Source organism: Pelophylax lessonae (genome assembly GCF_965119305.1).
Source record: "Pelophylax lessonae genome assembly, chromosome: 3".
Classification (NCBI taxonomy): Eukaryota; Metazoa; Chordata; class Amphibia; order Anura; family Ranidae; genus Pelophylax; species Pelophylax lessonae.
In genome coordinates, this window is record NC_138770.1 from 371,214,510 (window position 1) to 371,358,688 (window position 144,179).

The 144,179-nt window shown below is 45.9% G+C and overlaps 1 protein-coding gene across 2 annotated transcripts; it reads left to right on the top strand.

Moving 5' to 3' along the window:
- The first annotated feature begins 6,742 nt into the window (after positions 1-6,742).
- On the top strand, positions 6,743-113,299 carry CASP8AP2 (caspase 8 associated protein 2). Of its 2 annotated transcripts, none has more exons than XM_082249076.1 (10): positions 6,743-6,895; positions 28,624-28,702; positions 29,703-29,774; positions 47,031-47,131; positions 50,004-50,078; positions 69,856-69,971; positions 80,060-82,056; positions 82,818-85,515; positions 102,167-102,266; positions 112,945-113,299. In XM_082249076.1, exons 2-10 carry the CDS (start codon positions 28,645-28,647, stop codon positions 113,005-113,007), a joined length of 5,280 nt encoding a protein of 1,759 aa, XP_082105202.1. In that variant the 5' UTR covers positions 6,743-6,895; positions 28,624-28,644; the 3' UTR covers positions 113,008-113,299. The 2 variants fall into 2 exon arrangements, with proteins under 2 accessions (XP_082105202.1, XP_082105203.1); XM_082249077.1 differs by having other exon boundaries at positions 80,060-81,867.
- Positions 113,300-144,179: the final 30,880 nt, after the last annotated feature.

Consider the following 144,179-nt stretch of genomic DNA (forward strand, 5'->3'; position numbering starts at 1 on the left):
CTGCTGCTCTATTGAAAGAACTTAATGATTGCAGATCGCTAGTTAGGACTAAATTGTTAGAGGACAGTGGCGGCCGGTGTACTGAGGGCGCAGGGGCATCCCCCCATCCATGCGTCCGGCCCCCTAATCTGCATGCAGGGGCGCCGGACGCATTGAAGTTCAATGGGGATTTTTTTTTTGGCATCACCTGATTAGAGCCAGAGGCTCTAATAGGGCGATGCAAAGGGTGGACCCGGGGCACAGAGCACACGATCCTCCTCCTGGCCAATCAGAAAGCGTGTCCGATACGCGCTTCCTGATTGGCCGCAAGGCAAACCCCATGCCATTGGCCGAGGAGGAGGCAGGAGCGGAAGGACTGGAGGAGACGCGCCGCTGGTCACCGGGACTAAGATGAAGCCGCCCGCCGCCGCTACTGCTCCAGGTAAGTAAGCTGATTTCTGCACTCCCGGCAAGCAAAACTGAAGGTCCCCCCGGACCTTCAGAGCGCATGCGTGAGCGGCTGCATGCACTGCAAATATCTCCTAAACCGTGCCGGTTTAGGAGATATTAATTGTACCTACAGGTAAGCCTTATTATAGGCTTACCTGTAGGTAAAAGTGTAAAAAAGCGGGATACTACCGCTTTAATAGGGGGCACGCTGGTCACTGTGCATTAATAGGGGGCAGGCTGGTCACTGTGCATTGAAAGGGGGCACGCTGGTCACTCTGCATTGAAAGGGGGCACGCTGGTCACTCTGCATTCAAAGGGGGCACGCTGGTCTCTCTGCATTCAAAGGGGTCACGCTGGTCTCTCTGCATTCAAAGGGGGCACAATATACCTTAATTACTGAAGGCCCCTTTCACACTTTTGCGACCTCAAAGTCACGCAATTTTTTACAGCGTTTTTTGCCACAAAGCAATGCCTATTACATTTTTCTGTTTGCGCCCCCCAAAAATTTTGAGCACCAGCTGCCACTGTTAGAGGAACATCAGAGCCTACTTTTCTGCTCTAAAGCACGATTCTATGCCCAAGGCAATAGGGTGGGTAAAATGTTGGCTAATTATATCAGGAAGAGGCAACAGCAATCTAAATTGTCTTCTTTGAAAGACCCTCACACCAATAATGCCGTGTATCATCCATCTGAAATAGCCAATGCCTTTTCTAAATACTACGCTGACCTTTATAATTTAAACACTGACACCAACACTCCACAACCGACGGAGGAGGGCATCCGGGGGTTTTCTGGATAAGCTCCATCTACCAAAAATCTTGGAGGAAATGCTGGCCCGCTTAAATACTCCTATATCGGAGCAGGAGATCGCTCTTGCTATTGGGTATCTGCCTCCTAATAAGTCAACGGGTGCAGATGGCTTTTCGGCCGAATATTATAAAGCCTTCCAACCAATAGTAACACCTTACTTATGCCGAGTATTTGTTGCTGCTATGACCAAGTCCTTCTTCCCTGCAGAGATGCTTCAAGCTATTATTGTTGCACTGCCTACACAGGGGAAGCCCCCGGATGCGCCACAGAATTTCCGCCCCATTTCTTTATTGAATTCAGATTTAAAACTGTATGCTAAATAATTAGCTCAAAGACTAGCACAAGTCACCCCCTATCTGGTACGGGCGGACCAGGTTGGTTTTGTTACGGGCAGGCAGGCCCCTGACGGTACCAGAAGGATGCTTAATCTCCTGAAGGTGGTGGAGACTCGTGGGGTGCCCTCAGTGTTCCTGACGCTCAACGCTGAAAAAACATTTGACAGGGTCCACTGGGGGTACCTGAGAGCTACACTTTCCAAGTTTGGTCTTCGGGGCCCTGTCTGCTCTGCCATATCGGCCTTGTACACCACACCTTCGGCAAGGGTATATACGAGCAATGCCATGTCTGACACCTTCACTATCACGAATGGCACCTGTCAGGAGTGCCCTTTATCCCTATTGGTTTTTTTCTCTAGTTATGGAGCCACTGGCGGAGGCCATTAGAAGTGACCCCTCTATTTCAGGTATGAGAGTGGGTGACATGGAACACAAAATAGGCTTATTCACAGATTACGTCATTCTTACTCTAACCTCCCCAGTGACTTCATTACGGAACCTTACTAAGGTTCTGGATACCTTTGGTAATATCTCCTATTATAAATGAAACATTACTAAATCCCAATGCTTGCCAATCCTAGTGTCCCCTGGCGCTTTAGGCGTGTTGAAAAGAGATCACCCCTTTCAATGGGCTACTAAGTCTCTCTTATACCTAGGCATACAATTATCCTTCCCAACTGCATCCACCTATTCCACCAATTTTTCTGCCCTGCAAAACATAGCACATCAGGATTTATCTCGCATTGCTTTACACGAACTTTCGTGGATAGGCAAAATTGCGGCGCCTAAAATGTTAGTCCTCCCAAAAATATTATATTACTTTAGAACAATACCTATAGCCCTACCTAATACTTTTTTTCATACCATGGATAAGATGATCAGGAATTTCTTGTGGAATGGGAGGGTGCCCAAGATTCCCTACTCTACTCTCATCAAGCCTAGGCATCTGGTGGGGGGGGGTTGGTTTGCCGAACCTTAAAAAATATCATACCGCAGCCATACTGGATCAGATGAGGGAGTGGTTCAACCCCACCTCTGATAAATTATACATCCATCTAGAACGGTCCTTAGTAGCAAATAGAGACCTTCCCTCCCTGCTGTTAGCTGCACAGACTGGTCGGGAGCTCCACTTTCCTCGGATCCCGTCCATTCAGGCTACTGTGGCTGGATGGGGGACGCTTGGGACTGTATCTGGAGTTCCCCTCCTCCCTAAGGAAATTACGCTAGCCTCGTACGAATATCTTCTGCCCTCATTGAAATCGACGTCATTTAGTCCCAAGATTGTTTACTTATGCCCAAATCTCACCCTTTCACACACTCTTCTGAATTTTTCTTTTTAGCACAACTGCACCACTACCATAATAAATTCCCAAACACACAAATTTTTGTGTGGCAGGAAGTATGGGAATATCTCACCACAGGGTTTCTGAAACCCAAAGGTCTGTCTTGGTTCTATAAGCTACTGACTAATCCTAGAAGCCTGACTAAGTCGGCGTCTATGCTGGAGTGGGAAAGAGACCCTAAATCCGAATACTCTTTCACAGACTGGCAGGCTGCCATTAAATCCCATTATCAGTTTACCCATTGCACTAACCATTGGGAGGGGGTGCTCAAGCTTCTCAATCGGAGCTACCTTACCCCCTCAAGGTTGGTAAAAATGTTTAAAGATTCCTCAGACCTATATTGGTGGGAGTGTGGGGCCAAGGGTACCCTATTACATTTATTTTGGGAGTGTAGATGTTTGAAAAGCTACTGGATTGCAATCTACGCTTTGATAGCATCTGTAACAGGCCTGCAGCTCCCTATGTCACCTGCACTGGCGTTGCTCAACTTGGGTATTCGTACAATCCCAAAAGAACATAGATATGTTCTCTCGCATATCTTAACGGCGGCCAGATTGGCTATTTCTGCAGCGTGGAGATCGACACGTGCTCCTACCGTTTATGATGTTATCAATCGAGTACAAGCGAACCACTCTTATGAAAAATTATTTGCCGGTTCACGAGACTCCCTTCCGGCATTCCAGCAGCAGTGGGGACGTTGGCAAACACTGTACCCTAGTTGAACTTGAGCGTATACTGCTATAGATTGTATTAAATGAATGATGACTATTACCTGGAGGCAATGTTTGGACTGTCCTGTTGACAGTCTACTGGTTTTATATTGTATGTTATCCTTTCTATTTTTGTTATCGTGTACTTCATCTGCCTTGAGATACCTACTACTATATATGATATTAAGCTTGTGAATGTACCATTTAAACCATGTAAACATAGATTTTAGTGGGGGGCCAGGGGGGTTGGCTAGGGGGGGGCTGGTTGGGGTGGGGGGGTCATGGGGCCTGGGCACAGTATGTTCCCAGTGGGGTGTCTGGCCTTGTGGCGCGTTTCCCCTGGCCTCGAATGGCGCCCTCATTGGCGGACGATGGTTTCTCCCCCAGGGCCTCTTCACTATGGCTTGAGGTACTGTGCACAATTTAGTTGCATATGCGATATTTGCTGTATCTGTATATTCCGATCTTTGTATTCACTGACGATTTTGTCTGTTGTATGTTTGAAAATTTCTAATAAAAACTATTGAACTGAAAAATGTAAACAATGTAATTTCTTCATAAATTTAGGCCAATATGTATTCTGCAACATATTTTTGGAAAAACAAAATCCCAATAAGCATATATTGGATTGGTTTGCACATAAAGTTATAGCATCTACAAACTATATATTAGAATTTGTATTTTTTTTTATTTTTATACTAGTAACGGTAGTGATCAGTGACTTAGCTCAGGTTCATACTAAGGGAGGGTTTGAAATCGTGCAAGTTCAGATTTCAAACCGGCATTTCAGTCCAACTTCGGGGGTGATTTGACAGACATCTGTGTGGGTTCATGCACAGATGTCTATTGAAATCGCTCCCCGAAGTCACCAAAAGTAGTACAGAAACTACTTTTGGGAATGGGTGTAGTGCCGCAAAGTTGGCGTTGTACCAATTCGGACAGTGCCATTGCCAGCAAGAGGCTCAGATTTAGCATGCGATTTGACACGTCAAATCGGCCCAATGTGAACATGGGCTTATAGGGGGCTATTATAGACATGTGGACAGTCTGACACTAATATTATGATCAGTGCTAAAAATATGCACTGTCACTGTACTAATGACACTGGCTTGGAAGGGGAAGTGTTTGGATGTTTACTTTCAGGTGCTAATTTTACTAAGAGATGTGCTGGATTGTATTCCCTGCTTTGCAGGGAAACAAAATGCAGCACATCCCTGCTGACAGCACAGAGCTTTGAATTGTTGGCATATGCAGAGCTCCGTCCAGCCTGTCCCCTCACCGATAAGCAGGTGCCAGCGATCATCCCTTGGCTGACACCCGCTGATTGGCATCTGCTGTGTCTAATCACAGCAAAAGCAGTGCACCCTCCTTCCTGGAAGTGCAGAATCACACATAGAGATACCAGATTCTGCACAGAATGGCTGCCCTGTAGCAGTAAATTTGCTACGGGGCAGTCGGCAAGTGGTTACTGTTCAAAATGCGGGCTTTTCTTTTACTTTCACTTTCAATTCTAAACAGGACCAATAGAGGGAAAATCTCCCTAAGGGTGTTCTGCCGAAATAGCCAACCCGTCAAAGTCTCCAGCCACGTCACTTCCGATGCGGCTGAATCACCACTGCGCATATTGTCGGAGGTTAAGGAAAATTATAGTACACCGCCATGTTGGTACACCTAAAACTTTCTGATTCCCTGTCCTATTGGTAGACTCAGATACACAGTGGCCGCTCACAGGAATTTTATTATAACATGGCAGCTTGTCGGCAAAGACCCTTTCATAGAACTATGGAGGAAGATCAGCTGCTCCCAAGTTTACGAATAGGAGGGAAAAACAAATGTTTTAGGTGTACCAACATGGCAGTGTTCTTGATGTTTACCAATAGGACAGGAATCAGAAATGTTTTTGGTGTGGCAGCGTTCTAAATTTTTCCTCGACCTCCGATGTTTGAGCATGCGCAGTGGTGACTCGGTCAGCCAGGAAGTGACGTGGTTATGGATTTTGAAGCGTTGGCTATTTTGGCAAAATAGGAGCAAAGACATACTTGTCAACTGTCCCTTTTTTCCTGGGACAGTCCCTGCAAATAGGGGCCTGTCCCAGGTCATTTATATTGTCCCTGGAAGCGCCTGTTAATCAGGCTGCCCATAAATGTTATGCATAAGTAGTGCAGCTGAGGCTCGGTTCACATTTATGCGATGCGGGAAGGCTGCGAATTCGCAGCCTGTTCCCGCATCGCACACGCACCCCCGGCAGTTCACACTGCCATATGCAATACGCTGGGGGTGTCAATGTAATCTTAACGACACCCCCAGTTTGATCGCATATCGCAGTGCGATCGTGCAGTTCGCACAGGAGCGGATCGCACAAGTGTGAACCGCTGTGCGATCCGATCCTGATGCGGCAGCAAAAATGCCTCCTGTGCGTGTTTGCTCCGGGTGCGATGCGAATTTAGCCATACAAACTGTATGGCTAAACTCGCACCGCACAGCTGATCGCATGTAATGTCGGAGCAGTGCGCTCCGACATTACATGCGAACCCGGCACTCGCAGAAGTGTGAACCGGGGCTGAATGGGAGACTTATTCCAACTCTGCTACTTTGGCCTTAAGTTTGAAATTCCCTTTTTAATTTCCTGTTTCTCTATATTGAGTAGACTCTATAATCTGTTAAATAGGCGAGATTAATTATGCAGAGTGGGCGGAGCTTCAGGGAAGTGGGTGTGGTAATTGATAGCTGTGCTGCAAAGTGTCCCTGGAAATGTTTTTTAAATGTTGGCAACTATGCAAAGACAGCAATAAAAATCTAATAGAGGTTCTATTCCCTCTTCACTCTGTTCAAAACTAAAACAGTTCTACCTTTATTTATACTTGAAATGTATGGATAACAAATACCTGAGCCAGAACCTCTAATACTAATAAGAACCTTCTCACTCATAAGCTGACACTTTACACAAGTCTAAGCGTGCCTAAACCGCTGCGATAGTGTCATCCCTGTCACATGGATAGCGGATCATCCCCCTCATACCCCCTCCGCCTCAGACATGCCTTCCCGCCAAAGCCCGTGCATGGATGAGGCGCGCACCGGTGACGCAGGCAGGCGCGCTAGGGCGTGCTCGCTGATTGGTTGGCTTTGCCTGAGGTTGTTGGTGGGGGACCACTTCGGTGTCACCGAGAAGAGGTTCCCCCCCGAGGTGTCGGAGTGCGGAAGACACAGACAGGCCGATGAGGAGGGGGGGATCAGGGCCCGGCGGTGGTTGGCGGGGCCGGAGAGCGGGTGAGTGTCGAACACACAGGAACTGTCTAGGAGACATGGACTGGAAAGACTGCTGCACCGTGCTCCGCTATGATACAATGTTGTCTGTTTCCGGGATGGCAGGTTCATCAATGTATCATTTTGGAATTGCTGCGTGCATGACAGGCCCCTGTGTCTGTATGGTGAGGTCAGGGTTGTTTTTGAAGCCTCTGTGCTGGTTTATGTATTGGAAGAGCACCTATGAAGGAAGATCACATTCGACCATTGTGTTCTTTACATATGCCACATACTTAGGGCTCATTGACACAGGCATTGGCTCCATACAGTGTGGAGAGTTGTATTCTGAGCTGCCTACAAGCAGGCCATGTTAGTGAATGGACACTAGGGATGGGCTTGGGCTTGTTTTGGATCGTACCTGCCAGGAAGCAGTCATTGCACACCGCCAATCATTGGCATTTCCCGGGCTGCAGCTGCACATACACACGCTGCCTATGATTGGCGGTGCGTAGTGATGGCTTCTTGGCGAGTATGATCCGGACACACCTGAGCCCATCATTAATGGACACGGATCAGCTATGCGGAAATTGCCCACACAGGTACGCAGGGACAGGTGCACAGGCTCTACATTGGGGTGCATGCCAAACTTGGCTCTTCTGGGGAGTCTGTACAGCCACAGCCAAAAGTTTGGATAAAGACACAAATAATGTTACAAAATCTACTGCTTCAGTTTTTATGATGATTTGCATATACTCCGGAATGTTATGAAGAGTGATCAGATGAATTGCAATTAATTGCAAAATCCCTCTTTTCCATGAAAATGAACTTAATCCTTAAAAATACATTTCCACTGCACTTCAGCACTGCCACAAAAGGACCAGCTGACATCATGTCAGTGATTCTCTCATTAACACAGGTGTCAGTGTTTTGACAAGGCTGGAAATCACGCTGTAATGCTGAATAAAAGATCAAAAGCTTTAAAATGTGGTTGGTGCTTGAAATCTATGTTGTTCCTTTGTTAACCTGCAGGTAAACACATTGCAGTCATTATTGCTTTTCACAAAAAGGTTTCAAAAGCAAGGATATTTCTGCTACTAAGATTGCGCCTAAATCAACCATTTATCGGATCATCAAGAACTTCAAGGAGAGAGGTTCATTTGTGAAGAAGGCTTCAGGGCGCCCAAGAAAATCCAGGAAGCACCAGCACTGTTTCTTACATTTGAGTCAGCTGCGGGGTCAGGGCACCACCAGTGCAGAGCTTGCTAAGGAATGGCAGCAGGCAGGTATGAGTACATCGGCACACACAGTGAGGAGAAGACTTTTGGAGGATGGCCTGGTGTCAACAAGGGCAGCAAGGAAGCCACCACTTCCCAGGAAAAACATCAGGACAGACTGATATTTTGCTAAAGGTACAGGGACTGGACTGCGCAGGGCTGGAGTAAAGTCATTTTCTCTGATGAATACCCTTTCTGATTGTTTGGGGCATCTGGAAAAATCCTTGTCCAGAGAAGAGAAGGTGAGCTCTATTGTCAGTCCTGTGTCATTCCAACAGTAAAGCATCCTGAGATCATTTATGTGTGTGGTTGCTTCTCATCCAAGGGAGTGGGCTCACTCAATTTTGCGTAAGAACACAGCCATGAATAAAACCTGGTACAAAATAATTTTCAAACCATCCAGGAACAGTTTGGTGACTGACAATGCTTTTTCCAGCATAATGGAGAACATTGCCATAAATCAAAATTGATAACTAAGTGGTTTGGGGAACAGTACATCAAAATTTTGGGTGCTTTGCCAGGAAACTTCCCAAAGCTTAATTCCTTTAGAACTTGTGATCAATCCTCAATAGACAGGCCAACAAATTCTGACGCACTCAAAGCACCCAAGCTTTCATTTTGCAAGAATGTGCTATCATCAGTCAGGATGTGGTCCAGAAGTTGATTGACCACATGCCAGGTCGAATTGCAGAGGTCTTGAAAAAGAAGGGACCTCACTGCAAATATTGACTCTGCATAAACCAAAAGTGTAACTTATGGCAAAACTTTTTTTGTTTTTGTTTTGGATACAAGAGAATGATTAGACCCTCTGTCAACTTTTATTGCTGTCTGTCCCCCCAATAAAGGAGATTCACCCTCTATTTTTTCTGTTTACCTTTTTATTATTGAAAGTAAAAGAAAATCCTAAAATTGGGTTGCTCCTGGAAAAGTAATAGAGGGGAAATATTCCAATGGGGGGGACATTAGTGTTGGTGACCTGGAGGTCCCCAGGTAATTCCCTTAACCACTTGCCGACTGCCTAACATAGATCTACGTCGGCAGTCAGCCCCTCACAGGCAAAGCGGCGTAGGTCTAGGGAGCGAGCGCACGCCGCCACGCACCCCCCCCCCCCCCCCCCCCCCGCGCGTGTGACCGGCGGACCCGATTTCCGCCGGTCACTCTGCGATTGTCGGGGGAGAGGGAGAAAGTCAGGCGGCTTGTGTAAACAAGCTGCCTGTCATTCTCCCCTGTGTATGAAGGATGATCATACGGTTCTACTATGTAGAACCGTTGATCACTGTTCATACATCTGAAGCCACAGCCAATCACAGTAGAAAGCACGCCCCTAGGGACACACATAGCCCCTCCCTTTCACAAAAAAAGTTAACCCCTTCACTGCCAGTGTGTTTTTACAGTAACAGTGCATATGTATAGCACTGATTACTGTAGAGATGTCACTGGTAACCCCAAAAGTGTCAAAAATGTCAGTCAAGGGTCCAATCTGTCCGCCGCAATGTCGCAGTACCGCAAAAAAAATCGCATATCGCCACCATTACGCGTAAAAAAAAAAAAAACAACAAAAATCTTTCCCTTTGTTAGTAAACGCGATAACTTTTGCGCAAACCAATCAAAATACGCTTTTTGCGATTTTTTTTTTTTTTTTTTTTTTTTTTTTTTTTTTTGTTTTTTTGTTTTTTTTTTTTTTTTTTTTTTACCAAACATAGGTAGCATAAAACAAATTGGCCGAAAATGTTAAAAAATTTTGATTTTTACATTTTTTTTGGGGGGAATTTCATATAAAAAAATGTGAAAAATATTGCTATTTTTGCAAAATTTACGCTACTTTTTTTGTTTATAGCGCATGATCAAAAAATCGCACAGGTGATCAAATACCACCAAAAGAAAGCTCTGTTTGTGGGGAAAAAAAGGACGCCAAATTAGTTTAGATACAGCGTCGCACGACCGCGCAATTGTCCGTTAAACTCACGCAGTGCCGAATCGCAAAATACCCCCTGGTCAGGAAGGGGGTAAAATCTTCCGGGGCTTAAGTGGTTAATTTGGAAGGATTTCCTCTCACTTCCTGTTTGGCTAGGGGTCGGGAAGTGAAGGGAAATCTCCATAATAGGACACAGATGGAAAAAAAATGACGGGTTATAACCCTCGTTCTATCCAAAACTGAAAAAAGTTTTGCCCATGGTTCTACTTTAATTGACAATAAAATCCCTTTGACACTTATGAAATGCTTGTAATTGTACTTCAGTATACCATAGTAAAATCTGACAAAAAGATCTGAAAACACTGAAGCAGCAGACTTTGTGAAAATGTATATTTGTGTCATTCTCAAAACTTTTGGGTTGGGCTGTACATCTCATGGGTGTCCATTCACTAACATGGCTTGCCTGCACGCAGCTCAGCGCTAAGACAGAAAAGTTAACGGCTCTTTACCCTGTAAAGGGCTGAGTGCCCATGTGAATGAGCTCTGTTTTGTCAATGGTCATATCTTCTGTCACTGATCTGAAGGCAATAACCGAGACAACATGCTAGCTAGAACACACAGGGGCTAGAAGTTGATGACCTGCTGTTTTTTGGGTGGTGGGAGGAGAACACTAATCATAGGTATTTCACATAAATTGATGTAGATAGGGTGATAACCCATGCTGTCACATTTTTACCTTTTTTTAGATAACCATTGAGTAATTTTAGAAGTTAGCATAAATATATTCTTGATATATCGCACAATATACAGCTACAGTGTTATTTAAAAAAAAAAAAAACTGAACATTTTTGTCATTAAAAAGCAGACTTGATCTGTTGTGTCCCTGTATCAAATCGTATGTATCCTTGCATCATCATTGATGTACCAAATCTCTTGAATAAAAAATAGAAAAAAAGCTGAACCTTTTATTACTAAGATTAGGTTTGCACTGCTACGATCGGATTTTGATCTGACTTTCTGTGCAATTATGTGATGCCAGTTGGATGTGGTTTGCTTATTCTATGGGGCTAAAATCATGCTTGAATCATACCAAAGTCACACAGGACTACTTTCAAAATCACTCACCATTCGCACTGTTTAAGGTTGCACTAATACTGGTATCGGTGCCAATACTGAGCATTTGCACAAGTACTCGTGCAAATGCAATCAATACAAAATGAATGGGCTCAAATTGCACTGCAAAGAATCGCATGCGATTTTTATCAGTAATGTGGAGCGATTCCTGTCCGAATCGCATGCGCTTTCTCGCACCACTCTATGTGAACCTAGGCTTGTCATTTTGACTTTAGCCTGGGTTCACACATGAGCGGTGAGGGAAACCGCATGCGATTCAGACAGGAATCGCACCATATTCCTGTTCAATTTGCTTGCGGAAAATACTTTTATCAAATTTTTCAGTACTCTTCTATGAAAAATTCGGTATAAGTGCAACCATAACACTGATATCATGTTGGTGTGTTTCCCGTTACTTGCAGGCATTTGCTTCTGATTATTAAATTAAAAAATGTTAAATTCTGCAGTGGCCACCAGATACTGCCATTAGTGGCACTTTTCCGGCACTATGAGAATTAAAGGAGAAGTACAACCAACGCTCATTTGGCTGCACCCCTGTGACCTAATTTTCAGCAGACAGCGGGCTGAAGCCCACTGTCGGCTGAGGTAAAGGAGGCGGCCCATGCCAGGACTGGAACCCGGCTCAGCCTCTCATTGAGCCACTGAGGGCCTGAGATGGCCACTCCTGCCCCTGAGAACTGAGCGATAGGCCCTAGGTAAATCTTTTTTTTTTTTTTTAAACATCTTAGCGGCTGCTACTGCAGAAAAAGGTTGCATCAGTTGCCTGCCCCCTTCTGTCCTCTTCACTGTTGAGATTCCTGCAGCACAAAGTACACCTGTGTTACAGATTGCCAGCACATATTTAGTTCTCAGGGTGTTGCGTAATGACAGGGTCTCTTTAAGAGAGGTAACAAATGCCTATAAGTGTTGTACATTATTTAGCTTGCATACACTTACCATGATATAACCTATACTAGTTCTGTTAAAAGTGCTTATGGGCTTGGAGAAGCTGTGACACTGGGGTGATCTACTAAAACTGGAGAGTGCAAAATCTGGTGCAACTGTGCAAAAAAACAATCCCCTAATAGGCTTTTATGTCAAAGCTTAAAGTAGAACTATACGCAAAATTATTATTTTTTTCTTTCCTTTTGGATAGAGTAAGGGAGGGTTTTAACCCCTGTCAGATTTTTTTTTTTTTGCCATCTGTGTCCTATTGCTGAGATTTCCCTTCACTTCCTGTCCAATAGCTAAACAGGAATTAAGAAATCGCTGAAAATTAGGGGAATTCCTTGGGAAGCCCCCAGGTCACCAGAACTAATGTCCCCAATGGAAGATTTCCCCCCTATTACTTTTCTGGGGACAACCCAAAATTTGGGATTTTTCTTTTACTTGCAATGATAATAGTAAACGGGACAAATAGAGAGGGTGATTCTCCTTAAAGCGATAGTATCACGCTTTTTGACACTTTTTACCTACAGGTAAGCCTATAATAAGGCTTACCTGTAGGTACAATTAATATCTCCTAAACCGGCACGGTTTAGGAGATATTTGCAGTGCATGCAGCCGCTCACGCATGCGCTCTGAAAGTCCGGGGGGACCTTCAGTTTTCCTTGCCTGGAGCTTGCCGGAAAATCACTCCCGCGCACATGCGCGGGAGTGACGTCATAGCGGCTCCGGCCAATCACAGCGCCGGAGCCGCTGAACCCGGAAGAGATGCCGAGGGATCATGGCAGCGCCCGCAGCGATGTCCGGGGGTCCGTGTCGGGGCTTCGTTCTAAGGTAAGTAATACATAATGAGCTAGTATGCGATGCATACTAGCTCATTATGCCTTTGTCTTGCAGGTTTTTTTTTTTTTTCGGGTTTACAACCGCTTTAATGGGGACACAGGCAGCAATAAAAACTGACAGTTTTTATCCCTCGCCAATCTATCCAAAACGAAAAAAAAAAAAAGTTTTGCCTTTAGTCATACTTTAAAGTGGTTGTAACCAAGGACTAAGACTGGGATGCCAATAAAGTTAATGTGCGTGTAAAGGCAGGCGTCCAAATACTTTTGACAATATAGTGTGTGTGTGTATATATATATATACACACACACACAGTGCCTTGCGAAAGTATTCAGCCCCCTTGAGCTTTGCGACCTTTTGCCACATTTCAGACTTCAAACATAAAGATATAAAACTGTAATTTTTTTGTGAAGAATCAACAAATGGGACACAATCATGAAGTGGAATGAAATTTATTGGATATTTCAAACTTTAACAAAAAACTGAAAAATTTGGCGTGCAAAATTATTCAGTCCCCTTAAGTTAATACTTTGTAGCGCCACCTTTTGCTGCGATTGCAGCTGTGTGTCGCTTGGGGTATGTCTCTATCAGTTTTGCACATCGAGAGACTGAAATTTTTTGCCCATTCCTCCTTGCAAAACAGCTCGAGCTCAGTGAGGTTGGATGGAGAGCGTTTGTGAACAGCAGTTTTCAGTTCTTTCCACGGATTCTCGATTGGATTCAGGTCTGGACTTTGACTTTGCCATTCTAATACCTGGATATGTTTATTTGTGAACCATTCCATTGTAGATTTTTGCTTTATGTTTTGGATCATTGTCTTGTTGGAAGACATCTCCTTCCCAGGCTCAGGTCTTTTGCAGACTCCATCAGGTTTTCTTCCAGAATGGTCCTGTATTTGGCTCCATCCATCTTCCCATCAATTTTAACCATCTTCCCTGTCCCTGCTGAAGAAAAGCAGGTCCAAACCATGATGCTGCCACCACCATGTTTGACAGTGGGGATGGTGTGTTCAGGGTGATAAGCTGTGTTGCTTTTACGCCAAACAACATTTTGCATTGTTGCCAAAAAGTTCAATTTTGGTTTAATTTGACCAGAGCACCTTCTTCCACATGTTTGGTGTGTCTCCCAGGTGGCTTGTGGCAAACTTTAACTGCTTGCCGACCGCCGCAAGTAGATTTACTGCGGCGGTCAGCCCCTGCCAGGCAGAGTGACGTTAATTAACGTCACTAGCCTGGGAGGGTCTGGGGAGCGAGTGCGCGCCCGCGCGGTCACGCACCCCCCCGCGCGTGTGACCAGCGGACCCGATGTCCGCCGGCCACTCGGCCATCATCGGGGGAAGAGGGAGAATGTCAGGCAGCTTGTGTAAACAAGCTGCCTGTCATTCTCCTCGCTGTAAAGACACTGATTACACGGATCTAGTATGTAGATCCGTTGATCAGTGTCTTTACAGCTAGAGCCACAGCCAATCACAGTAAGAATCATGCCCCTAGGGACACACACAGCCCCTCCCTCCCAAATAAAGTTAACCCCTTCACTGCCAGTGTATTTTTACAGTAACAGTGCATATGTATAGCACTGATTACTGTAGAAATGTCACTGGTAACCCCAAAAGTGTCAAAAATGTCAGTCAAGGGTCCGATCTGTCCGCCGCAATGTCGCAGTACCGCAAAAAAAATCGCAGATCGCCGCCATTACGCGTTAAAAAAAAAAAACAACAAAAATGACAAAAATCTTTCCCTTTGTTAGTAAACGCGATAACTTTTGCGCAAACCAATCAAAATATGCTTTTTGCGATTTTTTTTTTTTTTTTTTTACCAAACATAGGTAGGATAGAACAAATTGGCCAAAAATGTTAAATTTTGATTTTTACATTTTTTTTGGGGAATTTCATATAAAAAAAATGTGAAAAATATTGCTATTTTTGCAAAATTGTCGCTCTTTTTTTGTTTATAGCGCGTGATCAAAAAATCGCACAGGTGATCAAATACCACCAAAAGAAAGCTCTGTTTGTGGGAAAAAAAGGACGTCAAATTCGTTTAGGTACAGCGTCGCACGACCGCGCAATTGTCCGTTAAAGTCACGCAGTGCCGAATCGCAAAATACCCCCTGGTCTTTTAGCAGGAAAATCCTCCGGGGCTTAAGTGGTTAAACGACACTTTTTATGGATATCTTTAAGAAATGGCTTTCTTCTTGCCACTCTTCCATAAAGGCCAGATTTGTGCAGTATACGACTGATTGTTGTCCTATGGACAGAGTCTCCCACCTAAGCTTTAGATCTCTGCAGTTCATCCAGAGTGACCATGGGCCTCTTGGCTGCATCTCTGATCAGTCTTCTCCTTGTATGAGCTGAAAGTTTAGAGGGACGACGGCCAGGTCTTCGTAGATTTGCAGTGGTCTGATACTCCTTCCATTTCAATATTATTGCTTGCACAGTGCTCCTTGGGATGTTTAAAGCTTGGGAAATCTTTTTGTATCCAAATCCGGCTTTAAAATTCTCCAACAGCATCTCGGACCTGCCTGGTGTGTTCCTTGTTCTTCATGATGCTCTCTGCGCTTTAAACGGACCTCTGAGACTATCACAGTGCAGGTGCATTTATACGGAGACTTAATTACACACAGGTGGATTCTATTTATCATCATTAGTCATTTAGGTCAACATTGGATCATTCAGAGATCCTCACTGAACTTCTGGAGAGAGTTTGCTGCACTGAAAGTAAAGGGGCTGAATAATTTTGCACGCCCAATTTTTCAGTATTTTATTTAACAAAGTTTGAAATATCCAATAAATTTCATTCCACTTCATGATTGTGTCCCACTTGTTGTTGATTCTTCACAAAAAATTACAGTTTTATATCTTAATGTTTGAAGCCTGAAATGTGGCAAAAGGTCGCAAAGTTCAAGGGGGCCGAATAATTTCGCAAGGCACTGTGTGTGTGTGTGTGTGTGTGTATATGTATATATAATTTTATTAAGAGATTGACCAATTATCGGCAACACTGATATATCAGGGGCCAATACGCACTTTCCCCGATATATCAGAATCGGCCTTTGGATTGACCGATATTGCCGATATTTTCGTGACGTCATCGTGTATGTTGCGCGCACACGTTCTGCCTTCTAACACCGCCTCCCATGCCTGCGCGGCCCGTACGTGACACCATTTCACCACGCGCTGCACAGGTTCTCTGCCTTAAGACCGCCTCCCACGCCTCAGACAGCCTCGTGTACAGCCAGCTGCAGTCCGGTCACAGTGCCAGCCATACATCCATCCACCCACAGGCCCTGGCCTCAGCCACCCACCACAGGATGCCAGCCATCCGACCTTCAAGAACAGAACAGGCCAGGGTGAGTGAGTGATCCCAAGCCAGCCACCCCACCACAGTGTTCTAGCCACCCATAACAGCGTGACACCAAGCCAGCCAGCCAGCCACCCACCCATAACAGGGTGACACCAAGCCAGCCAGCCACCACAGTGTTCCTGCAAGCCAGCCACCCATAACGGTGACACCAAGCCAGCCAGCCACCACAGTGTTCCAACAAGCCAGCCACCCATGATGGGGTGACATGAACCCACCCACCCTCCACAGTGTTCCTGCAAGCCAGTCACCCATAACAGGGTGACACCAAGCCAGCCATCCACCCATAACAGGGTGACACCAAGCCAGCCACCCAAAACAGGATGACAACAAGCCAGCCAGCCACCACAGTGTTCTGGCAAGCAAGCCACCCACAACACGGTGCCAGCAAGCAACCACCCACACTGTCAGGCTTCAGCCACCAACCCACAACAGGGTGCCAGCAGCAGCAGCAGCAGCAACTTTTTTTGTGTCTTTCAAATTGAAATGGAGATGGATGAGGAGAGAAAAAGTAAAAGAGTTGTCTGAGACTGTTTCTCATCTCAACCTTCTCCAGGAAAAGCAGACGTGTGGAACACATGTACAAACTATAAGCATGGGGATCAGTAACTGCAAAAAACAAAAATTCGTCAAATATTTGGGCCCATCTAAGAGTTCATCATATTGAATTGTATCATGCAGCACAGAAAAAACAAAATGAATATCAATGTTATTTTGTTTCAATACCTCCTCTACTATCCCAGGCAACAATAACAGATTTGTTTGTGAAAAAAAACACATGTCACTGTCTAGATTCAGATGGAAGATCCCATCTGCTAGACAGAGTAATCACAGAGATGATTGTCACTGATAACCAGCCATTTACAATGGTGTCTGACTCAGGATTTCAGCGGTTGATGTCCATACTTGAGCCAAGCTACACACTGAAGAGTGACCGGTATTATCGAACCAAAATGCCGGCAAAGCTTCACCAAAAATTCGAAGGCTATGCTGCAACCAAAGAATGCTGGCAACTCGCTCCCATTCACCACGGACTGCTGGTCACAAACGGAGTCAGTCACTAATGATTCTTACATGCCACTTCATTGACAGCGGATGGACAAAAAGGCAATTGGTGTTGAATACAAAAGTGATGCAAGGATCCCACACGGAGTACAGTAGAGAAATGTTTCTAGGCATGCTTGAAGAATGGGGAATCAACAAAGACCGAGTGATGCTTGTGCAACTTCGAGACAGTGGAGCAAACATGCGGAAAGGAATGAGGCTTGCTGATATGTCAGACCTCTGTCATGGCACACAACACCCTCCAACTTTCAAATGATGGTCTGTCAAGCCAAAGAGCTTTGATATGTTTTGAGAAGCATGAAGAGATTAAAATGTTGTGCTTGCAAGTCTTTTGAATCCTCTATACAAGAACCATGCTTTCTCTTCTGACGATGTATTGGCTTAGGCGAAACAATGGCTGACAAGATATTCAACAGGAGGTTCCTGCCAAAAAGACAAGTTCAGAACACTATTTTTATGAAGAGCAGCATGCTGCAAAAACAGAAAAATGTCCAAAAATACGCCAACGAACAGAAGAGAATCTTCTTCATCGTTGTCGAATATACCAGGGCATGTTCAGTGTTTTATTGGGGCCTCATGTGGAGGATTCAATTTCTTCTGAATCTGCAATTATGAGCCTGGATGATGAACTTCATCTCTATTTGAAAGAAGCAGTAATTTACAGAATATGTCATCCTCTTCAGTGGTGGAGAGAAAATGAGGGACGCTACAAAAGACTTGCTTCCCATGCTAGAAGATATCTCTTTCTCCTTTCTCTTCCAGATTCCGATGAGCCCCCTGCCCGCAGACCCCCACAACCACCGGCCAGGGTTGTGGGGTTGAGAACCTTGTCCCCATCAACATGGGGCAAGGTGCTTTGAGGTGGGGGGTGCAGAGCTCCCCAAGCACCAACACCCCCCCCCCCCCATGTTGAGGGCATGTGGCCTGGTATGGTCCAGGGGGGTGGGACCACTCGCTCGTCCCCTCCCCCTTCCTGCCCTACCGGGCTGCGTGCTCGGATAAGGGTCTGGTATGGATTTTGGGGGGGACCCCCACGCAGTTTTTTTTTTTCCAATTTTTGGCGTGGAGTTCCCCCTCCGAGATTCTCACAGCGCAAGTCGCGCCGTAAGTCGGATCATCCTGATCTGACTTAACGGTGCGACTTCCATTCAAATCAATAGGCTCCCATAGGGAACCATTGATTTTGAATGGAGGCAGAAAAAACGCTGCTAAAAGCAACATGGCCAAACGTGCAATAACGCCAATGGAAAAAGCTACTGAAAGCACGTTTAACAGCTGCTTTTTCCCGGCGTCAGAACTAGCTTTGCAGCACGTGTTTTCTAACTTCCCTACATGGAGCCTAAGAGACGGCCTGGCTCGTAGTCTGCGCTCTAATTCATCCCAAAAGTGTTCTATCGGGTTGAGGTCAGGACTCTGTGCGGGCCAGTCAAGTTCCTCCACCCCAAAACCGCTCATCTGTGTATTTATGGACCTTGCTTTGTGCGCTGGTGTGCAGTCATGTTGGAAGAGGAAGGGCCAACCCCAAACTGTTCCCACAAAGTTGGGAGCATAAAATTGTCCAAAATGTCTTGGTATGCTGACACCTTAAAGGCTCATACACACGATAAGAATATCGGGAGTAAAATTTTGTCCAATGAACGATCTGTCAATTTTCGGATCGTTAGTATAGTGCTTTCGACAGTTGATTACAAAGTTTTGAATGACAAAAACTGGATGTGCAGGCTATAAAATTTTTATCGTATGTAAACACAACATCCCAGTTTTTGTTTAATTTTGTACAGTTTTCGTCCCAAAAAATTAAGAGCAAGACTACGCATTCTCGGCAACGAAAGAATACATACAAAACAAAACAATACAATACAACACATTACATCCCTTCTGAAGTTGAATTCTGTCGTACACAAATTTTGGTATGAAAGAAACCTTTTCACTTTCGATATGATACTAGTGTAGTACCCTCCTAGGTGGGTGCTAGGCAGAGAAAGTATAGTTGCTCTGTCTGCTTATCAGGAGAGCTTGATTAATAGTCAGGCCTGCTCAGTGTGCGATTCCTGTGGGCTGAGGGAGTGTCCCCACTCTATCCAATGAGCAGGTTCGTTGAACAGTTGAGGAAACCTGGCCAATGACGCACAGGCTTTTGTAACTGTCCCAGTGGGTTGGCACAGAGAGAGGTGCATCCTGGGATAGGGTATAAAAGCTAAGCGCACGTGAGGCAGGGGGTCTTTGGGCAGGAAGCCATGTCCCAGAAGGAGGGTGATGGCTGTCTCCTCTTCTGCAGCTGTGAAGGTGGTCGTAGGTGATCTTAGGCAGTCGGCCTAGTGAAGCAGTGGTGTGGCTGAACCCAGAGGTCCAGTGAAGCTGACTCTGGAGGTGAAGGCAGAGCAACTCTGGAAAAACAGTGTCTGTGAGTACAGGAGAGCTTGCCAGCTGGTCTGCCCAGCAAGGGGACCACTCCAGTGGCTGGAGTCAGCAGACAGGTGTCAGCACACAAGCAGTGAGAGTAAAGGGGGGGGGGTCCCAAGTTGTTAACCCTGAAGAGAATATTCAATACAGGAACAGTCAATTTAACTTCACTTCAGTGGCAGGGTGAAGCAGCGGCCTTGCCGCATTCTACAGTCAGTTGTCCTCAGAATTGTGCATAGTTAATAGTTGGGAGTATCCCACTCACCCCTTCTCCCATCCCAGTTCTAAATAAAACACAAAACCCAAATCCCCTGGACTGATTATAGTCTGAGCCAAGAACTTTTAATTCTGTGTATCTGCTGTCTGTTGCTAATGGGAACCCAAGAAGTGTAATTCTCAGCAGCTCTCTAGGGGGCAGTGCTACACTAGCATGCAATAAAAAACGGATGAACATTTGTCCGATAATATGATCGTGTGTACGAGGCTTTAGGGTTCCCTTCACTGGAACTAAGGGGCCAAGCCTAACCCCTTGAAAAACAACCCCACACCCTATCCTCCCTCCGCCAAATGATTTGGGCCAGTGCACAAAGCAAGGTCCATAAAGACATTGGATGAGCGAGTTTGGGGTGAAGGAACTTGGAGTCCTGACCCCAACCCGACAGAAAACCTTTGGGATGAATTAGAGCGCAGAATGGAAGAATGGTCAAACATTCCCATAGACGCACTTCTAAACCTTGTGGATAGTCTTCCCAGAAGAGTTGAAGCTATTATAGCTTCAAAGAAAGGGTGGGGAACTCCATATTGAATCCTACAGACTAAGACTAGGATGCCATTAACCACTTCTGGACCGCAAGAATTTGCCCTCTTAATGACCAGGCTTTTTTTTTGCGATTCGTCACTGTGTTACTCTAACGGAAAATTGTGCAGTCCTGCGACACTGTACCGAAATAAAATTGATGTTCTTTTTTTCCCACAAATAGAGCTTTCTTTTGGTGCTATTTGATCACCTGTGCAATTTATTTATTTATTTATTTATTTATTATTTTTTTTGCGCTATAAACAAAGAGCGACATTTCTGGAAAAAAATTAAAAATCCTAAATTTTCATCCCTTTGGGCCAATTTGTATTCTGCTACATACTTTTGGTAAAATCGCAATGAGCATATTTTGATTGATTTGCGCAAAAGGTATCGCGTCTACAAACAAGGGGAAAGATTTATGTAATTTTTATTTATTTTTTACTAGTAATGGCGGTGATTTTGTGTTTTTTAGTGGGACTGCGACATCGTGGCGGACAGATCCGACCCATAACTGACATTTTTTACACTTTTGGGGGGACCAGCGACATTACTACAGTAATCCGTGCTAATGATATTCATTGTTACTGTAATGACATTGGCAGGGAAGGGGTTAACCTAGGGGTGATCAAAAGGTTAAGTGTGAGCCTAGGGGAGTATTTTCTAACTGTGGGGGGATGGGCTTGTGAAATGACCATAGAGACCTGTGATCCTATATAGAAGGATCACAGGCACTCTGTGATTTCAGAGAGAACGGTCAGCTGTGTTTACAACAGCTGACCTTCCTTCTCTCTCAGCGGGAAGCAATCGCAGGTTCCTGGCGGCAATCACGCCCACTGGCCCTTGGATCGGCTTCCCCGCTGCGTCAGTTCGCGAAGGAGAGCCAGCCTGCCGCAGTAAATGTGCTGCGGGCGGGCAGGCGGTCTTAAAGGTGTTAAAGTTCATGTGGTAAAGGCGGGCGTCACAATACTTTTGGTAATATAGTGTATCTATCGATTTAGATGGATATAGATATGTATTTTGTTTGTTATATGTGTCTATACATGTTAACACATGTTCTTTTAAACTTCGGTTTCACTTTTTAAACTCTGCTGTACTGTAATCTAACAATATCTCACGAGATTACAGGCAGCCCAACCCCCTTTTACATGGATCTCGGCTGTTTTAAGAGGACTTCTCTGTTCTCCCTTTGAGAACAGAAGTTTTTGTATTCCTAAACAGGCTGCAGATGAGATGATTTTCCTCCGAGAACTGAACAGAGAGAACTTCTCAGTTTAATAAACGTACACCATTGTCCTGTTTTTTATTTGGGACTTTGTTGCACAAGTCTGCCTGAGATGCATGTTACTACTTACATTGCACTCTTTTTATACATTTGTAAAAAAAATTTACATGTCAGAAGTAAAAAAAAAAAAAAAAAAGCTTTCTTAGAAGGTATCCTTTTTTCTCTTACGTCCTCCGACAGTCGCCGCCACTTCATAATCTTCACTAATGGGGTATTGACCTTTGCTCCGTAGGAGTAGCTAGGCAACAAGATTTGTTAATATAAAAGCTTTTAGCATATCACACCCCTAGGGGCGGTCCCCTCAGTCAATACCTCCCTGCTTCCTGCATTCTCAACTCAGTTTCTAATGCCTAGCTTAGGAGTAGCTAGCTGATACTGTGCTGGGGCTCTCAGTCTCAGCTTTCTATCTTCTTTTTTGATTTGAGTATTTTTTCTCTTTCTTTTACTAGCTGTTATTTTTATCAGCATTAGTTTAGTTTCTTCGGATGAAGATGATCATGCGGAGCTGGGTCTCGGACTGGCCACCCTGGTTCCCAGGGCCAGGGGTTCCCCAGCCTGCCATCGAGCGTTCAGTCAGGTTTCCCTGGCATATTGAACGACCCATCCCTGTTCGCTGCAGGGATGCTGCCTGTGGGGTGGCTACCTCACCGGACGCCATTTGCGGTTTCGCACCGCAGTTCCACTGCGTCCTGGCTGCGACACTCCCTGTCCTCAGTGCAGCGGTTTGGTCGCTGGAGAAGGCTCCCCACGCCATCCGGACTGGTAAGTACATTTCTACGTGGGGACCTGTCTGTTTGGGTGTCAGTCTGTGACTGTGTGACCCTGCATGTCTGTGTATGTGCTGAGCTCCCTGTCAGATTCCTGTGTGGATTAGCTGCCTTTTCTGTGGGCTGCGGGGGGGGGGGGCTCTCCCGATCTGCTATGTGTGCTGTGTGGGCAGACTGGGGTTAGACATGCTGTGCGGCGGCCGCTATTGCGGTCCGCCATTTTTTTGAGGCAAATGTGTGGTGTCCGGCCCTAAGTGTGTAGGGTGCGGTGTTTTGGCGCCAAACGCCGCCATTTTGATGGCGATCGATGTACAACCTCCTGTCGGCGCCATTTTGTCATTGCCCAAAAAATGCCTCAGCCGAGCGGCCATGTTTGTGTAGCCTACATAGGCTTTATAGGGCGGTCAGTCATTACATCGCTTCCTTTTGCTCTGGGACAGCGATCGGTGGCAGCAGCCTGTGTGGCCTCTCCAGGTTTTTACTTCTCCTTTATCCTGTATTTCCCTGCTCAGTGTCCTTATCCCTGTGGGGGTCGATCCATGCAGTAGTGTGCGGTGGGCTACGCTCGCCGCGGTCTTAAAGGGACAGTACTCCTTTTTCCAATATTGCTGGGGCATGGATTCTCAGGATTGCAAGTTTCCTCCCACCTTGGTGGGGGGCCAAGGGGCTGCTGCATCCCCCAAGGGGGCTGGTCTGGCTGCTATTGTGGCGAACTTGGCTTCTCAGGTGCAAATGCTAATGGCTGATCGATCCGCAAAACGGCCCAGATTGTCTATTTCCTCTGATTCAGAGGGCGATGGGGCTGCTATGGCTGGAGTGCCCTTCTTAGGGTCTCGTTCATCTCTGGACCTTGGGGGGTCTGAGGGGTAGGCTGAGGTAGAAGGGGTTGATAATTCTCCCCCTGGCTCACCTGAAGAGCTTGCACTCATGGATGAGTTGGTTGCTTCTGTCAAAGAAACACTGCATTTGCAGGATGAACCATGTCCTCCTGCTTTGCTGTCCTCTTATGGGACACAAAGGAAGCGCAAAACAGCGCAGGTTTTTCCCTGCCCTGCGGAATTTCAGCGCACTGTTGATGAGCAATGGCGCAATTTAAAGAAGCCATTTACTGTGCCAAGTAAGTTCAAGCTGCGTTATCCATTTACGCCCACCACTGATGATCGTTGGTGTGTGCCGCCTCAGGTGGATCATGCGGTGGCGATTTTGAATAAATCTACTGCGATTCCTGCTGAGGATACCCCGGTGTTCCGGGACCCTACGGACAGGAGATTGGAGTCTCTTGCCCGTCATGCTTATACGGTTGCCGGTTCTATGCTGAAGCCTATTTTTGCTTCCATTTTGGCAGCCCAGGCTATTGCGGATTGGACGCAGGTGCTCAGGCGCACCCTGGTGGCTGACTCTGCTCCGCCGACAACATTGGCTATGGTGGATCAAATTCATCAGGGTGTCATGTATTTGTGTGATGCGGACTTGGATTTAGTCCCTTTGGCTGCATGCCTCTCTAGTGTGGCGGTATTGCACCGTCGCCTGATCTGGCTGAAATGCTGGTCGGTTGACCAATCATCTCGCAAGACTTTAGCTAATTTACCCTATGCGGGATCTCGCCTCTTTGGCGAGTCTTTGGATACTCTGATAAAGGGGATCTCCGGGGGTAAGAGCTCTCTCTTACCCCAATCTCACAAGAATAAGTTTGTTCGCGGTAAGAAGAATACCTCGTTTAGGCCCTCTCAGGGGTCCTTTCGTGCCTTTCGGTCGCAATACAAGGGCAAGCCCTTCAAGGGCCAAGGCTCCCAGAAGAAGCCGTGGGCAGGTAAGCAGAAGTCCGGCCAGTCCGGGTCCGCTGCCCATGCCAATTCGGCCTGAAGGGGCGCCCTCACCCGGCTCTTGGGTGGGGGGACGTTTGCTCGGTTTTCTTCAACCCTGGCTGGCCCGCATTCGGGACAGGTGGGTTCAGGAAATCGTTCGATCTGGATACAAGATCGAGTTTCTCTCTCGGCCGGCGAGCAGATTTTTTCCCTCAAATCTTCAGCTGTCTCCGGAGCGTTTGCAGGATCTGCACCTGGCGGTGCGGGACCTGCGGGCCCAGAGAGTGGTGGTTCCGGTGCCTCATCGGGACAGATTTTGGGGGTTCTACTCCAATCTGTTCACTGTGCCCAGAAATGAGGGCAAGGTACGTCCGATTCTGGACTTGAAAGCTCTGAACCGCTTTGTGCGGGTTCGCAAGTTCCGCATGGAATCCCTGCGCTCAGTGGTGGCTGCCCTGGTTCCAGGGGAATTCATGGCCTCCATCGACTTGAAGGATGCGTATCTTCACATCCCCATTTTCGAGGGTCACCAGGGGTACCTTCGATTCGCCATTGCGGAGGATCACTACTAATTCGTGGCGTTACCCTTCGGTCTCGCTTCGGCTCCGCGGGTTTTCACCAAGGTGCTTGCGCCGGTTCTGGCTTTATTCAGAGCCCAGGGCGTCTCTGTCTTGGGATATCTAGACGATATTCGGTCTGATTCGGTCTGCGACCAGTCAGGGCCTGGTGAACGACCTGTCCGTCACGATGCAGACTCTACAGGAGTTCGGTTGGACGGTGAATTTTCCAAAGTCGACGTTGTGTCCATCGGTTCGTCTTCCCTACCTGGGGATGATCCTGGACTCTGTTCAAGCGAAGGTCTTCCTGCCGGAAGACAAGCTCCGGACACTTCAGAACGAAATCAGGTCCCTCGGGGACACTCAGTGCTCGTCCCTTCGGACATGTATGAGGTGTCTGGGCCTAATGGTCTCTGCTTTCTAGGCGATTCCCTTCGCCCAGTTTCACACACGGGATCTTCAGGCGGAGATCCTGGCCAAGTGGGACGGGCGTCGGCAATCTCTGTATCTGCGGATTTCGTTGAGCCGCCTCACCCGAAAGGGTCTTTTGTGGTGGCTCCAGTCCCCGGCGGTGTCGGGGGGCAAGTCTTTTCGTCCTTTGTCATGGACGGTGATCACCACGGATGCCAGCCTGTCGGGCTGGGGTGGTGTTCTGGGCGTTCTGTCCGCCCAGGGAACTTGGTCGGAGGAGGAATCCTCCCTTCCGATCAACATTTTGGAATTGCGAGCGATAAATCTCTGCGTTGGACGGACAGGCTTCAGGGCCGTCCGGTTCGGGTGCAGACGGACAATGCCACAGCGGTGGCCTACATCAATCACCAAGGGGGCACCAGGAGTGCCCGAGCGGCTCGGGAAGTAGCCGACATTCTGTCTTGGGCCGAGACGCACGTCCCGGCGATATGTCTTGGGCCGAGACGCACGTCCCGGCGATATCTGCAGTTCACATTCCGGGGGTGGAGAACTGGCAGGCGGACTATCTGAGTTGCCAGACCCTGGACCAGGGAGAATGGTCCCTTCACCCGGATGTCTTTCAGATGTTGTGCGCGAAGTGGGGTTCCCCAGATGTGGACCTGTTCGCGTCTCGTCTAAACAACAAGGTGGAAAGGTTCGTGGCAAGGACGCGCGATCCTCGGGCAGACGCCTCAGACGCGTTAGTGGCGCCCTGGCGTCAGTATCGTCTGATGTATGCCTTTCCACCGATTCAGCTGCTGTCCAGGCTCCTTCGCAGGTTGGCCTCGGAACCGCACACGGTGATTCTGGTGGCGCCAGACTGGCCTCGCCGGTCTTGGTACGCAGACCTCGTAAATCTGGCGGTCGACGCTCCGTGGCGTCTACCTCTTCGAGAAGATCTCCTGTCTCAAGGTCCGATATTCCATCCTGCTTTACAGTTGCTGGCTTTAACGGCCTGGCTGTTGAAAGCCAGGTCCTGAAGGATAGGGGTCTCTCCCCTGAGGTCATTCCCACTTTGATCAAGGCTAGGAAGGCCTCTTCGGGGAAGATTTACTACCGTACTTGGAAGGCGTATTTTGCCTGGTGTGAGTCCAGGGGGTATTCCCCTCGCTCATACTCGGTATCGAGAGTGTTGGCTTTCCTTCAAACGGGCGTGGACCAGCGCTTGGCGTTGGCCACGATTAAGGGTCAGTTTTCTGCGCTGGCCGTTCTCTTTCAACGCCCTGTGGCGTCTAATTCTTTGGTTAGCACCTTTGTTCAAGGGGTGCGACACTTGGCCCCTCCTCGGAGGGATCCTTTACCTCCATGGGACTTGAACCTTGTTCTGTCCGTGTTACAGCATGCTCCCTTTGAGAAGATCAGGGAGATCTCGTTGTCTCTGTTGTCCAAGAAGGTTGCCTTTTTGGTAGTGATCACTTCGGCTCGCAGGGTGTCGGAGCTGGCGGCCTTGTCCTGCAGCTCTCCCTACTTGGTGATTCACTTGGATAAGGTGGTCTTACGACCTAACCCTTCTTTTCTTCCTAAGAGGATCTCGGAATTTCACCTCAATGAGGACATTGTTTTGCCTTCGCTTTGCGCGAAGCCTAAGCATCCAAAGGAGGTGGCTTTGCATTCCTTGGATGTTGTTCGGGCGATCAGGGTTTACCTGTCATCGACGAAATCCTTTCGCAAGTCGGATTCTCTAATTGTCCTTCCAGAGGGTCCTCGGAAGGGCATGGCAGCGTCGGCTGCGACCATCGCCAAATGGATCAGACAGACTATTGTGCAAGCCTATGCTTTGAAGGGGAAGGTTCCTCCTTTCCCTGTGAAGGTGCACTCTACCAGGTCTCTGAGTAAGTCTTGGGCCTATCGTCATCAGGCCTCTGTGGCCCAGGTGTGTAAGGCGGCGACTTGGTCGCCCGTTCACACCTTCTCCAAATTTTACAAGGTGGATGTTCAGGCATCGGCAGATGCTTCCTTTGGCTGTAAAGTTCTTAGTGCGGCAGTGCCTTGGGGTCCCTTGTTTTGGGTCCTTGGCTTTTGGGGTGTTTTTTTACCCCTAGGTTACTTGTTCTTTCCTGGGTTGTTGCTCCTGTTGAGCATGTTCTCCTGTTGCCCAGTTGGTTCTTACTTTGGTAAGGTTCCTTTCTCTGATGTGGGTACTGCGTTGCTTTAGGCGTAGCTGCGTTTTTCCCACCCCTCATGTCTACACTGCTCTAGGACGTCCCCATTAGTGAAGATTATGAAGTGGCGGCTACTGTCGGAGGACGTAAGAGAAAACTGAATTTTTGTAAAATCTTACCGTAAAATTCCTTTCTCTGAGTCCTCCGACAGTCGCCGCCCCCGCCCCTCTTTTGGGGTTTGTTTATGTACTCTACTGCTATGCTACTGAAACTGAGTTGAGAATGCAGGAAGCAGGGAGGTATTGACTGAGGGGACCGCCCCCTAGGGGTGTGATATGCTAAAAGCTTTTATATTAACAAATCTTGTTGCCTAGCTACTCCTACGGAGCAAAGGTCAATACCCCATTAGTGAAGATTATGAAGTGGCGGCGACTGTCGGAGGACTCGGAGAAAGGAATTTTACGGTAAGATTTTACAAAAATTCAGTTTTTTTTGTTTTTTTTTTTTTGATAACGATTATTACATATTTCTGTGGGACTTTTTATTTAGTAAAAGTTGAAGACTGCACAGAATATAAGTTTACACCCTTAAATACCCCACTATATCACTTTAGGCTCAGAATAATGTGTTCAATTACTTAGAGAAACAATAACTTAAAAGTGGACTCCATCTTTTACAACATGTTGCACCTGTATTTAGGATATACCATGGTGCCAAGCCCTGCCCACACGGCCATGTCATTCATTCATAGTAATCTGTGATTGAATAAACTACAAGTCCTGTCTTCAACAACAACAACAGATGGACTCGTAGTTCTCATTAAAACACAAGTGTAATGATCACCCTTAGTCCCTTATCACTTCCTCCAGCTCTCCAATGGTAAGCCTGTACATAGGCATTGACACAAAGCTGGAGGAAGAACCTGAAGGAGTCTGGCACTGATTGTAGGTACAATGCTTTGCAATATCCTATGCGGAAATAATACATCCCCATTTTTTTCTTGCAAAAATATGTGCATATATTATTTTAAAAAGGTAGACTTGACCTTTAAGTAACATTGCACTATAATTTTCCTGCAGATGGTTACATAAACCAGCAAGATGTCAGCCAAGAGACCCCTCTGTGACCAGGATGTAATGGATTTTCAAGATTTGTATGGCAAGTGTCACTTTAAAACTAGTGTAGCACTGCACTGTAATATTCTGTATGGTTGCATTGAAAATTGATCTCTCTTTCAAGGATTTGCAGATAACAAGTAATTGTGTACATTTTGTTTTTTTTTGTGTCCATCCCAGAGTGCTTGGCAATATATAATGTGTAAGTTCCGGTTCACACTGAAGCAGCACGACTTCGTGGGCGACCTGTGAAGTCGCGTGCACCGCGACTTGCACGGACCTCACAGAATGAATGTCTATGCAAGTCGCTCCAGGTCGCCCCGAAGTAGTACAGGAACCTTTTTCTAAGTCGGAGCGACTTGTGTCGCTCCTATTAGAAAGGTTCCCGTACCACACAACGGACCGCGACTTGTCAGGCTGACAAGTCGTACTAGTGTGAACCGGCACTAAAGCAATCATAGTTTTCCAACATAGCCGCATGTGCAGTACATTTACGTTTTGTATTGGGTGGGGGGGGGGGGGGGGGTTAACTGTTTTGTTATGTCATACATGGGCTATGTAGTTCAGCAGGATTGTTATTTTAGTAACAGGAGTAGCTGACATTACGAGTTTCAAAGGCTAATAACACTTTTAGGTGAAATATTTAGGGTGTAACATGGTGCTAAGTATCTCCCTGTGCTCCCCCGCAGCCTCTGTTACTTTTATCTGAGAGATCTCAGAGACTGTTAATGAATAAACTACAAGTCCCATCTTCCAGCACAGCAGAAGGACTTGTAGTTATTAATGTAATATGAGTGAGTTATTCAGGTCACTCCTGGTGCATTGACATTTCCTCCAGCTTCCTAACTGGGTTATGAGCAGAGATTATGCAGGAGCCTTATATTGCACTCACAATCTACTGATCAGGTGTGCAATGCTTTGTAGGCATGGATGCAGGATTTTACAAATTTTTAGAAGCTTTTTTTTTTTTTTGATTTGGTTATTGTCCCGGTTTTATCTTTGTATGAGAAATTCAAATTTTAAAATTGTCCTTATTTTTACAGGGTCTCCTGCTAAAAGTGAGGCCAGTTCAGTTGACATATATGATGGATTGGACATGTCAGTGACTGTACCAGGTAAAGCATTTATTACTTTTTGTCAGACAAACAATGAATGAATCGGCCTTTCCATAGTTCCCTGCAGAATAACGGTTAATCCTTTGGAATAAAGAACATTTCTGTACAGCATAGTGCTTTCCTTAAGAGGGCCTAATAGAATTTTAAGATATATATATATATATATATATATATATATATATATATATATATTTAAAACTCTTAGTGCCCACGCTATAGCCGAAAGCTACAGTTCTCGTACTGCCCGCTCGCCACGCTCTGTGATCACCGAGTCGTTGGGACTCGGCTGATCAGAGTGAAGGGCCAGTCCCTGCCCTTTTACCATGTGATCAGTTGTCAGCCAACAAAAGCTGATCATATGATGTAAACGGAAGCCGGTAATCGGCCTCAGGGAGAAAAAAAATAGGCCGATTAACGTCTTCTGTAAAAGGGACGTTGGTCCCACACAGTGACGTCAGTGCTTCCAGCCAGTGCCCATCAATGCTGCTAACCAGTGCCGCCTTATCCATGCAGCCTCCTAAGCGCACATCAGTGAAGGAGAAAAATTGCCTATTTACAAAATTTCATAACAAACTATGAAAACTGTTTGCTTTTAAATTTCTTTTTTTTTTTTTTTTTTTTGTTTTAGTAAAAAAAGAACCCAGTGGTGATTAAATACCACCAAAAGAAAGCTCCATTTGTGTGAAAAAAAAAGAGAAATTTCATATGGGTACAGTGTAGCATGACTGCGCAATTGTCATTCAAAGATTGACAGCGACATTGACAGACAGTAAAGAACCGAACACAAGATTCTAGAAGAATCCTTCTGCATTCTGCTATACCCGTTCTAACAAACGTTTTAATGAAATACAAGTGTTGTTTTTTTTTTTTTTTTGGCCAGTCCCACACTGCTCTGCCACTGCAAATGCTACAGTCAACAAAATGCCAATATGGGGCAAACAGGCATTTAATGGGGGTGAGCTACTAGGTTCAGGTCTGTTCACTGACAGAAATAAGATTTACTTGTGCTCAAATTCCAATAGCTTGTACTTGCGTGTAATTTATTAGGCACTAAAGGGGTGTGATAGATAATATACATGTACAGGCTATTGGGATTTGAGCACAGGTATATATTTTTTTTTTCTTCTATAAAAGATTTAACACACTGAACTGCTAACCCTTAGGCTAAGTTCACATGTAGGCGTTTTGGGGCGTTTTTGGGGAGTTTTTCTGCTCTAGGATCAGCTCAAAAAACGCCCAACAAGACAAATCCTATTCATTTCAATTGCCCCTGTTCACGTCTGAGCGTTTTGACGTTTTAAGCAAAACTCTCAAAAAAGTACATGAGCTTCTTTTCTCCACTCGTCTGTCCAGGACAGCACAGGAGATATAGGCTCCACCTCCGGAGACAGGAAACACAAAGGATCAGGTGAATAAAGGGGCGGACACCCACCATCTTCCCCAGTCTTTTGTGTTTCCTACCCGGAGGAGGAGGAAGGTGTGGAGCTCTGCTGTACTTGTTCCGATCAGAAGAGGGAGGTCAGCGGTGGGGCCCCCTGGTGGCCAACGAGGCCGTATCTGGCGCATCTCCTCCTGGAGCCCGGGGAGGGCTATGTCCACTGCCCGCAGCGATGTAACCGAGGGCTTCCGACAAGGCAGTGGGCACTTGCGCAGGCCTCGATTTCCGGCCCTTGGAGCGCATCGGAGGAGGGCGGGGCTTCCGGCGCATCACTTCCGGTTTCCGGCTCTCACAGCGGTGATGGAGCCATGGCGGTTTATTTAAACTGCTGAAACCGCTGTAGGTCTGCGAGGCTTCCCTGGGCAGAACGCAACGGCAGGATGCTGTAGGAGGAAGAAGCCTCTCTCATGGAGACTGCAGGACACAGAGGTGGTGACGCCATCCCAGCTCAGGTAGGTGTCACAAGGGTAGGCTACCTACTAAGCTGGGAGAGGGGGGGGGGGGTGAGTACAGGGACCCTCAGAATGCTGTGATTCCCTTGTTTGTTTTTACTCCTCCCCCCTCCCTCCCCTCAAAGCTGAGTCTGGGCTTATGAGCCTAGGAACTCTGGCTTAGCTTCTCTGGCAGGGGGAGGGGGTGGCTATTGTAGTTTATCCCCCTCCTTGTTTTTTTCTGTTAAGGGTCTCACGATTTCCTTGTTTTTTTCCCTCTTCTCGTCTTCAGGCTCAGCCCAAAGACACAGAGAAACCGTCAGGGAAGAAAAGATGCCCGGCCTGTGCTGCTAAGTTTAAGGAGGGCTGGAGTAAACCCCTTTGTAAACCCTATATAGACAAATTGGTCTATAAGGAGTCAACAGGGGCATGCAAGGATTTAATCACAGGAGTCCAAAAGGAGATGAAAGCGATTAAATCTATGCTGTCTAACATAGAGACCCCCAAACAGCCAGCAGAAGCCCCCCTAGTTTCAGCCCCAGAGGAGGGTGTAGAAACAGAGGCAGAGGACTCAGATTCCCTTAAAGAGCTTAGTGAGGCAGCTTCTTCCAGGGAGGTCCTTGAGTTAGGGACTAAATCACCTAGGTATAAGTTATCACTGGAGGATGTTGATGCTTTACTAGGAGTGATTTATGAGACCTTAGAAATTAAGGAAGAGCAGGTCTCTCTGTCCCTACATGACAAAATGTACCAAACCCTGAAAGAAACTCAGTGTAGGGTATTTCCGGTACATGACACTTTGTCGGACTCCATTAAGAAGGAGTGGGTGGAGCCTGAAAAGAAGCTGTTTTTCCCGAAAAGCTTAAAGAGGAGGTTTCCCTTTAACAAGGATCCCTCTTGTATTTGGAACAAGGTTCCCAAGCTGGATGCGGCCTTCTCACAATGCGCCTAGTCTACAGACCTGGCCTTTGAGGATATGGGTGTCCTTAAAGAGCCTATGGACAAGAGAATAGAGGTTCTCCTTAAAAGGTCATGGGAGGCAGTTATGGCTAACCTAAAGCCAGTTATGGCCACAACAGTGGTGGCGAGAAATCTGGAGGTTTGGCTGGACCAACTTAAAGCCCATCTGGAAGGAGGGACTTCCCGTAATGAAATTCTGGATTCCCTTCCTATGCTGTCAAAAGCGGCCGGGTATATGGCAGATGCTTCGGCAGAATCGGTCAAGTTGTCCGCCAGAACTGCAGCCCTGGTGAACTCTTCACGTAGGGCCTTGTGGTTGAAGTCATGGTCAGGGGACTTGGCGTCCAAGACAAAGCTTTGTGGTATTCCCTTTGAAGGGGACCTCTTATTCGGTCCAGACCTAAAGAAGGTCCTGGACCGAACGGCGGATAGGAAGAAAGCTTTTCCGACAAAGCCCAAAGCTCCAGAGCGACGTTTTTTTCATCCCCAAAGACCACAAAGGCAAGCTTCCAAAATGCCAGCCACTAAAAAACAGTGGGGGAGAGGACAACAAAAGAAGGGTATTCTCTTTTCCTCTCCTAAAAAAAAAAAAAAAACCCCAATGGAAAGCGTGACCCAAAACAGGTTCATTCTGAGGATTATCAGATTCAGTTCCAGGGTATTCCACCCGCAAGAACAGTTCTGACCTCCCCTCCCAGAGATCCCCTAAAGGCGTCGGCACTGCTGTCGCAAATTGGCGACCTTGTGAACCAGAGAGTTCTTGTTTCAGTGCCCCAAGAAGAAACAAATATGGGTTTCTACTCGCACATCTTTGTGGTGAAAAAGCCGTTGGGGAATTTTCGACTAATCCTGAACCTAAAACCTCTGAACAGATGGGTGACCTACAAGAAATTCCGGATGAAAGCCATGCTCCCCCCAAATTGCTTTATGGCTTCCCTGGATCTAAGGGATGCCTATCTTCATATCCCGATTCACAAGAAGTCTCAAAAACTTTTAAGAATAGCGGTAAGCTGGGGGAGTGCTGTTCGCCATCTGTAGTTCAGAGCCCTGCCATTCGGGCTGAGTTCTTCTCCCAGGATTTTCACCAAAGTTCTGGCAGAGGCACTGGCTCCCTTAAGACTAAGGGGAATCTCGGTCATTCCTTATCTGGACGACCGTTTATTTTTTGCCCACTCCTTTCCCCAGTTGCAGGAAGACTTGCGGGTAGCCACCCGGTTCTTGGAGGACCTGGGTTGGTTAATCAACAAGGACAAATCCAACCTGATCCCAACACAAGAGTTGTGCTATCTGGGGTACAAGATAAATTTGATAGAGCAGAAAGTTTTTCTCACTCTAGAAAAGGGGGGAAAAGGTAAAAGCGACAGTGGCCGCCCTGCAAACCAACATGTCACTGTCCATCAGGACAGCTATGTCAGGCCTAGGGTTCCTGTCGGCAACAATCCCAGCTGTTCCTTTCAGTGTCTCCAGGCCAACAATCCTGAGAGTTTGGGACGGGAGACAACAATCCCTGGACAAGACCATCCATTTATCCCCAAAAGCCAAGCAATCACTCTGGTGGTGGAGGAAAGAAAAGAACCTCTGGGGGGGCCTGCAGTGGTCCTTCGCAATATCCGTCCGGATAACTACAGACGCCAGTACCTGGGGCTGGGGAGCCCACTGGGGAACGAGGATGGCCCAGGGAGCATGGTCCACGAGGGAATCTCGGGAATCGGCCAATTGGAGAGAACTGCGGGCAATCTGGGAAGCCCTAAGTTTTCTCCAAAGACCTGAACGGCCACCATGTACTAGTCCTATCGGACAGCGTGGTGGCGGTCGCTTATGTTAACAAACAAGGGGGGACACGGTGCCCGTCCCTGATGCAGCTGACAGCAAACCTTTTTTCCTGGGCAGAAGCAAACCTGAGCTCTATTTCCGCAGTCCACCTAAGGGGTGTGGACAACGAGATGGCAGATTTTCTAAGTCGCCATCGGGTATCGGAATCGGAGTGGTCCCTAAAACAGGGAAGTCTTCCAGTTGGTGACCCAGAGATGGGGCCTTCCAGACATAAATCTGTTCGCCAGCAGAACGAACAACAAAGTCCCAAGGTACTTTTCCTTGGAGAAAGGCGGAGGAGCCATAGGGCTGGATGCCTTAGCTCAGGAGTGGACGTCTCAGCTGAGTTATGCCTTTTCCCCGTTCAAGCTGATTCCTCTCGTTCTAAGGAAGTTCATCCAGGAGGATACTAGAGCTGCACGATTCTGGCCAAAATGAGAATCACGATTTTTTAGCTTGGAATAAAGATCACGATTCTCTCACGATTCTCTGTGTAACAAAAAAAAAATTGGGATAACTTTACTGTTAAGTTTTTTTTTTTATTCATTAAAGTCTATTATTTGCGTTTGAAAGACTGCTGCGCAAATACAGTGTGACATAAAATATTACAACAATCGCCATTTTATTCTGTAGGGTCTCTGCTAAAAAAAATATATAAAATGTTTGGGGGTTCTAAGTACTTTTCTAGCAAAAAAAAAACTGATTTTAACTTGCAAGCAACAAGTGTCAGAAAAAGGTCCAGTCTTTAAGAGGTTAAACTTCCTTTCTCCCTGGCAGAGGGAAGGAAAAGATACAATGTAATCATTTTTGTTTATAGTTACTGGGAGACTTTGCTGATAGGCGTTTGCCGGGAGGCTTTTTTTTTTTTTTCCCCACAGCTGTTCTCTCTGCTATGCAAAGAATCGAGCATATTTCAGGTTTAGATCGTCAGGGGGGGTGAATCGAGATCGCGATTTTCATACGATTAATCGTGCAGCTCTAGAGGATACCACCTTAACCACTTAAGCCCCGGAAGATTTTACCCCCTTCCTGACCAGGGGGTATTTTGCGATTCGGCACTGCGTGACTTTAACGGACCATTGCGCGGTCATGCGACGCTGTACGTAAACGAATTTGACGTCCTTTTTTTTTCCCCACAAACAGAGCTTTCTTTTGGTGGCATATGATCACCTGTGCTTTTTTTTTTGATCATGCGCCATAAACAAAAAGAGCGACAATTTTGCAAAAATAGCAATATTTTTCACATTTTTTTTATATGAAATCCCCCCCAAAAAAATGTAAAAATCAAAATTTTTTAACATTTTCGGCCAATTTGTTTTATGCTACATATGTTTGGTAAAAAAAATTGGTTTGTGCAAAAGTTATCGTGTTTACTAACTAAGGGAAAGATTTCTGTCTTTTTTTTTTTTTTGCGGTACTGCGACATTGCAGCGGACAGATCGGACCCTTGACTGACATTTTTGACACTTTTGGGGTTACCAGTGACATTTCTACAGTAATCAGTGCTATACATATGCACTGTTACTGTAAAAATACACTGGTAGTGAAGGGCTTAACTTTATTTGAGAGGGAGGGGCTGTGTGTGTCCCTAGGGGCGTGATTCTAACTGTGATTGGCTGTGGCTTGAGGTGTAGGAACAATGATCAACGGTCCTACATAGTAGAACCGTGTGATCATCGTTTCTACACCGGGGAGAATGACAGGCGGCTTGTTTACACTAGCCGCCTGACTTTCTCCCTCTCCCCCGACGATCGCAGAGGGACCGGCGGACATCGGGTCCGCCAGTCACACACACGCGCGCGCGCGCGGGGGGGGGATCCGTGACCGAGCGGGAGCGCGCTCTGCCTGTGAGTGGCTGACTGCCGCAGTAAATATACTGTGAGCAGTCGGCAAGTGGTTAATCCTGGTAGCCCCGTTTTGGCCAAACAGGCCTTGGTTTTCATCCCTGTGGCGTCTAGCAGTAGGTCCCCCCCCCTCATGTTCCCAGAGAGGGAAGACCTGCTATCCCAGGGACCGATACAACTGCCAAAGATCCAGAGAATGAAGTTGGCAGCCTGGTATCTGAAGAAGGTCTTTTGAAGTCAAAAGGACTTTCAGATAAAGTGATCGCCACAATTCTTTCTAGTAGAAAGGTCACCCAGGCAAAGTATTGGAAAATTTTTTGTTCTTTGCTAAAAACCGATAACCGGGAGGTCGGTATTCCAGCCATTCTTGAATTTCTACAGGAAGGTGCAGACAAGGGACTGGCCGTTAGCACTTTTAAAGTGCAGGTAGCGGCATTATCAGTGTTTCTGGAAAAATCCCTGGCTTTAGAACCTTTAGTGGTGAGGTTCTTCAAGGGATTATCCAGAATGAGACCAATTACATTTAAGGTACTTCCTAAATGGGACTTGTCAATAGTACTACAGGGCTGGATAAAACTTTCGCAGGACGTAGACCTGTCGTTAAAGTATATTACCCTTAAGACAGCCTTTCTGGTGGCAATTTCTACAGCCAGACGCATTAGTGAGTTACAGGTGCTTTCTGTTAGGGAACCTTTTCTTAAAATTTTTGAAGACAGGTTGGTGGTACGTACAGAGCCAGGATTCCTACCTAAAGTGGCTTCCAGGTTCCACAGGGCCCAATAAATGGTGTTACCATCCTTCTGTTCCTCCCCTTCCAATCCAAGGGAAGCAGAGTTTCATCTTTTAGATGTCAGGGCCTGTGTGTTAAGCTATCTAGAGTTGTCTAAAAGCTTTAGAAAATCCAATGCTTTATTTGTAGTGCATTCAGGGAAAAATAAGGGGCAGCAGGCTTCAAAAAATACTATAGCCAGGTGTATTAAACAGGTGATAGTAGAAGCTTATAGAAATTTAGGCAAAGAGTGCCCTTTTTCTGTTGGCCCACTCCACGAGGGCGTTATCTGCTTCTTGGGTGGAGCGGGCAGGGGCAACACCAGAACAAATTTGCAAAGCAGCCACCTGCTCTAGCTTCTCGACATTTATCAAGCACTACAGACAGGACCTCCTCTCTGCGCAAGATCAAGCGTTTGGAAGGAAGGTCCTCCAGGCGGTAGTCCCACCCTAATCTGGTAAGTTCTCGTGGATCTCTCCTGTGCTGTCCTGGACAGACGACTCGAGAAAAACCAGAGTTAGATTTACCAGTAACTCTGTTTCTAGGAGTCGTCCAGGACAGCAGGGATTCCCTCCCTATAATGCTGTTATAACCATGAGCGAGTGTTTTTTGTCTTGTTGCAGATGCCATGTCCGGGGAGTTCTCGGATAAAGACTGGGGAAGATGGTGGGTGTCTGCCCCTTTATTCACCTGATCCTTTGTGTTTCCTGTCTCCGGATGTGGAGCCTATATCTCCTGTGCTGTCCTAGACGACTCCTAGAAACAGAGTTAACGGTAAGTCTAACTAGGCAGAGAACAGGTGTTTTTATTTTTTTCCATTGTTTACTAGTCATTCTAAAAACGCCTGGACAAAAACGGTGAAAAAACGCCTGTAAATAGCAACGCCAAGATGTGAACGTAGCCTTAGTAGAGCTCCAATAGAAGCTAGCATTACTAAACGAACTGAAATACAGTGGGTACGGAAAGTATTCAGACCCCCTTAAATTTTTCACTCTTTGTTATATTGCAGCCATTTGCTAAAATCATTTAAGTTCATTCTTCTTCCTCATGAATGTACACATAGCACCACATACTGACAGAAAAACACAGAATTGTTGACATTGTTGCAGATTTATTAAAAAAGAAAAACTGAAATATCACATGGTCCTAAGTATTCAGACCCTTTGCTCAGTATTTAGTAGAAGCCCCCTTTTGATCTAATACAGCCAGGAGTCTTTTTGGGAAAGATGCAACAAGTCTTTCACACCTGGATTTGGGGATCCTCTGCCATTCCTCCTTGCAGATCCTCTCCAGTTCTGTCAGGTTGGATGGTAAACGTTGGTGGACAGCCATTTTTAGGTCTCTCCAGAGATGCTCAATTGGGTTTAAGTCAGGGCTCTGGCTGGGCCATTCAAGAACAGTCACGGAGTTGTTGTGAAGCCACTCCTTCGTTATTTTAGCGGTGTGCTTAGGGTCATTGTCTTGTTGGAAGGTAAACCTTCGGCCCAGTCTGAGGTCCAGAGCACTCTGGAGAAGGTTTTTGTCCAGGATATCCCTGTACTTGGCCGCATTCATCTTTCCCTCGATTGCAACCAGTCGTCCTGTCCCTGCAGCTGAAAAACACCCCCACAGCATGATGCTGCCACCACCATGCTTCACTGTTGGGACTGTATTGGACAGGTGATGAGCAGTGCCTGGTTTTCTCCACACATACCGCTTAGAATTAAGGCCAAAAAGTTCTATTTTGGTCTCATCAGACCAGAGAATCTTATTTCTCACCATCTTGGAGTCCTTCAGGTGTTTTTTAGCAAACTCCATGCGGGCTTTCATGTGTCTTACACTGAGGAGAGGCTTCCGTCGGGCCACTCTGCCATAAAGCCCCGACTGGTGGAGGGCTGCAGTGATGGTTGACTTTCTACAACTTTCTCCCATCTCCTGACTGCATCTCTGGAGCTCAGCCACAGTGATCTTCGGGTTCTTCTTTACCTCTCTCACCAAGGCTCTTCACCCCCGATAGCTCAGTTTGGCCAGACGGCCAGCTCTAGGAAGGGTTCTGGTCGTCCCAAACGTCTTCCATTTGAGGATTATGGAGGCCACTGTGCTCTTAGGAACCTTAAGTGCAGCAGAAATCTTTTTGTAACCTTGGCCAGATCTGTGCCTTGCCACAATTCTGTCTCTGAGCTCTTTAGGCAGTTCCTTTTGACCTCATGATTCTCATTTGCTCTGACATGCATTGTGATCTGGAAGGTCTTATATAGACAGGTGTGTGGCTTTCCTAATCAAGTCCAATCAGTATAATCAAACACAGCTGGACTCAAATGAAGGTGTAGAACCATCTCAAGGATGATCAGAAGAAATGGAAAGCCCCTGAGTTAAATATATGAGTGCCACAGCAAAGGGTCTGAATACTTAGAACCATGTGATATTTCAGTTTTTCTTTTTTAATAAATCTGCAACAATGTCAACAATTCTGTGTTTTTCTGTCAGTATGGGGTGCTATGTGTACATTTATGAGGAAGAAGAATGAACTTAAATGATTTTAGCAAATGGCTGCAATATAACAAAGAGTGAAAAATTTAAGGGGGTCTGAATACTTTCCGTACCCACTGTATTTCAAGGGTTTGGAATAGTAAGTAGCTATGGGAGACAAATAAAGGGAGGTAGGAATATGAAAGGGGGGGGAATGGAGCAATAGGGGACTATGCGGCTGAGATCCCAGTTCCAGGACTGCTGTGGAGCTGCCCACATTTCAAACATCGATCCAGGCAATGGTAAAATACACTCCTGTGGTGTAAGGTAAGTGAGCATGGAGGACACCTTAAGTGTTGTAGGTTCAAGAATATTGAAAGGCGTGCCAATAATACTATGTTTACGGATCCGCTCCCCCATTCTTTTTCATGGCTTTAGTCAAACGTTCTATTTAATTAATTTAATTTACCACAGTAATCTATTTACCCACTGTCTAGGGGGGGGTCTTGACTTTTCCACGTTTTGTAAGATACATATTTTTGCAGTGTTAAACATGTACATCAGGAGGTATCTCTTGTATCTACGCCTGGAGAGTGGAGTCAAGTGGAGTAGGCATGCCTCAGGCTTGTCTTTGATCTTTGGCTGTCTTGATTGGTTGGCATAGAATGAAGTCACTCCCTTGCATGTACTGGAGTACAGTCATCCTGTGCATGCGCAGCTCAGTGTATATTTGCAGGGGATTGTGATTAGGCAGGTAAGTATATTATTAACCACTTAAGCCCCGGATGATTTTCCTGCTAAAAGACTAGGGGGTATTTTGCGATTCGGCACTGCGTGACTTTAACGGACAATTGCGCGGTCGTGCGACGCTGTACCTAAACGAATTTGACGTCCTTTTTTTCCCACAAACAGAGCTTTCTTTTGGTGGTATTTGATCACCTGTGCGATTTTTTTTTTTTTTTTTTTTTTTTTTGATCACGCGCTATAAACAAAAAAAGAGCGACAATTTTGCAAAAATAGCAATATTTTTCACATTTTTTTATATGAAATTCCCCAAAAAAAAATGTAAAAATCAAAATTTTTTAACATTTTTGGCCAATTTGTTTTATCCTACCTATGTTTGGTAAAAAAAATCGCAAAAAGCGTATTTTGATTGGTTTGCGCAAAAGTTATCGCGTTTACTAACAAAGGGAAAGATTTTTGTCATTTTTGTTGTTTTTTTTTTTTTTAACGCGTAATGGCGGCGATCTGCTATTTTTTTTTGCGGTACTGCGACATTGCGGCGGACAGATCGGACCCTTGACTGACATTTTTGACACTTTTGGGGTTACCAGTGACATTTCTACAGTAATCAGTGCTATATATATGCACTGTTACTGTAAAAATACACTGGCAGTGAAGGGGTTAACTTTATTTGGGAGGGAGGGGCTGTGTGTGTCCCTAGGGGCGTGATTCTTACTGTGATTGGCTGTGGCTCTAGCTGGAAGGACACTGATCAACGGATCTACATACTAGATCCGTGTGATCAGTGTCTTTACAGCGAGGAGAATGACAGGCAGCTTGTTTACACAAGCTGCCTGACATTCTCCCTCTCCCCCGACGATCGCCGAGTGGCCGACGGACATTGGGTCCGCTGGTCACACGCGCGGGGGGGTCCGTGACCGCGCGGGAGCGTGCTCGCTCCCCAGACCCACCCAGGCTAGTGACGTTAATTAACGTCACTCTGCCTGGCAGGGGCTGACCGCCGCAGTAAATCTACTTGCGGCGGTCGGCAAGCGGTTAAGGTGAAAAGAAAAAGTGCGCTGATTGAATAGTGGGAAGCTGCTACCTTAGAGCTTTAAATAGTGAATTAAATAGATAATGTGTATCAGGTGCGCTAGCCAAATATCATGTGAAATCATATATGTATCAAAACATAAGGTGATAAGGTCTATATTAAGACAATTCTTAAGGTGCTAGTGACTGGTGAAAAATATGCAAAGGCAAATGAAATGAATTAAATTCAACAGTAAAACATTGAAAACACCAGTTGGTGTCAAACAATAGTGTCCATGCAAATAATAACGTGACACAAACAGTCCCAATTGAATGCACACGGTAAAGAAGAAGTCCAAATCCAAAGTTTCTTGTGAAGAAACGGTTAAACTGAAAATATAAAGACCACGTGAATAAGGATTCAGTGTCCCACCACCATCTTGGCTTCTTACCAGAAGATTGGAATATAAGGACGTGTAGAGAAATAGCTCTGCTCCAGAGATCACACAGCAAAGGAAAGACCCAAACGGGTTTAGCCACTAATGTCTCCCAGGTGGAAAGAGAGTGGTTGGCCTCCTACCAAATAATTGATTACTTGAGCTGTGAGCAAACGTACACTCCTGTCCTATGCAGGATCAGGTGTAGGGTAGATCTCTGGTAGATTCTCGCCTTTCTTGTCCTCAGTCTGTAGCCCGGGCAAGCTCCTCGCAGCAGTCACCTGTTACCCTTCTGTGCGCGCTACCGCGCGCTCTTCTGCAGTATATTATTGCAGAAGGGACATTGCATGTCTCTTCTGCAAGAAAGTTGAAAAATAAGTCTTACTGGCTGGATCACCAGGTAATAAAACTTTTGAGGCTCAGATAAACAAAGACTGCTGTGTTAATGCTACTGATAAGCTGTATCATACAGTATACTCTGTCATTTCATATGGGCCATAGTTGCACTTTAAGTTTTTTTGCTTTATAATCCCTAATGCTTATTGTAATTGTATATACTGTATGCATTGTAGGGATCGACCGATTATTGGGAATATCGAGGGCCAATATTCACTTTCCCCAATATATCAGAATCAGCCCCGGTAGCCAGCCACAGGCCCTGGGCCTGTACCAGCCACACACCCACCCACCACACACGGTGCCAGCCAGCCACCCACCACAGGGTGCCCGCCGGCCAGCCACCCACCACAGGGTGCCCGCCGGCCAGCCACCCACCACAGGGTGCCCGCCAGCCACCTACCCACCACAGGGTTCCAGCCACCCTCCCACCACAGGGTTCCATCCAGCCACCCTCCCACCCACCACAGGGTTCCATCCAGCCACCCTCCCACCCACCACAGGGTTCCAGCCAGCCAGCCAGCCACCCACCACAGGGTTCCAGCCAGCCAGCCACCCACCACAGGGTTCCAGCCAGCCAGCCACCCACCACAGGGTTCCAGCCAGCCAGCCACCCACCACAGGGTTCCAGCCACCCAGCCACCCACCACAGGGTTCCAGCCAGCCAGCCACCCACCACAGGGTTCCAGCCAGCCAGCCACCCACCACAGGGTTCCAGCCAGCCAGCCACCCACCACAGGGTTCCAGCCAGCCAGCCACCCACCACAGGGTTCCAGCCAGCCAGCCACCCACCACAGGGTTCCAGCCAGCCAGCCACCCACCACAGGGTTCCAGCCAGCCAGCCACCCACCACAGGGTTCCAGCCAGCCAGCCACCCACCACAGGGTTCCAGCCAGCCAGCCACCCACCACAGGGTTCCAGCCAGCCAGCCACCCACCCACCACAGGGTTCCAGCCAGCCAGCCACCCACCCACCACAGGGTTCCAGCCAGCCAGCCACCCACCCACCACAGGGTTCCAGCCAGCCAGCCACCCACCCACCACAGGGTTCCAGCCAGCCAGCCACCCACCACAGGGTTCCAGCCAGCCAGCCACCCACCACAGGGTTCCAGCCAGCCAGCCACCCACCACAGGGTTCCAGCCTGCCAGCCACCCACCACAGGGTTCCAGCCTGCCAGCCACCCACCACAGGGTTCCAGCCAGCCAGCCACCCACCACAGGGTTCCAGCCAGCCAGCCACCCACCACAGGGTTCCAGCCAGCCAGCCACCCACCACAGGGTTCCAGCCAGCCAGCCACCCACCACAGGGTTCCAGCCAGCCAGCCACCCACCACAGGGTTCCAGCCAGCCAGCCACCCACCACAGGGTTCCAGCCAGCCAGCCACCCACCACAGGGTTCCAGCCAGCCAGCCACCCACCACAGGGTTCCAGCCAGCCAGCCACCCACCACAGGGTTCCAGCCAGCCAGCCACCCACCACAGGGTTCCAGCCAGCCAGCCACCCACCACAGGGTTCCAGCCAGCCAGCCAGCCACCACAGGGTTCCAGCCAGCCAGCCAGCCACCACAGGGATCCAGCCAGCCAGCCAGCCAGCCACCACAGGGTTCCAGCCAGCCACCACAGGGTTCCAGCCAGCCACCACAGGGTTCCAGCCAGCCACCACAGGGTTCCAGCCAGCCAGCCAGCCAGCCACCACAGGGTTTCAGCCAGCCAGCCAGCCAGCCACCACAGGGTTTCAGCCAGCCAGCCAGCCAGCCACCACAGGGTTTCAGCCAGCCAGCCAGCCAGCCACCACAGGGTTTCAGCCAGCCAGCCAGCCAGCCACCACAGGGTTTCAGCCAGCCAGCCAGCCAGCCACCACAGGGTTTCAGCCAGCCAGCCAGCCACCACAGGGTTTCAGCCAGCCAGCCAGCCAGCCACCACAGGGTTTCAGCCAGCCAGCCAGCCAGCCACCACAGGGTTTCAGCCAGCCAGCCACCCACCCATTTAAAATCATTGCAGTGAGTGCACTACTGCAGCGGTAGTCCACAGACTCCAATCCACTGTCTAGCTGTTTGTCTAGCTTTTTTTTTCTAGCAGTTTTGCACTGACTGCACTGCAGTAGTGATTTAAAATTATTGCAGTGAGTGAGTGCACTACTGCAGCAGTTTATGCATCATTCACAATCATATGATGTGAAACTGATGTCTCTGCAAGTGCGGTTTTCCTATCAGTTTTCCTGCAGTTAAGGTGTGAAGAACAAGCCCTTAAGCTGGATACACACAATACAACTTTTGTTCGATTTCCTTTAGATTTACCTTCATCTATGTAGTGCAAGAGCCTGCCTGACTGCATACAAATTGAAAGTGTTTAGGTTTGACCTTCTATTATATGGTTTTGGTAAATCTAAAGGAAAAAATCTAAATACAATTGTATAGCGCAGGCATGTCCAAAGTCCGGCCCGCGGGCCAAATGCGGCCCCCGGGCTGCTTTAATACGGCCCCACAGGTAATTTGGAAAAATACATTGGCATCATTCATGACTATTATTGCTGTCATCATTAATCATCGGTGGATTCATATAGCGCTTATGTGGTTAACCCTTGTGTGACTGATTAGGGAGCACGCATGCTCCGGATTGAGATGAATACATTGTAAAATCTCAGTTAACGTCACTTGGTCTAAATCCGTTATCAATATATTTGAACACAACATGTATACTTGGTGTTATGTTCCTGTTCATATTTTTTTTTTAACTTAAAAGATGACAGACAACCTTTATTACCACTAATATGTAATGTACTTTACAATGTTCCTGACATATATTTCAGCTTCCTGGATTTTCTTTTTCATCTGGCCTTCAGATATGAAAGGCAGAGTGATTTTAACATCCATTTAGATTTGTCATCCATGTGATGAAAGGAAAAGTATGCCGTTTGCAATAAACTTTGCATAAAATTAGTTAGTTTTGTATTTAATTTGAATGGTACAAAGAATGTCAGGCAAAATGGTCGGCCCTCACGCATGTTCACTTCATCAAATCTGGCCCCTTTTTGAAAAAAGTTTGGACACCCCTGGACTATAGCGTGTATGGCCCATTTATGTTAAAAATGTTAATAAACAAACATTAACATGTTCAGTAACAGATTTGTGTAGAAAATTGTTTATTTTGCAAAACTTTTAATGTTTAAAATATCGGCCAATACCGATATGCAATGGCCAAAATATCGGAATCTGCAACAAAAAACCGATATGGGTCCAACCCTAACCATTTGTATCTGAAAATTAAACAATGTGGTGCAGTACTGTGCATTGTGGCAATGTGCATATTTCCTCAACACAAATGTGTGCAGCTGTCTGTTTTGAAAAAGAAGTATCAGGGATGCACCGAAATGAAAATTCGGAGCCGAAACCGAAAATTCAGGATGCCCTTGGCCGAAAACCGAAAATGACTGTTTTCCCCCAAATTATTTTAAAATAGGTAGAATAGGGGCATACGTCAGAAACAGGCAGCGATGTACACCTGTAGCTGCCACCCTGTCGCAGTATATGTACTGTGACGGGTTGGCAAGTGGTTAATTTAATTGCCAATGGTATTTGTATTATGCAGCATGAGGGGGTTAATGTATTGCCACTGGTCACTGATGCATTAATGACCGACCAGTGTCAGTTAATTAACCCCTTTTGTGCTGCATTAGTGGCACAGGTGTCAGTGTTAACACTGGTTGCACTGACATGGATACTGGTTGCACTAATGCAGCACAAAGGGGTTAATTAACTGACACTGGTCGGTCACTAAAGCATCAGTAACCAGCAGTGGCAATACATTAACCCCCTCATGCTGCATAATACAAATACCATTGGTAATTAACCTCGCCTCAGCTGATGGCAATCTGCTTACTTGTGGTGGGATTTACATGCTTAGTTCTTCTCGCACGGCGGCACCTCCATGTCACAGGCAGGTGAACTCTCTGCTCCTCCTGTGTCCCTCCTTTCAAAAGTTCCGCCTCTGGCCGGCGGCCCCCCTCTCAGCGATGTCACTATTACAGCTATGTGTATGAACTAACACAGCGGGCGAGCGAGCGGCCACAGATAGCTATAACTAAGTGAGCCCTTCACTTCTCTGTCAGCAGAGATGCCCGTCTGACAAGGAAGTGAAGGGCTCACTTAGTGAAAGCTATTGGCGTCCGCTCGCCCGCCCGCCCGGTGTGTTAGTTCATACATATAGTCATAGTAGTGACATCAATGTGAGGCGGGCCTCCTGGGCAGAGGCGGCATTTTTCAAACCTGTGCTGCGCCCCCCTTCCTCGCGGCGGCCATTTATTTTGGCACCTTTGGCCCATTTTCGGGCCGAAATGGGAAAATTTCGGTGCATCACTAGTATCAGTTTTCAATCAGTATGAGTAGTTTCTTAGTGAGAGAATAGCTAATATGTAGAATGGTGTTTGACACCCCAACACATTTTGGTTTTTGCCCACATGCTGATGGACTACAGCGCTTACAAAGCTCAAAATATGGGAAACTACTATTGCAGCAGGGCTTTTTTTTCCCTTTCAGAACTGCTTGAATATCACTATGCTGAAAATTAGAGGACGTCACACATAGCTATTTAATATTTTGAAATCCTCTGCTTGACACCTAGATGAATGCTGAAGGCATAAATTAAAAGAAGTTGCACCTCCTAAAATCTCTTTTGCTCAGGCAGGTATGCTACTATATCTGAATAGCTGGTCCATGATCACGCTCGGTCTCAGATTCATATACAAGCGATGTTACACTCTAAAGGAGATCAAGCGTAAACTTCTCTTGTTAAATTATTGTTTTTGTTTGTGGATTCTGGTACCACCAATAAGAAAACTGTTATCCTGCTTGATCCCCCTACAATTATTAGACATTAAAAGAACTACATTTTATGTGTTATATCATGGATGCCTTGAATCTTGAATGTATGAAAAAGGATTTTTTTTTTTTCTGTTTAATTATTTTACAGATGAAACCACTAAGCCATCCAGTCCTCCAAAAGACTGCTTGGACCTATATGAGGAAATAATTGCTGAAGAAGGATCTGCTAAGGAAGCATCATTTAATAATGTATGTAGTAGATATGAAAGAAACCATGTTTAAGTGTAAAGTAATCGTGAAGTTGTACAGTTCGTGCCAGTGCTTGCAGACTTCTGACCACTGTTGTAAACTGCTGCTGGAACCCAACTGATATGCTATGGAATTATTAACAGTTTGAAAGTGTGTGCCAATTGCCTAAAGCAGCTTGGCAATCATCTGCTATGGGTAATGGGTTGGAGTGTTCACAGCTGTTCCATACATGGAAGTGGCAAGCTTTTCATCAGGAAGGCAGTGGAGACAGATCCCTGCAGGAAGAAATGGTAATCCTATTGTGCCTGCTCTACAGCTTTTACCAGTACTTCTGCTTTATGCTCTGCGCAGAACTGTATTAAGGGTTATAGATAATATAAAGAAGTTCACCTTTAGGAGCATGTTACACCGATATTTAGGGCGTAACATGCTCCTATGCATCCGCCGTCAGCGCCCCTGCTCTGTGACAGGGGATCTCCTCCCTGCACCTGCTGTCACTTTTTGAATACCACGCTTCTGTGCGGGTTTCTGCCCGCACAGCCATGTCATTCATTCAGAGATCTGTGAATGAAAAACTAAAAGTACCATCTGCCACCATGGCAGATGAACTTGTAGTTACAGTATCTCACAAGTGAGTACACCCCTCACATTTTTGTAAATATTTTATTATATCTTTTCATGTGACAACACTGAAGAAATTACACTTTGCTACAAGTAGTGAGTGTACAGCTTGTATAATGTACATTTTCTGTCCTTTCAAAATAACTCCACACACAGCCATTAATGTTTTTTAACCGCTGGAAACAAGAGAGTACACCCCCTAAGTGAACATGTCCAAATTGGGCCCAGTTAGCCATTCTCCCCCTCCCCCATTCCAGGTGTCATGCAACTCAGTGGTACAAGGTCTCAGGTGTGAATGACAAGCAGGTGTGTTAAATTTGGTGTTATCGCTCTCACTCTCTCATACTGGTCACTGGAAGTTCAACATGGCACCTCATGGCAAAGAACTCTGAGGATCTAAAAAAAGGAATTGTTGCTCTACATAAAGATGGCCTAGGCTATAGGTGTTGGAGATACAACAACTTTAAGCTTAGTCTATTGCAGTTCATAAATAGGACAGTAGATGTCGCTAATGCTAAGTGATATGCTATGCATTCTCTATGATGTGTTGTCATTTCCTGTTCACTGCACTGTACTTGTTGGTTATCTCTTCCTGTCTGTTGTTCTTATTATAATGAGGTGACATCTTTGATATCTGTGTTATGTTCCAATAAAGAAGCCAGTTCCTGTTTACTCCACAATGTCTGATCTGAATGGACTCCGCTGCACCCAGTGATCGCACTCTGCAACAATAAGAAGATTGCCGAGACCCTAAAAATGAGCTGCAGCATGGTGGCCAAGACCATACAGAGGTTTAACAGGACAGGTTTCACTCAGAACAGGCCTCGCTAATGGTCGACCAAAGAAGTTGAGTGCACATGCTCAGCGTCCTATCCAGAGGTTGTCTTTGGTGAATAGATGGATGAGTGCTGCAAGCATTGCTGCAGAGGTTAAAGTGGTGGGGGATCAGCCTGTCAGTGCTCAGACCATACGCCGCACACTGCATCAGATTGGTCTGCATAGCTGTCATCCCAGAAGGAAGCCTCTTCTAAAGATGATGCACAAGAAAGCCCGCAAAAAGTTTGCTGAAGACAAGCAGACTAAGGGCATGGATTACTGGAACCATGTCCTGTGGTCTGATGAGACCAAGATAAACTTATTTGGTCAGATGGTGTCAAGCGTATGTGGCAGCAACCAGGTGAGGAGTAAAAAGAAAAGTGTGTCTTGCCTACAGTCAAGCGTGGTGGTAGTATCATGGTCTAGGGCTGCCGGTACTGGGGAGCTACAGTTCATTGAGGGAACCATGAATGCCAACATGTGCTGTGACATACTGCAGCAGAGCATGATCCCCCCCCTCCCTTTGGAGACTGGGCCACAGGGCAGTATTCCGACATAATGACCCTAAACACACCTCCAAGATGACCACTGCCTTGCTAAAGAAGCTGAGGGTAAAGGTGATGGACTGGCCAAGCATTTCTCCAGACCGAAACCCTTTTCAGCATCTGTGGGGCATCCTCAAACGGAAGGTGGAGGAGCGCAAGGTCTCTAACATCCACCAGCTCAGTGATCGCGTCATGGAGCAGTGGAAGAGGACTCCAGTGGCAACCTGTGAAGCTCTGGTGAACTCCATGCCCAAGAGGGTTAGGGCAGTGCTGGAAAATAATGGTGGCCACATAAAAGATTGACACTTTGGGCCCAATATGAACATTATCACTTAGGGGTGTACTCACTTTTTTTGCCAGCGGTTTAGACATTAATGGCTGTGTATTATTTTGAGGGGACAGCACATTTACACTGTTATACAAGCTGTACACTCACTACTTTCCATTGTAGCAAAGTGTAATTTCTTCACTGTTGTCACATGAAAAGATATAATAAAATATTTACGAAAATATGAGCGGTGTACTCACTTTTGTAAAAAAAAAAACAAAAACGTAAGAATGGATTACGTGAGCTGCTCAGCATACACATAGTTCATCCATTCTTCCTCCTGTTTTATAACTGAAAGCCTGTATGGGGATAGGTGGACAAATCTAGAAAAAAACTGTGCAGGAGCTTGATGGTTGTGATATAGAGCTTTAGGCATTTCTTCAAATAAAGTATTCAAAAGATAAAAACTCAGCTTCTTAAACATATGTAGTGGTATGTAATGGAACTTTTGCATTTATTTCAAATAAGTTCATCAAGAAAGTGTAGCTATTATGCTCTGTTATGTAGATTTCAATTTAAATGTCTCTAATTTTTAATTTTTTTTTTTTTTTTTTTTCTAAAGTTAAATGCTGAATATGAGAAGTGCCAGAAACAAATGAAACAGCTAATAAGCAAGTTGAAGGAAATGCAGTGTTTGGTAAAGTACTATTTAAGACATTAAGAATGTTTTACTTTTTGTATACTATTTGTTTAAGATGTATCTTTTAAGAACCATTTTGTTTGGTGGATGTTTTCAGCTATTACAAGATCTTCATTTCCTGGCCTTTAAAAAGTTGTGGTACCTTTTTGAGACAAAACAGGCTCTTTTGGTTTAACTTTTTTTTTTTTGCAAATTAAGGAAACATAACTTTAATGCTTGTCTCCACCAGTGACTGTATCTGCAAGTATTGCATAGCGCACACACAGAGTAACACACACTGATGCCAATGTTGCAGTAATTCATAATCCATTGGTGCATGTGCCCAAAAACCTAGTTGGTAAGAATTCAGAGGTTTGTTTGGGCACCCCAGGTAAACATTTGTATTAATGTGCATAAAGAAACCAAGGAAAGATGGAGAAATCTCCAAAAGGCATCAAATTACAGATTAGACATTCTTATAATATGTCAACAAAAGTTAGATTTTATTTCCATCATTGACACTTTCAAAATTACAGAAAACAAAAAATGGCGTCTGCAAAGGTTTGGGCATTCTGCAGAATTTATAGCATGCACTGCCTCCTTTGCAAGGCTGAGACCTGCCAGTGTCATGGATTGTTCTCAATCATCGTCTGGGAAGACCAGGTGATGTCAATCTCAAAGGTTTTAAATGCCCAGACTCATCTGACCTTGCCCCAACAATCAGCACCATGGGATCTTCTAAGCAGTTGTCTAGAAAACTGAAACTGAAAATAGTTGACGCTCACAAAGCTGGAGAAGAGTATAAGAAGATAGCAAAGCGTTTTCAGCTGTCAATATCCTCTGTTCGGAATGTAATTAGGAAATCGCAGTCATCAGGAACAGTGGAGGTTAAAGCAAGATCTGGAAGACCAAGAAAAATATCAGACAGAACAGCTCACAGGATTGTGAGAAAAACAATTCAAAACCCACGTTTGAAACACGATCCCTCCAGAAAGATCTGGCAGACACGAGTTGTGGTACACTATTCCACTATAAAGAGATACTTGTACAAACATGGTCTTCATGGAAAAGTCATCAGAAGAAAACCTCTTCTACGTCCTCACCACAAAAATCAGCGTTTGAACTTTGCAACTGAACATATAGACAAGCCTGATGCATTTTGGAAACTAGTTCTGTGAGGTTAAAATTTAACTTTTTGGCCGGAATGAGCAAAGGTACATTTGGAGAAGGGGCACAGAATTTAATGAAAAGAACATCTGTCCAACTGTTAAGCATGGGGGTGGATCAATCTTGCTTTGGGGTTGTATTGCAGCCAGTGGCACAGGGAACATCTCGCGAGTAGAAGGAAAAATGGATTCAATAAAATTTCAGCAAATTTTGGATTTAACTTAATGCCATTTGTGATAAAGCTGAAGTTAAAGAGAGGATGGCTTCTACAAATTGATAATGATCCTAAACACACCTCGAAATCCATGGGGATTACATCAAGTGGGGTAAACTGAAGGTTTTGCCATGGCCTTCACAATCTGACCCTTGATAAAGTCACATGATTTTGTGACGCAACGCTTCAGGAGAAGCCATGGTGACGTCACTTCCTGTCTACGACCGAGACCAGAAGTAGAGGAACGGACCGCAACAGCGGGATCCCTCACATTATTCAATGCTGATATCTCTCCACCTAATTGTAAGTGCGATTTTTATTCAACTCATTAACTTCTTCCCATCCGCGCTACAGCCTATATACGGCTGCAGCGCGGACTCGAATTTTCGGGAGGCCGTTTTTAAACGGCCTCCCAGTGACACGCCCCCAGCGCGCTCCCGCGAAAATCTGTGTCGGTCGTGTCCCTTGGACACGGCCGATCACAGATCGTGGTGAATGGCCAATCACAGCGGCCATTCACCACGTGATCGGGCCGTCCAATGAGCGATGATCTCATATGTAAACATATGAGATCATCTCTCATCGCCGGCGCTCCTTCCTCACACGGAGCCTGCAGTGTGAGGAAGGAGGGGGAGCCTCACAGCGCCGGGGACACAGGAGAATGTAATCAGGGCACCGATCACCAGTGCCCTGATTACTGAAGGTAAAAACACACACACAGTCCCCCCCATCAGTGCCCCCCATCAATGCCCACAATCGGTGCCCATAGTGCTGCTAGTCAGTGCCCATCAGTGCCTGCTCATCTAGGCACTGATGAGCACTGACTGGCAGCACTATGGGCACTGAGTGTGGGCACTGATGGTGCTGCCCATCAGTGCCGCTCATCAGTGTCCAGTGCCATCCGCCAGTGCCCATCAGTGCCCAGCAGTGCCGCCTCTCAGTGCCCAGCAGTGCCACCTCTCAGTGCCCAGCAGTGACGCCTCTCAGTGCCCAGCAGTGCCGCCTATCAATGCTCATCAGTGCGGCATATTAGTACCTCCTCATCAGTGCCCATAAGTGCCACCTCATTAGTGCCCATAAGTGCCACCTCATTAGTGCCCATAAGTGCCACCTCATTAGTGCCCATCAGTGCAGCCTATCAGTGCCGCCTCATCAGCGCACATCAGTGAAGGAGAAAAATTTATTTTCAAAATTTACTCGCAGAAAATAAGAAACTTTTTTTTTTTTCAAAATTTTCTGTCTTTATTCTTTTTTTTTTTGTAAAAAATAAAAAACCCAGAGGTGATTACATACCACCAAAAGAAAGCTCTATTTGTGTGCCAAAAATGATAAAAATTTCATATGGGTACAGTGTAGCATGACCGCGCAATTGTCAGTCAAAGTGTGACAGCGCTGAAAGCTGAAAATTGGCCTGGATGGGAAGGGTGTTTAAGTGCACAGTAGGCAAGTGGTTAAAGCTGTTCAAAATGTACTACACTAGGAGAGTCCCCTTTATCCCTTTCTTATCCACTTCCATACAGAGCAGTTAGACACCCTTCCTGCCCAGACCAATTTTCAGCTTTCAGCACTCTCACACTTTGAATGACAATTGCTCAGTCATGCTACACTGTAACAAAACAAAATTTTTATCATTTTTTTCACACAAATAGAGCTTTCTTTTGGTGGTATTTGATCACAACTGGGGTTTTTTTTTTTCGTGATATATGCAAAAAAAGAGCAAAAATTTTGAAAAAAAAAAAACACTTTTTTTTAGTTTCAATTATAAAATTTTGCAAAAAAGAAATTTTTCTTCATTCATTTGGGCCAAAGTGTATACTGCTACATGTCTCTGGTAAAATTAACCCAAATTTGTGTATATTATTTAGTCTGTGTAAAAGTTATTGAGTCTAGAAGCTATGGTACCAATTACTGAAAATTGATCACACCAGATGTACTGACTGCCTATCTCCTTTCTTGAGGCCCTGAAATGTCAGGACAGTACAAATACCGCCCAAATGACCCCTTTTTGTAAAGTAGACAGTCCAAGGTATTTAGTAAGAGGCATGGTGGGTTTTTTGAAGTTGTAATTTTTTCCCACAATTCTTGGGAAAATAAAGAAGAAAATTTTTTTTTTCTTTTTTTTTTTCCCACAAAGTTGTCAATTTATAAGCTATTTCTAACACATAGCATGTACACAGCACCCAAACATACATTCTGCTACTCCTTCCGAGTATGGCGATACCACATGTGTGAGACTTTTACACAGCCTGCCCACAAAAAGAGACTCCACGTCCAAGAAGCACCTTCAGGCGTTCTAGGAGCATAAATGCACATAAAACTTTCTTACTACCTATCACACTTTTCAAGGCCCTAGAGCACCAAGACAATGGAAACACCCACAAAATGACCCCATTTTGGAAAGCAAACACTCCAACGTATATTCTATGAGGCATTATGGGTCTTTTGAACGTGTCATTTTTTTCCACAAGTTTTTGGAAAATGTGGGAAAAAAATTAAAACCTTCTTCTTTTTTTTTTTTTTTTTTTTTTTACACAAAGTTGTCGATTTATTGAATATTCCTAACACATAGCATGTATACAGCAAAAATGACAACCCAAAATACATTCTGCCACTCCTCCTGAGTATGGCAATACCACATGTGTGAGACTTTTTCACAGCCTAGCCATATAGAGGGACCCAACATCCAAGGAGCACTATCATGCATCCTAGCCACTTGCCTAGGCCTATTTTTGACATTTGGTGTTTACAAGCTAAAATCAGTTTTTACTAGAAAACTACTTGGAACCCCCCAAACATTATAAATTTTTTTTAGCAGAGACCCTAGAGAATAAAATAGAGATTATTGCAATATTTTTTATCACACCGTATTTGCGCAGCGGTCTTCCAAACGCAATTTTTTTTAAATTAAAAAATAAGAAACCAGTAAAAATAGCCCAATTTTTTTCCATAATGTGAAAGATAATGTTATGCCGAGTAAATAGATACCCAACATGTCATGCTTCAAAATTGCGCACGCTCACGGAATGGCGACAAACTTTGGTACTTAAAAATCCCCATAGGCGAAATTTTAAAAATTTCTACAGGTTGCCATCTTTGAGTTACAGAGGAGGTCTAGGGCTCAAATTATTGCTCTTGCTCTAACGATCACGGCGATACCTCACATGTGTGGTTTGAACACCGTTTACATATGTGGACGGGGTTTCCGTATGCGTCCGCTTCTGCGCGCGAGCTAACGGGGACAGGGTGCTTTTATTTTTTTTTTTTTTTTTTTTTTTTTTACTATTTATTTTATTTATTATTTTTTATTTTTACACCGTTTAAAAAAAAAAATTTGATCATTTTTATTTCTATTACAAGGAATGTAAACATTTCTTGTAATAGAAATAGGCATGACAGGACCTCTTTTTTGTAAGATCTGGGGTCAAAAAGTCCTCAGATCTCACAAGTACACTAAAAGATAGAAGAAAAAAAAAAATAAAATGAAAAAAAAAAGGGACCTTTAAACTGGTTGCTAGGCAACAACATTTGCCGTAGCTCCGGTCCTCCAAGACCATAGAGTCGAGTGAGGGCAAGCTTGCCCTCACTCAACATCCTGTCCATGAGGATCCGGGACCGGATCGTTTTCCCCGCTGCCGGTGGGTCCAGTAAGCGGGGAAAAGGACCGGGACGCGGCGGGAGGGGTTCACCTCTTCCGCCATCCCGGAAGGGTGATCCCGCGGCGAATCCGCCGCTGGGACCACCCTGATCGGAAAGCCAACTGTCCACCGTTTAAAAAAATACCAGGGTTATGGCAGCTATCTGCTGCCATAACACCGGTTTTTAGGTTTAAACCGAGAACGTATATATACATTGGCCGGTTGGCAAGTGGCTAGGGACATAAATCACACACATAAATTCCTGACAACCTATCACATTGTTGAAGGCCCCTAACACATAGCATAATACATACAAAAATAAATTCTGCTGAGCAAAGGATAAACAAAAAAATACCTGTGGTTTTAGCAGTACAGTGGTTCAGGCAGCAGGCAGGAACGTAGACAGCGACAGTGAAAGGATTGTCCAGGCAGCAGGAATAGTGTCCAAAGTCAGTACAGGCAGCAGGCACAGATATTGTCAGCACAGCCAAAGCATTGGTCCAGGTAGCAGGCAGGTCAGCAGCAGAAAAAGGATTGTCCATGCAGCAGGCAGGAATACTGTCCATAATTAGTACAGGCAGCAGGCAGAGATATGGTCAGTACAGCCCAATTATTGGTCCAGGTAACAGGCACATGTTCCATAAAAAGTCCTGGGTCAGTGCAGGCAGGGATATGATCAGCACAGCCAAAGTATTGGTCCAGGCAGCAGGCAGGACCATCAAGCTTAGGGCCTCGGTCGGGAAAGAATGGGGACAGGGGTAGAGGCTTCTCCCACCCAAATCGCTTTGAAGCCTCCGGACTCCAGACCCTGTTCTGAGTTTACAAACCCAGAGAAATCCAAAAACTGGTTTTCTCATATCAGAACGCTATATTCTGAAGCCCCTCACAAAAGTGAGACCCCTGTGTCATTTTGAATCCCACCACTACAGTAGCAGGGCGAAGGATCAGTTTAGTGGCAGGCAAAAAACATGGTCGTAACAGGCCGAGGTCAGTGCAGGTAAAAGGCAGAAATAGACGGTAGGCTAAGGCAAAATCGATAAACAGTCCAGGGTCAGTTCACTTGAAAGGCAGAAACATGGCGGATAAACAATGCAGACGGCAGGCAGAGACCTAGTCGATATACAGGCCAGGGTCGGTTCACAAGGAAGGCAGTAAATATGGTTGGTTGAGGCAGCAGGAAAATATTCAGCAGTGAAATATGGGCTAAAAGTTTTTAGGGCAGTGTGATATATTTTGAAGCATTCTCCAATGCAAAGGCCAGGTTGGGAAGGACAATCGGTACAATGGAAACTGGTGTCTTTCCTAATTCCTCTTTTGCCACACACCTGACACCTTTTTTGGCGTCTTCTTCCGGTTTGTGATGGTGGGATACGGAAAGGGAAATGGCGCTCATGAAGTCTGCTGACACAATCCGAACGAATGATTTCTGGGGGGGGATCCTTGCTGGTAAATGAGGGCAGTGGCAATGTCTTCAATAAACTGGAGGAAGGGGATTGGTGTTGTGGACTTTTTATAGGTGACAAAGGCATTGTACATGGCCAAATGGAAAAAGTACATTGCAACCTTTTTGTACCAAAAGACGGTCTTTCGTGTCGGGAGATAGGGCTGCAGCATTTGATCGTTTAAATCCACCCCCCCCTTGTACTTATTGTACTCGTGGATGCAAGCAGGCTTTTGAACGGAACAGTGTCGTCTTCGAATTTCCACTGAGCTGTCATCGTGGATGGTGGACATGAGGTAAACGTCCTTACTATCCCTCCACTTCAAAGCCATTACCTCCTCGTTCCTAAGGCTTGCGGATTCCCCAATTCGTAATTGAGTGGTGATAAGACTCTGCGGGAAGCCCTTCCGGTTTTTTCTTACTGTACCGCAGGCCAAGGTTTTCTTCAGGTACAGGTGGCGGAAAAGGGGCAAACTGGTGTAATAGTTGTCCATATAAATATGGTACCCCTTTTGCAGCAATGGGAAGGCTAGGTACCAGACAATCTTCCCACTTACTCCCATGTACGTTGGGCACTCAGGGGGCTGGAGCTCAGAGTCTCTGCCTTCGTACACGCGAAAGGCGTACACATATCCCGTTTTACTTTCGCAGAGCTTGTTTAGTTTTAAGCTGTACCTAGCCCTCTTGCTGGGAATATACTGCTTAAATGCCAGCCGGCCTGTGAAGTGGACCAGTGATTCGTCCACAGCGATCTTTTGGTCAGGGACATAGACTTCGGGGAACCGTCTAGAAAAGTAATCAATTAGGGGGCGAATTTTGTAGAGTTTATCGTAATTGGGATCATCTCGGGGAGGGCACTGGGAATTATCGTTGAAATGCAGGAAGCGCATTATAGCATCATAGCGGGACCTGGGCATGACTGAAGAATAAATTGGCATGTGGTAGATGGGTTTGGTGGACCAATAAGAGTGCAGCTCATTTTTTTTTTTTGTAACCCCCATATTGATTGTAAGGCCCAAAAACACTTTGAACTCTTCCACTGTTAGGGGTCTCCATTCAAAAGGACGGGAATGATGTGAGGTGGGGTTTTTCTCGATAAACTGTTGGGCAAAAAGATTTGTTTGGTCCACGATGTTTTGAAGGAACTCCAAAGGGAAAAATAAATTAAAAAAATCAATCAGAATAAAATTTTCGGTGTTGACCTGCAAACCTGGCTGTGCTGTGAAGGGGGGGGATTGTAGCTGACCCAGAGCTAGAAGGCAGCCACAATGGGTTTGCCAAGGCATCCGGAAGCTGCATTTGGGTTCTTCTTCTTTGGGGCTGGTGTGAAATCCCAGTACTTGTACTGGGCATTTCCTCCTGGGGTCCAGCGCCGTTGGCGTTTGCCCATTGGCGCTGCTGGTGTCTGCCTGATTTTCAGTGCGGCGTCTTCTAGGCCGAATTTCTTCCTCCTCCGATTCAGTGCCGGATGTAAAGCCTTCAAAGGGCTCAAATTCTGAACCGCATTCAGAAATAGTTTCAGCGTCGGAAGGTGAGAGCTCCCCGCTGCTGTCACTCATCATGGATATCATTTCACAGGCCTCTTTGGCAGAGAAAACCCTTTTGGACTGTGACATGGTGGCTGTATGAAGGGTGACAGGTAATCGGGTACTTTGCTGGGCAGGTGACAGGCAGGTGATAGGTACTGATGGGTACTGATGAGTAGTATTGATTCTGATAGGTGTTACTGATGGGTACTGATGGGTACTGATGAGCAGGCGGCAAGTACTCGGGTACTTCAGGCGTCAGGTACTCTGAGCAGTTGGAAGGTACTCAGGTACTCTGATGAGCAGTTGGAAGGTACTCGGGTACTCTGATGAGCAGTTGGAAGGTACTCGGGTACTCTGATGGGTAGGTGGAAGGTACTCGGGTACGCTGATGGGTAGGTGACAGGTACTCGGGTACCCTGATGGGTAGGTGACAGGTACTCGGGTACCCTGATGGGCAGGGAAAAGGTACTCGGGTACGCTGATGGGCAGGTGACAGGTACTCAGATGGGCAGGTGACAGGTACTCAGATGGGCAGGTGACAGGTACTCAGATGGGCAGGTGACAGGTCCTCTTTATTTGATGGGGGCAATCAGGGCACAGTAATGGTACAGTACTCTCACTGGTAACTCACTGTTAGCTGATCTCCTCATACTGGATCGGTGTGTGAGGAGAAGAGCCTGGTAACAGTGAGTTACCCTCATCTTTGTTGACATTTGTGACCGGCTGTGATTGGACATAGCCGGTCACGTGGTAAAGAGCCAATTTCATTGGCTCTTTACCAAGATCGGGGATTGGCTCTGTCCAAGGGACGAGCCTCGTCCCCGATCGCTGCTCTGCGCGCCCCCGGGGGGCGCGCATTGCAGAGAGAACGAGCGGCCCGTGCTTGAGCCGCTCATGTGATCGGCTGTGATTGACACAGCCGATCACGTGGTAAACAGCCAATTTCTATTGGCTGTTTACCTCGATCAGGGATGGGCTATGTCCGAGGGACGAGCCTCATCCCTGATCGCGCCGCTGCGCGCCGCCGGGGTCGCGCACTGGCTGCTGGAACGGGCCGACGTCATATGACGGCGGCCCGGATCTAGACAACCACTTTGCCGACGTCATTTTACATGACGCGGTATGGAAGTGGTTATGGTAAACGAGTATCCCAGGAAGCACACAGCCATCTCTCTATACGGGAGGTTATTAGAGAAGTGACATCTTTCCATCTACCCAGCATAATCAGTGTACCTTCATTGAAGAAGTGTGACCGATTGGAAACTTGATCTGGAGGGTCTGCAGGTTGACCATATATACCTGAAACGCTCGTTTTGAGTGTAAATGGAGGTGAGCGGCCATTTTACACTTATGTGGATTTCCTAGCTCACGAAAATTGCAGCACGGGGTTGTCACTGGAAGCATCTATTTCACTGCACTCTTTATGAACTTTTATGAACATTTATTAATATATATTTTTTCATCACTATTTCCCCTCCCCCTTTTTTTTGGGGTGCAGATTTTGTGCGCTGTTTTATTTTCTTAATTTGAGGTATTTTTCCCCAAAAATTTTTTGAACATTTGAAATCTCCAGATTATTTACATATTATTCCACGTGCTATTCACCTGCACATTCATTGTTGTCTATCTTCACTGGCACATCTTTCACCAATTTTTGTACCCATTGTACAACCGTCTTCGTGTTGTAGGGGTTCACTTTTCAGAGGGCACTTACCCTATCTTATTCACTATTTCATCGAGGAGTTCAACGTATTCACTGTATTTGCACACCCCTGGTGCAACCTGTAGTTGCAGGGGTTCACTCTTTAGAGGGCACTTATTGGAGTTTCTTCACATCACTTGGAAAATTAATTTATGATATTTCTTTTTTTGAGTTTTCAATTCATTGTTTATAGAAGCACTTTATACATCTTGGTTCAAATGAGTTTTTTGGCAATAGTTATTTTCACATTATTAGCAAGTGATCATTACACAGTATTTATATTGTACAAGTTTATTAGGAATTTTTGTGGATTATTTATTGTCTTATTAGGTTCAGTCCTATATATATGGTCCATCAAGTAGTGACACCTTGCGCTGATTCTTCTTTCTCTTAACTTACTTTGTTTGTGGTGACACTAAGGAATTGGCTGCAGAGTCCGGGGGCTCCATTTTACATTTCAGCCCCCTCTTCATCCCCACCTTTTTTCTAGTGGTAGCGCATAGATTTATCCGTCTTCTAAACTGAAGGTTTTGCCATGGCCCTCACAATCTCCTGACCTCAACATAATTGAAAATCTTTGGATAGACCTTAAAAGAGCAGTGCGTGACAGACAGGCCAAGACTTTTGTAAGGAAGAATAGGCAAAGATACCTCAAACAAGGGTTGAAAGACTCTTGGCTGGCTACAAAAAGCGTTTACAAGCTGTGATACTTGCCAAAGTGGGCAGTACAAGATATTCACTCTACAGGGTGCCCAAACTTTTGCAGATGCCATTTTTTTTTTCTGTTATTTTGAAAGTGTAAATGATGGAAATAAAATCTAACTTTTTTGTTGACCTATTATAAGAATGCCTAATCTGTAATTTGATGCCTTTTGGAGATTTTTTCATCTTTCCTTGGCTTCTTTATGCACATTAATACAAATTTTTACCTGGGGTGCCCAAACTTTCGATCCCCACTGTAAGTCTCAGGTCATAAAACAATCTCAGTAGCAAAATTAGGGGGCACACATAGATCAGCAACATCTGCTGATAGGCGAACAAAGGCTTCAGCTTCAATCCCCTCATCTTGGTCATGCTACTGATGTGTTTCACCCTGTTTGGGCTTAGTCATCAAGGTGTGAGTGGTCCAGAAGTATAGAATACAAATGAATCATAACCTGTTATGTGATTGTATACAACTGAGCAGTTCACAGCAGTCTGCATTGTATCAGAGCAACAAAATGGAAACCGCACCCTCTAGTGGAGTCTTATAAAATAGAATCAATATTGTAAAAGACATAATTTCTCTATCGCTCATTGACAGACCCAGCTCCATATTCTTCTTAACCATTGGGTTATGCGGCCCCTTACAGGAGTAGGACACTAGGCAGGAAAAAAACTTTACCACGCCTATAGGGCAGTCCCTGAAGTCATACACCCACTCACTCTGTAATAAGATTGTTTGTTTCTGCCTAGTTTAGGAGTAGGACCTAGTTCCCAGCTGGGACTTCGGTCTTAGCTTTTTTTTATTTTAACCACTTAAGCCCCGGAAGATTTTACCCCCATTCCGACCAGGGGGTATTTTGCGATTCGGCACTGCGTGACTTTAACGGACAATTGCGCGGTCGTGCGACGCTGTACCTAAACGAATTTGGTGTCCTTTTTTTCCCACAAACAGAGCTTACTTTTGGTGGTATTTGATCACCTGTGCGATTTTTTGATCACGCGCTATAAACAAAAAAAGAGCGTCAATTTTGCAAAAATAACTATATTTTTCACATTTTTTTTAATGAAATTCCCCCCAAAAAAAATGTAAAAATCAAAATTTTTTAACATTTTTGGCCAATTTGTTTTATGCTACCTATGTTTGGTAAAAAAAATCGCAAAAAGCGTATTTTGATTGGTTTGCGCAAAAGTTATCGCGTTTACTAACAAAGGGAAAGATTTTTGTCATTTTTGTTGTTTTTTTTTTTAACGCATAATGGCGGCGATCTGCGATTTTTTTGCGGTACTGCGACATTGCGGCGGACAGATCGGACCCTTGACTGAAATTTTTGACACTTTTGGGGTTACCAGTGACATTTCTACAGTAATCAGTGCTATATATATGCACTGTTACTGTAAAAATACACTGGTAGTGAAGGGGTTAACTTTATTTGGGAGGGAGGGGCTGTGTGTGTCCCTAGGGGCGTGCTTTCTACTGTGATTGGCTGTGGCTTCAGCTGTAAGGACACTGATAAACGGATCTACATAGTAGATCCATGTGATCTGTGTCTTTGCAGCGAGGAGAATGACAGGCAGCTTGTTTACACAAGCTGCCTGACATTCTCCCTCTCCCCCGCCGATCGCCGAGTGACCGGCGGACATCGGGTCCGCTGGTCACACGCGCGGGGGGGTCCGTGACCACACGGGAGCGCGCCTCCGGGGGCGCGCGCTCGCTCCCTAGACCCTCACAAGCAAGCAACGTAGCCCTACGTTAGTTTGCCTGTGAGGGGCTGACCGCCGACGTAGATAGTCGTGCGGCGGTCGGCAAGTGGTTAAAGGGAAGCTTCATTCCTGAGAGAATTGCAATCAACAGCCAGACTGGGTTTTGGACTGGAAATCCTAGATCCTTAAGCTTTCTCATTCCGGCCAGCGAGCATGTGCAGATTATAGACCCACGCTAGGCCTCGCAACGATAGAGCCCCAATGGATGGGGCTGGCCCGCCGGAGTGGCGCCCACCCATTTTTCCTTGGTATGGTGACTAGTTTCCCACCATAGCTCTTGTGGTCTCGGGGTGGACGTGGGCCCCTCCTTGAGATGGTTGGACTCCCGGGTTTCCTTCCATTTCCCCCAGCCCCTCTAACAGCCACCGTGATCTTTTGGCCCCAACCTACCCCCATGACCCCCATGTGGGGGGGTGGATGCCATTGTTGCTGACCGGGCTGTCCAGATTGCACACTGGGGTCTTTGAGCAAGTTTCCTGCCCCTGGGGTATTAGTGACTGGGGCAGGGATGACCTTTGGGCTCCCTGCGGTGGTTATAGGCTTGGCGGGGAGGAGCGGATGTTTCTTCATCTGCGGGTCTGTGCTTCACGTGTCTCGTGGGGCTGAAAATTTAGACCGCAACTTTGCGACCTACTCGCAGCTGATTGAGTTGACCGAGATGAGGTGCCCGACCAAACTGACCGGTAAATGACTCGCGTGACAGGTGGGGGGGAGCGGATGTTTCTTTGTCTGCGCCTCATGTGTCTGGGTCGAGCCGAAAATTTAGTCTGTGGCTTTGCGACCTACTTGCGGCTGCCGGGGGGGGGGGGGCTGACTGAGCTGACCGAGATAAGGTGCCTGACCAAGCTGACCGGCGACTGGATCGGGCCAAAAATTGAGACTGCGGCTTGTGGGCGGGCGACTTATCAGGCTGTCCGAGCTGCTGATCAAGCTGATAGAGATGACGGCAGGCTTGCGACTGGATCGTGCCCTAAAATTAGGCCGTGGCTGGCTGTCCGAGCTGCTGACCGGACTGTTTGAGCTGCTGACCCCTCAGGGGGGTGGACATAGGGACTGCCTGGCACCCCCCTTAAACCGGGGGGGGGGGGGCGCCGTGGGGGCACTATTGTGGGGGGGTATTCTGTCTGCGTCACGGCAGGCCCCTTTTTTCCCTTTATAGGGGGCTATGTCATTTTATGGTTGGAGACCCTTAGGTCTAATAGGGATCTTTTTGTGGAACTTTAGCCGGCGTCTCCTTGCGGGACTGTGGTCAGCGACCTCCCCTGCTTGTTATTTTCTCAGGGTGAGCTTAGCATATATAGCGATTCTACTTGGTCTGCGTCCACGCACTTCGGGTGCTCTGCGGTGAGGATGATTCTATTTTTTTACTGCATATGCGCATGCAAGAGCGCTGGTGGATGCACTGATTGTATCGGTGCAGAAGATTTTTAACATGGGGGGGGGGGCGCCAGTCCCCTCGGGGCCCGCAGATTCCCTAAAAGCAGCAAAGGTACTCCCCTTTTCCCGCCTACTGTGACAAAATTGTTGCGGGTCAGTGCAGTTGTTCTAAACACAATAATGGTAACTACGCATGGTGTGGCTAAAAAGCTGGTCTACGGTCAGATCTCCCCTTTACAGGGGACTGCCTATTTGGGTCTTTGTTGGATGAACTGGTCAAAGGACTCACAGGTGGGAAGAGTACTCTTCTTCCTCTATCTGCTAAGGGCAAGTCACCGCATAATAGACGAGGCCCTTATTTTTCAGTGCACAGGTGGCCCCTTCATGCCTTCAGCACGCAGGAGAAAGGACGTAAGCTATTTGGGTCATCTGGAGGTTCCCGGAATGGAGAACTGGCAGGCGGATTCCTTGAGGTGTTGGATCAGGGGGAATGTTCCCTGCACCCGGAGGTGTTTCACCTGTTGAGTGTCTGGTGAAGGGCACCCGATGTAGACCTGTTCATTTCTCGGTTCAACGAGAAGGTACAGAGGTTTGTAGCCAGGTCTCTGGATCCTCTGGCCAACGCCACAGACTCACTGGTGGCTCCTTGGGGGTCAGTATCGGCTAATCTATGCGTTTCCTCTGCTGAGACTTCTGCCGCAGCTTCTGCACAGAACAGAGGTGGAAGGGATTCCGGTCATTCTGGTGGCCTCGCTGGTCTTGGTACGCAGATCTGGTAAGGTTGGTTGCTCCTTGGAAACTTCCTCTCAGGAAAGATCTGTTGTCTCAAGGGCCGATCTTTCATCCTGCTTTACAGTCATTGGCTTAAACAGCATGGCTGTTGAAAGCCAGGTATTGAAGGATAGGGATCTTTCTGACTCCGTGATTACTACACTGTTGAAGGCTAGAAAATATACCTGCTAGGAAGATTTATCATGGTACGTGAAAATCGTACATCTCATGGTGTGAATCGATTAAGGTGCATCCACGCTCCTTTTTCAATGGCTATAGGATATTGGCTTTCCTGCAAAGAGGGGTTGAGCAGCGGTTGGCCTTGGGTACTATTAACCACTTTACCACCGGAGGATTTTGCTGTCTTATGTCCAGGCCACTTTTTGCGATTCGGCACTGTGCGACTTTAACTGACAATTGCGTGGTCATGCAACGCCGTACCCAAACTAAATTTACGTCCTTTTTTTCCCCACAAACAGAGCTTTTTTTTTGGTGGTATTTGACCACCTCTGCGCTTATTGTTTTTTGCGATATTAATAAAAAAATGCGAAAATTTAAAAAAAAAAACTATTTTTCTACTTTGACAGTTTAAAAAATATCCAATATATTACATTTTTGTCATATATTTAGGCCAAAATGTGTTTAGCTACATGTCTTTGACAAAAAAATTCTCAATGAGCGTATTTTTACCGCTTTAAGACCGGAAGATTTTACCCCATTCCTGACCAGGCCATATTTTGCGATTCGGCACTGCGTTATTGTAACGGACAATTGCGCGATCGTGTGATGCTGTACCCAAATTAAATTTGTGTCCTTTTTTTCTCCACAAATAGAGCTTTCTTTTGATGGTATTTGATCACTTGTGCGATTTTTACTTTTTGCGCTATAAACAAAAAAAGAGCGACAATTTTGAAAAACTAACAATATTTTTCACATTTTTCTATATGAAATTCCCCCCCCCAAAAAATGTAAAAATCTAAATTTTTTAACATTTTAGGCCATTTTGATTTCTGCTACATATTTTTGGTAAAAAAAAAATCGCAATAAGCGTATTTTGATTGGTTTGCGCAAAATTTATTGCAGCTACTAACTACGGGAAATTTATGTCATTTTTATTGTTTTTTTAACTAGTAATGGCGGCGATCTGCGTTCTTCTTCTTCTTTTTCTTTGCGGGACTGCGACATTGCGGCGGACAGATCGGACCCTTGACTGACATTTTTGACACTTTTGGGGGTACCAGTGACATTACTACAGTAATCAGTGCTATAAATATGCACTGTTACTGTAAAAATGACACTAGCAGGGAAGGGGTTAACTTTTATTGGTGATCAAGGGGTTAATGTGTGCCTGGTGCTTACTAACATGTGTGGGGGGAGGGGACTGAGTGGCACAGATCGCAGGTTCAGCTATGCTGAATCCTGCAATCTGTGACTTAGGAGATCTGCCCGCTTTGTTTACACAAGCGGGCGGATTTCCACACTCGATCCCCGACGATCGGGGAAGAGCGGCGGTCATCACCGCCTCTTCCCCTGGCCCGACTCCCACTGTGACTGAATACACGCGCGCCGCTCACAAGGGGAGGAGTCCAGCGACGTAGGTCTACGTCGCTGGACGATAACGAGCCACTTCGCCGCAGTACGGTCAACGTGACCGGTCGGTAAGTGGTTAAAGGCCAGGTGTCGGCATTGGCAGTGTTTTTTCAACGCCCTTTAGCTACACATTCTTTGATTCACCCTTTTATCCAGGGAGTTCGTCATGTGGCTCCTCCGATACGGTCCCCGTTACCGCCGTGGGATCTTAACTTGGTACTATTCTTCAAAACTCTCCCTTTGAAAACTTAAAGAGATTCCTCTGCTTACACTGTCACAGAAGGTAGCATTTTTTGGTGGCTTTTACCTCTGCCCACAGAGTGTCTGAATTGGCTGCACTGTCCTGCCGTTCTCCTTCTCTTGTGGTCCACAGCGATTAAGTGGTACTTCAAACTAATCAGTCGTTTCTTCCTAAGGTGGTTTCTGATTTCCATTGAATGAAGACATTGTGCTGCCTTCACTCTATCCTAAAGCCCCGTACACACGCGTCGATAATTGCCCGTGAATTTTCGGCCAACGTCCGATCGGCCGATTTTCGGCTTGTTAGTATGATGCTTCCGACAACCGACTCCGACTTTTCGGCCAAAAAAAATCTGGTGTGCAGGCTATAAAATTTTTGTTGGCCGTCAACACAACGGCCGATTTTCCATCAGTAAGTACAGATTTCAGCACACAAAAAACTGATGAGCAAGACTGGGCATGCTCAGAGAAGAAAAAACACACGGAAAGTAAACCAGCACATGACATCAATTCTGAAGTAGATTTTTGTTGGCTGAGAAAATTCGTGTGCAGTCTAGGCACATTCCAACCAACAAAACGCCACTCTGGACAAAAGTCGGACGATCGGTCGGCCGATAATCGTTGCGTGTGTACGAGGCATTAGCCCAAGCATCCAAAGGAAATTGCCTTGCATTCTTTGGCTGTGGTTCGGGCAATTAAGGTTTGCCTGGCGGTTACTGAGTCTTTCAGGAAATCAGACTCTCCTGTTGTCCTCGCATAAGGACCCAGGAAGTTATTGGATGCGTTTGCTGCGACCATATGCAGATGGATCAGGCAGATGGTGGTACAGGCGTTTTTAACTGAAGGGTCAGGTCAGGATCCACCTTTCCCTGTGAAGGCACATTCTGCTTGGGCACTGATTGCCTCCTTGGGCTTTTTGCCATCAGGCATCAGTAATACAAGTTTGCAAGGCGGCAACTTGGTCATCTGTGCACACGTTTACTAAATTCTACAAAGTAGATCTGTTGGCATCCTCGGATGCTTCTTTTGGCCGCAAGGTTTTGCAGGCTGCTGTTTAAAAGAGCAATTTTTTCTCTTTGAGGGTGTATGTTGTTTCTAGGTGAGCTCCAGTTGTTCCTGGTTGAGCTCAATGTTACCTGGTTGGCTAAGTTTAACCTTTGGGGAATTACGTTCTTTCTCTGCATTGTTTTCCCACCCCTCATACAAAAACTGCTTTGGGACGTCCCAATGATTAAGAAGAATATGGAGCTGCACCTGTCAATGAACGATAGAGAAAACTGGATTTTTTACTTAACGTAAAATCCTTTTCTTTGAAGTTCATTGACAAACGCAGCACCCGCCCCTCTATTTCTGAGTGGGTTGGGGTATTTTACTTCTGATACTGCTTGCAACAAAACTGAATCCTATAGCATAGTAAGTGGGTGTATGCCTTCAGGGACTGCCCCCATAGGCGTTGTAAAGTTTTTTTTTTTTCCATGCCTAGTGTCCTACTCTTGTAGAGGGCAGCATAACCCAATGGTTAAGAAGAATATGGAGCTGCGTCTGTCAATTAACTTCAGAGAAAAGGATTTTATGGGAAGTCAAAAGTTCAGTTTTTGTTTTCATTATATGGATGATCTGATCCATGATTGTGTCCCTGATAGCTTTTTTGGAGCATTTAAATAGTAATGAATTTAAAGTTGAAGCAGATGTACTAACAATCTGATGTTAGTACAGCGATCTACCCTGCTGTACTATTGTGTGTTGACCGAGGGATGCCCTCCTGTGAGAACACTGCGGTCAGCACTCTCTGCCATTTGGCTTGGAGCGCTAATCGGGAGCTGATCGGCTGACTTTTTTCGGTCATGACCTTTCAACAGAAGCTGGACTGACTCCAGTACATACAGGTCAAATGTCAGCATTTGGCCCGTTTGTACTAGGCTGAAGCCCAGTCAGGGAGAAACGCATCAGAGGGGTGTGGCCAAGATGCAGGCACTGTAGCTGAAACCTCAGCTCACCAGTGAATGTTGTTGATATATGTGGTGTGCCCCCCCCCCTAATTTTGCTACGTTGACGGTTCCTCTGCTGTTCACACATGCCGTGTTTGTTTGAAAGCTGGGAGCGGTGGCAGTACAAGGCTTTCACAATTGCTGTTAACGTTGCTACTTGGAGCGCGGCTCAAAGCACTGCAAAACTTTCCCCTGCAGTCCAAGCCATATCTTTAACTCTCTGGATTCCAGTGTGCAGGGTTTCTACCTTCTGTCTTCCGTTCCTTAGTTGTTAAGTGATTGATACACCCACTCCCTTGCATTTAAAGCAGGGGTCGCCAAACTATGGCCCTTAAGTTGTTCAGGAACTACAATTCCCATCATGCCTAGTCATGTCTGTGAATGTCAGAGTTTTACAGTGCCTCATGGGACATAATGTTCCGCAACAGCTGGAGGGCATTAGTTTTGAGATCTCTGATTTTAGAGTAACAGCCCTGTCCATAATACATTTGTCTCCTTGAAAAGTTGTGGTCAGACAATGGTGGACAGAGATTAGAGCATAACGATCATATAATGTATTTCAACTTTTATAGCTCCTCTAAAGAAGGGATAAAGTGCTTTATGGACTTTGTATTCTAGGGGACTGTAGCATCAAATAATAAAGGAAATGACAGTTGTTTTAAAGCTGGTTATATGCTTGACAGTTTTGGTGGTTATTTTGTCATTTTTCTATCTGCTTTGAATGAACAAATGATCCAAAGTGGCATGCCAATTGATTGAAAGTGCCACAGAAAATGTAGTGACATGTATTGCGCTTTTTGTAGCGTAAGCAGAGTATAGTGTACACATATATGGCAGACACTGGTACACTAGAAACCACCTATCACTGCCAAATCCCTTTGTGAACTAGAAAAAATAAAAAGTGTGAATGCCAGTTCCTACCAGCGTACAAACCCTGGTGACCCTCACTACTGTTTTTTTTTGATTCATATGTATTATTTTTAAACACTTTACATGTTTGTGATGTAATTGTTGCATCATCTAATTTAAACATACCTTGTTATGTATTTTCAATAAAGTTGTCATCATTTCTTACTTCTTGGTCCGCAATACCTATGTTCACCACCTTATATCCATGCCTATTAAGTCCCTACCTTTTGGTGGGTGTCTGCCTGTACACTTCCCTCACACATTGTGTGTACGCTGGTAGGTACTGGCATCCCCACTTTTTTTATTTTTTCAGAGTATAGTTTTGTTTTTTGTTTTTTTTTTTTCCAGTTAAGCGGGTTGAAAGAAAAAGAAATCTTGCATGTCCCTGCATCAACACAAGCAATGTTGATGCAGGGATCCCTCCCGCTGTTGTCTTTGTATTCTGACAGCCGGGACTTGCCTCACGCCCCCCAGTCAGAATACACAGATCAGTGTCAGAATACACAGATCAGTGCCATTGGCTGCGAGCTCTGATCTAATGCTGGTTTTTCAGCATGACTGTTCAACAGTAGTCAGTCGAACCGAAAGACGCCAATTTCTGCAAACCAGCTGCCTTTTACTATTTGTATACTCAGATTAAGTCTGCTTTTTGTAGTGTCCCTTCAATCCCAAGCTAGCAACTTCAAAAATATATAGTATGGATAAGGTTTATTTGTAGGGTGTATTTTTGTAACTTGGTGAATAAAGGTGTTCTATTTTGTTGTAGAACAACAACTTACAAAATGAAAACCAGTGCTTAAAAAAGAATATTTCTGCTCTTATAAAAACAGCAAGAGTTGAAATCACACGTAAAGAAGACGAGATCAACAGACTTAATCAACGGTAAGCATGGTCTTATTACTCTCTACATACTTCTGTGAATTAGGAGTATTGATATTTTATTTGTGAAGTTTAGCTGCAAAGATAGGCTTTCTCTTTCGTTCATTGACGGACACAGCTGCTGATCTTCTTGACCATTGGGTTATACTGTCCCCTACAGGAGTAGGACATGAGGTAGAAAAAGAACTTGACTACGCCTATGGGCAGTCCCAGGAGGTATACTCCTCCCCCCCCCCCCCTCTCTGCTATAGGTACTCAGTTTTTTTCTTCCTAGTCAGGACCTAGTTCCTTGCTGGGATCTCTGGTCCTGGCAATTTATTTTTGTAGATATATATTTTTTTTTGATAAAAGAAAAGGAATTGGCAGCACTCCAGGTTGAGTCAAAATCCAGATTTATTGACTGGACATCCAAATATGACAATCGTGACAAGGTAGACGCGTTTCACACACTGACTGTGTGCTTAATCATTACGGTAATGATACGGGTAATGATTAAGCACACAGTGTGTGAAACGCGTCTACCTTGTCACGATTGTCATATTTGGATGTCCAGTCAATAAATCTGGATTTTGACTCAACCTGGAGTGCTGCCAATTCCTTTTCTTTTATCAAGTTTTCACGGAGGCGAGCCGGGGCATGCACCTGTGTGAGTCATCAGGCAATTGCACCACCTTGAGCAGTGATTCCTTGTCTGTTATATTTTTTTTTTTCCATGTTTTTTTTTGCTTGTGAGACCTACAATCAACTGCTGGACTGGGTGACAGGATGGATAATCTAGATCCGGTGGTCACCCCAGTCTGGCCAGTGAGTGCGTGCAGACCCCAGGTCTGTGCTAGGTCAGCGGTTACATAGCCCCACCTGACAGGGACTGGCCTGCGACGCAGCGTTCCTGCTGGTGGTCAGCCCCCTCATTTAGATGGCGAGGCAGTTCTGTCTGGAGCGGTGCCTGTCTGGTTCCGGGTATGGTGAGTAGCTATCCCCCTGGAGGGTTTTGGGTTGGATGCAGGCCCCTCCCTGGGACGGTAGGACCCCCGGGTTCTCCCTTTTCCCCCTTGAGTCTGATGTTCCTGTGGGTCATCTATCCCCCCCCCCATCCCCCCTCCACCTATACTAGGGTTGTGTGGTGGTCTGGCTACCTGCTGGGACAGGGTGCTGTACTGGTGATGGGGGCCGCAGGGGGGGTACGTGACACGGTCTTCAGATGGGGGGGCATGTACCTCATTGGGGTCTCCTGACATGGTCATCCTTCTTGCTCTGTGTCTTGCCTGGGAGCCTCGCAGAGCCGCCATGTTATTGTAGCCTATTTTCTGTATAGGCTGGTAGCCATGTTTGTGTAGCCACGTGGCCATTTTGCATTAGTCCGGCATTGAATTGCATGGAGGTTATTACTGTGGAGCTTTGTGGGCGTCCATTTTAGCTGTGGGAGCCCCTCCTTATTACCTGGTGCTGATTCCTAGGCCTCTTTCGTTCCTGGACGCTGCACGTGGAGTGCTTTAATGCTGGTGCCGTCCGTGACTACCTGGTGGGGTGGTGAGTCTGGTAGGGTCCTCTCCCTCTCTCTGCTGCAGAATCAGGGGGTGCTCTGTGGCTGACGACCAGGTGGTTACCAGCGTGGGGGGTGTCCCTTTAGCAGTGTGTTTTTGCACTTTTGTGGGGTACCCTTATTCTTTATGGAGTTCTTGGAGCACATTTCCCCACCTGACCCCCCTCTCAGAGCTTGCGGAGCCCTCCGGATCCCAACCATCCATTGATGCACTGATGGCGGTCCTAGAGTTCTTTGTGTCCCAGGGGAAGGTGGCTTTTGGGCGGCGGGGTAGTAAAAAGCCCCCCCCCGCCTTGCCCTGCTTCATCTGTCTCCTCAGATTCTGAATCTGATCTGCCCTGAGGGGTCTGCGGCCTCGCGCCCTGAGTTTTCAGATAGGGTGAGTGATTCCTTCACTTCTGTAACCGTGCACGAAAAGGCGCTGGTGGACGCACTGATTGTGTCTGTGTGTGAGACTTTAAAAATGGAGGACGCAGCTGCGGCAGAGGCACTGGTTCCCTTTGCCACTTACAAGCCATCTAGAGCGGTGAAGGTGTTTCCATTTCTTTCCTATTTTGACAGATTTGTCGCAAAAGAGTGGGAACTTACAAATTGTCCCTTTTGTGGTCCCTAAGCGATTCGCAACGAGGTACTCATTTGAAGATTCCCTCCCTAAGAAGTGGACTTTTCCACCGGTGGTGGATTCCCCGGTTTCCAGGTTACATAAGGCAAACATGATTCCGGTAGAAGAATCGCCAGCTTTTAAGAACCTGGCTGACAGAACAGCGGAGGCTGCGGCCCGCAGTATGTTCACTGTGGCCAGGTCGGCACTCAGTCTGGTCTTCCCCATTGCCCTGGTGTTTAAATTCTGACTAAGCTAAGCTTTTACGTTGTGACCTGGAGGGTGAGCAGCCCCCCCCCCCCCCATCTTTGCGCAGCTGGTGGGCCAGTTGGTCCAGGGGCTGCGGTTTATCTGTGATGCCTCTTTGGATGCAGCCTCCTTGATTTCTAGACTGTCTGTTTCGGTAGTGGTTCTTAGGCATGTTTTGCGGTTCAAATGTTGGTCTGCAGACAAGACCTCTAAAAACGCCTTAACTGATCTTTCTTTTCAAGGTGATTGCTTGCTTGGAGCTACCCTGGTAATCATTAGGAGTCTCACAGGGGGGAAGAGCACCTTTCTTCCACAGGCTAGTAAGGGTAAGGAACCTTGTCTCAGATGTGGCCGTCCTTGGCTCACAGGAAGTTTTTTTCGTCCCCTAAGTCGGCTGACAAGGGTTCAAAGCCTTTCAAGGCCTCTTCAGGAGGATCCAAGCGAACTTGGTCTGGCCAGTCCAATGCGGGGTTCCTCAGACCTGCAGACAGGGCTCCTTCTGCATGAAGGAGCGCCCTCGCCTGTGCCTAGGGTGGAGTGATGTCTTTGCTGGTTTCCGGACCTGTGGACCTCCTTTGTGCATGACAAGTGGGTCCACAAAGTGATACGGTCCAGCTACAAGATCGAGTTGTGTTCTCACACTCGAGAGTTTCTTCCCTTTCAATGTGCGTCTGTCCCTGGACCGATTGCAAGCCCTCTTTGTGGAGGTGCAAGACCTGTTACTTCAAGGGGTAATTGTTCCAGTTCTAACTCCAGGAGATTTATTCTAGGGGTTTTATTCAAATCTGTTAACGGTCCTGAAGAAAGAAGGCAAGGTGCGCCCAATTCTGGATCTTAAGGCCCTGAACTGCTTTGTGCGGGTACAGAAGTTCAGAATGGAGTCTATTCGCATGGTGGAGGCATCCTTGCATCTAGACATATGCCGGTTTTCGGTAATTCGATATATCGCGGTATTGCATAGCCACGGTATTGTTATTGTGGCATTTTTAAAATACCGAGTTTCTCTGTCAAGTCTGCCTGACTTGTGAATTGATACATTTCAGTGAGCTAGATGACTCATTCACTCACACAGCTAATGCCTATCAGCAAAGTCTCCCGGTAACTATAAACAAAAATGATTACATTGTATTTTTTCCTTCCCTCTGCCAGGGAGAAAGGAAGTTTAACCTCTTAAAGACTGGATCTTTTTCTGACACTTGTTGCTTGCAAGTTAAAATCAGTTTTTTTTTTGCTAGAAAAGTACTTAGAACCCCCAAACATTTTATATATTTTTTTAGCAGAGACCCTACAGAAAAAAAATGGCGATTGTTGTAATATTTGATGTCACACTGTATTTGCGCAGCAGTCTTTTAAACGCAATTAATAGACTTTAATGAATAAAAAAAAAAAAACGGAACAGTAAAGTTATCCCAATTTTTTTTTTTTTTGTTACACAGAGAATCATGATCTTTATTCCAAGCTAAAAAATCGTGATTCTCATTTTGGCCAGAATCGTGCAGCTCTAATATATATATATATATATATATATATATATATATATATATATATATATATATATATATATATATATATATATATATATATATATATATATATATATATATATATATATATACACACACACAGGCATAGCAGCCCACATTACATTATTATATAGCCATCAAGCAGTGTCTGGCCTACCTGGTGATGACTGGTCCTGGCGCTCTGATCCGATGGCCTGGTCTTTAAAGGGGCAAATCCTTGCGATCCAGAAGTGGTTAAACCTGCAGGAGGACCAGTGTTTTTATCTATTGATGACTTTACTATTGCTTTAGGCCTGGTTCACATGTATGCGGGTTGGGGGCCCACATTTGCACAGGCATAGCAGCCCATTGATGTGAATGGGCTTGAGCTGCTATGCCTGCGTTTTCAGCTGAAAAAAGGTGCATGCAGAATTTAAAAAAATGCAGTGGCCATGAAATCCATCCTTCTTTTGCACCATGTGACTTACCTGCCGTTGCTGCACACGCAAACTGTTTTTAAAAGCCGTGCCCACGTATACAAAAAAATGCAGAAAGCTTGCCAGAGCAGGAACTGCAGGTTAGTCGCATGGTGCAAAAGCAGGATGGATTTCAAGGCCACTGAATTTTAAAAAAAATGCTGCATGCACCTTTTTTCTGCGGAAAATGAGGGCATAGCAGCCCGTTCAAATCAATGGGCTGCTATGCCTGTGCAAATGTGGGCCGCCAACCCGCATACATGTGAACCGCCAACCCGCATACATGCGAACCACCAACCCGCATACATGCGAACCACCAACCCGCATACATGCGAACCACCAACCCGCATACATGCGAACCAGGCCTAAAGCAATAGTAAAGTAATTTATAAACAACACCTCCTTCAGGTTTAACCACATCTTGACCACAAGGATTTGCCCTCTTAATGACCAGGCCATCGGATCGGAGCCGAGCGCCAGGACCAGTTATCACCAGTTAGGCCAGACACTGCTTGATGACCTATTTTAGGCCTGGTTCACAGAGTCTGTACTGACTGACTATATAATAATGTGCATAAGTGAACCAAAGCCCCTAAATTCAGCAATGAAATTGAAGTGAGGTGGAAATTTAATCATTTCAATTTAATAATAGAATACCGTGATAATACCGTATACCGTGGCAAAACCTTAATCAATTAATCGCAGCATGAAAATCTGATACCGTCACAAGCCTACTTGCATCAGGAGGATTTCTTTGCCTCTATCGACATCAAGGACGCTTACTTACACATTCCAATATGTGTCTGTCACCAACGCTTCCTTCGCTTTGCCGTGGCAGAGGAGGATTATCAGTTTGTGGCGTTAACCTTTTGGTCTCGGGTCTTCACAACGGTGTTGGCTCAGGTGCTGGTGGTACGTCAGCGAGGAATCTCAGTGCTGGGATACCTATATGACTCTTGCGAGTAGAGTCTCCTACTGCTCCGATGGACAATGTGGACATCACTATAGGGACTCTGAGGGAGTTCAGCTGTCTTCTGAATTTTCAGATGTCTGCTCTGGTTCCTTCCACGAAACTGGACTATTTGGGTCTGACTCTGGACTCTGCTCTAGTCAGAGTGTTCCTTCCTCTGGACCAACTCCAGAAGTTGCATGCTGCAATTTCAGCTCTTGCTGTCCAGCATGAGGGTGCTGGACCTGATGGCTTCTACCTTCTAAGCGGTCCCATTTGCACAGTTCTATATGAGTTCCCTGCAAAGGGAGATCTTGGCCAAATGGGACAAGTGTCCGAAGTCTCTCGACAATCCGATCCGGCTGAGCCAAAAAACAAAAGGGTCTCTGATCATGTGGCTTCGCTCTCCAGCTCTTCTCCAGGGCAAATCTTTTCTCCACCTGTGTTGGACAGTGGTCACCACAGATGCCAGTCTGTCCGGGTGGGGAGGTGTCCTGCATCGGCACTCTGCTCCGGGAGTTTGGACACTGGAAGAGTCCAGACTCCCGATCAATGTCCTGGAACTCCGAGCGATCAGGCTGTGCCCGAATCACTGGTGTGAATCTAATCGGACAATGCCACAGCCGTGGTTTATGTCAATCACCAGGGTGGAACAAGAAGTGTATTCACAGCTCTGGAGATAGCCGGCATTCTTCAGTGGGCAGAACGTTTTGTTGCGGCCCTCTCCACCATACACATTCCAGGGGTGGAAAATTGGCCTGTGGATTATCTGTCGACAGGCGTTGGACCAAGGGGAGTGGTCCCTTCATCCAGAGGTATTTCATCAGCTGTGTCTCCAGTGGGGCACCCCCGAGGTGGATCTGTTGGCGTCTTGGCTCAACAGGAAGGTGCACAGGTTTGTGGCACAGTCACGGGATCTGCTAGCAGAAGCCACAGATACGCTGGTGGCCCCCTGGGGCCAGTAGCATCTGATTTACGCTTTTCCCTCCTCTCAAGCTTCTGCTGAGACTCTTGCGCAGGATCAAGGCAGAAGGAATTTTCATCTGAATGAGGACATTGTGTTGCCTTCCCTGTTTCCCAGGCCAAAACATCCTAAGGAAATTGCATTGCATTCCCTGGATGTGGTTCGGGTTTACTTGTCAGCTTCTTTTATGAAGTCAGACCCGCTATTTGTGCTTACGGATGGGTCTCAAAGGACTATCCGCTTCTGCGGCCATTTCTAGGTGGACCAGACAGACGGTTACTCAGGCCTATTCGATTAAGATTCCTCCTTTCCCTGGAATGGCGCATTCTACTCGGGCACTCTGTGCTTCTTAGGCCTTTCGCCATCAGGCATCAGTAACACAGGTGTGCAAGGCGGTTACTTAGTCGTCAGTGTACACTTTACATAATTTAATAAAGTGGATGTGTTGGCATCTGCGGATTTGGCTGCAAGGTTTTGCAGGCTGTTGTTTAGGGGGCTTGTTCCCTCTTTGGGGGTGTAATGTTTTTCAGGTGGGCTCCAGTTTTGGTTGAGCTACAGTTTAGCCTTGGGAATTTTTTCTTGCTGTTCCCTCCCCTCATGTTTGACACTGCTTTGGGACATCCCAATGGTCAAGAAGATCAGGAGCTGTGTCTGTCAATGAACGAAAGAGAAAATGGGATTTTTGACTTGCCATAAAATCCTTTTCTCTGATGATCATTGACGGACACAGCACCCACCCCTCTATGGAGTTGCATTACTTCTGACCCTGCTTGTAACAAAACTTAGTACCTATAGCAGAGAGGGGGGAGTATACCACCTGGGACTGCCCATGGGCGTAGTCAAGTTATTTCTGCCTAGTGTCCTATTCCTGTAGGGGGCAGTATAACCCAATGGTCAAGAAGATCAGCAGCTGTGTCCGTCAATGAACATCAGAGAAATTGATTTTACGTTAAGTAAATCACATTTTCTCCATGTTGACTATTTCTAAACGTCTACAAAAACTGTAAATTCATATTTAAAGTTCTAATTCTAAATTCATCAAATAGCTGATGGCAATACAATAGATTTCAAACCATTGCGTTTTAAAATTAAGCATCCACAATTGAATTTGTAATTGTATTAATGGTAGACGCTAGTCAAAATGGGGAACAAACCCTACTTGCTGTGGTATTCAGTTTTTTTTTTTTTTTTTATAGATATACAGTACCTACCGTGTACTGATCCAGTTCACTCCCTATTTATTAATCCATAAACCCTATTTGCTTATGTGTGAGTGATTTGAGAAGTATTCCATTTCTCGAACCAACTTCTGTAGATTACTTGCTGTCTCATGTACAGAGAGCCTGATATTTGTAAGTCTTAATGTTTCATTCCAGCATTTAATTACATTCAGACAATCCTTTGGAAGTTTGAATTTGATTGATAAAGCAAGCAATGAAAAAAAGAAATTATCCAGCACAACCTTTTTCAGAGGCAGACCCTCTTGCGGCACATGTGGAGCCTTGTGAACGTTAAGGCTGGCTTCACACTAGCTGTGGCTACGGCTCACAGCAGAGGGGTCTATTGCTTGTCTATTCACCACTTCAGGTCCCTTTTTTTTTTTTGGGCAGAATTCGCACATGAAATGGACCAGAAGATGCGCAGGACCCTTCTGCGGTTCAAACTTCAGTTTCCCTGGAGGTGTGTGAACCGGTTCCATTGAGAGCCTGTTATGCAAATTGGATGCGATTCGCATCAGTGTGAACCCAGCCTAACTGTAGCATATTACATAGAATTCAGAATAAAGTGATCCTGTGCTTTGCCATGAAGGGAAAAGCAACAGGTTCACTGGTATGCTAGTCTATACAGGTGGTTATTCTTGCCTTCCTTTCTCCATTCTCTCTTTGCACTGGGGTAGTGAGAAGGAGTGTGTGAACCCTCTGTCCTCTCTGATGTGGCAGTGCTGAGTTAGATTACTAATAAATAAGCAGCCACCTATAAAATTACAAACTCAAAATAAGGTTGTTAATGCTACTAGTAACTATAACATCAAGCGGCGCTAAATAAAATTAACAGCTGTATCCCACAGCAACGGATATTAGGATGTTACATGCACCATAAGTCAATATGATTTCAATAAATAAACAATAGTCCATATAAACTGATGAATGAACTGAAGTCTCTGGGGTACACCTTGTGAGGGAGTCCAAAAGGTAGAAAAAAATGGGCTGTCACCACACCTCGTACCACCTCTCCCAATGGTCACACACTCACCAGAAATAAAGGATCAACTGCATGTAAAATCCACAGCATAGAAATGGCTCTCCCAAAGAGACAGTCCTCTTGAAGCCAGTCTGTGTACTACGTGGAAGCCGCGTGGTCACGCTCTAACGCGTTTCGTCATCGCTTCGTCTGATGTAGTATGCAGACCGGGTCCCGCTCACCGGTGGATTTCGCTAGACGAAAGAAGCGGTAGGAGGCAGACGCTGCACGCTCTGCTTTTTTATATGATATGTATGCTGATTACCAAGAATGCTTTTTTGTAAGCGTTTAGAAGGAAGGGGGGTTGATGTGTTTTAATAAAGTGTTACGGAATTACACTATTGGTCTTCCCCTCTCTCTTTTCTGGCGGCTTATATTCTTGGAGTATATGTGCTAAGGCTAATACCTGCCTAATACCATATGCCCTTGAGATTTTTTTGGAGTGAATTACTTATGTATCCACTGGAGAGATCCTGGGAGTGATTTTAAGTGCTTCAAGAGGAGTGTCTCTCTCTTTGGGAGGGCCTATGCTGTGGATTTTACATGCAGTTGATCATTTATTTCTGGTGAGTGTGTGACCATTGGGAGAGGTGGCACGAGGTGTGGTGATGGCCCATTTTTTTTTCTACCTTTTGGACTACCTCACGTGGTGTACCCCAGAGACTTCAGTTCATTCATCAGTGTATGTGGACTATTGTTTGTTTATTGAAATTATCATATTGACTTATGGTGCATGTAACATCCTAATATCTGTTGCTGTGGGATACAGCTGTTAATATTTATTTTATTTAGCGCCGCTTGAACTCATAAATAGATCTCTTTATTTACATCTGACAGGTTTATTGTGCTTCAGGAAGATAGCTTCTAAAGCCTCTGATGCGGAGTACTCTGGTCTCAGTTCCTTCAGGTATAGAGTCACTAGCTGCTATTCCCACCTTTTCCCCCCCCTCCTCCTGTCCAGTCACAGAAGCCTTTGTAATATTTGAACTCACAAAATACAAAGGCTTGTGTGGAAGGGTGGGCTTAGCTGGTCTGTATGCTTCTCTTACCCTGGCGTCACACACCTTGTTGGACTTGAAAGAGAATTGCTGCGGTGAAAATAATAAACATACATACTCACATAGTTAGGTGCAGCATTGATCCAATGCTAAAGCTGCCCATTGTCTGCTGAATCTGGGTCACAGGAGTGCAGAACTTAGTGCACTCCTATGACCCACAGGAGAAATATGGCCCAAAATGCTTTGTCCATCGTTCTCCTTTAACTCCTAGTATGCCTGCACTTTTTACAAAATGGCTGATTTCCTGAAATTCAGCTTTAAAGTAAGCTGCGTCGTCTTCAAATTTAGCACAGTTCCAATGTTTGCTAGATAATGCTGACAGATGTCCTTTATGGCCTAGAATTAACTAATAAAGAGCTTAGTTTGTCACGTGTTGTATTTTCTTTGTCTGAATTGGAGTTTTAAAGCTAAAAATGTATTGAATTTCATTTTGATAGCCATGGCTGTCTAAACAGGTTTCAGTAGTTATTTGTGCTAATCCCTTTTTCAATTTTTATTCCTTATTAAGGCTGTGTGTTCCAGGAAGCAATCGAGGTTTTAAGTCAGATCCAGCACCATTACTAAGCATTAATACAAAGTTAAAGAACAAAGAGCTTTCTAAAGACACAATTATGACCAGTAGCATAAGGAAAGATGCAAAAGTACAAGAAACTTCCTCTAAAGACCCGATGAATAACTTTTCTTCTACAAAAAGCTATTCTGAACAGGCAAAGTCTTGTGTAGAGTATAATTCTGAATCAAAATCAAAAATGGAGCAAAAACAATGCAAGGAGAATGAAGGAATAGAAAAACAGTCTTTAAGGCTCAAGTTAATGGTAGATAAGAAGAGTAGAAAAGAAATGGACTCGGATAGTCAGAGTAGAGATGTAGATCGACGGCAAAGGAGTGAAGGACATAGATCCAGTCTTGACACCATAACTGATGTTAGTGTTTGTGAAATAAAAGAAAAGTCACACGGACAACCAATAAAAACTGGGAAAAGTGAAAAATCTCAAGAAATCAGAAATTCTAAAAAATCAGATGATTACAAAATGGACAGTAAGAAACACTGTTCAAGCTCCCATGATAAACCAAGTTTTTTAAAGGAAAACACACGGGGCCAAGAACAGCATCTTCCAAAAGAAAAGCATTTAAAAACACATGAAAAATCTGCATACAGAAAGGAGTCTAAGGGATATGAGCGAGACAAAACTGTGGAACACAGGCACAAGACATTTGAAAAGGATGATGAATCCCAAAGGTTGAAAAGAACCCATTCTTCGAGTCTTAAAAACGAATACCCTCAAAAATCCTCACCATTAGAGCAGAATGTTGGTAAAGGGATTATCGAATCTGACAGAAGGGATAAACGCTGCTCAGAGTACAGCGACTCCAAAAATATAAGCAAAGACTCAAAATCAAGCAAGATTGAAGTTAGACCATCATCCAAAAATAAGTATAAATGTGATAGCAAACGTTTATCTGAACGGGACAGTAGGACTGAAAAGAAAAGATCTAAAAATGAAGAAGATATTAGATCTGATCAAAATCACAGAGGGCACCAAAAGGAAGAAAAAGTGTCTCACCATTCTTCAAATAAAGTAAAAATACAAGATTGTCCTAGTAGAGCAGAAGTGAAGCCCCAAAACTTTACAAAAGGCTTAATTTGTCAGAAGGAAGATAACTCTGTAAAGGACTTGAAGTTATCCTTTATGGAGACTCTTAATCTTACACTTTCCCCAGCTAAAAAAAAAAATCAGGATTCTGAATCTGCCAACTCTCCTGTGTCTGTTGGGGAAACTGACATGAATTCTATAAATACAGAGGTATCTTCTAAAGTGTGCACATACACTAATGATGGCGCAGATTCTCAAGAATTTTTAGGTAAACCCAATTCAATGGATTTGAAGCATAGTACAAACAGGGCCTTAGAAAATCCCACTTCAGATGATTTAAAAATGGTGCATCGTTCTGAGCCTGTTGAAGATACTGTAGCACTTCACGAAGAGCAAATAACAGTGACCATTAAGGAAGATAAGGCACTTTCAGAAGCTACTCAATCAAATGTAGATTTTCCCCATGTCTTACATGTGGAACCAGAGCCCAACATTTCTAATGATATGGACACACAAAGCATATTAAATGAATCTGATTTTATTGTGCTTGATTCTTACATTGAAACCGACAAGTGTAGCAGTATTGAGATCCCTTCAGAAAATCTGAACATGTCTGTGCCCGCTGAAAATGTCCAAGATAATGAAGTCATCTTGGCGCAAATATCTGAAGATGTAGACCAGACAAATGGCTTGAAACCAAATATAAGTGGGTCCACAAAAGGTATATGTGAATCCTCAAATACTGATCAGTGTTTACATGATGAAAGCTCTGTAATAAGCCTTGACTTAAATTTCTTAAGACGTATACCTAAAGTCGTCAGTCCGCTAAAAAGCCCAGCCAGACCTTTAGCGCATCTGCCTGCAACTGAATGCACAACCAAGGCTTCAGTAGTGAGCGTTTCATTTAAAGGTAGTACTTTTTCATTAATAAAAGTAGCTGTAGTTTTGCATGCAGGCATGCTTTAAGGGTTAGATCTTCCTTTCTTTCTTTTTCTTTCTTCTGGTGTTGGTCTGCGTTTATTCTTTGTTTTTAATTCTAATCTGTTTTTTTTTTTTTTGTGACTTTTTTGTATTTGCCATGTTGTGTTTTTTTTTTTTTCCCTTTTTTACGATTTTTCCTTCTGCGGATTCTAAATTGTTACTGCAGTCTAGCTTCTTTTTTTTTTAACTACACAGAATACATTGCAAGAATGACCTTTTTTTCAATAAAAGTTTTTATGATGGATAGATTTATGACTTTCCTCGTTTTGCAGTTCAAGATGTAGAATTCTATTCCTGTTATTTTTAACTTCATGGTTTTAAAAATGTTTTTGGCATATAGTAATATATCTCTGGAGACACTGGTCTGGGTCTTTAATTCATCATTTGAGTCTATATAATTTGCAGTTTATGAAGGGTCTTGTTGACCACAAATTGGCCATTATCGCAAAGATCATATTATTGACTGTTTATTTTTTTCATTAACAAATTTCCTTCGGTAGAAGGGACTAGATTAAATCCCCTTTCAGGTATGCTTTCTTTTATACCCTGACAGTGTGAATCAGTGTGTTTAAAACAAAGGCAAATTAATAGGTTGATGCGCTATTGCACAGTTGATGAGTTAAAAAAATATATGCGTCCCCAGAAATGTGTCATGAAATCTCTAAACTTTTTTTATTTTCTCCCCCTTAGATCTTCCATCAGGTGTTCATTCAAGCACTCCAAATGAACTCAACAAAGAGAATTGTGAACCAGTCAGCAAAACTGATATAGGCTCTGAAACTTTTCCCATAGAGATTTCTTCTGATGAAGTTGAGGAAGGGGAGATTGTAAGTGATGAAGAACCGGATAATGCGCAATCCCCACAATCTAAAATTAGCCCAAACCAAACCAAGCCCATAAAAGATACAAATGTCAGCAAGAGCCCTGAAAGTCAGGAAAGCAAGATAGCTTCTCTGACCAAACCCAATGGAGTAATTTCACCACTGAGGCAGTCCACTTCAAAAACTAAGAAAAAAAAAGATAATACAAAAGCAAAGTTGCTTGCATTGCCAGTTGTCAAAGGAAACAATGTGAGCGCTGACTCTTGCCTTGAAGGAGTTTTACAAATTGTTCCGCCATCAAATATACAGGATGTTTTACAGATGTTGAGAATAATAAGAAAGCATATAAGAAAAAAATACATGAAATTTAAGATACAGGTTCCACTGACCCAGTTCCATCGCTTTGTTGAAGCAGCATCATTATGTTTTACCACTCTAGTAAACCGTTTGGATTGGTCTAGGTTGTGTTCTTCACCAGACAAACTGCAAAAAAAAATGTGTAAGCTTATTGAATCTAGGCTAAAGCAGCTTAAAAAGAATGGGATTGTAGATCGGATCTTTGAGCAGCGGCTCATAGACATGAAAAAGAGGCTATGGATATTTGTAGAAGAACAACTTGATTCTTTATTTGATACCCTTAAAGGATTGATTGTAAAACTTTGTGATCAGTCCAAATTAGAAAATGACCAAGATGAGAATAAAATAAGCACTGTATCCTCAACAAAAGCGCAAAAATCTGATCAAATAAAGTCTCAAAAAGTCAACAAAACTTTTAAGGCTAAAGCTTTCCTGGCCAAATTAGAACATGACCGTTGTTTAAGACGTTTGGACTTTCAATATCAAAGAGAGGCTGCAGACACAAAACTTCAAACTACAGAGGACCACAGCATGGAAAAGAAGCGCATAAAAGATTTGAGTACCACTTTTGACAAAAATGATATTTCACCTTCTAATCACATGAGCCCAAAACCAAAAATGTCTTCTTCATCTACTGCCAAACCTGACCCATCCAATGAATGTCAAATAGATCTACAAAGCTCTGCAGGTTTATCTTTTAACTTAGTAAGTGATGATCACATGGGTGACCTTTTTAAAAGTTTACTGAATGACTCTGACAATGTAGAGCTTAACACCCTGCATGAAAACATATGGGTATTGGACACTCCAGAGAAAAAAAGCACCTCAAGTCAAAAATCTGATACTGTGAATTCTTTGACAGAAATTAAAACTCCAGTTAAAGCAGCTTTTTCTTGGACTTCTATTTCCCCTCCACATATCAGTACTTTACCTAGACATGAGACTGTACTAACCCCAGATGTTTTTGATGAAAGCTGCTTGCTAGAAGTCCCTACCAGTACCTCTTCCAGCAAAAGCATAACCTCTGAGGACAGATTCAAGTCCTATTCAGTTCTTATGGAAGATCTTGCTGTGTCACTTACTGTTCCTTCACCCCTGAAATCTGATTCTCATCTTAGTTTTCTTAGACCAGTTTGTGATCCTGAATCAATATCTAAAATAAATGCACATTTTAGTGAAGATGCTGTCCTGGATGAGGAAGATGCCACAGAACAGGACATACATTTAACTTTGGATTCAGATAACTCAAACACAGATTCAATGGAAAATTCAATCGAACCTGATGGCTTTCAGTGCCATCCAAGCGAACCCATGCAAGCAGTTATAATGGAGAAATCCAATGATCACTTCATTGTTAAAATAAGGCGTGCAGTATCATCTAGTTCTCCGTTGTCTGATGGCTCTTCTGTTGTAGAATCTGACAATGCAGCCACAGGTCAGTTGGAGAGTACAAACTCTAACATTCTTGATGAAAGTTTAAAAAAAGGGATCCATACTGTAACCAAACTCAAAGCAGACGCCAAGAACAGTTTACTTGCGGAGTCCACGGTGCCATATTCTGAGGAGTTAAGTTTCTCAAAAATTGATGAGAATTCTGAAAATTTTACAGATGTAAAACCACGTACATGTTCATCACCTAAAACTGTGCATGCGACAATATCTAAATTACCTGATCCCCTAAACCAAAGTTTAACAGACACATCTGAATTTGAGGTAACAAATATTCTTCATACAGAGAAATCTCAGCTAGACCGTGAGAAATTGGTGATTGATTGTACTGAAAAAAACTCAGAAGACAATGACAAGATGATGACATTCGTTGAAGAACCGCAGCTGATTTACTATGACAAGATGGAAACAACCTCTACAGAAGAGATCATAAACAGTCAAACTTCATGTGCAGACACATTTATATGGAGTATTCCGGAAGCTGAGTCTGTAAACTTAAATGAAAAGAAAAAGAAACGGAAATCATCAGAGCAGGGACCTTCATCAAAGAGGCGAAATATTTATTTTTTTCCTGACAAAGATAAAAAGGAAGGTTCCCGGCGTAGCGGAACTGAGGATAAGGACAAACCACTAAGAAAACACAGAAGGGTTGTTAGTGAAGGCAATGTAAACTTTACAGCATTTAAACTTTCCCCAAGCGGTGGAATATCTGCAAAGAATGTCATCAAAAAGAAAGGAGAAGTGGTTGTTTCCTGGACAAGGTAAATATTGCATTGTTAGTTGTCCTTTATAAATCTAGGATATAGAAAAGGTGGTTTTTGAATGTTTTTTTTTTCTAACTTTTTGGAGAATGTGTTGGCATGGCTATTCAGGGACCATCAGGAATGTATGTAACAAGAGGTCACTCAAATGAATAAGTGCCTGAACAAGGACCTTTATGGCAGGATCACCAAGTATAGTTTTTATGTAAGCTGCCAGTTTAAAAAGCCTGAAAATGAGTTTAGCCTTAACATGCTTTGATACCTTATACCCCTTCCTAGGAAACATGGTAAAAAAAAAAACTAGATTAGTATACAAAATAAACACCCTTAAAATAACAGAACACTAACCTGACTTGTTGGTTGCCTAACTTAATTTCACATTTTATGGCCTTAATAACCCATGGAAAAAAGCGTGCTCCATATCTATTTGTTCAAACTTTTAATATTCCTATATCATCTGCCCGATGATAGTAATTCAAATAAGAGCTTACCAGGTTGAAATGAGGCACTTATTTTATCTGCCCTACAGAGAGTGCACAACTCTTAACTATCTGCTGGTGGGAGGGCAGTTTATGACCCACTATATTCTGTGCAGGGTGGATAATTTTCTGTAGATTGTTCCTATCATCCGCAGTACAGTTTGGGTACTATACTAAAATACAGTGCACCAATATGCTCTTAATTTATAAGTAATCGCAGATCTCTAATACTTTATCTCCCAGACCATGCTTCATAAGTGAAAAATATATATAGTACAGCACTGGGAATTTATAACCAGTCCATGAAAAATGAACAAAATAAATATATAAGGGTGAGTCCCAAGTGAAGAAGTGAAATTGACAATCCAAGATGATGTAAGTGATCAAGGAAGCAGATAGGTCCCCACACCTTCGGGATAAAGAATCAATTTGTTCTCACCAGAAGTTGTAGACCCAAAGTACCATATAGCAATTGGGTCATAAAGGCTCAGGTTGTATATCATAGGTCACCCCCGATATAGGCTGCGTCCATGGATGTTCCAATATATGGCCGTGTAGTAAAGATAAGAGAGGCTGGATTTTCCAATCAACCATTCACATGCAGAGATAAGCCAAATAACACAGACCTAGTGTAAATCCATAGTTATAGTTTGTGAGGTTGAAAAAACATCAGTCCATGCAGTTCAACCTATGATGTGTGTGTGTGTGTTTGCTGTTAACCGTACATTGTATACCCCTGCTGTATGTTATGGTCTTTAAGGTGCCCATCTAATAGTTTTTTGAATCTATCGATGCTCCCTGCTGATACGACTGCTTGTGGAAGCGAATTCCACATCTTTTACTGCTCTGACAGTAAAGAACCCCTTACGTTTTTTAAGGTTAAACCGTTTTTCCTCTACTTTTAGTGAGTGGCCACGTGTCTTATTGTATTCCCTCTCTGTGAAAAGTTTGTTCCTTTATGCTAGGGTCGCCAGTATAGTATTTGTACATTGATATATCCCCTCTCAAGCGTCTCTTCACAGAGATAAGTTCAGTGCTTGTAGTCTTTCCTCATAGCTGATGTCCTCCATTCCCCTAATTATTTTTGCTGCCTTCTCTGGACTTTCTCCAGTTCCAGCACATCCTTCCTGAGGACCGGTGCCCAGAACTGGACAGCATAATCCATATGTGGCCGGACCAGAGTCTTGTAGAGTGGGAGAATAATCTCTCTATTTCTGGAGTGTATCCCCTTTTTTATACATGCCAGTATTCTGTTGGCTTTGCTTGCAGCGGCTTGGCATCGCATGCTACTGTCAACTAGTACCCCCAGGTCCTTTTCCATCTTAGATTCACCCAGAGGTTTCCCCCCTAGTGAGTAGCTTGCTTTTGTGTTTCTGACGCCCAAGTGCATTACTTTACATTTTTCAACATTAAACCTTATCTGCCATGTAGTTGCCCACCCCTTTATTTTGTTCAGGTCCACTTGTAAGGTTTCCACATCCTGCATAGAAGATATTGGCATGCTTAGTTTAGTATCATCCGCAAATACCGAGATTTTGCTAGATTTCCCTTCCTCTAGATCATTTATGAATAAATTAAAGAGGATTGGTCCCAGGACAGAACCTTGGGGGACCCCACTTTCCACACCCGCCCAATCCGAGTACTCCCCATTAATCACCACCCTCTGGACTCTCCCTTGGAGCCAGTTTTCTAGCCAGGTACTCACTCTATGGTCCATACCTACGTACCTTCGTTTGTACAGTAAGCGTTTGTGGGGAAACGTGTCAAAGGCCTTTGCAAAGTCAAGATACACCACATCCACAGGCTTTCCTTTATCTAGGTGGCAGCTCACTTCATCATAGAAGGTTAATAGATTGGTCTGGCAAGAATGATTTTTCATGAATCCATGCTGATTACTACTAATACAGTTTTCATTACTAAACTCTTGTATGTGGTCCCTTAACATCCCCTCCAAAATCTTGCAGACAGCTGATGTTAGGCTGACCGGCCTATAGTTACCCGGGATATATCTTGGCCCTTTTTTAAATATTGGTACAACGTTGGCTTTTTTCCAATCAGCTGGCACCATACCCGTCTGTAGACTATCCCTAAAGATCAAGAATAATGGTCTGGCAATCGCCTGGCTGAGCTTTTTAAGAACTCTCGGGTGCAAGCCATCCGGTCCCGGTGATTTATTTATGTTAAGTTTCTCTAGTTAGGTTCTAAGTCTATCTTCTGTTAGCCACGGCAGTACTTCCTGAGGTGTATTTATTTAATTTATCATTACAAGCTGGGTTAGTGTAGCCCCCCAATTATTTTGTGAAGACTGAAGAGAAGAAATTATTTTCCACTTTAGCCTTCTCTCTGTCCTCTGTGGCCAGATTTCCTTTGTCTTCTTTTATGGGGCCAATGTGTTTTGGCCTCGCTTTCTTACTGTTTATATACTTAAATCCGCTACTAAACAGTTTATCAAAAAAGGAAATACACTTACAAACGTCCGATGGTAACCGCACATAGATATGGGAATGAAATTATGCAGTAAAAGACATGGTCTGATGCGTTTTTCGTCACAGCTGACTTTTTCAAAGGATATTGCCAACAGAATGCATTCATTCCCCTATATTTATACATTAAGATAGACAAGGAAACGGATCCCACCTGTGTTGAAACTGCCAGGCACCGCAATACTGTCCAAGATGGCGACAGCGTGCGGTCCAGACCTCTCTATTAGGGCTGAACGATAGTCGATGTGATAACGACTCGTGCTGCGGGGGTGGGCGATAGTCACATCGGCCAAAATACGATAGTAAGGCATTAGGCAAGGATAAGTCGGGACTCTGGAGGACTCGCAGTGGTTGTAGCAGAACAGAGCCCGACATCCGTCCCACACGTTCAAGTCTGCCTGCAGCTAGCCTAGTTCTCCTGACTGAGCAGTGAGCAGCGAGCAGCTGCACAGCTAACCAATCACGTGTGCCTGCACACCTGATTGTTTCGCTGTGCCGCGCTCACCGCTCGGTCAAGAGAACTAGCTGCGGGGCAGACTGAAGATGTGGGATGGATGTCAGGCTGTGTTCTACCTTAGGTAGGTCTCTCTGCATTGAAGGGGACACGGCACGCTGGTCACTAGATTGATGGGGGGCATGCTGGTCACTAGATTGATGGGGGGCATGCTGGTCACTACATTGATGGGGGACACGCTGGTCACTACATTGATGGGGGACATGCTGGTCACTACATTGATGGGGGACACGCTGGTCACTACATTGATGGGGGACACGCTGGTCACTACATTGATGGGGGACACGCTGGTCAGTGCATTGATGGGGGACACGCTGGGCACTGCATTGATGGGGACACGCTGGGCACTGCATTGATGGGGGACACGCTGGTCACTGCATTGATGGGGGGGCACGCTGGTCACTGCATTGATGGGGGGGCACGCTGGTCACTGCATTGATGGGGGGGCACGCTGGTCACTGCATTGATGGGGGGGCACGCTGGTCACTGCATTGATGGGGGGGCACGCTGGTCACTGCATTGATGGGGGGCACGCTGTAGTAACTCTGCACTACTAAAAATGCACGACGAAGAGGATCCGCCGCAAAAAAAATATCGCAATATATATATAGTTGGGAAAAAAATATCGCAATGTGATTTTTATTTTTTTCAATATCGTGCAGCCTTACTCTCTATTGCATAGATCTGGCTTGCGGGACCAAACCGTGAGGTGAAGTGAGGTATTACACACGTCACCTCTGGAAACAAAACCAAAGGCAGTCACTGCATTGATGGGGGACACGCTGGTCACTGCATTGATGGGGGACACGCTGGTCACTGCATTGATGGGGGACACGCTGGTCACTGCATTGATGGGGGGGCACGCTGGTCACTGCATTGATGGGGGGGCACGCTGGTCACTGCATTGATGGGGGGGCACGCTGGTCACTGCATTGATGGGGGGGCACGCTGGTCACTGCATTGATGGGGGGGCACGCTGGTCACTGCATTGATGGGGGGGCACGCTGGTCACTGCATTGATGGGGGGGCACGCTGGTCACTGCATTGATGGGGGGGCACGCTGGTCACTGCATTGATGGGGGGGCACGCTGGTCACTGCATTGATGGGGGGCACGCTGGTCACTGCATTGATGGGGGGGCACGCTGTAGTAACTCTGCACTACTAAAAATGCACGACGAAGAGGATCCGCCGCAAAAAAAAATATCGCAATATATATATAGTTGGGAAAAAAATATCGCAATGTGATTTTTTTTTTTTTTTTTTTTCAATATCGTGCAGCCTTACTCTCTATTGCATAGATCTGGCTTCCGGGACCAAACCGTGAGGTGAAGTGAGGTATTACACACGTCACCTCTGGAAACCAAACCAAAGGCAGACTGGTAATCTAAATGTGGTACAAGCCTCCTTTTAGAGAGGACCAAGCCTCAATCACAGTGCCGTTCTTATGAAGAGATAAAAAGGTTTAAAAAGGTTTACACTAAAAATAACAAAATAAGAAAAATAAAATGGGTAAAATAGCGAGGAGCTGGCAATGGTAGTGACACAGAAAAATAGAAAAATGGAAAAATTAGAAGGAATAAGAGGCTTATTATACATACAATATTAGCCACCCCAAAAATATTCCATAAACTGACTAAAAATACATGGAACTCAAAACACTTTAGAAAGCATTAATGTCCCACTCAATGTTAAGTCCATATGGTGAATATGATTGGAGGGTATAGATCCAATAGGTCTCACGACGTGAGACCCCATGTTTGGTGGAACCTCCCCTCAAGGAGCTACAAAATGAACGATAATCTGAAACAAAGTGCCCGTCGGGTCTCTATGATGGTGAGACAAATAGTGTTTGGAAACACTATGGTTAGTTTTGCCTTTAATGATATTATTAATGTGCCCATTAACTCGAACAGTAAATGATCTGAAGGTACGCCCCACGTATTGTTGTCTGCATGGGCAAGTTGGTAAATAAACCACATGAGTGGTGGCACAAGTGGAAACAAATTTTATATTCAATATAGAATTAGTGACTGTAGACTTGAAAGATAAAAATTTCCTCCTACTGTCACAATTCCACTTGCACACACCACATCTCCGACAGGGAAAGAACCCAATCATATCATGAAAAAGTTTGCGTTTGACTGGTGGGTCTAAAACATTGCGCGCTAACCTTCCCTTCAACGAGGGAGCTCCTATGAAGGTGACAACTGCTCGATCAGGAAGAATGGGACCTAAAATGCAATCATTTTTCAGTATGTCCCAATGTTTGTTAAATACATTCTTTATTTGCTTATGTTGGATAGAGAACTCAGTGAACAAGTAAGTCATCTCAGGTAGTATAATCAGTGCTGAGATTTTTTAATAATTCCATGTATGTTTGCTGACCATAAGTGTTTCCGAAATGTATACCCCGAGAAACCCTAAAGATGGGCTTTCTCGACACAATGGCCCTAATTAAGAGGAGCTATTGCAGTACTAGTTTTTTGTAAAATCTATAAGTATATGTTGTTTTCCCCGTGTTCAAGGGTAAATTATTTGCTGCACACCGCTCTACTATCCTGCCTGCCTCCGCTCTGTAAGCTACTTCATCCCCACTTTAATGCAACTGACTACGGTAGTATCGTCAGATAATGTAATAATGCTGTTTGCACAATAATATGAAGTACAGTCCTTAATATATAGTGCATAAAGAAGGGGACTCGACACAACCCTGCAGAGATTCAATATTTACCTGTTGCTCAGAAGAGGAATATCAGCCCATCCTAACCATCAGAGATATGTTTATCAAAAGATCCTTGATCAGAGACTGACACAAAGTGGCAGACCCAACTTCAGCAATTTCCCAAACCCTAAGTCTGGAATAATGGTGGTAAAGGCCGAGCCAGCCGTAGTCTATAAACCACTTTCTAAGGTAATTTCCTGGGCTCTCCAGATGACGCAGTGCTAATGCAAATTATTGGGGGTCAAGACTACTTGATACACTTCTTTATACCTTAGGACAAATCTCTTTAGGCATTTCATAATTAATAATGAAAGTAAGCTCTATTGGCCTATAAGCATCCAGGCTATCTATGACTGACTTTTTGAGGACACGCATAATAACAGCAGATTTTAGACATAATGGGGCAATGGCCAACAATGACAAAATATAGATCTTGGTGAAAGCCCCTGCCAATTGCTTTGCACATGCATTGACAACCTTCCCTGGGACTCAGTTTGGACCCCCTGATTTCCTTGTATTTAGAGTTCTAAAGTGGAACTTAGCCCTTCTATTGGTTTCAGCCAAGTAAACTGCCATTTTAGCCTGTGGTTGATCTTCAACTGCCATGATGCTGTACATGTGATCAGTTATGACACCAGTCATTTTTATGGTGTGACCATTATGTTTCTGGCACGTGCTGGTAAAATGGTTAATTCGATGGGTTTAGTTCTGCTTTAAACACCTGTGTTCCTGCACAATGAGTTTAAAACTGCCAGAATCTAATGAAAACCCAACATTATGGGTGTATATAAGTGCTTATTCAATTTTTCAACTAATGTTGTCTAGAGTTTACTTCCATTTGGTTTTTCTCTAGAATTGGTAGCATGTTGTATTCCCTTCCATCCCCTCTGCACGTTCTCACTCAAATATTCTTCAATGTTTGATTCTTTTATGCCTCTCTTTAGATTACCCCCTGCAGCATTATACATCACCTTGCCCCCATTCCTAAAAGAGCTATTTCTCTTTCGTTCATTGATGGGCACAGCTCCGGATCTTCTTGACCCTTGGGTTTATGTTGCCCCTACAGGAGTAGGACACTAGGCGGAAAAACGTTTGACTACACCTATAGGGCAGTCCCAGGGGGTATACTCCCACAGCCTGCTATAGGTGTTCAGGACCTAATTCGTTGCTGAGATCTTTGGTCCTAGAATTTTTTCCTTTTTTAAATAAAATGTTTTTTTCTTTTATTATTTTCTGTTCCTGTGAGAACTACAATCAACTGCTGGACTGGGCAACGGATTGGATATCCTAGATCCCTACAGTCTTCCCAGTCTGAGCAGTGCTTGGTTGGCCACGACATACCTCCACTGGATGGGAGCTGGCCGGCAAGTTAAATGCCTTGCGAGGAACCATAACTCTGATCACGGCCCTAGTCACGATCTAAGTTGCAGCGTGCCTCTTGCCTGCAGCACCCCTATTCTAAGATGGTGCAATGGTCTGCCTGGAGCAGTGCCTACCCTGTCCCAAGGTGTGGTGAGTAGTGTCCCCCCCCCCCCCTCCCTTCTGGTGGTTTTTTTTTTTGGGGTGGACATTGGCCCCTCTCTGGGTTGGTTGGTCCTTCCTTCCCTCATGTCACTCCCCCTCACTATCGGCGCGGCCCTTTTGTTTTTTTTCTGTTTGGGGGTGTCAAGTGGGGGCTGGGGGGGCGAGCCGCTAGCTGCGCAAGACGTGGTTTTTTTTTTGGGGGGGGGGGGTGGTCCTGGTGGGGTCCTCCCTTACTGGCCAAGTGTTCCGCGCCGCCGCGTGTAGCCGCCATTTTGACGTGCATGACTGCATGTATATTCGGCGGCCATGTTTGTGTAGTCCGGCCATTTTCTTGTAGTTTCCCATTGCTCTCAATTGGTGGCCATGTTTTTGAAGCCTTTGGAGAAGTGAATCGGCGGTGGGCCTCTAGTGGCAGTTCCTGTGCTTCCCTTTTCTCTTTGATCACCGCACGGTGTGCCCCCTGGCTCTGCATCTGAGGAGGGGGGTTGTGAATCCCTGTGGGTGCTAAACGGCTTCCTCTCTCTGCTATAGGTATTTGGTGTGCTGGGATTTGTGGTGCAGCGGTGGGGGGAATTGTTAACAGCAATTTTACACTTTTTGCTGGCGGTCCCCTGGTTAACCATGGAGTTCCCGGAGCACGTGTCACCACATGACCCCCTCTGAGGTTGCTGGGCCCTCTGGGTCCCAGTCCGCTGTGTCTGCTATTACAGCGGTCCTGCATTCACCATTGTCTAAAGTAGATATTGCCCTCCAAAATAGGACGAGCAAAAAGCATCCTCCGCCTTCACCTACATCCTCTATCTCTTAAGATTCTGAGGTTGATTTGGCTATCGTGAACGCGAGTCACCCTACTGGGTCTGCGTCCACGCACCCGGAGGGCTCTGATAGTGTGGATGAATCCTCTTCCACTACAGTCGTGCATGAAAAGGCGCTAGTGGATACGCTGATTGCATCAGCGTGGGAAACGTTGAAATTGGAGGCTGCACGAGCGGTTGAATAAAGCCACCCTTCTCCCGAAGGAGGACTCTCTGTCCTTTTTTAAGGACCATTTTGACGAGAGCTGAATCTCTGGTCCGATAACTTTTTACCATGGCCGTTTTTATTCTGCGGTCGGTTTTTGCTGTAACCTTAGTTTCCCAGACCTTAACGGAATGGGCTAAGCTCCTGTGCCAGCATTTGGAAGGGGAACAAACTCCTCCTGACCTGGCGGACCAGTTGGTCTAGGGGTTGCAGTATATCTGTAATGCCTTCCTGGATGCAGCCCCCTTAGCCTTTAGTGTGTCCGTGAGAACAGTGACTCTTCCCTGCATGATATGGCAGAAATACTGGTCTGCGGACCAGGCATCCAAGAAGGTTTTGACCAATCTCCCTTTTGTAGGAGTCCGCTTGTTCGAAGCTTCCATGGAAGAGATCATTAAGGGTCTTACTGGAGGTAAGAGTACTCTACTTCCACAGATTACCAGAAGCAAAGAGTCTAGTCGCAAACGTGGCCCTTTCTTCTTGGCCCATAAGCAGTCCTTTTGTCATTCGGGATCTAAGGAACAGGGATCAAAGACCGCCCATCACCCCGCAGGGGGTTCCAAGAGGCCCCGGCCTGGTAAGTTGAGACCGGGTTCCTCCGGGACTGCAGACAAACCAGCTTCTGCCTGAAGGGGCGCACTCACCTGTTTTTTGTGGTGGAGGGACGTCTTCACTTCTTTCCGGATCTGTGGACCTCCTTGATTCAAGACAAATAGGTCCACAAGTTAATTTGGTCCGCTTAGAAGATCGAGTTGCGGTCCTTGCCTCCAGCAAGGTTCTTTCCTTCCTATCTGCTTTTGGCCCCAGTTCGCCTATGAGGTCTTCTTGGGGCGGTACAGGATCTGCTTTCACAGGGGGTCATTGTACCGGTTCCAGAATCAGAACGCTTTCAGGGGTTTTATTCAAACCTATTTACTGTTACCAGGAAGGAAGGCAAGGTCCGTCCAATTGTGGACCCCAAGGCCTTGAACCACTTTATGCAGGTTCAGAAATTTAGAATGGAGTCCATTCGCACGATAGTGGCATCCCTTCATCAAGGGGATTTCCTGGCCTCTATCGATGTCAAGGACGCTTACCTTTATATCCCACTATATGTCGGGCATCAGTGTTTCCTTCGATTTTTCTGTGGGCGAGGAGCTCTATCAGTTTGTGGCGTTACCCTTTGGTCTCGCCTCCGCTGTTCACAAAAATTTTGGCCCCGGTGTTAGCATTGCTAAGGCAGAAGGGGATTGTGGTACTTGGACGATCTCCTTCTGCGAGCAGAGTCTCCGAATGACTTAAAAGGCAGTCTGACCAGATTAAGGTAATTCTGGACGTTGAGGTTCCCTTCGACCCTCTCCACTTCTTGCTGCACTTTCCATGCCTGCCGATTGGCCGATACCGGCGCAGTATACTGCCTCATCCCCTCAATGCTGCCAGGAGACTGATCCCTATGTATTGGAAGCGGCCGCAGGTGCCGGGCAGCCCGGAGTGGAGACGAGTGGTTGACGGCATCAGAGATGCGGAAGAATGGCTTGCTAAATGCAGGGGGACTGGGGACCGTAATTCTGCGAAGTGGAGACCTTGGCTGGATCACATTGGTGACCCCGCCCTTGTACCCTCCAGCCTGGATAGAGCTCTACTGATTCTTGCCGATCCGGCCTTGGCTGACTTGGCCGGACCCTCGCCCCCGGCCCAGCCCCTGGGTCAGGACCCCCCCATCTTAGGTTACAGCCGGGCGCTGTTTGCCGTCAGCAGCTTGTGCGCGATAGCCGGGACGTGTGGTGGAGATAGGTGTGCTCCGGACGTCAGCAGGTAAGATTCCCTCCCCTTCTCTTCCCCACTGTTCCCCCTCTCTGTTCTTTCCGTTTTCTGCTATTCCTTCTCTTTCTCCCTTTGTTTGACTCTCTGACTGTATAATGCCAACCGCGTGTGTTGTGTGTGCCCTGCGACAGGCATGCTGCAGGCGCTGTGTCTGTTGACCCTCTGGGTCATGGGCGCCCTGTCTGGTACCAGTATTAGGTGCTATGGTGGGCCGTGTACCTGGCCCCCCCTCCCTGCCGCCCGACTTGTGCGGTGGGCTGATCTGTGGTATTGTCCTCTGCTGGGATGCTTGCCCGGGGAGCAGTCTGTTGGAGGCTCTTTTTTTGGCCCCCCTCTCTCTGGGCGTACCCTGCCGGAGGCCCCCGCTGGCGTGCTGTTCCTTTTTTTTTTTTTTTCCTTTTGCCCGCCTGGCAGCCTGAGCGCTAAAGTTTTTGTTTACCACTGGTGCCCGGTGGCATGCCTCTTGCCTTGGGCTATGGATCACATGCTCTTTGTTCAACTATGTTTATATACGGAGTTACTGTACTTTTGGATGCTTGTGGTTGTTGTTCTTCACTTACGACACCATTTACCTTGACTGTTGGTTGATTCGCTGTTTCTCTTATGCTTTTTCTCCTTTTTTGTAATGTGTGTTTTTGTCATATGTTAAAAATAAAGATTGTTTAAAAAAAAAGGCAGTCTGGACATTTCAAGAATTTGGATGGAAACTGAATTTCCAAAAATCTGTTCTAGTCCAGCTTGGTGGACGGGACTATCTGGGCCTGACCCTGACCCTGGACACGACCGGGTGTTTCTTCCATAGGTGAAACTCCAGAAGTTGCAGGATGCGATATGGCTCCTATTGTCTAGCCAGCGGTCATCTCTCAGTACTTGTATGCAAGTACTGGGCTTGATGGTTCTGTTTGCTCAGTTCCCTACCGGATCTCTGCAAATGGAGATTCTTGCCAGATGGAATGAGAACCAACAGTCTCCAGGCAATCTAATGTTGTTGAGCCGGGGTACGAGGGGATCCCTGATCTTGTGGCTCCGCTCTCCGGCGCTTTGACAGGGAAAATCCTTTCTCCCCCCTGTACTAGATGGTGGTCACCATGGATGCCAGCCTGTCCGGGTGGGGAGGTGTCTAGGGCACAGATTGTGCTTGAGATTTGGACTCTGAAGGAGTCCTGCCTGCCAATCAATATTCTGTAAATTCAGGCGATCGGACTTTGTCTGGCCCAATGGACTGATCGTCTGCAGGGGCTCCTAGTAAGGGTTCAGTCGGACAATGCCATGGCCGTGGCATCTGTCAATCATCAGGGGGGCACCAAAAGTGCCCTAGCGGCCTCAGAGGTATCCGGCATTCTACGGTGGGCAGAAAGCTTTGTTCCAGCCATCTCTACTGTGCATATTCCAGGGGCAGGAAAATTGGCAGGCGGACTACCTCAGTCAGCAGATGTTGGATCAGGGAGAATGGTCTCTCCACCTGGAGGTGTTTCATCAACTGGGTCTCCGGTGGGGGACTCTCGATGTGGACCTGTTGGCCTCTTGTCTCAACAGAGAGGTTCGTAGCAAATTCTCAGGATCCTCTAGCCGATGCCACAGTCGATCTGGTGGCCCCTTGGGGCCAGTATCGTCTGGTATACGCATTTCCTTTGATAACTCTTCTGCCGAGACTCCTGTAAAGAATCAAGGCATAAAGGAATTCCGGTCATCCTAGTGGCCCCGGACTGGCTGCGCAGGTCTTGATATGCAGACCTGGTACGACTGGTCGCCGATGTCCCTTGGAGACTCCCTCTCAGAGAAGATCTTTTAGCTCAAGGGCCGGTCTTCCATCCTGCTTTAGTCGCTGGCTTTAACAGCTTAGCTGTTGAAATCCAGGTGCTGAAGGATAGAGGGGTGTCTGAATCAGTGATTCCTACGCTTTTAAAAGCTAGAAAATTTTCTTTTAGGAAGATTTATCATAGCATCTGCAAGGCGTACATTGCTTGATGTGAGTCTCGGGGGGGGGGGGGGGGGTTCTCCCATCATTCCTTTTCGGTGTCTTGTGTTTTGGAGTTTCCCCAAAGAGGTGAAAATCAGCATTTGGCATTGGGTACTATCAAAGGCCAGATTTCAGCCCTGGCGATTTTTCTTTTAGCACCCAATGGCCACGAATTCCTGGTTCACACCTTTGTTCAGGGGTCTGCCACCTAGCTCCTCCCCCCCCCCCCCGTTACCTCCGTGGGACCTCAATTTAGTGCTGTCGGCTCTTCAGAAACCACCTTTTGAAAATATTTGTGAAGTTTCTCTGCTTACTCTGTCACAGAAGGTAGCCTTCTTGGTGGCTATTACTTCTGCACGCAGGGTGTCAGAGTTGGCTGCGTTCACCCTATCTAGTGGTTCACAGAGACAAAATGTTGCTTCGTCCCTGCCAGTCGTTCCTTCCTAAAGTCCTCTCTAGTTTCCATTTAAATGAAGACCTTATGTTGCCTTCCTTGTGTCCCAAGCCTAAGGATCCTAAAGAGATTGCCCGAACCACATCCAAAGAATGTAAGGCAATCGGGGTGTACCTGGTGGCAAATGAGTCCTTCCAAAAATCAGATTTTTTTTTTTTTCTCCTTACGGATAGACCCCGTAAGGGGCTTGCCGCGTCTGCTGCTGCCATTTCTTGATGGATCAGGTGGTGCAGGCCTATTCTGTTAAGGATCAGGATCATTCTTTCCCTGTTAAGGCGCATTCTACGAGGGCGCTTAGTGCTTCTTGGGCCTTCCGTCATCAGGCGTTGGTAGTGCAGGTTTGCAAGGCGGCCACCTGTTCGTCCGTGCACACTTTCACAAAATTTTATAAGGTGGAAGTGTTGGCATCTGCAGGTGCATCTTTAGGCCGTAAGGTTTTGCAGGCCGCTGTTGGAGAGAATTAATTCTCTTTGAGGGTGTTTTTGTCAGGTAAGCTCCAGTTGTTCCTGGTTGAGCTCCTGTTTTACCTGGTTGGCTATGTTTAGCTTTTAAGAAGTGTGTTTTCTTGCTGTGTTCTTCGCACCACTCATGTTGACACTGCTTTGGGACGTCCCAAGGGTCAAGAAGATCTGGAGCTGTGTCCGTCAGTGAACGAAAAAAGAAAACTGGATTTTTTTTCTTACTGTAAAATTATTTTCTCTGATGTTCATTGACGGACACAGCTACCGCCCCTGTATTGAGTTGGGTTTTATGTTCTTCCGACACTGCTTGTTACAAAATTGAAGACCTATAGCAGGAAGTGGGAGTATACCCCCTGGGACTGCCCTTTAGGCGTAGTCAAACTTTTTTCCACCTAGTGTCCTACTCCTGTAGGGGGCAGTATAAGCCCAAGGGTCAAGAAGATCTGGAGAGGTGTCCGTCAACCTCAGAGAAAAAAGTTTTATGGTAAGACAAAAATCCAGTGTTAGCTTCCCAAGAAGATACCATACTTAGTCATCCAAGATTTCTGATTGGAGAAAACCTTGATTCACTTATCTTTCATAACACTGTCTACACGGAACCCTATATACAAGGGTTAGACCGATATGGTTTTTTCAGGGCCGATACCGATATTTTGGTCACAACGTATCGGTATCAGCCGATATGGGCCAATATTTTGTACATTTAAAGTTTTGAAAAATAGACAATTTTTGACACAAATCTGGTACTGAACATGTTAATTTAATGCTTAATGGCTGGATTGCTGGCACCCTGTGGAGGGTGGCTTGCTGGCTCGCATCCTGTGGTGGGTGGCTGGCTGGCACCCTGTAGTAGGTCGCCGGCTGGCACCCTGTGGTGTATGGCTGGCAGGCTGGCACCCTGTGGTGGCTGGCTGGCCGGCTGGTACCCTGTGGTGGGTGGCTGGCTGGCCGGCTGGCACCCTGTGGTGGGTGGCTGGCTGGCCGGCTGGCCACCTGTGGTGGGTGGCTGGCTGGCTGGCCGGCTGGCACCCTGTGGTGGGTGGCTGGCTGGCTTACACCCTGTGGTGGGTGGCTGGCTGGCTTACACCCTGTGGTGGGTGGCTGGCTGGCTTACACCCTGTGGTGGGTGGCTGGCTGGCTTACACCCTGTGGTGGGTGGGTGGCTTATCGTCTGGCACCCTGTCTGTGGGTGGCTTATCGTCTGGCACCCTGTCTGTGGGTGGCTTATCGTCTGGCACCCTGTCTGTGGGTGGCTGGCTGGTACAGGGCCTGTGGATGTGGGTGGCTGGCTGGCACTTAGCTGCTGTGGGTGAGTGTATGGCTGTGATACAGTCCCGCGAGACTAGTCCCGACTCCAGACGAGGCTGTACAAGGCGAAGGAGGCGCCTTAAGAAGGCAGAATGACGTCACCAAAATATCAGCAATATCGGCCAGTTCCAGGGCCGATACCGATATATCGAGGAAAGTGCATATCGGCCTTGCCGATAATCTGTCTATCCCTACTATATACCTTAGTACTGAGCCTGTATAGAAATGTATTTTGTTGCTCTAATACGTTCTTTCTTTCAGAACAGTCCCGCAACTATGAAAGAGCACCATCTGGCCAAGTTTTCTTATAATCTGAAACTATTCTCTGCCTAATAGGAGCATATGCTGGAGTTAGAAATAGAGAGGTGACCCAACTGACCCAAATAGGACAGTGGGATGGCTCTGTAAGCTTGCTTGATGTTGGAATAATCTTTACTTTTTTACCTGGTGATATTGACAGCAAGTTTTGTTTTTCAGCAGAACAAGCAGTTCTGAAGATGTAGCAGTTGGCCCAATTAAAGTTTGATGTAAAATGTATCAATATAAATTAAGGGTGTACTAAAACACATATAGTTGTGAAAATCATGCAGTTTACAAAAATTATTTGAGCTCCAGTGCAAACATATACACTTGAGCAATAGGCTGCAGCTGCCTATTTTTTACACTTTTTGTTTGCAAATTTAAATCAGTATTTTTTGCAAGAAAACTACTTAAATCCCCCAAACATTATATATATTTTTTTAGCAAAGAATAAAATGGCGGTCATTGCAATATTTTTTGCCACGCGGTACTTGCGCAGTGGTCTTTCAAACGCCATTTTTTTTTTTTTGAATAATTACAAAAAATCATATTTCACTGCATTTAAAAAAACTAAACGGTAAAGTTAGCCCATTTTTTTGTATATTGTGAAAGATGATGTCGCGCCGAGTAAATAGATACCCAAAATGTTACGGTTTAAAATTGCGCACACTCGCGGAATGGCGACAAACTACGGTCAATAAAAATCTCCATAGGCGACGCTTTAAAATAATTATTGCTCACGCTCTGGCGATCGCGGTGATGCCTCACGTGTGGTTTGAACAGGGATTTAATTTGCGGCGCGACTTCCATATACGTTTTTTCGTGCGCAAGCTAACGGCAACGGGGGCGGCTACATTTTTTTTTTTTCCTAACACAGGTTTAAAAAAAAAAATCTGATCACTTTTATTGCTGTCACAAGCAATGTAAACATCCCTTGTGACAGCAATATGCAGTAACAGGTACTCTTTATGGAGGGATCTGCCGCCTTTAGCAGCAGAGTAACCCGGACGTGACGTCATGGACGCTGCCTCCGGGTTACGTCATCGGAGACCTGATCGAAGCCGCTTCCGGCTTTGATCGGGACTCCATCCAGCCGGCGGATGTGCCGGCTGGGTGCTCGGGTCTCCCGGTGGGACGGGAGACCCAGGCAAAGCCTTGGGAGCGGGGGGGGGGGGGGGCGTCCCGCTTGCTGGGGTAACGATCGAGCGGCGCCCGAGCTGCAGCGGTCATTACCGCCGGCTCTGAAAAATGGTACCGGGATGATGCCTCTAGCTAGAGGCATCACCCCGGTACAACCAGGCAAAGTCGGCCGACTTAGGTCTACGTGGCTAGACGTAAAGTGGTTACACAGTGATGACAATGGTACTTTCTGCTGCCTGGTTCTCAAGATTTACACTGTAAATACTTATGTAATACCACTTTTACAACTTTTTTTAGTCATTCAACATAGTTAGTTGATCTTTAAATACTGCTTTACATTGTAATGTGATGACAGCCATTTCTTTTATAAAGCTAGGTACTAGACCGATTTAAAAATATAAAATGTGTGTATTTATACACTATGTATCTGCATAATTTTGTAAATATTTGTATAGAAATAGTGTGCTGATCTATTTTCCCAGAAATGAGGACCGTGAGATTCTATTGGAATGTCAACAACATGGACCAAATAGAAAAACGTTTCTTGCCTTGGCATCGAAGATGAGTAAATACTCATATCAGGTATGTAAAGCGTACAGACATCTTGTGCTTGAATGTAGCTGAATTATTCTAACAATAATGTGTATAACTGCTTGCCGACCGCCTCACGTAGAAGTACAGCGGCAGAGTGGCTTTCTAGTGGATTATGTACCTAGTATGTGATTCGGCACGTTCGAGTAGGGTGCGCGTGCCTCCAGCGCCATGGCTGTGATTAGACACCGCATAAGCCAATCAGCGGGATGCCGGCCAATGGAGAGACACAGAACAGAACTCTGCCTATGTAAACAAGACATAGCTCTGTTCTGTCAGCAGGGCTGTGGTGGATTTGGTTTTCCTGCAAAGCAGAGAATAAAATCCACCACATTCCTTCGTAAAAAACAGAACAGTAAACACCAAAACACTGGTTAGGCACACATTTCACCATTTGATCGCCCTAGATGTTTAACCTCTTCCCAGCCAGTGTCATTATTACAGGGACAGCATATTTTTAGTACTGATCACTGAATTAGTGTCACTGGTTCACCACAAAGTGTCAGATTGTCCACCACAATATTGCAGTCCCATTTTAAATTAAGTCGCTTATCGCCACCTTTAAAAAAAAAAAAAAATTCCAGTGTGTATATTTACCATAGTTTGTAGACGTTATACCTTTGCGCAAACCAATCAATATATGCTTATTGGGATATTTTTGTAGCAAAAACATGTAGCACAATACATATTGGCCTAAATTTATGAAGATATTTTTATTGCATATATTTTATAGTAGAAAGTAAAAAAAAAAAAGTGGTTTTTATTTTTCTTCTTATAGTGCAAAAAATAAACGCAGAGGTGATCAAATACCACCAAATGAAAGCTCTATTTGTGGGGAAAAAATTACATTTTATTTATGTACAACGTTGCATGACCACGCAATTGTCAGTTACAGTAACACAGTGCCGTATAGCAAAAAATGGCCTGGTCATGAAGGGGGGGTAAATCTTCAAGAGGGCAAGTGGATATTCCTTCCCCCGTGACTCTTTTAGTTGAGTTGTGTAGACAACTGTGTAAGTGTGACAATTGAAACCAAATAGTTATCTTCCTACGTTTAAAAAAAAATAACTTTTGATGTAGTGATGACATCAGTCTGAAATATGAAGTGCTAAAAATGATGTATTGCTATAAAAAAAACACTGTTATAGTAGGCCTAAAACCTTATTGTAAAACTGCACAATCTCCTTAATATTTAACATCTATTTTGAATATATTGGTCAGGAAACAGACTGACACCTTTGCTGCCATACTTCTGTTCAGTGTGCCCCTGTTCCTTTAGGGTTCACACTAGCGGTGGCCGCAGCTCACAGCAAGGGGTGCGGTGTGTCCCTGTTCTCAGTTTCAGGTGCGAATCGGGTCTGAATTTTTGCCTGAATTTAGACCTGAAACTGAGCCAAAGACGCTCAGGACCCTTTTCCTGTGTGGACCGCAGCTGCCCTGGAGCTGTGTAAACCGGCTCCATTTAGAGCTGGTTACACTCTCTTGTCATTACACTCTCTTGTCATGCAAATTGGATGCAGGGAAGTGTGAACCCAGGCCTTTGGGGGAGAGGTGGGCTCTTTCCAGGCTCACCTGCCCTCTGCTTATCCATTAAAATGCATGTGCTTCTATTGTGGAGACTCCCAGAAGTTAGTTAGGACTACAGAAAATGGGGTGCCTTGACAAGGCCTGTAGTTTACACATCTAATTGCAAATGTGTGCAGACTAAACCCCTGTTTTTAACACATTGTTAGACAGGTCAACTTGGTTTGTTACAGACTGGTTGATAAGTTGAGCTTGGAAATTTCTTTGCTTTTGTTTGCCATACATCACCCTTCCAGTGCTCCTTGCTGCAAAGACCAGTTATAGGTGGAGGCAGTGGCCACTTGTTTGAATGCAACAAATGGGTCTTCTTATCTAATCCAGTGAGGTAGGCCTTGAACAGCATAGTTGTTGATAAATCTAAAGAGGGTTTTATGGTCACATTGTAAAATGTATAGCCAGTTTTAGATTTCCTTTTTTTAACCACTTGCCGACCAGCAACGTACCTTTATGTCCCTAGACTTCAAATTGTTATACTGGAGTGATGCAGACAGTCGGCAGTCTTGTAAAAACAACCCTAGAGGCTAGCCAGCTACTGGATTGTTTTAACAAACGGCAAGAGGGGACTTCCAAAGCTCCCACCTGCCGCCTTCTGCGACTTTACGGGGATCTCCCGTCCCATTGGGAGTCCCGATCGACCAGCCGGCTGATCATAAAACCAGGCAAAGACCTTATCAGCTTTGTTGCGCTCTATGATACAGTAACCTGGAAGCAATGATGTCACATCTGGGTTACCCGGATGTAGACAGGTCCATTTTTAAAATCAAAAGCATTTGATATCATTGATCTTAGTGTGATCAAATGCTTTTAAATGCAAGGGAGGAATTTGGTGTTTTATAAATCCCAGAACTCTCCATAAAGAGAGCCTATTGCTGTCTTGGGATGTTTACATTTCTTGTGACAGTAATAAAAGTGACAAAAAAATAAATTTAAAGCAGCAGTGTAAAAATAAATAAAAAATTTTTCAAGTGCCCCATGTTTGTGTGCAAAGTCGAATGTACGTGTCGGTCCTGCACATGAGCAAACTGCAATTGGCCCATACATGTGAGGTATCACTGGGAACGTCCGATCAGTAATTCTATCACCAGACCTGTGTACATCTATATTGGTAACCTGTAAAGGCTTTTAAAACTGAGCTCAACCCAAAAGTGGAACCTCCGCTTATCTGATTTCTCCCCCACTCCAGTGCCACATTTGGCACCTTCGGTGAGGAGAGGGTACCTGTTTTTGACAGGTACCCTGTCCCGATGTCCATCGGACCTTGCCGCGGTGAGGTACATCTTCAGTTCGACCTCCCTCCTTCTTCCCCTGCTTCCGGGCCAGTAAGAGAGCGCAGCGTGCTTCGCGCATGCACAGTAGGGAACCGGCTGTGAACACTGCCGGGTTCCCTTAGCGCCAGTGGCGGCGGCAGCACTCGACAGCCGATGGAAACATTGGCTCGGGTGCCGACATCGCTAGATTTTAGGACTGGCAAGTGTTATAATATTAAAAGTCAGTAGCTACAGTATGTGTAGCTGCTGACTTTATATTTTTAAAGGGGGGCGGAACCCCGCTTTAACCACTTAAGGGCAGCCCGCCGCAGTTTTACTAGTAGCCCTACGTCGGTCGAGCGCCACCAGTGTCGCCTTCCTGCCCCCACTCGGCAGCGACGACTCCGATGCACTGGGCCGTTGGCTTCGATTGCTGCTGGCCACCCACGATCGCTCCCTGCTGAGAAAAGAGGACGGTCAGCTATTGTAAACACAGCTGACCGTTCTTCTCTCTGGAATGATCAGAACGCCTGTGATCCTTCTATATAGGATCACAGGTCTCTGTGATAATTTTAGAAGCCCACCCCCCCGCCAGTGTCATTATTACAGTAACAGTGCATATTGTTAGCACTGAATACTGTATTAATGTCACCTGTCCCCCCAAAAGTGTCAAAGTTCCGATCTGTCTGCTGCAATGTCGCAGTCCCGCTAAAAATCGCAGATCGCTGCCATTACTAGTAAAAAAAAATTATGTAAATCCTTCTCGTAGTTGGTAGACGTGATAACTTTTGCGCAAACCAATCAAAATAAGCTTATTGCAATTTTTTTTTTTTTACCAAAAATATGTAGCAGAAAATAAATTGGCCTAAAATGGAATGTTTTATAGCAGAATTTTAAAAATATTTTTTTCCCCCAGAATTGTCGCTCTTTTTTTGTTTATAGCGCAAAAAATAAAAATCGCAGAGGTGATCAAATACCACCAAAAGAAAGCTCTACTTGTTGAGAAAAAATTGACATTTTCTACTTTGACAGTTAAAAAATATCCAATATATTCAATTTTTGTCATATATTTAGGCCAAAATGTATTTAGCTACATCTTTGACAAAAAAATTCTCAATGAGCGCATTTTTAACCACTTTAAGACCGGAAGATTTTACCCCATTCCTGACCAGGCCATATTTTGTGATTCGGCACTGCGTTACTTTAACGGACAATTGCGTGGAAGTGCGACCCTGTACCCAAATTAAATTTGTCCTTTTTTTTCCCCCACAAATAGAGCTTTCTTTTGGTGGTATTTGATCACCTGTGCGATTTTTAATTTTTGAAAAAAAGAGCGACAATTTTGAAAAAAACAATATTTTTCACATTCTGATATATAACATTCCCCCAAAAAAATGTACAAATTTAAAATTTTACATTTTTGGGCAATTTGTTTTCTGCTACATATTTTTGGTAAAAAAAAATCACAATAAGCGTATTTTGATTGGTTTACACAAATGTTATTGTGTTTACTAACTACAGGAAAGATTTGTCATTTTTATTTATTTTTTTATATACTAGTAATGGCGATCTGCGATTTTTTTTTTTTTTTGCAGGACTGCGACATTGCTGTGTACAGATCGGACCCCTAACTGACATTTTTTACACTTTTGGGGGGACCAGTGACATTACTACAGTAATCAGTGCTATAAATATGCACTGTTACTGTAATAATGACACTGGCAGGGAAGGGGTTAACACTGTTGATGATCAAGGGGTTAGATGTGTGCCTCATGCTTACTGACGTGTGTGGGGGGAGGGGGTTGTGTGACACACACATACTATGCTGAATCCTGTGATCTGTCCCTGCCTGTCAGAGGAGATCCGCCCGCTTTGTTTACACAAGTGGGCGGATTTACTCACTCTTTCCCCAACGATCGGGGAAGAGCGGCGGTGATCACTGCCTCGCCTCCTCTGGCCCGACTCCTGCTGTGTCTAAACACAGCGGGAGCGAGCCCCTGGCGGCGCCGAGAGAGGGAGGAATCCAGCGACGTAGGTCTACGTCGCTGGACCCAGCCGAGCCGCTCTGCTGCAGTAGCAGCAACGTGAGCGGTCGGCAAGTGGTTAAGGGGGCAAATCCTTCCGGTCCAGAAGTGGTTAAAGCATAGTAAAATTTACATTGTCCCCATTGCAGGGACATGGACAATTTTAAAGTGGGACATGTTTGGTATCTATACTTGGCGTAACATCTTTTATATTTTACCAAAAAATTGGGTTAGGTATTGCGTTTCCTCTTTCGTTCATTGACGGACACAGCTTCTCATCTTCTTGACTGTGTGGTTTATACTGCCCCCTACAGGAGTAGGACACTAGGCATAAAAGAGCTTGACTACACCTATGGGGCAATTCCAAGGGGTATACTCCCACTCTCTGCATTAGGTACTCCCGTTTTTCTGCCTACTCAGGAGTAAGGACCTACTGGGATCTCTGGTCCTGGCAATTTTTTTCTTTTTAAATTGGATTTTTTTTTCCTCCTTTTTTAATTTTGTTCCTGTGAGATCTACAATTAAGGGCTGGACTGGGCGACGGACTGGATAATCTAGATCCAGATAGTCTCTCCAGTCTGGCCAGCGAGCACGCGCAGACCGCATCTCAGCCACATAGCCCCACTGAACAGGGACTGGCCTGCAAGTTAAATGTCTTGCGAGGGCACATACGAACTGGCTTCAGCCTGAGTCGCAGTGTTTCCTCCTGGCCGACAGCACCCACATTACGATAGAGCGGTGGTCTGTCTGGAGCATTGCCCACATTGTTTCTGGTGTGGTAAGTAGCTGGGTGGGCAGTGCTTCGCTGGTGAAAGCCCCTCCTCCGCTAGTGCTGATCTCTGGATATTTCTCTTCTTGATCGCCGCATGGTGTGCAGTTAGTTCGGTGCTGTGAGTACCTGACTGGTGATGTTGAGTCGGTTTGTGGGCTTCTCTCTCCCTCTCTCTGCTTTTCCAGTTGTAATGCTCTAAGCTGGGCTTTATGGTGCAGCCGGCGCAGTGCGGTGTCCCTTGCAGTGTTCTACACTTTTTTTGTGTGGGTTCCCCTCTCCATTAATGGAGTCCCTGGAGCTTATTTCACCACCTAATTCCCCGCCACTCAGAGGCTGTTGGGCCCTCCGGGTCCCAACAACTGACTGTATTGACGGCGGTCCTGGAGTCCTTGGTGTCCAAAGTAGATTTGGTCCTGGGCAAACGGGCTAGCAAAAGGCGTCCCCCGCTTTCACCTGCTTCCTCTGTCTCATCAGATCCAGAATCTGATTTGGCCGCTGCAGATGCGAATTACCCTTCGGGGTCTGTGTCCACGCACCCTGCATGCTCAGATAGGGAGGATGAGTCCTCTGCTCCTCTAGCCGCACGTGAAAAGGTGTTAGTGGATACGCTGATTATATCAGTGCGGGTAACCTCAAAAATGGAGGATGCAACTAATGCAGCATTGGAAGTGCGGGTCACCTTTGGCACCCACAGGTCCTCCAAAATGGCAAAGATGTTCCCCCTTTCCCATCGTCTTTGACAATATTGTCACAAAACAGTGGGGGTGCCCGAAACGCACCTTTTGCAATCCCTAAGCATTTTGCAATGCGGTACCCCTATGAGGATTCCCTCCTTTAAAAAATGGACAGTTCCTCCTGTAGTGGACTCCCCGGTTTCCAGGTTGAATAAAGCCACTGTAATCCCGGTTGAAGATTCCCAGGTCTTCTCAGATCCGACTGATAGGAGGTCGGAGGCCTTGACCCCCCCCATATGTTTACTGTGGCACTTAGGCCGGTATTTACGATTTCCCTGGTGTCGCAAGCTATGACAGAGTGGGCAAAACTTCTACACCGGGACCTGGAGGGGGAACAGTGCCCCCCCCCCCTTGCCTTTGCGGAGCTGGCAGATCAGTTGGTCCGAGGGCTGCAGTTTGTCTGTGATGCCTCTTTGGATGCAGCTCCCTTTATTTTGTAGACTGTTGGTCTCAGCAGTGGTCCTGCAGCGTATTATCTGGCTGAAATGCTGGTCTGTGGACCAGGCTTCTAAGAAGGCCTTATCCGATCTTCCATTTGTGGGGGGAACGTCTGTTTGGAGCTTCCTTGGATGACATCGTCAAAGGCCTCAAAGGGGAAAGGATACTCTACTCTTCTTCCTCAGGCTTCCAAGGGTAAGGATCCTGTTACAGACTGGGGCCTTTCTTTTCGGCTCACGAGGCATTTTGCCCACTAAGTCATTCGCTCCGGCTGCAAATATGAGTTTCGATCATATCCTCCGAACAGGTTCTTCCCTTCCAACCTGCACTTGTCCCCAGATCTCTTAGGGGGTCTCTTTTTGGGGTAGTGCAAGACTTGTTGCTTCAAGGGGTGATTGTTCCGGTTCTGACATTGGAACGTTTTCAAGATTTTTACTCAAACCTGTTTACAGTTCGCAGGAAAGAAGGCCAAGTGCGTCTAATTTTGGACCTCTAGGCACTAAACTGCTTTGCATGGGTGTAGAAGTTCAGAATAGAATCCATTCGCATGGTGGTGGCATCCCTACATCGGGGATTTCCTCGCCTCCATCGACATCAAGGACGCCTACCTTCACATCCAAATATGTATCGGCCACCAGCGCTTCCTCTGCTTTGCCATGGGCAAGGAGAACTATCAGTTTGTGGCGTTACCCTTTGGTCTCGCCTCCGCTCCTCAGGTCTTCACAAAGTATTGCAGAAAACAGGCGGAGCGCCTCTAAGTGCAGTATGTTTATTACAGTCTAGGCATACAATAACATGGTAACTCACAGGAAATGATAATCGGCTCAAATGCGGAGTCATGAGGTCAACTGTCCATAATGCTGCTGCCGAGAGGAAGGATGTGGTGGAAAATCCTATCCGGTAGATGGATGACGGGGAGATGCCGGCTCTCTCTTCCGGGACCGACTCTCGAGGCAGGCTGGGACTCAACGTCGACCGCGTGATGTCAGTGAGGTCAAGGTGCACACGACGCGTTTCAGAGCATGCGCCAAGCTCATGGGGAGCATGCGCGCTCTTTTCTCAAGTGTAGACTGACCGTATCACACTGTACCAGAGCGCCAGCCTATTTCTTATTTTGTTTTCACAAAGTATTGGACCTGGTGCTAGCATTGCTGTGACAGCGGGGATAGCGGTACTGGGGTATCTGGATGATCTTCTTTCGCGAGCAGAGTTTTTGACTGCTCTGTCGGATAACTTGGAGATTACTCTGCAAACTCTGAGGGAGTTTGGTGGGATTCTGAATCTTCAGAAGTCTGCTCTAGTTCCGTCCACAAGCCTCGGCTATCTGGGCCTGACTCTGAACTCGGCATCAGCCAGAGTGTTTCTTCCTCCAAAAAAACTTCAGAAATTTGGGGTGTAAAATTGTCAGGCGGATTACCTGTCGACAGGCGTAGGACCAGAGGGAATGGTCACTTCTTTCGGAGGCGTTTCATCAGTTGTGTCTCCGGTAGGGTACTCCTGAGGTGGATCCATTGGCCTTTCCCCTCAACAAGAAAGTGCAGAGGTTTGTGGCATGGTCCCGGGATTCTCTAGCTGACGCCACCGATGCATTAGTGGCTGCTTGGAGTCCGTATCGTCTGATTGATTTATGCTTTTCCTCCTCTCAAGCTTCTGCCCTGACTCCTGTGCAGGATCGAGGCAGAAGGGATTTGTCATCCTAGTGACTTCAGACTGACCTCACCGGTCTTCGTACTGCGATCAGGTACGGCTGGTCGCCGATGCTCCTTGGAGACTTCCTCTCTGGGAAGATCTGTTGTCGCAAGGGCCAATCTTCCATCCTGTTTTACAGTCACTGGCTTTGATGGCTTGGGTGTTGGAAGCCAGGTGCTGAAGGATAGAGGGTTACCTTACTCGGTGATTCCTACGCTGTTAAAAGCTAGAAAATCTATTTCTAGAAAGATTTACCATCTTACCTGGAAGAGTACATTGTGTGGTGTGACTCCCTCAGAGTTTACCCTCGCTCCTTTTCGGTGACTCTGATCTTGGCCCCTCCATAGGGGTTGAGCAGTGCCCGGCCTTAAGTACCTTCAAGGGTCAGGTTTCAGCTTTGGTGGTTTTCCTTCAACGTTCGTTGGCCACACACTCCTTAGTGCGTACCTTTCTACAGGGTGTGAGACACTTGGTTCCTCTAGTGCGATCTCCATTGCCCCTGTGGAACCTCAATTTGGTGTTGTCAGTTCTTCAGAAGCCTCTCTTTACAATCATTCGGGAGGTTCCCCTGCTTACATTGTCTCAGAAGGTGGGCTGTTTGGTGGCTATTACTTCTGCGCATAGGGTGTCTGAGCTGGCGGCACTGTCTTGTCGTTTGCTTTACCTGGTGGTTCACAGGGATAAGGTGGTTCTTTGTCCATGTCCGTCATTCCTTCCAAAGGTGGTCTCTGATTTTCATTTGAATGAAGACATTGTGTTGCCTTCCCTGTGTCCAGACCTAAGCATCCTAAAGAAATTCCCTGGATGTGGTTTGGGCGATAAGGGTGTACCTGCCAGCTACGGAGTCTTTTAGAAAGTCAGACTCGCTATTTGTCCTCACGGATGGACCTCGCAAAGAGTTGGCTGCTTCCTCTGTGACCTTTTCTGGATGGATCAGACAGGCTGGTTCAGGGTTATTCCATTAGGGTCTGGTTCCTCCTTTCCCTTTTAAGGGGTACTCTACTCGGGCGCTTAGTGCCTCCTGGGCCTTCCGTCATCAGGCGTCAGTGATGCTGGTTTGCAAGGCAGCTACCTGGTCATCTGTGCATATGTTCACAATTTTTTTTTTAAGGTGCATGTGTTGGCAGATACTTCCTTCGGCCGCAAGGTTTTGCAGGCTGCTGTTCAGAGGACTTGGTCCTCTTTGAGGGTGTTTTAATTTTTTTTAGATGAGCTCCAGTTGTTTTTTGGTTGAGCTCCATGTTACCTGGTTGGCAAAATTTAGCCTTGGGAAGTGTGTTTTTCTTACTGTTCCCACCCCTCATGTTTGACACTGCTTTGGGACATCCCATGTAGTCAAAAAGATAAGGAGCTGTGTCTGCCAATGAATGAAAGAGAAAATGGGATTTTTGACTTACTGTAAAATCCATTTCTCTGATGTTCATTGGCGGACACAGCACCCACCCTTCTATGGAGTTTTTTTTTCTCTTCTGACACTGCTTGTAACAAAACTGAGTACCTATAGCAGAGAGTGGGAGTATACCCCCTGGGACTGCTCCATAGGCATAGTCAAGTTCCTTTCTGCCTAGTGTCCTACTCCTGTAGGGGGCAGTATAACCCATGTAGTCCGGCAATGAACATCAGAGAAATTGATTTTATGGTAAGTCAAAAAATCCCATTTTTTTTTTTCGCATTGAAATTCAAAAAAGTATTTTTTTTTTTTTTTTTTTTTTTTTTAAGAAATTGCGTTTTGAAAAACCATAGCGCAAATATTGTGTGACATAAAAAATGGCAAAACCCACCATTTTATTCTGTAGGGACTCTGCTTCAAAAAAAAAAATTGTTTGGGGGGTTCCAACTTAGTTTTCTAGCAAAAATCCTGACTGATACATGTAAACAAAAGTGTCAGAAAAAGGCCTTGCGATCAAATGGTTAAGTAGTATTTGTAGATATTTCTTTAAATGGCATTGTATGTTTAAAAAAAAAAATAAAACCTTTTTAAAGGTTTAGTTCCCCTTAAATTTGCCACAAGCCTCCCTATGCATTTCAGTGTCCTGAAAACATTAACATGCAGGACTCAGCCACTAGCTATTGTGGTACATGGGAATATCATTATTAAGGGAATTCTACATGTTTCAGTTTCTTCTTTCAGGCAAGACTCATTTTAACATCTATATATATATATATTTTTTTTTTATGCAGGTGGAAGAAAGATTCCGACAGTTAATGAAGTTGTTTAAGAAGAGCAGAAATAGTATAAGCTGATATGTGTTTATACTACATGAGTAAGGTTGTTTGTTTCATTGAATGCAACTCTGTCTGGACAGTTGGAAGAAATTGTGGTGACTGATGACCTGCACAAGCCTTTCTAGTTTCTGCTCTACTAAACCAGAAACTATATTCTACCAGGCTGTGAAAATAGGAGCCACATTTCTTTTTTTAAAAACTGGTATGGACTTGCGGAGCAGGTGTATATGAGAATGGTGTCCTGTTCTGAGCAATGTCTAGGTTCTGTTTCCTGCTCTACCATCTGTCCAATTTGGCCTGATATAAAAGGAATTGGGTGGAGACTTCAACCAACGGAACTTGGAAGGCTTTTGGACCTGAAATTTCAGGCTTCTGAATATAGCTAAAAAGCGAAGCACAATTTTACCTACTGCCCCTCCCATATTGCTGTTTTCCTTTTTAAATTTTATTAGTTTCTACCAATGGTATATTTTCTAACTGTAAAATATTGTGATTAGACTTATTTTGCAAATTTAAGTTAATATTTAAAACCTTTATACCATTTCAAAGCTCTTGTCTCAGTCTCGTGTGGCCCTTCACTCCACTCCACTCTAAAAGTGGAAAAGTTAAGGTCTATTATTGTTTCGGTTTTGTAAATGCTGTACTTGAGACTTGATTTCTAGTGTTTTATCCTGTGTCCTTTAACAGCAGCGGTGGTTCTTTAAATACCTGAATACAAAATTAAATGGTATATTTACAACATTATAATCTTTTTCCCTTTAAAGCAAGCTTTAAAGGCAAGTTACAAAAACCTCCTAGGAGTGCAGAAATACTGCCAGCTTAAGTGTCCAGATCCTATTAGCTGCTGACTTTACTGCCTGTTTGCTGCAATGCTCTGTGAGGCTGAGGCACTGACTGGCTGCCTCTGGTTTATTAGCTAATCAGTACCTCTGGCTCACTCACAGCTTTGGCCAAGTAGAAGTGAAGACAGCAGAGGCTGGGACATTTAGGCCCCTTTCACACTTGCGGACCATTCAGATCCGCCTGTCAGTTTTTCAGGCGGATCTAAACGGATGCCCTATGCATCTCTATGGGGCATCGGATGTCAGTGGAGACATGTCCTCTGACATCCAATCCTGTCCGTCAAATCCGGAGGGATGGAAACCCTATTTTCCATCCGTCTGGCGGATCGGATGAGAGTAGACAGGCGGTTTCTGATTCCCCCATAGAGAAGAGCGGGGCCCTGACAGCTCTGTCTCCGCACACAGCGCAGAGACAGAGCTGCCATCTGCCTGCTCAGCGGGGGATTGGTGGATCAATCCCCCGCTGAGAAAAACGGAATCTGCCGACGGAGCGGCAAGTGTGAAAGGGGCCTTAGAATGCCTGCACAAGCTGACAGTCTGGGTTTCCTGCACTCCATTGGGGATTTTTGTAAAATTTGACATCAGTCCGGTTAATGTTTGGGCTCACTGGAAATCTTGTATCAATACGCAACAATGTTGCTTAGCATTCAAATCTTGGCAATTGTTACTTCTATTTGGGCAATTTTGCTTCTTTGCTACATTACAGTTGTATATCAAATATACATTGAATGCTATATGTCTCCAAAGCTGTTGGAGACTGGAAATTTTATATACGCTATTCATGAACAATCTATTACTGAAAAAAACAGCAGCAGAACCTTTTTTTGCATTAACCAGGTCAAAAGTAATATGGCTAAAGATTTGTTAGATACTGTATTTATCTAGCAAATGAACAACCCCAAAAGTTTCTGTAATGCTTAGGTGATCACCAACTTATTGCTGAGCTAGAAATTCTGCAAGACTAGTTTTCCTTCTGTGTCTATTACTGTAAACAAACCTAAGCCATGCAGTAGCAAAATCTAAAAAAAAAGTCTTTATTGGATTCTGATCTTCACAAACTCTAGCGAAAATCATCCTACCTTGGATTTGGTGTAGCAGAAAGAGTTTAAAGTGGAAAATAAAAGCTACATATAATTATGCCTAAAACCACTGCTTTCCCCCTCTTCCTAACTATGCTAAATAGTGCTGGTAAAAAAAAAAATCTATGTAAATTACCTTCTTTCAATCCTGCCTGTGATATAGAAGCTTCTGTGAAATGGAGCGGCTGCTGCAAGGGAAAGGTAGGGAGCACTAAAACAAAGTCAGCCCCATTATCTGGCGCTCCATGACACGAGAGCTAGAGCTTCTCCATCGTGAATTCAAAGCAGATTTTAATAAGGTATTTCCTTTTTTTTTCTTTACTAGATGCAACATAGGTAAGTGGAAGGAGAAGCATTGGTTTGTAGGCATGCTTATACGTAGTCTTCACTTTAATGTATGCTGTCATCCCATTCTCAGCATCATATAGTTAAAAAAAATAAATAAATAACCTTGCAATGACTGGGGCAGACTTGGAAACATGTACAAAAGGGTGCATTTTGGCTCTTCGGCATCAAAGCAAAGTTAAAACATCCGTGTTGGGTGGACTGATCTTTCTCCAACTTGCTTTATTTCTTTGGCTTTGCTGTTCAGCAAGTCCATCGCACCATGGAATAGGTAAAAGGGCTTAGTTGAATTGTTTGATATATGCAAAAATAACGGACAACAAACCTTGTCAATTTGCTTTGAGGAAGTGTTTTTAGGCACTATCATGAAAGGGCAATTGTTTTAGGACAGGCTCCCCCAGCCCCCCAAATATACAAATATTCAGGTCAAAGCAAGATAATGTTTGTAAGTCTCCTGTTGAGTAAATTAATATTTACTAATGTTAGTGCATAGTTCCAATGTCTGCTTTTTTACTAGAAGATACAGTTACACTCTGCATTTTTAGTGCTGTACTTTTTAAGGGCATTATTTTTCTCTCCTGTGAAAAATACATTTGTCTAAAAAAAAAAAAAAAGCCTTCTGCATCCTAGGTGCAGTTTTTAAACACCGCACACTAAAGCTGTCCAGCTCCAACTGTCAGGGGACTTTTTTTTTTTTTTTGGCAGGCATATTAATTTTGCCTAGTAACCAAAATTTTAGCTACCAGTTCACAAATATTAACAAGTGATATGCCAGATCGACCCACTGCTTGTGGTAATGGGGAGGTAACATTATACAGCTTATGAGAGCTCATTCTCTATTGGAACTTCTCATTCACCCGCATATAGTTAAAATGTTGGTGTTCATTTAGTAGCAGGATATAAACGGAATTGCAATGGGCATATTTTTTCTTCCCCATTTATAATCTAGCTAGCCACTTTTTAAATGTACCCTAATGAAAACATGTGAAGGATGTCTTTTGTTGAAACTTCAGATGATGTGAAGGGTGTCTTTTGTTGAAGCTTCAGATGATGTGAAGGATGTCTTTTTGTTGACGCTTCAGATGATAAGTTTTTCTGATTGGTCGGCTACATGCTAGTTTTAAGGGACTTTTTAGAAATGTAAGCCCAGTAGGTTCAGTTTCATTATTGCAGAACTAATTTGCAGCCTGGTTGCTAGTAAATATCTGATTCCATCTAAGGTGTTGCTCATGGGTGTTTCCATGGCAGATTCTATTTGAATATTAAAGAAATAACTGCAGCACAGGAGCTACAAGTGCGTTGTTGGCTTCATCTATCTGGATTTTTGACTTGCTTTTTTGCTGATGTGCTTGACTCCAAGATTTTTTTTTTTTGCATACTTGCATTTGTGGATTGGCCAGGATGGAGAAGATGGGTGGTGACATTAAAATCTTCACCTCTTCCAGTCAAAGAATGTCTTGTATTCATTACCACCTTGGTGCCAGCGCCACCTAGCCCTTTAAGCGGGACTTCTGATGATTTGACTGCCGTGATTGGCTGTCACAGCAGTCACATGATCGGAAAGCTCCTGATCACAAGTAGAGGTTAGGAGCTTTCCATTAGCCTCCAGTAACTGCCTGGAGCCGGCAGGGCGCATGCTCTTGGCACAGCTCTATCTTTAGTTACACATATATGCAGCCTTTTGCTGTTAAGGCCCACCCACCAAGTGGCCGCATATATGCTTACAGCCAGCGGGAAGGAGTTAAAAAGAAAAAAATCAATTTGATTCCTGCAACCGAAACGCACAGCCTTCAATAGTGTGAACCGAGCCTTGTTGATGTTAAATGGGTGCTCAAATATTGGTGTAGAATTCCACAACTCTAAAAGACCGCTTTTAGGGCTTTTACTTCAATAGTTAGTGTGAATTAAAGCTCTGTTAAACTTACTGGTTAATTGCAGAAACCCTAAAACTATATTTCTAGATTTAAGGGATTGAGTTGAGCATCATTTTCAGTTGTCCTGTTTCGTATATTATATGTTCATTAAAATCTGGTGATAAAGAAAAAGTGCATTGCCTTTTAATATGCAGCAATGTAAAATAGGAGGTAGACTCTGATACCCTGTATAGTAATTCTGTCCCTCCTATAGTCCTGTAAAAATGTTTTAATTTGAATATAAATGTGAATTTCAATTGTAGAGTTCATTTGATATTGTAAATCTATGTACAGACTTGCTGTTACTGTTCCCTGTAAACATTTTTGTATGTATATACCAATGGTATGACCTTTTTTTTGTTCTTTTTAAAAGTTGTAAAGACAAATGCATTTATTTTCTATAAACCTGTTTGCATACATTTAGAAATCTACATTGTTAAATATATGAAATGTTTTGATGCGTTTGAGTGTGTTCCTAATTATTTAGAATGCTTTCTTGTGCATCACAGGATTCAGTACTCTGGAACCTTGGGATTTGCTCCCACCTTCATAAGATTTGACACCTGCGAAGCCTTTCACTCCAAGCAAGTTGTTTTTTTTTTTTTTTTTTTTTGCTGGTGTCCATAAGAGATGGACATTTCTTTTGCTTTGAGAGAAGCAAACCGCTTAGTTTTTTTTCTTATAGATTTTTTTTTCTCTTACATCCTGACAGTCGCCGCCCCTCATATAGTCTTCACCAATGGGTAGTGACCTCTTATCCACAGGAGCAAGCTAGGCATAAGACTTGTTAAAATACAAAACAATTTTCATACACACCTGTAGGGGCTGTCCCACTGGTCCAATACCCCCCTGCTATCAGCATTCCCAACTCAGTTTGTCTTCTGCCTAGTTAGGAGTAAGATAGGCTTCCCTGTGCTGCTGGGGCTACAGTCTCAGCCTTCTGTTTTATTTATTTTATGGCAAGTGTTTTTCTTTGCACTACTAGCTTTTTATTGTACTGTGCTTAGTTAATCAGGTCTTCGGAAGACTACAGCGTTTGCGGAGCTGGGAGTCTGACTGGTTGTACTATAACCTTACGGAATCCCAGCCCGCCATCGAGCGTTTAGCAGGCTATGCGTACTCCCTGGCCTCGCAAATGACCTGTCCCTGTCCTCAGGGACAAAAGCCTGCGAGGTGGCTACCTCGCTAGAATGCCTCAACTGCGGTTTCCATGCGTTGCTAGAATCCTGTTTGGCTGACGGCACCCCCACCACCTGGGGTGGGAGGCTTCCCGTCGCAGAGCCGCACCCACGCCATCATGGATCGGTGAGTACATTCTGTGTGGGGCCTCTGTTCTGGGGATGACAGTCTGCTGAGAGTCTGTGTTCTCCCCTCATGTCTGTGTGTCTGGGGCTCACATTCCCTCCCGGTCCCTGTGGGGGCACTATTGCGTCCAAGACGCTCTGGGGGGGTTTGTGGGGGTCTCTGTCCCCTCCGGCACTGTTGTGTGTGTTTTTTGTGGGGTGCAGGCATGCATGCAAGGGCCACTGCGGTGTAAAACCACGGGGCCGCCATTTTGGGTATGGGCGGCTGCTCTGGCTTCAGTAAGGGCACTTCAGCAGCCATTTTCTATGTAGTGTGTCGCGCCCTTTTGGGCGCCATCTTTGGTGTGGCAAGGTGTTTTATACACGTGTTAGGCGGCCATTTTCCCGGGGCCTCCCATTGAATTCTATAATTAACCATTTTTCCTTGGCCCGAGTTCTATTCATCCTCTAGCGGTGTGACATCACTTCCTCTCTTCATGCAGCCAGATCGTTCAGCAAGCGTGGTAACTGTATAGCTACAATTCTGGGGGTCTTTTTCCACTGTTTTTCGGGGGATATTCCTTTGCTACCAGTTTTATTCCTTCCTGTGGGGTACCTCAGTCTAGTCCTTATTGCGGTGGGTTTCGCTGCTATCGCGATTTTAAAGGGCCAGCGCCGAAAGGGTTTTTATGGAGTCCCAGGACAGCAAATTCCCCCCAGCTTTGGTGAGAGATTCAGGTACGCCTGAATCATCCGCGATTACTGCTGCACTTGCGACTTTAGCGTCCAAAGGGGATCTGTTGATGTCTGAACGGGCTTCTAGAAAAAGGCCTAGGCATTCTCACTCCTCTGATTCAGAATCTTATATGGTTGGCATGGACAGTGTACCCCCTGGGTCTCAGTCCTCTCAGTCGGAAGGGGAGGCGGAGGATGAGGAGGTGGATGATTCCCCCCTTGGGACGGCCAGAGAACGCGCTGCTATGTCTGCGCTTATTACCACTGTTAAAGATGCACTACATTTAGAGGATGAGCCCAAGAAGCGGTCTTCTTTTGGGACCCGTAGAACCCAGAAGGCGGCACAAGTATTTCCTTGTCCCGCTGCGTTTCACGAAACGGTGAACGAACAATGGCGCAATTTGAAGCGCAATTTTGTGGTACCAAAACGGTTTCAGCTCCATTATCCATTTTCGTCTCCTGCGGATTCGCGCTGGTCCGTGGCCCCTTAAGTGGATCACACGGTGTCCAGGTTGAACAAGGCCACTCTTATGCCCGCGGAGGATTCTCCGGTGTTTAGGGACCCTATGGATAGGCGGATGGAATCTCTTGCTCGCCACTCCTAAATGGTGGCGGGTTCCTTGATTAAACCTATTTTCGCCTCTGTCATGGTCTCTCAGGCTGTGGTAGAGGGGCCAAGGTGCTCAGACGCACCCTTGTGGCTGATTCCGCCCCCTCCTGCTACTTTGGAGATGGTGGACCAGATTATTCAGGCTGTTCTGTTTGTGTGACGCGGCCTTGGATGAGGCCCCTTTAGCCGCACGACTGTCTGCTGTCGCGGTGCTAACCCGTCGTTTGGTATGGGGACGGTGTCTGACATCCCTTATGCGGGGAATCGCCTTTTTGGGGACTCCCTGAATGAATTGGTTAAAGGGGTCACTGGGGGCAAGAGCACTCTGCTGCCCCAGAATCCCAAGGGTAATTTTTCCGCGGTAAGCGGGGCCCTTCCTTTAAACCAAATCAGGGGTCCTTTTGTGCCTTCAGTGCACAGGACAAGGGCAAATCCTTCAAAGGCCATGGTGGCCAGAAGAAGCCTTGGGCGGGCAAGTCAAAAGCCGCCCACGCTTGCGCGGTGGCCCCGTCTGCCTCGACCTGAAGGGACGCCCTCACCCGTTCCAGGGGTGCGGGGATGTTTGCGCGGTTTTCTTGAACCTTGGCTGCTCCGGATTCCGGACAGGTGGGTTCAGGAAATAATTCGATCAGGTTACAAGATCGAATTCCTTTCACGCCCAGCGGACAGATTTCTTCCCTCAAATCTTCATTTGACCCCAGATTGTTTACAAGATCTTCATTGGGCGGTTCAGGATCTCCTCGCCCATTGGGTAATCGTCCCGGTGCCGCATCGGGACAGATTTCGGGGGTTTTACTCAAATCTGTTCACTGTGCCCAGAAAGGAGGGCAAGGTACGTCCGATTCTGGACTTGAAAGTTCTGAACCACTTTGTGCGGGTTCAAAAATTCTGCATGGAATCCCTCCGCTCGGTGGTGGCCTCCCTGAGCCCGGGAGATTTCCTGGCTTCCATCGATCTCAAGGATGCATATCTACACATCCCCATATTCAAGGGTCATCAGAGATACCTCCGATTCGCGTGGAGTTTGTGGCGTTACCTTTCGGTCTCGCTTTGGCTCCAAGGGTGTTTATCAAAGTGTTCTGGCCCTGTTACGGGCGCAGGGAATTACGATCTTGGGATATCTGGACGATCTCCTGTTAAGATCGAATGCCAGCCAGTGTCTGTTACGCGATCTGTCAACTACGGTTCAGATGCTCCAGGAGTTTGGGTGCACCATCAACGTTCAGAAGTCGACTTTGTCCCCTTCTGTTCGCCTCCCTTACTTGGGGATGGTCCTGGATTCCGCCCAAGCAAAAGTCTTTCTGCCGGAGGACAAGCTCCAGACTCTACAGAACGAGGTCAGGTCCCTCAGGGACAACGAATCCTCATCGCTCAGGACCTGCATGCGGTCCCTGGGATTGATGGTGCCGGCCTTCGAGGCGATACCGTTTGCACAGTTCCACACACGATCTCCGCAAGCGGAGATTCTGGCCAGGTGGGACAGGCATCCTCATTCCTTGGAAAGGAGGATCTCTTTGAGCCACCAAGCCAGAGAGGATCTTCTGTGGTGGCTCCAGTCTCCGGCTCTGACGGAGGGGAAATCCTTCCGGCCGTTGTTGTGGACTGTGGTCACCACGGACGCCAGCTTGTCATGCTGGGGTGGCGTTCTGGGCACTCTGTTTGCCCAGGGCACTTGGTCGGAGTAGGAATCCTCCCTGCCAATAAACATCTTGGAACTGCGAGCGATCTGACTGTGCTTGCTCCGTTGGTCGGATCATCTTCGGGGGCGCCCTGTGCGGGTGCAGACGGACAACGCCACTGCGGTGGCTTACATCACCCAGGAAGTGACCAAAATTCTATCTTGGGCCGAGACGCAGGTCCCAGCTATTTCGGCAGTTCACATTCTAGGTGTGGAGAATTGGCAGGCCGATTACCTGAGCCGCCAGACCCTGGACCAAAGGGAATGGTCCCTACACCCGGAGGTGTTTCAGATGCTGTGTGCGCAATGGCGATCCCATGATGTGGATCTGTTCGCATCTCGGCTAAACAACAAGGTGGGAAGGTTCGTGGCAAGAACGCGCGATCCTCTGGCAGACGCCTCGGATGCGCTGGTGGTACCTTGGAATCAGTATGGTTTGATTTATGCCTTCCCCCCGCTTCAGTTGTTGTCCAGGTTCCTTCACAGGTTGGTCTTGGAACCGAAGTTGGTGATTTTGGTGGCCCCGGACTGGCCGCGCCGGTCTTGGTATGCAGACATCATTCAACTGGTTGTCGAACCTCCATGGCGGCTCCTGTTTCGAGACGATCTACTGTCTCGGGGGCCGCTCTTCTATCCTGCTTTACAGTCGCTGGCTTTAACGTCATGGCTGTTGAAAGCCAGGTCCTGAGAGATTGGGGTCTCGTCGGTGGTCATTCCTTCCCTGCTCAAGGCTAGGAAGGCGACGTCCGGTAAAATCTATTACCGTACCTAGAAGGATTATTTTGCCTGGTGTGAATCCAGGGGCATCCATCCTCGCTCTTTTTCGGTGGTGAGGGTGTTGGCCTTCCTGCAATCTGGTGTGGACCAGCGTCTTGCGCTGACCACGATTAAGGGTCAGTTGTCTGCACTGGCAATCCTTTTCCAGCGCCCCTTGGCGTCAAACTCTTTGATACGCACCTTTATTCAAGGGGTGCCTCATTTGGCTCCTCCTCGGAGGGCGCCTTTACCTCCTTTGGACTTGAATTTGGTCCTGTCGGTTTTGCAACGGCCTCCCTTTAAGAACATCAGGGAGATTCCTCTGCCTGTGCTGTCACGGAAGGTTGCTTTTCTGGTGGCGATCACATCTGCCCGCAGAGTGTCGGAGTTGGCTGCCCTGTCTTGCCACTCCCCTTACTTGATTGTTAATAGTGATAAGGTAGTCTTGCGACCTAACCAAGTGTTCCTTCCTAAGGTGGTTTCCGAGTTTCACCTTAACGAGGATATTGTCTTGCCTTCGCTGTGTGCAAATCCTAAGCATCCTAAGGAGTTTGCCTGGGCGATCACAGTGTACCTGTCGTCTACTGAATCCTTCAGGAAGTCTGATTCCTTTTTGTCCTTCCCGAGGGCCCTCAGAAGGGTATGGCTGCGTCTGCGGCAACCATTTCGAAATGGATCAGACAGACGATTGTACAGGCCTATTCTATTAGGGAACGGGTGCCGCCCTTCCCTGTCAAAGCGCACTCTACCAGAGCAGTGAGTGCATCCTGGGCCTTCCGGTATCAAGCTTCGGTGGCCCAGGTGTGCAAGGCGGCGACTTGGTCGTACGTGCACACCTTTTCCAAATTTTATAAACTTGACGTTTTGGCATCGGCAGATGCCTCCTTTGGCCGCTAAGTCCTGTGCGCGGCCGTGCCTTGAGGGGGACATGGCATTTGCCTGTCTCTGTCTGTTGGGGTTGGTTCCCCTTTGTTTGATTTGCTTTCCTGGGTTTGTTGCTCCTGTTGAGCTTTCTTGTTACCCAGAGTTTACCTTTCTGGTTCAGATAAGGTTCCTTTCTCTGACTTGGGTGCTGCGTTGCCTTTGTGACGGTTGCGCTTCCCACCCCTCATGTCTACACTGCTTTGGGACATTCCATTGGTGAAGACTATATGAGGGGCGACGACTGTCATAGGACGTAAGAGAAAACTGAATTTTTGTAAAATCTTACCGTAAAATTCCTTTCTCTGAGTCCTCTGACAGTCGCCGCCCCCGCCCCTCTTTTGGGGTTTTTGGACTATTTACTGCTTGCTACCAAACTGAGTTGGGAACGCTGATAGCAGGGGGGTATTGGACCAGTGGGACAGCCCCTACAGGGGTGTCTATGCAAATTTTGTATTTTAACAAGTCTTATGCCTAGCTTGCTCCTATCGATAAGAGGTCAATACCCATTGGTGAAGACTATGAGGGGTGGCGACTGTCAGAGGACTCAGAGAAAGGAATTTTACGGTAAGATTTTACTTCTGCAGTAAAGATTCCTAGCTTGTATAGGGCCATTGCAGCACAATTTTAACATCTTCCAGATCAGTTACTCTTTGTTCCAGCCCTGGAGACTGTACCCCACAAGGAAGAAAATATTGGGCTATCTTGTAATGTTGCTCTAGGCACGATCCTGGATTTGGAGCTTAACTTGGCTTAGCACATGCGATGAATTGGCTGCAGAGTACTATACAGTTCCAGGGCCACATGGTACTGCTGTCTGTAGTAGCCCTATCCTTGAAGAATTCTTAGGGAGTATGCCCACCAGAAGACTAAAGATTGCTGGAAGTGGCCTTTTCTTTACTTCTGTTATGCTGAATGGCCCTATTGGGAGCCTAAGCATGCTGTCACTCCAGTCCTTAAGGGGTTAAAAACCGGAGCTTTGGTCATGACATATTTGGTCGCAGCTGGTGGCAGGAGATCTTGGTTCTCAAGTTTTTATATTTGGCACCATTGGGGATTGCTGGGCTTAGTCTTGGACACTCCAGGACACCTGTGCAAACTCTATTCCAGACAGGCCCTATTTGGCACCTGCAGACATGTGGACTGACTTCAGTCTCCTGTCTTGCCTAATTTAATTTACAGCACTGCGATCTTTGGGTCTTTCTGAGCTCCCTGCAGCTTACAGGAACTGGGTCAAAGAAGGCTTAACACTTCCTGCTGTGCATTGGGGAATGGGGGGCATATGCATACTAAGTGGGTCATATTATTTACATCGGGACAGATTGCAGACCCAAGGCTGTTGGTCGTGGAGTCCTGCCAACACATGCACAGCCAACAGCTCAGGAAAGTATGCACTGTATCCCCTTCAGGGAAATTCTGCTAGCCCAGATTGCAATCCTCAAATTAGATCACTTCCTTCTTCAGAGACCTCATTGCCCTCATATCTCTTACTTATCAAGAGAGGAGTTTTATGCCACAGTATCTCCAGATTATTGAATAAACTGTCAGCCTATTCGTTCTCTCCACCAGAGTTTCTCTGATTATCCTTTGGCTGCTTCTGCACCCCTTGAGGAGGAAGAGGAGTAGGATGTTGTTGTCCAGTTCAGAAGACTCTGCATTTGAGGAAGTGCAGTTTGCTGATATTCTTCCCAGGATTAAGGCTAAGTTTACATCCAGCATTCCTTGCTATGCAACCTGTAGAATCAATGTCTGTTTGACTCTAGCTATCTGGATTATGTCTTATGATTTGAGCTCATGGTTCCTTTTTTTACGATCCTTCCATCAACTAGAGCTCCTGCTTCTAGCCCTGCACTGTTGTGCTGAGGGATAGCACAAACTATTCACCCCAGAGGAACTCTTGAAATCATTTTCAGGCCTCAGGGAACTTTGGGGGTCAGTGGGGAAAAATGCACTTTACTATGGTAGTCAGTGCGAAGACTTCCCCTTATAGAGTAGTGGTCAAAATGATGCCCCATAAGCCAAAAAGACCATTGGTGTCATGCTGCTGACTCTGCCAAATGGTGTTTGCTCTGGAACCTTGCGGACACAATCTGAGGGGAGGTTAATAACCACAGCTCGAGGAACCCTGGTTGTGAATGGTTGGGCTGCAGATACTCTGGTATATAGGATGGGTATCTTGTGCTACATATGAGGAACCTTTGGCTCAAATGCTAGTTAGTGGAGCTTTAATGCAAGGAGTAACTCGTACAGCAGCCCTTCAAAGGAGGATGCCTATATCAAAGAAGTCATGGGCGGAGTACACCTTTTGAAATGCCAGCCATGTGAACCTGTGGCTCCTGAGACCAAAAAAGTTCCTTTCAGGCTCCCAGGGAATGTGTTTTTTAGGCTCCTAAACCCACAACACTTGTGAGAGTGGAGGAAGACTGTTAGCCCCTAATGCCATCTGGTCCGAGGACATTGCCGATCCTTGGGTCCAAAATGTCTTGTTCAGTGGCTATAAACTGAAACTCCCTCCCACTTCCTGCTGCCAAATTTCCTAAAATCTCCACAAAGATGGCCTTTTTTGCTACACCTGAGCAGCCCCTTTCTCAGGCATCTGTAGCTACTGTCCTGAAAGAGGACTGGATCCAGGAGTTCTATTTAAATCTGCTTGCCACCCCAAAGGCAAAAGGAGGCATTTAGGACAAAACCAAAGGTAATTCCCAGCTAAAAACAGAGGTTTAGTTTGCACTTATTTGCAAATAAATGCGTAAGCTGCAGAACCACTTCATGGCACCCCAGTATTAGTTGCAGTCTTATCTTTATATTTTTTGAGAGCCTCCAGAGTAGAAGCACATGCATAATAATGAATTGGCAGAGGGCAGGTAAGCCTTGATGGAGCCCCTCCCCTCCTTAAAGGCACAGGGGTGCACTAGACACCCACCATATAGCACAATGGTAGCAAAGATGTCAAGATGACAAAATAGCCACTGGCCTTCGCAGCAAGGAGACCATGTAGAGGCAAGGTATGTAAAACAAAACCAAAGAAAATTCCCAACTCAGTTTACCAGCCAGCCTGCAACCAACCAAATTATCCAGTCTAACAGTTTGCTTTAAAAAGAGGGGTTTATACATGCATAAGCTGCAGATCCCCTTCACGGCACCCCAGTATTATCTGCAGTCGTTACTCTAGATGGGCTCCCTCCAGGCTCCCCTGCCCTCTGTCTATCAATTATTATGGAGGCGCTCAAAATTTTATAGTTAGGACTGCAGACTCTTGATCTCCTGCCACGTTTGGATCTTCATGTATAGTAGCTGCCTCTCCATTTGCTTTTGTATGAGGGTCCTGGCCTGACGGTGGTCTCCTTTTTTAAAGCATCCCTCTCTCCTCACTTATCACTTGAGACTGTTGCAACTCGACTGTTCCAGCAGTGTAGGACAAATAAACCCCCATGTGTCTTTCCATCAAGACCAGGGTTGCCCTGGCATGATGCATCTCCATTAAGGAGCTGAAATGAGAGAAATCCTTTCTCCCAATGGTCTGAAAAGGTGCTCACAAAAATGCCTTGTCAGGCTCAGCAAGAGCCCTGGATACCCTCTCAGTAAAGGGAAACTTAGTCGGCAGCAGATGCTTGGCTCCCAATAAATATTCTGGAGCTTCGGGTTATTTGATTGTGACTTCAACACTAAAACTCATGGCTGTAAGATCATCCAAATAGGATTTTTTTTATTTTAAATATATTTTTATTGGTATTTTAAGTGTACAACACTCAACATAACCAAGACAAAAACAAACAAGAATAAAACTCAACAGGAAAGAAAAAACAAAAAAAAAGCCACAATCATAAAAGGCACAGTCCGCCCACGCAAATGCTGTATGACAAAAGGAACCATAACTCCAGGAGTCTGGGAAACTGTTACCCATCTAATAAAAATACCACGGTCGTGGCGCGTGGTCTAGAAAAAATGTCTTTAACTTGCTGATACAGTAGTAGGAGGATATCCCCAGACAAGAAACCTTTTCCTCAATTATATTCAGAGAATATGAAGCATCAGTGAGCTACCCAAAAGTATTATGATCTCGCAAGCATCTCTCAGCTCAGCCAGCCATTTTGACTACACTTTATCATATTTCTTTGGGCAACCCATATTAGCATAATTATCTTTGTACAGGGGTCAATTTTCATTAACCAAATGTTTCCAGAATGTAAGGGAAGGAGGTGTGGCCTTCTTATGACATAGTTATAGCTTTATGAGCATAGAAAAAGAGCAAACGGAGCATGGTCCTCTCTGCAACTGTGGGAACCAACTCCTCCTCCAGCCCTAAAAGACATCTCCTAGTGGTTAAAAAAAGAGATCTTTGCAATTGTATTAATAGAGACCACCTCATCCCAGTATTTGGCAATGACAGGGCAACTCCAAATGTGTGAAATCACCAGGAGAGTACTTGAAATTGTATGGAGAGGAGTGGGCTGTATGACGGGTAAATGGCCCCATCCCCTAAATAGTAATTGAGAAGAAGAATATAATACAGGTGTGATAGTGGAGTACAAGGGGGGATGGGGGAAGAAAGAGCTGGGAAAAATGTGTCTACCAGACCTGGACAATGGGGATTTGAATGTGCCTCTTAAATATTTGAAACCTATATATCCACATGTGATGTAAAAAACAAATATTTTATTTAAATATACATACAATACACTAAAATTGATGCAATTAAAATTGACAATACATCTACATAGCAGGTCCAATGGCCTGAATATGAGTAGGGAAAATGTGAGGGATCGGGGGGGGGGGGGACTTCAAACAAGTTGAAGGATGGGGAAGGGGAGAAAGAATCTAGCAAGTAACAAAAAGCACATATATCTTTCTCTTACGTCCTCTGACAGTCGCCGCCGCCTCTAAGTCATCACTGTTGGGTATTGACTTCCGCTCCGCAGGAGTAGCTAGGCATAAAGACTTAGTCTATTAAAAAAGAAGAATAGCGCGCAAATGCAAAAGAAATAACTACCAAATCTGAAGACAATCCATAAATAAAAATGGGGGTTTGGTCCCACCATATGGCCATATCGTGCTCAAGCCCACTACTGCGTCAAAGTACCCCATTATCAGTGGGTCCTAAACTATCCATGAAAAAGAGATGAATCCAGCCTTTCTTACCCTTGGAGATAATACTCCTTGCTGGGAAGGATGTGCAAATGCACTACAGGGGACTCCTCCTATATCCACTTGATGGTGGACACTGATTGAGTACAGGTGTGTGTGGGGGGTGGGGAGGGTTGCTCAACCTCGATAGTCTGGTCAGACCGAATACATAATAAACAGGCAAAAAATTTGGGGGAGCATACCCATGTATTTCTAAAGCTGCTGCAGCTATGAACCAAGAGACATGTATATTAAAAAAGAAGAATAGCGCGCAAATGCAAAAGAAATAACTACCAAATCTGAAGACAATCCATAAATAAAAATGGGGGTTTGGTCCCACCATATGGCCATATCGTGCTCAAGCCCACTACTGCGTCAAAGTACCCCATTATCAGTGGGTCCTACACTATCCATGAAAAAGAGATGAATCCAGCCTTTCTTACCCTTGGAGATAATACTCCTTGCTGGGAAGGATGTGCAAATGCACTACAGGGGACTCCTCCTATATCCACTTGATGGTGGACACTGATTGAGTACAGGTGTGTGTGGGGGGTGGGGAGGGTTGCTCAACCTCGATAGTCTGGTCAGACCGAATACATAATAAACAGGCAAAAAAATTGGGGGAGCATACCCATGTATTTCTAAAGCTGCTGCAGCTATGAACCAAGAGACATGTATATTAAAAAAGAAGAATAGCGCACAAATGCAAAAGAAATAACTACCAAATCTGAAGACAATCCATAAATAAAAATGGGGGTTTGGTCCCACCATATGGCCATATCGTGCTCAAGCCCACTACTGCGTCAAAGTACCCCATTATCAGTGGGTCCTACGCTATCCATGAAAAAGAGATGAATCCAGCCTTTCTTACCCTTGGAGATAATACTCCTTGCCCGTCATCGAGCGTGCAGCCGTGGTTCGTCCTGGCACTATGAATGACCCATCCCTGTTCGCAGCAGGGATGCAGCCGTGAGGTGGCTACCTCACAGGACACATCTGCGATGCTGCAGTGTCATGTCCCTGGCCAACGGCACTCCCTGTCATATGAGGACAGAGGTTTTCCGTTCTGAGAGGCTCCCCACGCCATCTGGTACAGGTAAGTACTTCTGTGTGGGGCCTCTGTCTGGGGTGACAGTCCTGTGTTGCTGTGTTCCCCATGTCTGTGCTTGTGTGACTCCCTGCTGCGGTCCCTGCGGGGATCGCTTGGGCATGCGCTGAGGTGCTGTTTGTGTGGGGGTCTCCTTCCCTGTGTCACTTCGGTGCTGGTTGGGGGTGCAGACTGTGTGTGTGGCGGCCGCAGCGGAGTGAAACCGCGCGGTCCGCCATTTTAAGTATGGGCAGGCATGTTTGGCTTCACTATGGGCTTTACTACATGCCGTTTTGGCGCCATCCGTCGCCATTTTGCGGTAGCAGAACGATCGTTCAGACCGCATGTCCGGCGGCCATTTTGCCGGAGCCTTACATGCAATCCTATGGGGCAGCCATTTTCCCTGAGTCATGTAGCCTATAAGTTCAGCCTACTTTGTCAGCACTTCCTTTTCCTCTGGAGCAGGACATCGGTGGTAACACTCTGCGGGGCTGCAGGTTATCTCTCTCAGTATCTTTCTGTATTGTCGCTTCTGGCTCAGTTTTTTCTTCTCCTGTTTAGGGGTCTTTGTCACTGTAGCTGTAGTGCTGGGCTGTAGTGCTGGGCTGCTCTGGGCGGTCTTAAAGGAAAAGTACACAATTTATTGTACTGTTGTTTTTTTTAACCTGGAGCAATGGACTCTCAGGGTAGCAAATTCCCCCCAGCTCTCATCGGGGTCCCCAGTTCTCCTGTGGCCCCTCTGAGACCTGATTTGGCCGCTGTAGTGGCGACCTTGGTGTCAAATATGGAAATGCTGATGGCTGAACGTGCTGCTAAAAAGAGGCCCAGATTGTCTCTCTCCTCTGATTCAGATGGTGATATGGCTGCTGTGGCGAGCGTGCCCTTTTCAGGGTCTCGCTCATCCTTAGACCCGCTGGGGTCTGAGGGGGAGGCAGAGGTGGAAGGGGTTGATACCTCTTACCCGGGGTTGCCTGAAGAGCGGGCAACCATGGATGAATTGATAGTTTCTGTTAAGGAAATGCTGCATTTGGAGGATGAGCCCAGTCCTCTGGGCATTGTGTCCTCATTTGGGACACACAGGACTCGCAAGTCGGCGCAGGTTTTTCCCTGCCCAGCTGAGTTTCATTACACTGTTAATGAAATGTGGCGCACTTTAAAACGTCCATTCCTGGTTCCTAGTCGGTTCAAATTGCTCTATCCTTTTGCACCGGCTTCAGAATCACGATGGTGTGTGCCTCCACAGGTGGATCACACTGTGGCCGTGTTAAACAAGGCTACCTTGGTTCCTTCTGAGGATACCCCGGTTTTCCGGGATCCCATGGACCGGCGGTTGGAGTCTCTAGCCCGCCATTCCTATACGGTGGCGGGCTCGTTGCTCAGACCCATTTTCGCGTCCGTTTTGGTGGCTCAGGTGGTGGCTGATTGGACTAAGGTGCTTAGGAGCAACCTCGTGTCTGATGATGTTCTGCCTGCCCTGCTGGAAATGGTGGATCAAATCCACCAGGGAATCCTTTATCTCTGTGATGCGGCCTTAAATGAGGCCCCTTTAGTAGCACGCCTCTCTAGTCTCGGTACTTAACCGGCGACTGATCACGCTGAAGAGCTGGTCGGCTGACCAGTCCTAGCGGAAAACAGTTGCTGATTTTCCCTATGCTGGTTCTCGCCTTCTTGGCGAGGCATTGGATACCCTGGTGAAAGGCGTCACAGGGGGCAAGAGCACTTTGCTGCCCCAGAACCCGAATAACAAGTCCTTTCGTGGCAAGCGAGGTTCTGCGCCTAGATCCACTCAGGGGTCCTTTCGTGCCTTTCAGAACCAATCCAAGGGCAAGCCCTTCAAAGCCCAGGGCAGCCAGAAGAAGCCCTGGGCGGGCAAGCAGAAGTCGGGCAATGCCGGCTCGGCGGGTCAGTCCGCCTCTGCCTGAAGGAGCGCCCTCACCCATTTCAGGGGTGGGGGGACTTTGCGCGGTTTCCTCCAGCCTTGGCTGCTCCGGATTTCGGACAGATGGGTTCAGGAAATCATTCGATCAGGGTACAAGATCGAATTTCTTTCCCGGCCGGCGGACAGATTTTTTCCCTCAAATCTTCATTTGCCACCTGGGCGTCTGCAGGACCTGCATCAAGCGGTGCAGGACCTTCTTGCTCAGGGGGTGATTGTCCCGGTGCCTCATCGGGACAGGTTTCGGGGTTTTTATTTAAATCTGTTCACTGTGCCCAGAAAGGAGGGCAAAGTGCGTCCTATTCTGGACCTAAAAGCGTTGAACCGCTTCGTGTGTGTTCGGAAGTTCCGTATGGAGTCTCTCCATTCAGTGGTGGCCTCCTTGAGTCCAGGGGAATTCCTGGCCTCGATAGATCTGAAAAATGCGTACCTGCACATCCCCATTTTCGAGGGTCATCAGCGGTACCTTCGGTTTTCTATCGCAGGGGACCACTATCAGTTTGTGGCGTTGCCTTTCGGTCTCGCTTTGGCTCCAAGGGTCTTTACCAAAGTGCTGGCGCCGGTTCTGTTCCTGTTAAGGGCACAGGGCATTGCGGTCTTGGGGTACCTGGACGATCTCCTTCTGAGATCGAGTGTCAGCCAGGACCTACTGCGCCATCTGTCCACCACGGTGCAGGAGTTCGGATGGACCATCAACGTTCAGAAATCGACGTTGTCTCCATCGGTTCGTCTTCCCTATCTGGGAATGATTCTGGACTCTGCTCAGGCAAAGGTGTTCTTGCTGGAGGACAAGCTCCGGACTTTACGGGACGAGATCAGGTCCCTCAGGGACAATCCGTCCTCGTCACTCAGGACCTGTATGCGGGGCCTGGGGTTGATGGTTTTGGCCTTTGAGGTGATTCCCTTTGCTCAGTTTCACACGCGGGCTCTCCAGGCGGAGATCCTGGCCAGGTGGGACAGACTTCCTCAGTCCCTGGATCTGTGTCTCATTGAGTCGTCAGACCAGATTGGCTCTTCTGTGGTGGCTCCAGTCCCCGACTGTGTCGGAAGGCAAGTCCTTCCGTCCGTTGTTGTGGACGGTGATTACCACGGATGCCAGCCTGTCGGGCTGGGGTGGAGTCCTGGGCAACCTGTCTGCCCAGGGCACTTGGTCGGAGGAGGAATCCTCCCTCCCGATAAATGTGCTGGAATTGCGAGCGATAAAACTGTCTCTTCCAGTGGTCGGACCGACTACGGGGCCGTCCTGTTTGGGTAAAGACGGACAATGCTACCGCGGTGGCTTACATCAACCACTAAGGGGGCACCAGGAGGGCCCGGGAGGTGACCGACATTCTGTCTTGGGCCGAGACTCATGTCCCAGCAATCTCAGCAGTTCACATTCCGGTGTGGAGAACTGGCAGGCCGACTATCTGAGCCACCAGACACTGGACCAGGGGGAATGGTCCCTGCACCCGGAGGTCTTCCAAATGCTGTGTGCGAAATGGGGATCCCCAGACGTGGATCTGTTCGCATCTCGGCTAAACCAAAAGGTGGAAAGGTTCGTGACAAGAACGCGCGATCCTCTGGCGGACGCCTCGGATGCATTGGTGGCCCCTTGGCATCAGTATCGTCTGATGTATGCCTTTCCTCCGATTCAGTTGCTATCCAGGTTCCTCCGCAGGTTAGCCCCGGAACCGCGCCTGGTGATTCTGGTGGCGCCGGACTGCCACGCCGGTCCTGGTATGCCGACGTTGTTCACCTAGCAGTGGCGCCTCCGTGGCGGCTGCCAATGCGGGAAGATATCCTGTCTCAGGTTCCGATCTTCCATCCTGCTTTACAGTCGCTGGCTTTAACAGCCTGGCTGTTGAGACCCAGGTCCTGAGGGACAGGGGTCTTTCCCCTGAGGTCATCTCTACCCTTGTTAAGGCTAGGAAAATCTCCTCTGGTAAAATCTATTACCGTACCTGGAAGGCTTACTTCGCCTGGTGTGAGTCCAGGGGGTTCTCCCCTCGCTCGTACTCGGTGTCGAGGGTGTTGGCCTTCCTTCCAGTCTGGTGTAGACCAGCACTTGGCGCTGGCCATGATCAAGGGCCAGGTATCCGCACTGGCTATTCTTTTCCAACGCCCTGTGGCGTCTCATTCTCTGGTTCGCACCTTCATTCAAGGTGTGTGACGTTTGGCTCCTCCCAGGAAGGAGCCCTTACCTCCATGGGACTTGAACTTGGTTCTGTCCGTGTTACAGCGTGCTCCCTTTGAAAACATTTGGGATATCTCGTTGCCTCTGCTGTCTAAGACGGTTGCCTTTTTGGTGGCGATCACTTCGGCTCGCAGGGTGTCAGAACTGGCAGCGTTATCTTGCCGTTCTCCGTACTTGGTGATTCACCGGGATAAGGTGGTCTTGTGTCCGCATCCCTCCTTTCTTCCTAAGGTGGTCTCTGAGTTCCACATTAATGAGGACATTGTCCTACCTTCGCTTTGTATGAAGCCTAAGCATCCTAAGGAGGTTGCTCTGCATTCCTTGGATGTTGTCAGGGTGATCAGGGTTTACCTGTCGTCTATGGAATCGTTTCGGAAGACGGATTCACTCTTTGTCCTTCCTGAGGGACCTCGGAAGGGCATGGCTGCGTCTGCAGCGACTATTGACAAATGGATCAGACAGACCATTGAACAGGCCTATGCTTTGAAGGAACAGGTTCCACCCTTCCCTGTTAAGGCGCACTCTACCAGATCTGTGAGTGCGTCCTGGGCCTATTGGCATCGGGCTTAGGTGGCCCAGGTGTGCAAGGCTGCGACTTGGTCGTCGGTGCACACTTTTTTGAAATTCTACAAAGTAGATGTTCTGGCATCAGCTGATGCCTCCTTTGGCTGCAAGGTTCTCAGTGCGGCAGTGCCATGAAGGACCCTTGTTTTTTTTCTGGGTCCCTGGCTGTTGGTATTTGCTTTCCTGGGCTGTTGTTCCTGTTTAGCATTGTTTTCTGTTGCCCAGAAGGTTCTCTTACGGTGCATGTAAGATTCCTTTCTCTGATGTGGGTACTGCGTTGCCTTTCTATGGTTGCGTCTCCCACCCCTCATGTCTATACTGCTTTGGGACATCCCAACAGTGATGACTTAGAGGCGGCGGCGACTGTCGGAGGACGTAAGAGAAAACTGAATTTTTGTAAAATCTTACCTGTAAAATTCCTTTTTCTGAGTCCTCCGACAGTTGCCGCCCCCGCCCCTCTTTTTAGGGTTGTGTTCTTATTACCTACTGCTATGCTACCAAACTGAGTTGGGAGTGGTCACTGCAGGGGGGTATTGACCAGATGGGACAGCCCCCATGGGTGTGTATATGCAAATGCCTTTGTTCTTTTGACTAAGTCTTTATGCCTAGCTACTCCTGCGGAGCGGAAGTCAATACCCAACAGTGATGACTTAGAGGCGGCGACTGTCGGAGGACTCAGAGAAAGGAATTTTACAGGTAAGATTTTACAAAAATTCCGTTATTCTTACCCATCGATAAAATCAAACGACAGACTTCTTGCATACTGTGGTAGCAAGTGATATCACCTTAACGCCTGTATATAAGATGACTAAAATTATACAGAGTATCAAAAAAACACACACATGTGCAAGGAAAGACCCAAGTGATGGTGCGAAAAAAGTGAATAATATCAAAGTAACTGAGTAATAAATGCTAAAGAACCCAAAAATGGGTAATAAGTGACAGTCTCAAAAAATCAATTACAAAAAACCCCCAAATCTACAAGAAAAAACCCCAAGTGATGGTGCACAGGATAGGAATAATATAAAGTGACAAGGCGATAATTACTGAAGAACCCAGAAGTGGGTAGTAAAGGTGACAAAAGTGCATGAATAAAAGTGACCACAAAAAAAAAAGATATGGAAAGTGATGACCAAAGTGAACCCCCAAAAAAGACCTAATGTGCAACATGCAAAAAATCGTGAAAAAGAAAAAAAAACAGGTTGAATGGGCTCCTTAAGTCCTCAAAAGAAGGGGGGGGGGGGATTCCACTTAGAAAGAATACAGTCCTTAAGATGGTTAACGGGCTCAAGGGAGGAAGGGAATATACCACACCAAGAGCCCAAAAGTAACGGACCGGAGAGGGATAGAGAATCTCCAATAAAGGGTTAAGGAAATGACCAACATAATCGCCAACAAAACAATAGCGTCTCCAAAAGCTGCCAAAGTGAAGAGACATAGAGGGGAACCTGTAAACTTAGCAAATGCTCAGTTCGGTACATAAAGCAATTTGACACCTTTGTACAAGCAATGAGTGGTAAAGCTTACCGTAGCACAGAATATTATATGATCTAGTCTTGACATGCGCAGCATATGCCACCTAAAAGTGGAATGGGTGCCAGACCAGGGGAATGCTGGGGTTTAAATAGAGGAGAAAAACACAACCCTCCTCCCCTTCCACTCGCCTCCCGCCCCCCACATCTGCTCGCCAAATGGCATTTGCTAAGTTTACAGGTTCCCCTCTGTCTTTTCACTTTGGCTGCTTTTGGAGACGCTATTGTTTTGTTGGCGATTATCTTGGTCATTTCCTTAACCTATCATTTTATTGGAGATTCTCTATCATCTCCTGTCCGTTTATTTTTGGGCTGTTGGTGTGGTATATTCCCCCCCCCCTTCCCTTGAGCCTGTTACCCATCTTAAGGACTGTCTTCTTTCTAAGTGGAATTCCCCCCTTCTCTTGATATAGCTGGTGAGTCCATTTAACACGTTTTTGTTTTTTTTTCACGATTTTTAATGCATGTTGCACATTAGGTCTTTTTTGGGGGTTCACTTTGGTCATCACTTTCCATATATCCTTTTTTGTGGTCACTTTTATTCATGCACTTTTGTCACCTTTATTACCCACTTCTGGATTATTCAGTAATTATCGCCTAGTCACTTTATATTATTCCTATCCTGTGCACCATCACTTGGGTTTTTTCTTGTAGATTTTTTTTTTTTTTGTGATGTGATTTTTTGAGATTTTCTGTCCTTTTTTATTACACATTTTTGGGTTCTTTAGCATTTATTGCCCAGTTACTTTGATATTATTCACTTTTTTCGCTCCATCACTTGGGTCTTTCCTTGCACATGTTGTGTGTGTGTTTTTTTGATATTATGTATAATTTTAGTCATCTTATATACAGGCGTTAAGGTGATATCACTTGCTACCACAGTATGCAAGAAGTCTGTCGTTTGATTTGATCGATATGTAAGAATAGATGTGTTTTTAGTTACTTGCTAGATTCTTTACCCCTACCCCGTCCTTCAAGTTGTTTGAAGTTCTCCCCCCTTTGATCCGCTGCAGCTTGATCCCTCACATCCCCCCCCTTTTTTTTTTCTTCCTTGTTTATGCTCCTCTATTTTCCTTTCCTTCCCAGACTCTGTTATGATGTACTGATGTATTAATTTTCAGTAGTATCAATTTGTGTCTGCAGTATTATATATGATGTGTACTGATATGTATTGTTGTCTATTTTAGATACTATGATATTTTGCAAATCTGTCTATGTATACAATATTTGGATCCTGAAGAAGGTATTTCAGTCAAACGCGTTGATCCATCAGCAGATTATACTACTCATATTCAGGCCATTGGACCTGCAATGTAGATCTATTGTCAATTTTGATTGTAACTATTTTAGTGTATTGTATGTATAGTTAAATAAAATATTTATTTGTTTTTTTTACATCACATGTGGATATATGTTTCAAATATTTAAAATCCCTATTGTCCAGGTCTGGTAGACACATTTTCCCCAGCACGCCCTTCCCCCCATTCCCCCTTGTACTCCACTATCACACCTGGGTTATATCTTCTTCTCAATCACCAAGAGAGTAGTCGCACCGCCAACAGTCTTGGGAGGCCGGTGGGTCCATTCTGTGCAGTCTGTATTGAATTGAATGAGCTTGTCTCTTACGGAGACCAATTGACAAAAGGGAAGGTCCCAAATGTCCTCCCAGTCCTTATCTAGGTTATCGATGTCCCTTAGCCACTGCTGCCAAAGGGTACAGCGGTCAGGGAGGGAGACCAAAAGCGGGTGATTGTACAGTACAGAAGTAGGCTTTTCTGAGCATTCGCTCCAGAGCAAATGCTCCAGGTCAGATTGTTTCAACCTTTATGAGGCATTTGGAAAATGGCAGCTGAAAGCATGGGACAACTGAAGGTATTTGAACGAGTAAGAGGCAGGAACATTCTATTCAGAGAAAATAGAATTGAAGGGTCGCAGGGAGTGATTAGCGACTATTTGGGACACATTTAATTTTGTGCTTGGAAAGAAAAGATGTTGTTGGGTCTCTAAAGAGTTCAACACTGCTGCCTCCAAAATCGGGGAGGTATTAGACCGGTCAGGGCATAGCCATCACCTAGCTGTTACCAACTGTGTGGATAAGACATATTTGTGACAGTTCTGAAGGGCTCCATCTATTGAAGGACCTGCAGCATATAGGAACAACAAATTGTCTGTATACAAGGCTACTCTCTCCTCCAGCCAGGCAATCCTTAAACCCTGTTACATAGTAGTTGAGGTTGAATAAAGACGACAGTCCATCCAGTTCAAGTTGTGCAGGTGTGTGTGTGTCAGTGACATATTCATTTCCCATAACCCTGAATGTTGTGTCCTTTGAGATGCACGTCCAAGAGTCTTTTAAAAATAGCCATACTCCCCGCAGTTACCACCATTTTTGGAAGAGTGCTTCACATTCTTACCGCCCTTACAGTGAAAAACCCCTTACTCAGCTTAAGGTTAAACTGCCTCTCCTCATTGTGTGGCCACGTGTCCTCCTACACTCCTTGAGACTAAATAGTTTTTTTCCTATCCTGGGATTACCATTGAGGTATTTTTAAATTGTTATCTTGTCCCCTCTCAGGCGTCTCTTCTCCAGGGAGAATACATTAAGCCCTTGCAATCTCTCATAACTAAGGCCCTCCAATCCCCTAATTAGTTTAGTTGCCCTTCTTAGGGCTCTGGTTCCAGCACATCCCTTCAGGCCCTACGAAGTTCTCATTATATCAGTGGAGAACTTCGTAAGGCCTCTGCCACGGGCTTCATAGCAATTTTAAAGAAGGCTGGAGAGAGATGGCAGCCCTGCTGGGTGCCCCAAACAAAGCAAATGGTGATGATAAACCACCCCCCAATCTAATCGCAGCTGTAGGGCTCTGATAAATTGTTTGCAGCTAAGGTATAAAAATCAAGGGGAACCCCATACTTCTCAGATTTTCCCATAGGTAAGGCCATTCAACGGTGTCAAAATCATTCTCAATTTCTGGAGAGGCAACCACTCAGAAACCTATATTAGAATATTGAGCGTGAATATTTGTAAATAACCTATGTAGGTCGATGTCCGTGGCCCTCAGAGCCATGAACCCTGTTTCATCTGCATCAACCACCGAGTGCAAGAGAACGTTCAATCTGTAAGTAAGTAGCTTAGTAGGAATCTTGGTCTCAATTCAATAAGGCATTTGTCCTATGAGAGGCACACGCCATGGGATCTTTGGAGGGTTGATAAATTAGGACTACATGAGTCACTCATTGAAGAGGGAAGCATATCAGCCGATAGGCATTGGGTAAATAATGGGGCAAGGTGTTCCCTTTTTTTTTTATTTTTTTTTTTTTTTAGAATTCTGTGGGTAAACCATCCGGTCCAGGTGCCTTTACAGTAGAGAAGGACTGTAGGGCCATAAGGATCTTATCTGCAGAGATTTTTCATACAAAAATGAATCTGGTTCAAAAGTTGGTGGTAAGGAAGAAGTGTAAGGATTCGCATATTCTGATCCAAACACCTCCAGTATTTCATCAGGGAAAGTAATCACACTGCCATACTGTGTTTTAATGTCTGAATCAATGTGATGTGCATTTCATGTTGCGATAACATAGCTAAGAGCCGGCCATTCTTATCACCTTGCTCAAAAAACGTTTGATGCATTTAAAAAGGTCCATTCTTGTGACCTCAGCTAGGTGCAGATGAAGCTCCCTCTTGACAGATTCAAGTAAGTCAAAATCCTCAGCACTGGGATTAAAGTTATAGAAACTAGTTCGATCTGTTTCCTTACCCTGCACGGACAACACCATAGTGCCCTGATCCTTTTTAACAGCAGTTATTGAGGAGATATAATTGCGCGTTGTAAATGCCTTGAAAGCGTCCCATTCAATGTCTGGAGAGGGGGAGCCCACATTCATTTTCAAATATTCCTGCAAAGCATTGGTTGTTTTTTCGGAGGTTTACGGGTGAGAGATCCAGTGGGTTCCTAAACGCCACAGGGACCCATTACGTCGGGGCCAAGTGAGAAGGACCAACTTTAGAGGGCAACGATTAGATAACCAACTGGATAATTAGTCTCAGACATCCACTAGAAGGGAGGGATTGGAAAAAGCTAAATCAATGCGGTATGAGGTTCTGTGAGTGGAAGAGAAACAGGAGTACCTTTTTACCGTAGGATATTTCCCATCCCCATGTTTCCGTAAAACCAGTTGCCACTCGCCAGATCCCGATTTGGATAAATCGCCTAAAAAGCTTTTAGCAGGGGTTGGCTGATCCAAATTTGGTGGAGCAGCTCAGGTGAAAAAGGGAGGGGGAATATAAGACCATTAGACGAAAGGTCCCCAAGTCTCATCACAGAGGAGAAATAGGAATGGGGTTTTTAAGTGCCCAACAAAAGGCAAACCATAACACAATTGCATAGTACTACACAGATGCATTAAATTCTAAAAACATAATCCAATTTATTAGAACAAAACATCGTTAAAAAACACATGTATTTTCATTATGTTTAGAATGATATATCAAGGGGCGTGGCCAAGGTATGGCAGGGTGAGGACGTGCATTGAGGTGCTCTGCACGGACCAAGACCGGGAACTGCCGTTACCGCTCCACCAACCTCTAATCCGCACATGCCCGGAGCTCCTGTTGACCCGCAGATGCCGGGGGGACCCAGAGGACGCAACATGTTGAATTATTTCCTCTGCCAGCACCCACCCAAACCTTCGGCTGGCCAGCCCAAGATGGCGCCGCCACGCTGCAGCTCCGCAGGTCAATCTGTGAAGAAGCCTGCATCCACAATGGTACGGGCACCAAGGGACACTACTCAGGGCCATCCCAGGGAACATTCTCCTATCCTCACCTCCTGAATTCCCCAGGATGGACTCCCCTAGCAGTGCTTCATCACAGGGACTGTCCGGCCTCCCAGAGGGCTCTCTCAGGGAGATTCTCTCTGATTTCCCCACTAAACAGGACATTCAGGACATGGCTGCCACTATAGCAAAGGCACTCTCCAAAGACCTGCAGGACGTTCAGGCTCCAGTTGACCACATTGAGGAAAGGGTGGTGGAATTAGAGGAATCCTCTACCTCCACAGATTCACGCTTCTTGGCCCTGGGGGCTGACCAACAGGCCCTGCCCTGCCCTGCCTTTTTATTGATGTGTAGCTGCACCTGGATAACAGTGAGAATCGCAATATCCGGAATAACCTACGCCTCAAAGGGATCCCTGAGGCCACCATGGGCCCTGATTTGTGCTCCACAGTTGACATCCTCAACCAACTTCTGGGTAAACATCCTACCTCAGATCTGGAATTGGACCGCGTCCACAGGATCCAGGGCCCCAGACCAGCCTCCTTCGGGCTCCCAATACCTCTGGCCCTCTCCCTCCTCCACGTGATGTCCTATGCAGAGTACACTTTTGTACTATCAAAGAGGACATCCTGCGTCAGGCATGGACACCAGTGCCCAATTGACTTTGATGGAGCCTCTATCCAAGTGTACCCCAATGTCTCCCATCACACTCGGGCCATGCGCGGTATGATGCGCCCCCTGCTGGAGGTAGTTTGCGCAGCTGATGCCACATATCGCTGGGGTCATCCTTTCCATCTCATAGTCGAGAAGCAAGGAACTCATTTTTATCTCCGCTCCTCAGACCAGCTGCCTGCTCTTTTTTCTCCTTTCTGGACAAGCCTGCGATGACCGTCCCGGACTGGTTTGCTTTCCTGCTCAACCCAGAGACTTTGACCGCTCTCCCTCAGCGACCCCAACGGCCCAGGTGGGCCTGCTCCAGACCTTCCAGTCGAGATACCCGCAGGTGGATGCCTGCTGCTCCTGAAGACTGATCTGTGGCGTATCGCTCTTCCACATCATCTTACTCTGACACCGGATGAGTATACTTGCCTTATAGTGGCCCTGACCGCTTAAAGCTGATTCACATTTTGCATTTTTGCTGAGCCCTTTTGTTTTTTCCTTTTTGACTTTGATCGGTTTTTGTGTAGCTGAGGGTCCGGACAGCCTTCCGTTCTTGCTTTCCTGCGGTCCCCCCTGCTGCCCTTGGGTCTTTTTTGCCTGGGGGCATCAGGGCAGTCGCTCGGCCCACATTTATGTTTTATTATTTTTTCACTGCTCGGAGTCACCCGGCTCCCCAATGTTATGCATGTGTGTCTTTCTTTTGATATGTTGCTTTGCAGTTATACTATGTGGGTGTTATCTTACTTGCAATAGACCTGACCCTCCCCCTCCCTTTGGTACCATCCCTGCTCAGCCATGCTGTGGGTGGACACGGGTTCCCTGAGGATCACCTCCCATAATGTTCAGGGTCTGAACATCCCGGAAAAGCGTTCCCGCCTGTTAGCGGACCTACGCAAGTCCAAAACTCAAGTGGCCTTCCTACAGGAGACCCACTTTAGAGGTGACAGCATTCCTAGACCTTTTCAACAGAGACTTCCCATTGGTGTATCATAGCTCCTCCCCTATTTCTAAAGCAAAGGGAGTCAGCATTCTATTTGCCAAATCGGTGTCATGGACTTTGGGGGCGGTTTAGCAGGATGCCCAGGGTCGTTACCTCCTTTTTAAGGGGAAGATAGGTAAGGTTCAGGTTACCTTTGCTAACGTTTACTTTCCGAACTCGAACCACCCTCCATTCCTCCAGGACCTGATTCCGGTTTGCCTGGAATTCATGGAAGGGTCTTTGATCTATGGGGGTGACCTTAACTTTGCCATGGACCCCCAGCTTGACGTCTCCTGTGGTTTTCACATCTCTCGTATGCGTGCTTACGATGTTTAAAGACCGACTTCTCGTCCCTCCAGGTGATAGATCCCTGGAGACTTTTGCACCCCTTAGATAGGGATTACTACTATTTCTCGCAGGTCCACAACACTTACTCTCGCCTCGACTATCTCTTGGTTGCCCATAAGGACTTTGCTAAGCTGCTATCGGCCCAAATTGACCCTATCTACCTTTCAGACCATGCTCCGATCCACCTTACTCTGCGACTCTCCCCCTTTATAAGTAGCCCCCTTGACTGGATGCTTAACAAAACTTTGCTTCAGTCCCCTGACTTGCTCGCTGCGTTGCGGACCGTACTGACGGACTATTTCTCTACTAACCATGCCCTGATCCACCTTACTCTGCGACTCTCCCCCTTTATAAGGAGCCCCCCTTGACTGGAAGCTTAACTAAACTTTGCTACAGTCCCCTGACTAGCTCGCTGCGTTGCGGACCGTACTGACGGACTATTTCTCTACTAACTGTGACTCTTTGGACAATCTGTTCACGTTGTGGGAGGCCCACAAACCGGTGATTAGGGGGGATACTCGTTAGAATAGGGACACATCTGAAGCATGAGCATCAGTGGATGGCCGATGGCCTTTTAGCGAACCTCTAGACCCTTGAGCGCCTTCATAAGGCGACTCTTGTCCGGTCCGCCTTCACGGACCTTCTTAAGGTCTGTGAAAACCTCCGGTCCCTCCTCTTCCACAAGACGAAGCATAGACTGGCGTGGGCCGGGCACTCTGTTTGAGTTCTCTAACAAGCCTGGCACGTTGTTGGCTGGAGCCTTGCATGGAGCTCATTCTAGGACCTATATGCCCTTTGTTACGGGCCCTTCTGGACAAAAGCTTCTCACCTCTAGGGATATTACAGCGGAATTTTGCTCCTTTTTTTCAGTTCCTCTACAACCTCGACTCTGACTCGTCTGCATCCCAACCGCCTGTGGAGTCCATTCGGCCTTTATTTCTGCCTCGGGTATGCCCTCCCTTTTCCCGGAGGTAAGTGCGGAGCTTAAGGCACCTATCTCAGTTGAGGAACTGGGGCTGGCACTGGCCAACTCCAAGCCCAAAAAGGCCCCGGGCCCCGATGGCCTCACCCCTCTTTATTCTAGGACTTTTTTTTACATTCTCTCCCCTTTTTTAACTACGGGGCCTCCCTGAAGGATGGGCACCAGATGCCTGTTGACATGCTTCGGGCCCGTATCTCCTTGATTCCCAAGGAGGGTAGGGATCTGACTCAATGCGGGAGTTATCGTCCCATTGCCCTACTGAATACCGACCTAAAATTGTTTGCAAAAATTTTGGCCAATAGGTTGCTCCCTTACATCCTGAGTTTAATCCATACGGATTAGGCTGGTTTAATCCCGCTTAGGGAACCTTACCCATTCGCAATTCTTTTAAATATATTGCCAGAGATGAGAAATGTTAGAGGCACCACATCCCTGAATAGAGGTAGATACAATTGGAGGGGCAAAGTGGGACTTTAAAGGTGCAAATGATGGAGAAAAATCTGGATTCTCATAAAAAATCACATTTTATTGCACATGAAGGACAAAAGACATAACAGACAATACTTTTAAAATAGTAAAAGCACAAGAAAGCACTCGATTATGTCAACTCTACATGTTTCGCCATCTTCATAATAGCTTCTTCAGGAGTTTGATAGACATTTCTCGAGAGTGAACATTCTACATTTACAAAAGAAAAAAATGAGAATAACAAGACAAAAGAAAGCAAAAATGGGGCATATATCAATGGTCCTGTATTGAACGCCCAAAAACTATAATTTCAATAAAAATAACATTTAAGCATGAACAGAATGTACCTTAAAGCCTGGACCCTTGATTGCCGGGGATAGCAATGACGTGGATACA

What these genes read in the sequence shown, in the direction of transcription:
- CASP8AP2 (XM_082249076.1), top strand. Translation starts at nt 28,645, where the DNA reads ATGTCAGCCAAGAGACCCCTCTGTGACCAGGATGTAATGGATTTTCAA. An exon ending in TGAAGGAAATGCAGTGTTTG is followed by an intron (nt 50,079 to 69,855) that starts GTAAAGTACTAT and finishes ATTTTGTTGTAG; the next exon opens with AACAACAACTTACAAAATGA. An exon ending in TGAGTAAATACTCATATCAG is followed by an intron (nt 102,267 to 112,944) that starts GTATGTAAAGCG and finishes TTTTTTATGCAG; the next exon opens with GTGGAAGAAAGATTCCGACA.